Source organism: Sceloporus occidentalis, unplaced genomic scaffold (assembly GCF_023333645.1).
Source record: "Sceloporus occidentalis isolate IW3139 unplaced genomic scaffold, rSceOcc1.0.p SCAF_12, whole genome shotgun sequence".
Taxonomy (NCBI): Eukaryota; Metazoa; Chordata; class Lepidosauria; order Squamata; family Phrynosomatidae; genus Sceloporus; species Sceloporus occidentalis.
In genome coordinates this window covers 4,156,579-4,300,757 of record NW_028316992.1, presented here as the reverse complement: position 1 = coordinate 4,300,757, position 144,179 = coordinate 4,156,579, and the positions used below count along the sequence as shown (strand labels likewise).

Here is a 144,179-nt window from a genome sequence, read left to right as displayed (position 1 = left end):
AATCATCCCCTTCTCTGAGTAGACTGGCAAAAGTTGAATGCTTAGTCCGTCCTGGGAGCCCCAAAAAAGGAGCACTACCCCCTCTCTTTTCTCCACTTCAGTGCTGCTTATGACCTTCTTGAATGCCTGGGTGGGGAAATGGTGGCAGTGGCAGGTTTTCCACTCAAAGGAGTGCCAAGAGAAATCAGACTTTGAAGGATTTGCATATGACATTTTGAATCTGTCAACTTTTCTGGGTTACTTACAATCAGATTTGGAGCCTGTACAAATGGCCTTAAAAGGGTGGCTTGATCGCAGCCACCACATGCCATGGCCCCAATCTGGCATTTTTCTGGCCCAAAAAGAAGTCACAAAATGCCACTCCTTTGGGGGGTGAAAAAAAGGGCAGCTCCCCTAAATGGCGCTGGCTTTGCAGCACTCCTCCAGCATGAGGCATATAAACCACTGCATATAAACCAATGCTGCTCATGGCCTGGGTGGGTGGGCAGTGTGACATTGGCTTGGGGGCAGCATTGGGGTGTGGGTCATCCAAACTCCATGCCCCCAGGCCTCCACAAGCCAGCATATTGTGCTAGTCTGTTTTGCCCCACAATTATCACATGAATGTTAAAAAAAGACTATAATCACTGCTGAGGTATAGTTGCCATTTTCTTTGTTTTGCCTTCTCACCCCTTTTGACATGTATGCATTTTCTTAGCTCTGCCTGTGTCTGATTGCTTCACCGACACATTGCACAGCCATGATTTACCATAATTCCCTCCTCATCCCTCTAGCCTTGGTATGTCTACCTGAATTTCATAAGTTCTTTGACACCATTTTTTTTTTTTTGCTTCATCCTTTACATCCTGTGTTATATGCTTTACCCTCAACTTATCCACAACTCAGTTCAAAATACATAATTTTGGCCCTAAACTTGCCCTCGACATATACATGAAATAGACTTATAGTTGAGTATATGCAGTAAATAAATTAATTGCATAACCAACTGTATTTTATTCATTTATGAAGAATAAGATATTCACACATGCAGAAAGTAACTGACAATATTAAGTGAAACTGACTTAACTAATGAGTTATCCTTATAATACCATACTTGGCTGAAATCCTGTAGTAGTAAATAGAAGTCCATGAACAAACTACTATCTATCTTATCCCAAAGTCTTCAAGTTTTGTATCCAGCCATGTTGATCACTTTTCAGACACAGGCCAAAAGAAATTTTGTAAATTCATTTCAATAACACTTGAAACACTAATATGGATATTTGCTTCCTTGTTTTATGGAATGTAGGATGTGTTTTTGTCTCTTTGTGATCATGTTGTATAACGGCAACCAGCATTATGCTTACTCTCCATATTCATTCTGCTTATTTGGTTTTATTGGAGGCTAGTGTCTTGGGGCTGCATCTGATTATATCATAGATTTTGGTATGAAGCTAATTGACTGTATATTAGATTGTAATTTAATTTAATTCAATGAACATAGTGCAATCAACCAATAATAAAATAATCTAACAAATGCATTTCTTTTGGAAAGGAAAAGCAGCCAGTGTCACAAGAAGAAACAAACACCATGCAAGATTCAACAGTGCATCAATCCTTCTGCATAGATAATCCCCCGGATATATAGTCGTGACAGTTTGTTTGCTTTTGCACTTCCAAGGCAAAAGGGGAAGAGTATTTATGTACTCATAATTACAGTCCCTACCATCTAAGCGGAACACTTTTGGTTTACTGTCTGTCAGTGTTTCCATTATACACTCCCATTTTTCAGAGGTCAATAACATAGCCATTAAAAAAGCTGCATCAGCAGGAAATGTGATATACAGGGCTACCTCAGTCTCTTAATTTGTTTTCATCCAAACTCCAGCAAGGAGGAGAAACATTTCAGTGCTCGGTAATTCATGACAAAGTTTTGTCATCTGCTATCTTCAAATTGGCTTGCTTCCTGAAATTAAGATGTTTCAGGCTGTCTGTCAGTAGAGAAGCAGCTAGAGAGAGAGAAAAAGAGAGATGCACACACAGAGAGAGTGTTTAATTATTTAACACTGAAAACACAATAGCTTGTTGAGCGGGCAGTCATTAATTACATAGGTTACACATCCTGCAATCAAAAAATTTAAATTAAGCTTTCATTTAAAAGCTCCAATTAAATTCAAACACAGTAAAGGAACCATTACTTTTCCCCTTACACTCCACTGAATAGATTTTCCACTTGTTAACTTAATTGTCTCCACTGAAATAATAACTTTAAAAAACCCTCATAGCCAATAAATCACTGAACATCACAGCCATTTGTATCTTTTTCCCTCCGCTCACTGTTGACATGCTAACTCCAGAAACTTTAAGAAACAGGATTTCACATAACACAGGTAAGTAAAATATTCATGCAAAGTGGTTCAAATTTAAATGGGCTGCAAGCATACATTGAAAGCCATTCAGTGTAATAGTTGTTCCCCCATGATAGTGAATAGCATGGTGGAACAGCAAATGAGGCAAAGCCTGGAAAACTACTTTCAAAAGCAATCAGTTGCATGTACAGTTCTAAAGCCCAAGAGGAATTTATTTGCTATTGGTTACAAAGTAACTCATAATTTCCCCATTTTTCTTAAGCAGCTAAATAATTACTTTGTAGGGTGATGTCTGTGGGATACTGGTTTGAGCACTGGACTATGACTCTGGACGCAAGGGTTTGGATTCCCATTCAGCCATGGAAACCCACTAAGTAACCTTGGGTAAGTTGCATTCTCTCAGCCTTAAAGGAAGGCAATATCAAGCCCCTTTGGAAGAAATTGTGCCAAGCAAACCCTGTGACAGGTTCACCTTAGGGTTGCAATAAATCAGAAATGACTTGAAGGCACACAACAGCAACACAGGAGACAGGCCTTGGTGGTGTTACAATGATGTTGCAAGGAGCAGACTGGTGATGCCATTAAATGTGATACAGTAAGCAACAACTACATCTGCACACAGTAAGCCACTGAGATTTTTAAGAAAACGCCAATGTATTGAGGCAAATATGTACACACACATTTTTCAAGACCGCACTCTCAGCCTGAGATTCCTCCTTCTTGCCCTGAGAAACACAGAAGAGGTTTCAGACCCTAAGGCTCTGCCAGGCCCTGAGACCTGGAAAATCTGTCTCAGGTGAAGTCCCCTGCAAAACAACAAGATAAGAATATGAGTTATGAATTTCCACATGGAAACCATGCGCCCAATAACTACAGTCCAAAAACAAGAGGGTAATATTTGAATTTGCTTGTTTCTACAGTTTGGAAAATTAGAGATAGATAGATAGATAGATAGATAGATAGATAGATAGATAGATAGATAGATAGATAGATGATAGACAGACAGACAGGCTTTTGGACCACAGCTCCAAGAATCCGCCAAACAGCATGTCCAGTGGCCACCATCATCCTTCTACAAATCAAAAGGGCAAGATTGATTGATTGATTGATTGATTGATTGATTTACTTTGGATGCACTCTTTTTTTGGATTGTAGCACCAAGACCCTACCAAACAGCATCTCCAGTGGTCATTTTGGCTGAGGGATCCTGGGAGTGGTAGTAAAAAATAATAACTTGATTATTTTCTTCATAGTGCATATCCCTCACTCCTTGCTTTTATCTTCACAGCAGCCCTGTGAAGTAGGCTAGGCTGGTTGTGACTTGGCTCACTGAGCTTATGACTGAGTCATATATTTAACAACCTACGGTACAAAAAGAAGAGGAGGAGGAGGAGAAGGAGGAAATAAGCTGAAACGTTTTTCCCCAACAGAGGTGTTTTCAAGTACAGTCTGGGGACCTAAAGCAGCAGTTACATTCTGCCCTTGAGCACTTCTGGATCTTAATGAAAAGTTCTCCCCAGTTGACATCACTTCCATCCTCCCACAAATATTTACCAAGCCAATGTAATTCTTCAAACCAAAGGTTAATGGAAACAGCTTCTTTACCGTTCCCTCAATCCTGATTGATGATCATCCTGCCAGCCGCTGAAAACTCAAAGCAAGCAACGGAGGAGGTGGGAAAGGTTCTTGGCATTTTGGATGGATGAAGAAATAACATTATTGTGGACTTTTGGGAGGGGGAAAAAAGATAAGAAGAATGCAAGCCAGAAAGATAAATGGATTTCCAGAATATTCCTCACTGGGAGAGAGAGGGTACTGAGATTTGTTGTCCACAAAGAAGAAGCCCAACTTTCCAAAACAGTTGTAGTGTGAAGATGTTATACATACCCTTTTCAATAAAGTCCAACTTCTCTCCAACTTGTGGAGCAAGAAAATAGTGGGGGGGGGGGGATTATACAGTGCAGTAAAAAATAAATTTCCAGTCTAGTGAATACTATAATGTAAGGAACTAGAATAAGAATTAATGTTCTGTTCATCTACCAGGGAAGGAAATGATGTTTATTGCATCATTTTCTATCCATTATCTAGAGCTAATTGGAAAAGGATTGTACAAACATTGTGAATAAATGCCAGGAATACATTATCAAAAATTGCAAACTGTAATCATTTTTTTCCAGCCATTTCTATTTTTTGAACCCACGAACAGAAATATGATAGTGGAATGTGCATGGCCATAACCTAAATCCAATTTCCAGTCCCAACTAGTTTTAGACCCATTCAACTGATGGGATTTGATTCAGCTGAGCCATTCTAGTTGGGACTAGCAATTGGATGGATGCCCATAGAGCCAGGTGGCTATTACAGAAAAGATTGCGAGGAGAGAGATGTACCGACAGTCAATTTTTCTTACAACAATTAACCTGACATACCTGTGCTTGCATTTATGTTAGCATTTCCCCTTTAAATGTGGTAATATCAAAAGGGGCTGGAGAAAGCAACTTAGGATCTGGTCCTAATTTTGCATGTTATTGTTTTCCCACAACTAACAAGGATCAGGAGTGATTTAGCTGACTGAAACATCCTTATTCTCACCTTGACATGTTACTACAGTCTTGTCGAGATTGATGCCATGGTTCGTTTTTATGTCAGGATCACCGGTCTTCACTGTCTGTGATGCTACATCAATGGTATGGCAAACCACCTGCATGCCACCTTTTGCCTTGTGTGGTAAGCAAGGAACACAAGCTACCATCACCCTTTGTATCCTCCAATTCTGAAGTTAAGGGTCAAAGAGTTCTAGAGCTATAGGCCTTTTTCCCAACGTGGGGCAGATTTTGTGTGGATGTATGTGTTTCAGGCAGCCTGAATCCAGGCTACCTTATAGTGAATTTTATAAATTAAGTAGGGTTTCATTCCCTGTGCAGCCATGAAACACACTGGATGTCCTTGGGCAAGTCACACTGTCTCAGCCTCAGGGGAAGGCAACGGCAAACCCCCTCTGAAGAAACTTGACAAGAAAACCTATGATAGGTTTGCCTTAGGGTCACCATAAGTTGGAAATGACTAGAAGGCACACCACAGACACAAACACAGATACAGACACACAAATTCTGAGGTAAACATGCTTACAGTAGAGGGATCAGAGAACCAGAATAACTGAGGGCATGTCTACATGGGCCATTTAAACGACCACCACCCCACCTTTGGGTTGCCCTATCTTCACAATGCATGTGATCTATCCATTATCCGGAGCTAATTGGAAAAAGATCACCATGTGGCACCTCAGAAGGAGTGATTTGTGCTAGTGGCAGTGGCACTGGGTGGCACAGAGGGACAGGCATGTAGACAACCACTTGGCATTGCTTCAGAGTGCCCAGGTAATGGGGATTTGGAGGCAGTTTTGGGGCCAGAATACTTCGGGGGCAGCAGAGGAAACTGGAGGCTAGGTTCAGCACCTTGTACAGTTGCTGGAAAGGTAAGACTAGGGTTGCCATACATTCTCCTTTCCCCAAACATGTCCTCTTTTTCAGAACTAAAATTTCTGTTTGAGCAGATTTTTTAAATTTTTGAGCAGATTTTTAAAATGCCTGCCACTGCTTTGGGTGGGTAGGAGAGAGAAGGGAGACCGACCTGGAATGGGAAGATAAGCTAGACAAGCAAAGTGTCTCAGGAAGCTTCCAGCCACACAGAGCAGCTTGATGGAAGAAGCTGTTGGAAGAGGAGGGGAATGGGGAAATCATTGTTATTTAAATACAAGGAAAGTTATGAATATTACTCATTATCCCAGCTTATATAGGATGCTGAGACATCCTGAATTTTAGAAACTGGAGGGGGGGGGGGGGTACAAGTATTCTTTACATCCTTATTCCCAGGTAGATAATATAGGGCTGTGACCTATCATTTTTTTCCTGCCTAAACTATTTTTTTCATGATTCCTCATTACTAATTGATAAGCCACTTAAACAACCATCAAGGGGGGAAAGAGATCAGAATTTACAATATGAGACTGAACATTGTGACCTTTAACTCGTAATACACATTCTGGAGTCATTATATTTTAGTTAATAGCACTCTAATTTATAGATGGGTAATATTTTGTGGTACTGCAAGAGAATTAAGGGAGAAAGGTGTGAGAAAGTGGGCCCAGGACTGAATGGAGAAACCGTTCTGTTTGGAGGAAAATATGCAAACATTCCCTCATCCTCTGAACTAATAAATCTGACTATCCACTGCCTGAGATGACATCCAAAATCTGCCTCCCATTAATGCCTTCAAATAATGATTGACTACTTGCCCTGTCTGTCCCTAGTCAGCTTCTCAAACTGGTGGAGATCCTACATTGTCAGACATGTATCATGTCAGTGCTCTGTACTCATAGATACATTTCCCAGTTCAACCTTCCTGAACTCATCTTAGATGCCAGGCAGCTGCACCAACTGAAGAAGTTTGGAGGTGCCAGAGAAAAAGGTGCTGAATGATGACATGTCCACCCCTCTCCCACCGAGAAGGTACATTGTGAAAAGAAACACAGGGATGTCTGTGGTATATGAACACGATTGCTTTTCACACCATTCTTTGCTGGCAGGAGAGAGTTGGACACATCATCATTTAGCACCCTACTCTCTGGCATCTCAGGATACCTTTGGTTGGTGCGGCTGCCTGACTTCTAAAGAGGGTTGGAGGAGGGTTTTTTTAGTCATTGCATGAATGTTGGACTATGACTCTGGAGACTAGGGTTCAAATCCTTATTCAGCCATAGGAATCTACTAGATGAGCATGAGCAAACCACACTCTTTCAGCCTCTGAGGATGCCAAAAGCATACCCTCTCTTGCCAAGAGAACCTTATGATAGGTTCGCCTTTGGGTTGCGATAAATCGTAAATGACTTGAAGGTGCACAACAACAACAATAACGTCTGGCTTACAAAATTATAAATAGTGATCAGGATGCAGCCTGACTATTTTTTGCCCTTTCAAGAGAACCCCAAATCTGCTGCCTTCAAGCAGACACCTCACTCTTCCTAATGCTACAGTGGGCCACAATGGCAATCAACTGATTTTCTTGTTTGTCTGAATTTGCATTTGTTCCTTCATTTTTCCAGAGTTACAAGACTGTCATACCTAATAGAACCTTTAGGCTTAAACATTCTTCCCAGCGTTTTGCCTCTGTCTAGTTTCCTTATTATTCAGAGCAACATACTCTGTTGAGCAGGGACACTGTCAGGGAGAAGATGCAACCCTTTAGGGTCTTTTGGCTGGCCCCAGATCTCCTGGCAATTGCTGTTGTACTGGGGGAGACTCGGTTATTAGCATTGTATCTGCTATGCAGTGAAGGTACTTCTTGTTCTTCTTTTTTTAAAAAAACTCTTGAGCCAAGGCAAATGGTCAACAAAACTTTTGCTTGCAGCTATGCTCCATGCTGTGCTCTGTGGGGGCACCTGCTGTCTTCTGGAATGCCACTTCCTTTGTGAGGAGTATCTGCTGTTTGCAAATTTAGTTCTCATTGGGCACTTCCAGATTAGACCAATGTGCCAGGATGTTGCAGCATTTGTTGCTGTAGTTCTCAATTTTTTAAAAGAACTATCCAAATTACATGTTTTGCTGTCCCTGATTATTTCTGGCAATTCCCGGCACCAGCTGCAACATTTTGTTCCCACCCTCAAGTGTGTTTCTTTTTAATGCAGCACATATCAATACCGTATGCTCCCTTTTCTTCTACTTCTTCCCTTTTAATTTTTTAGAGTTATTGTGCTATAGCACATCAGTGCAACATTGCCTTTGCATATAACTCTATGATGCTATTATTATTATTATTATTATTATTGATGAAAAAATTGCCCTTCAGCCCATAGGACCACCACAGCAAACCATGTCCTGGTTGTTGTTGTTTTAAAAAACAATGATTAGAAGAACCCTAGAACAGCCTCCCATAGAATGAAACAAATGGATATAGAGGTGACAGTAACCACAAAATTCAGCAAAGCCTAAAGAGCTGTATCATGAGAACAACAGGTTTTTTTGACCAATTTGGGAGAACCCAGTGCATGTAGATGGAAGAGGAGGAGGAGGAGGAAGAAGAAGACCATCACATGTGGACACCTTGTTTCATGGTCAAAATCTCATTCTTATCATAATTGAATACATTATTATGTATTTGGGCAATCTTTGATTTCAACTCCCACCCCCACCCCACCCCCTTATTTTTATGGTCAATAACAAATCACTGAGACATAAAGATTTAATCTGTATTTTCTTGATTTCATCTTGCTTAGAGATTTCTAGATATTGGGAAACCTTTGCAGATCGGAGCATTTGTACCAGGCTAAACTGTATATGGACATAAGCACTTAGTGAAAAACTCTTCAGTAAAACAAAAACAATAAATGACACAGAGAGAGTAGATCTGTTCATGTACATAGGGTTTGTTTTCTCTGAATATGTAAAAGACAACATGTGGACCATGGGCCTGCCAATGGATCACAAGTGATTTTGGAAAGATGTGAGTTAGCTTACATCTTGATCTGTATAGCTATACTAGACCCTCGTGATAGGAATAACATGCCATTAGGCAACATATTCAGCAACTCTGTCGAAACACCCCAACAAAAATTGCAAGAGAAATAAAAAGAAGCCCCAATCTATATTTCTATCAAAGATCGTTCACCAGAATCCTAGATCATATTTTACTTAATGTAATTTTACATGCATCAGGTACTTTGCCAGCTCTGCTATGTAGTAACATAACAGCAGCCCTCTATTAGATTTCAAAGCTGATCGATTCTAATTCCTGCAGGCATAACTTTACTTCCAAAGATGTAACTCCCCAACAGGATTCCAGACATTGTTTCCAAACAAGACCCTGCAGCCAAAGCTTCACTTTTGAAGTAAGTTGTTCTTTTTTACATTTGTTCTTAAGTATCTTACATGAAACAAGTATGACAATCTTCACCACAATTCAATAACAAAAAATAAAACTTGTGTTGGAGCAGAAGATTCTCCTCATTCTCCCATAACCCAGTCATGGTTAATGAAGTGATAATTGATGAATGGAGGTAATCAAAGAGAAATTGACTTTGCAGTGGGATCTCAATTATGTGAGTGGATAATTAATTGAAGCTAATGGATAAATTAATCCAACAGATTTCCATGGGGGTGGGGAGGTCAGAGTCTATGGTAGATGAAGCATTCCATTTTAGAAGAGCGATTGAGAGTTCCTGCATGGCAGGGGGTTGGGCTGGATGGACCTTGTGGTCTCTTCCAACTCTGTGATTCAGTCAGTGTTAAATGTGGCTTCACGCTCTGACATGACTTCCTTGGTGGTCAAGGGGAATAAATGTGGCACGTAAAATAGCTAAATCATACTGCACTTATTATTATGATTATTAAGATTTATTTATACAGCTCAGTAAATTTACACAGCGCTGTACATACAATCAATTAAAATAGATAAAATGAACCTGCCTATGGCATACATACTACAAAAATAATTAAATATAATACACTTGCCACTGTTACAGAACAAATTTGATGAAATACAGTAGGAATGTCCCTCTCTCGATGTAAACCAAGCTTCGAAGGTATTGCCAAATAAACAGAATGCTAAATCTATAGAACCAAAGTAGCCAAGTTAAAATTGGTCCTGAGCATCCATTGCAACAGGAACAAAACAATTACCGTGAAATTGCATCTTATTTTTAACCTACGCTGAATAAATTATTGAATACTACGGCACTTGCACTGACTAAGGGAAACATCATAAAGGGCAAATATTTGCTCTAGAAGGCAAGGGGAATATTGGCCACTGCATTGCAGGTGAGGATGTGAGCACCGTAGAATACAACAATCCATAATGTCACAGCGAAAGAAATTCTGTTGTGTTTTTTTTAATGCTAGAATCAATCACCATTACCTGCAAAATGCAGCCGCTGAACCATTTAACCCACAGATGTAGCCTTATGTAGCAACTGCAATGTAGCTAAATCTCTGCAGTAATGTATATTTGATTACATAACTCATCTTCATTAGAAATGATGGGCAGAAAAGCAGTTAAAAGCAGTGTTTTCCAATGGAAAAGAAAAAGAAAAAAGAAATGGCAGTTTCATGATCATTTCTGTCTGGAGGCATTTAAAAAGACTAACAAGAGATCAGTATTCTTGGCCTCAGCAAGGGATCAATCCAATATAAGAGTCACAATCAATATCCACCAAGAAATCCAGTTATGACACAAGCAACTAAATCTTTATCATAAGAAAATTAGCATCTGAAAGTGACTGAGTGGAATATTAGCAAATTCTGGGACATATTAAAACAAGGCTGACTTTTAAAAATCTGATTTTAGATCTTAGATGTGAAATCATCATAGCATATAGTACACTGGTTCCAGACTTAGAGTAACTCACCCTAAAGGGGAATGAATATTACCTATGATCAATTTAACCTCCCATAATGGGATTTCCTCAGAGATATATGACTCAGTAATCAGCCTGTTGTTATCTTCCATAGATCAGTTACAGAGGAATGCACATTAAGTGCATGATACCTAAGTGAAGAAAATCACATGCTATGATTGACAAATAACTTTCATACCTTGGGGAACCAGCTTTGCAAAAATATAATAATCTAGTTTGGGTTGGTTTGATCTTATTCATACTTAGAACCATTGAAATCAACTTGTCATTACCAACTTAGGGGCTGAGCTAACCACTCTAAGGGGCAGCCTGTAGCCGCCACTTTTAGAGCTGGATCGAGGCTGCGGCAACCGCATGTCATGGCCCCAATCTGGCCTTTCTGCAGCACAAAAAGAAGCTGCAAAAAGCAGCTCCTTTTTGTACCCTGGAAAGGGCACCGTAGCCACCATGCCGTGGCTTTATGGTGCTCCTTTGGTGCTGTGTCATCTAAATACAGCACCAGAGGAACGCCGTGATGCTATGCACAACGTGGTGTGGCATGCAGCATCACACTGCCATGGGGGCGTAGGCATGTGTCATGTGGATGCCATGCCCCAACTGCATCCCCAGGCCGGCCTTAATGGCCGGTCTGCACAGGTCCTTAGTCATTACAGACGACTGGTTTCATTAGATTACTCTATAACTCTATAGAGATCCCCAAAGGGGTTGAAACAACAAGTGAAGGGAGTGTGCTACAAATCTCTCTAATGGTTTATCATATTGTGGGGACTTTGCGGAATATATCCCATACTTGTGATTATTTCCCCATTGATTATTATAGTGGCAAGAGACAGTATCCCAAATTCTCGAGCAGTTTCCAGAGTCCCAGCACCTTCAGCAGGGTCTACTGTTCTCTTTTGCCCTGGCACTCTTTTTACGCCCTCCAGCCAGGCACTCTGTACAAAGACAGGCAATTTGGCACACTTAACTTTCCAACGCCATGCTGGGGAACTGTGTTTACCTCCCATAGACCAATCACACACACACACACAAGATACATAAGTAAAGCACATGCTATGATAGACAAATGACTTTTGCATTTTGGAGAGCACTTTTGCAAAAATGGCAATCTAGTATAAGTTAGTAGTCTAAAGCCAGCCATTGTGCACTGCTTAGAATACCAATGTCTACTGCTTCCACCACACATGGTAACCTTGGCAGGGCCCTCCAATACAGGGAAGGGGTACACCAAAAGGCACTTTAACAAGGGCTCTACGAACAGGAACCCAACTCTAGTAGTAGTTCTAAGCACAAGAGGATTTTATGAATATAGTGGCCCACACCACAATCTTGTCAACGAAAGTAACTCTCATACCTAATTCATGGAAAGTAGACTTACAACCCTGGCAAAGGGTATTCGTTTAAAGCTGCTGCCTCAGACATAAAGTATTTCCTCCAACGTCTTTTCAATCTTTTCACCGTCTATAAATCTCCACCCAAAATGGGAAGGCACAGAAAGCTAGCTGTTCTTGGTATATTAAATTCCCCACTAGTCACTGACAAGTAGAATAAAGGTGCCATAAGCAAAGAGCTCATCCATACTTGATTTGTACCAATTTATATGGTACCATTCCATTTTGCTTCTTGTCACTTCCTCATCCAAACACTCTTCTTTTTTATATAAAAAAAAAAACCCAATAGGACAGCAAATGTTTGGTTCTTTTTTTATTTTGCTAGTGATGTTAGATGTAGATTGCCACACTGAAGAATTAATGCAGTTTGACGCCACTTTAACTGTCATGGCTCCATCCAATGGAATCTTTCTGTCTGTTGCATACCAATTCTAAGCAGTGCTTTAAACCAAGGCAAGACTTTCTGGGTGGAGGATAAATGTCTTTATGATATTTATGGAGCTATAAAATACACAAATTATTCATAATTTTTGTTTTATTGCAATTACGTTGCTCTTCAGCCATGTAACCTTTAATTTATAGTAAATGTCTTTTGAAAGAACATTTTGAAATGGGACATGAACAATGCTTCCACAGAAATGGAGGGGGGGGGGGTTGTCAAGTAGACAAAAGTAACCATTTTTGTTCACCACTTGTCCCCAGTAAACAAAAGTGGGTGCATAGGTTACAGTGGTGGCATTGCTGATATGTAGTGGGTCTGGAAATGTAGCTTGGAATTGATGGGGCCCAATAACAAGCCTGGCTATTGTTGCTATTGTTGTTGCTGCGTGCTTTCAACTCAAGACTGCTGCAGCCTCTCCTATCTTGTGTGCTCTTCCCCATTAAAAACCTTTCCCATCTTGACCATACTATGATGTTGCTTGGCCACATGTGTTCCATTTTTCATTTGTGAAGTGTTGGAGGATATGCTCATCATGCATTTTGGGACGTCTTGTTCTGCTTCTTCAGACTTCAGTGTACTTCCCTGTTGGCCACAGTCAGCATCAGGGATGAGCATCATTGAAAAACTGTAGTGACTCACATGCCTCCAGTCACTCACATGCCCCCCCATTAACTCTCAGAGCACCATGTTTTATATTCCAGTAGTCCTATAGAAAACTAAAGAGTTAATTCTCCAACAGAAGTTTGATATATGCCCTTTTTAGTGTCTTAAATGGGTTATATAAACCTTGCTTCATTTGGTTGCAGAGTGTACTACTACATGAGTGCTATACAGCTGTGTTTTTTCCCCAAGGTCATTCTATCATTTGGTTGTTATCCAGCAGACTTGTTAAATACCTGTTTTATTTAAGTTTAACTTTCATGTGGCATGTTTTCATATTTTTTAGCACAGACATAAAGTGCAAGACAAAATATAAACATATCTGTGAATGAATGCCTGAATTTCTTTATTACAGACATAGACGAACCCGGGTAAAAAGGTACAGTATAAAAGGTACAATATATATTTTAAAAGGTAAGTTAAAACATATTTAAAATCATCCCATCAGGTTGCATTTCATCTAGACAAGTTAGATATTAATATCTCACTTTAATAACAGTCTGCAGTGTTTTAAACACAGTTGCTCACAATCTGTCTACCTTATATTAAAGTGGGTATCAGACCACAATGAAGAAGTATACAAAACAAAACAAAAAACCAGCCCCCTTGATGTTTGTGCAATAAAGGTAAAATGAAACTAGCTCAGATATCTCTATGGAATGTGCACTGTAGTAGAACATGCTCTTTAGTTTCTATTGCCCAGAATCACAGGGGCACAATCTGTCCGCAAAAGGGATCTGCTTATATCGGAAGAGGGATGACACCCAGTTTGGCCTTCTTCCTGCAGTGGGGTAAGAGTGCCCCCTCCTGGTTCCACTGCCAAAGAAAAATAGAGGGCTGAGAGTACCCTTTTGGCCATCACTGCCCCCAAGTAGACACCTCACATACTTATTGGGTGACACCAGGGGTAGTGATGCCACTGCCTGGTTGTTCACTTGTCTCTTCCAAGCCGTGCCAAAACTGAGCTGTCTTGCTCTGGGTCTTGGTATGGACAGGGCCCAGAAGGAGAAGAAGCAATGGAAAATGTTACCTTTATTGGACTGCAACTGCCAGAAAGCCACAGTCATCCTGGCAGGGACATAGCCAGGATTTTAGGAAGGGGGGGTCGAGACTAAGTGCCACCATTATAATGGGGCTTGGGCACGGCAGCACAGCAGCACACACCATTCATTTTTCTAATGGAAGGGGGGGTCCGGACCCCAAGAACCCCCCCCCCTTGGCTACGTCCCTGATCCTGGCCACTGGATATTACAGTTCCAAGCTTGAAGCAAGAGAGAAAGTGTCAGCGATGGTAGAAGTGAGAAGGAGGTTGGCCCATTCATGATGACAAGGACTTAGGACTGGAGCGGGGCTTTGGTGTGGCTTCCAGCCTCTTAGGACACATGCATCATTTGAACAGCATACCTCTAAAGTGACCCAAAGCAGCTTTATTTTGGCCTGTCTGTTTGGGTCCTTAGTGAATGCCTCTTGTAAAGGGACTACAAACTCTAAAGCCAGCCCTTGAACTCACAGCTCTGGCATGTGACTCACCCCGCTATCCAACACAGTGACTGTGTAAGAAATAAGCCAACTTAACTGACTGTGTGAATTCCCTAGCAGTGAACCCCTGGGGGTCTGTTCTGTGCAACTCCTCTGCTCACACCATAACTCTCTTTCACTAAGTTATATTTACACCTGACCTGCTCTGGCCACAAAGTTTTGCTTAGCTGCTGCTGATTCAGTATATAAATTATGTAACTAAATCAATGGTTCCCATTATTTGGATTGTAAGCCATTGATTCTTCCCTCCCTCATCCCCCTTCCTCTGCCATCTTCTCTCAGATAATTTCAAGAGGAGGAATTCCTTAGAGAAGGCGGTGAGAAATGAAGCAGGGGAGAAAAATTGCTGCTCTCAGCTCTTGCATGCCAAAGTTAAATAACACATTGTCTTCATCCCCAAAGCCTCTGAAAGGGTGTCAGCAATCACTTTCTCGATCATGTCAGAAAGTTCCGATGACACAAGAGGAACTGGGAACAATTCACATGAATGTCACGTGAATTCCATGTTTATCAAGTACTGTCCATTCAATTATATTCCTAAAGTCCTGTGATCACTTGTCCTTCATTTGCTCCCAATTTTTGACCCAGATGTTGAACTTGTATCACTTTGAGTCCACCCACCCCCTTTTCTGATACATAGTTTGTGAGTCATCCTAGGGGTTTGAAAGTAGCAGGACAAAAAGCAAACAAATAAATAATGTAATGTTTTTCTATTCTTGAGGGGTTTTATATATATGGCTTGGAGGCAATTATTCTGAAGCATTTTTAGCTATTTTTTCAAAAATGTACTTTTGGTAGTGTGGTTCACCCATAGAAACTCACTGTGTGACCTTGCTCAGCCATGGAAACCCACTGTGTGACTTGGCAAGACACATTCTCTTGACCTCAGAGAAAGGCAAAGGCAAATTGCCCCTGAACAAACTTGCCAAGAAAACCATGTGATAGGGTCACCATAAATCAGAAATGACTTGAAGGCACACAGCAACAATATTTAGATACAATTTTTGAACCATTGTCAAGAATTCTATCTAATTTATATTGTGCTAAAACCATAAGAAATAACTAGGCATCGAATAGTATCACACAGTAAGTTGGACTACACTACTAAAAACCAGAATTAAAAACAGTGGTAAATATATGTATCACTCAGGGATCAGGGAAAATGTGAGGGGGGAGTTTTAAGTGAGCAATGAAGATGCAATAGTATGGCATCTGTGTAATATTCATCAGTACGGGGTCTCCTGGTACTGCCATTGTAAATGCTACAGCGCAAATCCCATTTACCATTCCAATTTGGCTAGCTTAATTGAATCAGTTGCTGAACTGTGAGCCAACATCTATAAAAATCCAATTGATTTGATGTATCTACTCAAGATGAGACTAAAAGTAGGGTTAACACCTTAACCCAAAGGTGGGAATCATGTAACCTTTCAGATGCTGGACTGCTACTCCCAGCAATCTCCACCATTGGCTCTTCAGAGTAGGCCTTCTGGAATATGCAGTCGAACAAAATCTGAAAGGTGGCTTGATTCTGTTTCAGTCCTTAGTGGGCATGAGACAAATAGCATGTAGTACTATCAATAAGGATTCCAAAACTGAACAAAATGATGAAATCAAGGATATATGCAATAAAGCTGTTTGTGAAGTAGGCTAGTCCCAATTTAGGGCTTGACAATCAAGCTTGAATATTGCCCAGGGCTTCAACAGGATCACCTGCCAAAGCAGCAGAAAATTCCCTAAGAGCCATCAAGAATCCATCCAGACCTATAAAACAAACAGCTTCATTTATATACCACTTTATACTGAACTGTGTCTAAGCGGTTTACAACTGTAAGCTAATTGCCCCCAACAATCTGGGTACTCATTTTAGTGACTTCGGAAGGATGCAAGCCTGAGGCAAGCTTGAGCCCTTTTGCTCGTATTGAACTCGCAACCTTATGGCTTTGAGTGAGTGGCTGCAATACAGGCATTTAACCACTGCACCACCAGGGCTCATACAAGCCTCCTGGGGTGGATCATCTTGAATCCCCCACCCTTGCGGAGTCTCTGAGTTCCAGCAAGTCTAAACCTGACCAAGAAGTGATCTGTCCATGACAATGGAATAACAGATAGGTAGTTCCTACATTCTCAGATCACCATCATCCCCTCCTGTGCACAAAACAAGGTCTAGAGTGTGCCCAGCAACATGAGTGGGGCCAGTTTGGGCCAACCTATGGTTGTTATGGTGGACATGATATCCTGAGCTAATCCTGGCAGAGTAATCTTGGCATAGATGTTGAAGTCCCTCAGCAGCATAAATCACAGAGACTCCAACACCAACACAAAGACCATCCTGGCTAGGTCAAGAAGGGAGACTGCTGAACAGCAGCATGGCTAGTACACCAACAGAATCTTTAGTCTGTCCCAACTACCCATCTTTAAAAACACACATTCAGGCCCTGCAAACTGAGAGATAGAGCACCTGGTTATTATTCCAATAGGCCAGTGCAACTCCAGCTCCTGGTAAGCAAAGAGATTACACATACATCCCCCAGTATTAACCAACCAGGTCCCTGTAATACATGTCAGGTTGGGATGTTCATCTAGGATCAAGTCCTGAATGCCAGACCTGGCATGTGTTGTTGCTCTTAAGTGCCTTCAAGATGACAGTGATGTATGACAACCCTTTCAAAGGATTTTCTTGGTAAGATTTATTTAGAGAAAGTTTTTTCACTGCCTTCTTTTTAGCCTGAGAGAATGGGACCTGCCCAAGGCCCTCCAGTGGGCTGCTATGGCTGATCATGCATTTGAACCCTGGTCTTTTGGAGCCCTAGTCCAACACTCAGACCACTATACCACACTAGCTCTTAGCCCTTATTGTCATCATCAAATAAATCTTCAGTCATCCCAAAGAGCATGCTGCCATTCAAGCCAATGGGGCTTGAATACTGAATATTCCATTTTCGTGGGGTGTGTGTGTGTGTGTCTGGAATGGATTCCCCATGAAAACAGAGGGGTGACTGTACATCTAGATAGACATCTAAAACTCTCATTATTCATAGTACCCTTCAGTGGAGAAACTACATGTATTTCCATCCATGCCTGAGGCTACTAAATTCTAATTATTACAAAAGAATAAAAATATTACCCAAGATGTCCAAAGGAGCCTTCTTTGTGAGGAATACAGGAGGTGGCTTTAACAACTGCAGAGGTCTAATACTAACATTGAAGGTTATATACATCTCAAATAATACAGGTGTTCCGGTTGCAGGCACTCCTGGTGATTGAGCGTCACTTTCACCATCCAAGAGAGATTGCTTTCTTCTTATATATATAAAAAAGCAGATTTATTCTACAATCACCGCACAAGCAGGAAGAGGCTAAACTGCAATCGATCTCTCCTAGTGGCAGGAAACTCAGCAACCTGAGAAAATGGCCACTTCATTTGTTAATGCTTTATTCTCCCTTTCCTTTCTTTTCCAAAAATGAATTAGAAAATAAATGGTTTTTCAGCCCTCTGCTGTAGAAATGATAAGGCTTTGAGATGGAAAGAGAATACAAAGCGTAAATGAGTGATACTGCAGAAGGAACTTTAATAGCCTGGAATCTGAAAGGAAATTTCTGTTAACACATAGCATGCATTCTAGGCACTCTCTGTTTAGTAATGATGCCACATTTGGTTTAAGTCATTCAGTAAATGGAGTTGACAGGCCAGTTCTACACAATGGCCATAGAGGAGAGGGACAATTACAGAAGGAAAATCCCTTGTCACAGAAATTACTGCAGCTCTTTACTGATCTGTTGGGTCAAAACCACTCAGGTGCTACTCCATTTGGGATCAAAAGCTACACAGAAGTAAGACTAAGGACATTATCACACAAGCCCCATTCTCACTGCAATTGTGCTTGTTTTTTAAAAAAAATGGAATTAAACCTGTTTTTGAGCAGCCATTATCGTACGTCTTCTCAGTAGCATAACTGGGGCTACTTCTTCCATTGTATCCTCTTACACACATACCGTTACCCCTGCCTCCGTGCAATATACCCTACCCAGCATGCCATTTATATATTTATTTATATTTTTACTTTCTAATGCAATTCCAGATTCTGCTAATGTGATTTAAGTTTAAAAGAAAAGGAATAGAATATCAATCTCTTTTCTACAACTAGTTTTCAACAGGATGGTAGAATGTATGAGAGGAAGCATGTAACATTTAGATGAATGTCTTATTCTTGTCTCATTGTGATGGAAGATGAGTTTTGTGGGCCTTTGGGTACAATATCATTTGTGGAAGAGGAAGAGTATGCAAACTGAGAATGATCTTAAACTGAATCCTGTTATACCAGATACTTGGAGAGAGATCTTGTAGCACCTTTGAGATTAACTGAAAGAAAAGAAGTTGACAGCATGACCTTTCATAGACTAAAGTCTACTACCTCAAATGCATTTGGTGGCGTGGAAGCCAGGGACAGACCTATATATGCCATTGGTGTGTGAGAACGTAATTCAAATTCAAAATCCTTTGTGTATGGAAATGAAGTGGCAAGGCTAGTTTTAACTATGGTCATTTGTGAACAGATACTTAGAGTACAGTTAGTATGGTGGTCCCCTTGCTGACCTTGGGGCCTTGGTAAATGCCCAACTCTGCCATAGTTTGAAGCCAGTCCTGGTACACAATGGTGGCCTGGCCTTACCCAACCAAAGAATCATTCTTGTTCAGTCATGATGGACTAAATGGATGAGAGTGACAAAAGCATCCAGCTTTGTGCAACATGTGGGGAAGCCAGGAAAGCTGCCTATGAGTGAAAGTGAGTTCTTTTACTTAAGCTAAGAGTGAGTAGTTTAAAAAAAATAATTTGCCATGTTTTAATTAAGTTGTTTTATGTTTACCGTACTTGTTTTATTTAATGTTTAATCACCTTAAGGAGAGAGGCAGGGATCACCCCTGGTCTGGAAAAGGCTGCATCCTCTAATTCATCAGGCATTTCAGTTAGAAATATAGTTAGCCCTCTGTGTCCATGGATTCTTTATCCATGGATTCAACCATCCACCACATGAAAGAGTGTGTGTGTGTGTGTCTGTGTGTGTATAAACTGCAAAAAGCAAACCTTGACTTTGCCATCTTATATGAGGGGCATCATTTTACTACACTGTAATATATAATAGGACTTGAGCATTCACATATTTTGGTGTCTACAGGGAGTCCTGGAACCAAACCCTAGAGGATTCCAAGATCCCACTATCTTCCTGCATGGTCCTTCATGACTATGGACAGAAATATTTTAGTTTATCCAGGTTGAGTGGTATATTGGTTGCACCCCTTGATGGACAAGAAAGATCTGACCACAGTGACATTTTCCTTAGTTCATGTTTAAACTACAACAGTATACTCAATAGAGGGTTGCCCCCGAAGAATGTTCAGAAACTACAGTTGGTACATATAATTATTAATGTATCTGATGAAGTTGATAGCAATCCATGAAAGCTCATGAAATAATAAATCAATTTTTCTTAAAACTGCTGCATGACTCTTTGTTGTTTTGATATACAGCCAGCTGTTTCAGCTTCCAATCTATTTGTAGGTCGGATTCCAGAAGATGGTTTGTATCTACAAAGTCTTCAATAGCTCAGGTACAGATTATCTTGCAGATGGGTTCTTCTCATATGAACCAGTCCATTATGATCTTTTGTGGTGGCCTTTTTCCTTATCTCATTGCCGAAAGAAGTTAAGTTGGGAATGCCAGGCAAGCTCTTTTCTCTGGCTGAATTGGACAACTTGTCTTGAAGGAGGTTAAATTATCCCCTTTGTTGTTTACTTTGCAGAAGACAGTATAGGCATTCCTGTTCTGCTCAACATCTGTTCCTTCCAAGGGATCACTCTTGATTTTACTGTTTTTAGTGCTTGGCCTGTTTAAAATTCTTTTCATATTTGTCTTGTACACCGCCTTGAGGGAGTTAGCTGAAAAACTGTCTATACATGATGATGATTTCTCATTTCTAGACCCAACTCCATAATGATGCAAATGAAATGGCTCTGTCCTCCACATTGCTCTACCTTTTTTTTGTTGTTGTTCTTCTATTCTTCACTTTCAGAAGTACTCTTTTGCTGTTTCTGTCAGAGGTGAAGGGATCCTGAAACTATCCTGTATTGATAGCCATAAATTCAGTGCTAAAATATTACATAGTTAGAACGCACAATGAGAACAGCTAGGCAATGTTTAGAATGCTTTTCAACTAATACATACTAACTTCCCGACTGTGCTTGTCATAGAGTCATAGAATCATAGAATCATACAGTTGGAAGAGACCACAAGGGCCATCCAGTCCAACCCTGTTCTGCCATGCAGGAAATTTCAGTCAAAGCATCCCCAACAGATGGCCATCCAGGCTCTGCTTAAAGACCTCCAAGGAAGGAGACTCCATTACACTCCTAGGAAGTGTGTTCCACTGTCGAACAGCCCTTACTGTCAGGAAGTTCCTCCTGATGTTGAGGAGGAATCTCTTTTCCTGGAGCTTGCATCCATTGTTCCGGGTCCTAGTCTCTGGAGCAGCAGAAAACAAGCTTGCTCCCTCCTCAATATAACATCCCTTCAAGTATTTAAACAGGGCTATCATATCACCTCTTAACCTTCTCTTCTCCAGGCTAAACATCCCCAGCTCCCTAAGTTGTTACTCATAGGACATGGTTTCCAGACCCTTCACCATTTTAGTCGCCCTCCTTTGGACATGCTCCAGTTTCTCAATGTCCTTCTTAAATTGTGGTGCCCAGAACTGGACACAATATTCCAGGTGGGGCCCGACCAAAGCAGAATATAATGGCACTATTACTTCCCTTTATCAGACACTATACTTTTATTGATGCAGCCTAAAATTGCATTGGCCTTTTTAGCTTCTGCATCACACTGTTGACTCATGTTCAACTTGTGGCCTACTTGGACTCCTAGATCCTTTTCACACGTAGATTCATTCAGCCAGGTGTCCCCCATCCTATATCTGTGCATTTCATTTCTCCATCCTAAGTGCGGTACCTTACATTTCTCCCTGTGATGTAACTGGACTCTGTATTAAATTTCTCTTCACATCAATAAAGATTTCCTCCCAGAACACGAAATAGCTAGACAATAAGAGCATCTTAACAAAGGAAACAATTAACTGGAGGGACACTACTGCCCCCCCCCCCAAAAAAAAAAAACACATGAGCTTTTCAAGCAAAACAAGGCAATGTTGAAATGCATCAAATAAGGGATTAGACTAGTTAACTTAGAAGATTCATTCCAAAAATATGATTGTGTGTTAGGCTGATCTGTACTGGCCAGGTATGAATGGCACACATTAGACCTGGGCTGAGAAACTAGATGTCCTCCAGATGTTGTAGAACTCCACTTTCCATAGCCAGTGGGGCCAATGGTGAGGCTGAGGCAAGATTGAAGTAGTACTTCACCAGTGCCTGGAGAGCCACAGACTGTTTGCCAAATATAGGTTTATTGCTGGACTTTGCCTCTGCTGCTCCTGATCCCAACAAGATCTACATACCATACCCCTTATGGATTTCTTGAGGCCCTTTGTTGTTATGTGCCTTGAAGTCAATGCTGACTTAAGGCAACACTTTCATGGGGTTTTCTTGGCAATATTTATTCAGAGGAGATTTGCCTTTGCCTTCCACTGAGGCTAAAACTGAGAAACTTGTCCAAGGCCATGCAGCTTGTTTTCCCAAGATCCTAGTCCAACATTCAAACCACTACACCATGGGCCCTGTTAAGATACTAATATTCTGTATTTTAGGAATTAGTAACTCTAACTGGTGTTAATCTTACAGAGAGCTTGAAATATGATCATGATTAAGGCTTCATCTGCACTGCTGAACTAATGTAGTTTGATACCACTTTAACTGCCATGGCTCAGTGCTATGGAAGCCTGGGATTTGCAGGTGGTTGTGGCACCGGAGCTCTCTGACAGAGAAGGCTAAATCTCTCACAGAACTACAAATCACATAAATTCATAGCACTTGGCAGTTAAAGCAGTTTCAAACTGCATTATTTCTGCAGTGCAGATGCAGCCTAAAAGGGAGCAATCAGTGCTCAAATGTTGGGAGAAAGGATTGGGGATCTTTGATAAGATCTGGAAGCCTGTCTTGCCCTGTCAGCCAAATTGTGAATTTTCTCATCACTTTTAAAAAAATCTGTTAGCTAAGAGAGGACCCACAACATGTAAAGAAGTCAGATCCCTTCAAGACTTTTTCCCATTCATGCACTGGGCACAATGTGTGTGTCTTTTAAAGCCCAAATGCTTTTGGTTTTAAAGTATGTTAAAAACTAGTGGAACTGTGCTTTGTCATACCAGACCTTTTTATCTGTATTGCGATTCTAGATGTTGACTCTTGCACTTTTAAATTCATTTGCGTGTTCACAGCAATATATATTTTTGATGTTGATGAAAAATAACTCCTCTCGCCAATGTAACATTAATGCCAAACAGACAAGGAAATGACAGGCTGAAAACTTTCAGCCACCCTTAAACCAGCAAAACCACTCTAACAAGCCTTTTCCATTTAAGATGTTAGTAGAAACATAAGCGGTGGTGAAAATACATTATTTGTATTGAAGGCAGAAACAAAGCTGTAAACACTTACTTTTGGCTTCTGGGTTTCAAGGGTCATTAACTTGCTTATATATTGTAACACCTACCATGACATTTGACTTAAACTTCTCCATTTGCAGCCACCCTTACAACTTCATGTTAAATCAAAAAGCCTGCAATGTATCAGTCACAAGGTTAAGGAGGGTAGAGACTATAAATCCTTTTTTCCCACCCTCATCGCCATCTACTTAGATCAGATAATATTTTATTTATATCAAAAGCTGACTTTGCCACTAAAGAAAGAGTTATGTATATCAATGACAAGGCAGAAGGAATGAAACATCAAAAAGTCTGGGATGATACACTTGCCACAATCTGAAAGCACAGCAGAGGTGCTAAGACTCTTGCAGTTGGTGACCTCTTTTGATAGCCATTAACTGTGAAAGGTTTCATGCAATTTACTCACTAGAGCTAATAATATAGATAAGGCAGTAAATAAAAATGCCTGAAACAAGGTGAAGTTAAATGGTCAAGTTGTAATGGCTGACTTAACAGAAATACAGGGGCTAACAATGAAAAAGCAGAGTGATGGATGCTTCTTTAAGGCTCCAAAGGTGTTTTCATAGTGGGGAAATGAACAATAATCACTAGTTCACATGGTGAATCCATTCTCCTTCAGAGAACCTTTGTAAACTAATTCAATGGGACTCTATAAAGTTTGATCGCTGCTAAGCAGGATGATGGGAATGAAGTTGTCAGCTAAAAGTTTGGAAATGGCTTGAGGATGAAAGAACTGACAAATACACAGCTGAGTATTCCTTGCTTCACAAAACTTTACAAAATTCATGGGATTGTCATAAGTTGACAGGCAACCTGAAGGCACATTCAGATGTTAGTAGTAGCACACCTTGGCATTGTACCCAGCCTGCAACATCTTTTCCATGTGCCACAGGTGAAAGAAGTAAGTGGGAGGCAAATCCATGCCCTATAAGTAAATGCTATAGTATATCACCTCTTAATGCAGGAGTAGGGGACTGTGGCCTTCCAAATATTTCTGGATTACAACTCCCACCATTGACTGTGCTGGCTGGAGCTGATGGATTCTGGTGTCTAGAAGGCCACAAGTTCCCACCCCCCACTAAAATTTATTCTGTAATATTAAGACAACAAACTTACATGATACGTGTACAAACTAAACAAAGAAGTCAAGAAACCTATGTGGGGTGTTGGTTTGGGTGTGATCTGGTATTTGAAAGATCCCCTTTTGGTCCCCTTTTGGCCATGATACTCACTTTGTGGCTTTGTGCTAGTCACTTTCTGTTTGACCGATCCAACTCACAAGGTTGTTGCGAGAAGGAAAAGAACCTTGTATGACACTTTCAGCTCCTCGGAGCCAAGGCAGGATATAAACAAAAGGAATTAAACCAGAAAGAAAAACCTGTCTGGCTGTGAGAAAAGGCTACAACCTTGGAGCAAGGTCTGCAACAAATAGTGGGCAAAGCTTAAGGCTCATAAAAGACCATTTGTTTTAGGAAAAACAATTGATGACAGAGGAAATGCTTCAAGCACTTAAAAAAAATACAAGAAGCAAAAATAAGGGGAGAAAGGAACAAAATCAGAACCATGAATGCTACCATTCAATGATTAGTGCACAATGACAAAGAGAATTACTACAACAATCAATGCAGAGAAATAGAAGCTGACAACAAAAAAGGAAGAACAAGAGACCTCTTCCACAAGATCCAGGCATTTAAAGAAAAAATTGAGCCAAGGGTGGGGATGATCTATGATCAGAAGGGGAACATAATACACAAAAGATTTCAGTAACTGCAGAACCATTGCACTAATTTCCCAAGCAAACAAAGTCATGCTTAAACTTCTTCAGAAAAGACTCCTACCAAGCTAAAACATAGAAAAAGGAGGAGTGAAGATCAGATTAAGGGGCATTAACAACCTAAAATATACAAACAACACAAGGCTACTAGCAGAAACCAGCGAAGACCTGGAGCAATTACTGAAGAAGATCAAGGTAGGCTTAATGTTGAAAATTAAGAAAATAACAATAATGACTACAGAAGAGCTACAAGAGTTCATTCTAGATAACGAGAAAATCAAACACTGATCGGAATGGAGACTGCAGGCAATAAATTAGAAGACTAGGTTTGTGAAGGGCAGCTATGAAAGAACTGGATAACATCCTAAAATGTAAATATGTAAATCTGAACACTAAAGTGAGGATTATCCAAGCCATCATATTTCCTATCACTATGTATGGGTATCAGAGATGGACAGTGAAGAAAGTCAACAGTAAGAAAATGAACTTATTTGAGATGTGTTGCTGAGGAAGAGTGCTGAGGATGCTGTGGAGAGCCCAAAAGACAACCAAATGTTTGGTTCAGTTGTGTACAGATTCATAGCCACAATGAGCTTCACACAGAGACATCCTGATTTGTAGTCTCTTAGTCCCTATGTGGTTAAAGAGTTTAATAGATTCTCCAACAAATTACATTTTCTGGCATCCAGTCCAGTATCAATCAATAAATAAACAAATCAGTAGAATTTGAATGGATGTTAACAACATGTTCATTTTCCCCTTTCTTTTCTCCTGTTAATAAAATATCCAAATTACCTCTGTAAACGAAGGAACTGGAAATTTTAAAAGACAGTATAAGATATCTCAAAGAAAGCAATAAGCAGTTACCAGTGAAATTACAAAGAACCTGGTACTTTGGCATTTCAAGTCACCTTCAAAGGTCAAAAATATATCTATATCTATCTGTAGTCAGGCAAGACTAATGTCATATATCTAGATATGTTTCAAAGCAGCGGTGTCAGTGTAGGGCACTGGCTCATTAGTTTTCCATTAAATACATACAATTCTCCACTGTTCTTTCAGAAACAGGGATTAGGACATTCAGCCACCCCTCACTGCAAATACTTGAGTAATCTCAAGTACTGTGGCAAACTGTTCGTGTATGTCTGCTTTTACATCATAATCACTGTTGTTACTATTAGTCATAAATTATGGGTGTACAGTACAATTTTGTCATTCATAGAAAGGAAAATGAAGAGGCTATCTTAAGTGGAGTGTCCTTTGAGCCTTCATTCACACCAATTCATTCCCACAAAGGAGGAAAGAGTTTATAAATGGAGTCTCAGCACTACTGATAATTAGATTTGTCCCCAGTTCCAGCATGCTAATCTAATGCCTATTTGGATGTCTTCTTTTCTTTTTCATTTCAGTGAGGTTCTACAGTCTCTGAAATCCATTTTTCATCCAAATGCTATTTGGAATTTTTTGGAATTCTTAAAACATATTACAGACAAATGGCTAGCATTTTAATTTGAATAAATATTGTGGCATCCTTTGTATATGCAATCAACTGTGTTTGCAATTATTCTAATTCTATCAAAAGTATCCACGTTAAGAACCCATTACTCCCATCCTCAGCCTATTGCTCTCCCAGTGGCATCACTTGGTGGTGCGAGGGGTGCATACGCATACCGCATCAAGTGACACCATCAGAGGGGGTGACACTGAGATGGCTGGGGCTGAGCAGGTGATTTTGCCTCCCCAACCCAATAATACTTTTCCTGCCGATGATGGTGTCTCTGCCCCTGCCTTGAAGGGGAGGGGAGGAGAAGCCACTGATCAAGTACCTGGACTGTGCTGCCTCTATATAAAGACCTGCCTGGGCTCTTCACTACAACCAAGTGTGCCCTTGCCCTGGCCAGCCACTCCTTTCCACCAGTGCCTTCTGACAGCAGTGACAGTGCACTGAGAATGGAGCACCCTCTTTTTGCTTCTGCCTCCTCCTTATCTTTACCAGACCCAGACCAATCCAACCTTGTCTAGCCCAGCCCAGCCCAGCATAGTTGACCTTAGGCCAGCCCTATCCAGCCAGCTACCACTCCTGCCCACTTTGACCCCAAGTGGCAGCAATGGCAGGAGGGCTCTAGCAGAAAGCTGTTCAAGTTGGGGTGAAAATCATGGCTAGCCACCCAGCCCACCTGGCACAAATCCCATACTGTCCTATCTTGGAGCCAACTGGAATCAAAGTACCAAGAAAAGTCCATCAGAAAGATGAGACAGTAGCAGCCCCAGTCATATATAAGAGTTTACCAGACAGGCGTATACAGTTTTCTAAATCCAGGCAGTTCAGATCAGTAGAGTACAGCAATAAATCCAAGGTATTAATTCAGGGGAGCATTGAGTAGCTTGGTCAGCTTATGATGCAGGGTCTAAGGTTCTTTGGAAACACAAGCCAGGAATCAAATGGCAAAAGTGTACTTGTGCCCCTCTGGTTTTCCTCCTTGGAATAGATTCCAGCCCCTCCATGCCACCCTTATGACTGTCCTCCTTCCTCATGTCACTCTCTTCTATATTCCCTGTTTTGGGGGCAAATCAGAGCTTCAGGGAGAGCTGCTGCCTCAGAATTCATGAGTTGAGGATTACAGCTGGGCTTGGGGTACCAATGGTCCTCAGCCCCTCAAATTTCCTTTATGCCTCCTTCACCCCTCAGTATTTTTGGCTTGGGTGACTGCAGGAGCGAGACCAAGAAATTTCCATCTCAGCAGCAGATGCTGCTGCCACTGCTGTTGGGTCTGGAGTTTGGGAGCATTTCCCTGCCACCCTTGGCATTTTCTTTTTTTCTTTTTCTGAGACATTTTCCTCTCTTGAGGGGATCCATGGGTGGTGACACCATGAGTTGCCACATTGGGTGATGCCAACCGTACTGATTCCACTGTGCTCTCTCTCTTTTATTCTATATCAGTGGTTCCCAACCTGTGGGTCAGAACCCCTTTGGGGGTCGAACGACCCTTTCACAGGGGTCGCTAAGACCATCAGAAAACACATATTTGCACATAGCAATGAAAATAATTGTATGGTTAGGGGTCGCCACAACATGACAAACTGTATTAAAGGGTCTCGGCATTAGAAAGGTTGGGAACCACTGTTCTATATCCTGGACTCTTTTTCTTTCATGATGGCCTTTCTTTCTCTGCTTTCTGATATTCAACATGTAATAGCTTTGAAACCCTGTCCTTCCCCACTCCACCCCAGTGCTGATTATTTCCTCACCTTTTTTCTTTCTTATAACTTTCTTCTATCCCAGGGCTCGTTCAGGTTTTCTGTTTCTTACCTCTTTGCCCTCACTCTTCCCAGGCACCAAGAGTTTCTCTCTTGGGGTTGCCATATTCTGGTTCCCCAAATCCAAGTATCCATGTTTGCATATTATACAAATCATTTGCTCATAACAGAAATAATGCAGCATGACATAATGCAGTGAAAAGGTTACCCAACACACAAACCCCCAACACAGTAGTTTCTTTTTCATAAAGACTCCTTTCAAAGCTGCTTTATATACAGGAAATGTATAGATGGAAAATATCATTTCTCTGAATGGCCTACAGTCCATATGAAAGAAGTTCCTATATTTTGATATGGTATAAATTAATGCAGGTTTATTTGAAGGTAGCTGCATGAGATGAACAGTTCCCAGGAACCATAATTCAAATAATAAGATGTGGAGTCCTGCTGAATGTGTATTCTTTTTCTATATCTGCATAAATGTTTTAGTGGGTACAATTGGAACTCTGTCATTATTTTTAAAAACACCATCCAAAATCTTTTGCCTGACTCAGATGTTTCAATATTTCACTGAGGCATTAAAGTACCATTGGCTGACACAAATGCTTTGGGAACAGGAGAAAGATTTTATTTTGTACATTTCCAAAGAGAGGCTTTATATAATGATAGGGATATTTTAAAATTTTCTATACACTTACATAGGCTGCATCCACACTGCAAAAATAATGGAGTTTGACATCATTTTCACTGCCATGGCTCAGTGCTATGGAATTTTGGGATTTGCAATTTTGTAAGATATTCAGCCTTCTCTGTCAAAGAACTCTGGTGCCACAGCAAATTACAAACCCCAGCATTTCATAGCATTTACCCATGGCAGTTAAAGTGGTATCAAACTGGATTAATTCTGCAGTGTGGATGCAGCCATAGGTGACAAGACAGCCAAGTGGGATAAGACAAATTGGGATTTGGGAGATACAGTGTAAATTTCCAGTCAGCCAAAAAGCTCACCGGATAAAGTTAGATCTGTCATTCTCTCTTAGTCTGACCCACCTGACAGGGTTATTGGCTTTATCTCTATAATAACCCTGTCAGGTGGGTCAGACTGAGAGAGAATGACAGATCTAACTTTATCCGGTGAGCTTTTTGGCTGAGTGGAAATTTACACTGTATCTCCCAAATCCCAATTTGTCTTACCCCACTTGGCTGTCTTGTCAACTATGGCTGCATCCACACTGCAAAATTAATCCAGTTTGACACCACGTTAACTGCCATGGCTAAATGCTATATACAGAAATATATATCAAAAATCTTCTGGTGGCATAGAAAAGTCAATGTATGCATAGCAAAGGAAAACAGGAATTGGAGGAGCTAGCCCAGTTCTGCACTGGGGCTTAATCTACACTTTAAAGCAGTTAACTAACATGCTGAATCCTTTATCCATCCATTCACATTCAATGCCTTGGATAGCTCCATTGAAGTTCATATTAAAAGCATAAGTGGGTTCACTGCCCCACTGGAACAGTGGGGTTCACTGCCACCAATCTCAAATCTTTTTCTTTCTTCAGAATTGGTCACTAATTTATCAGTGCCAGTGTTTTTCACAGAGATGTTCTTTCATGCAGAACTATGAGTCTGCTTCCGGTCCATAATTTTAAGGTATAATAAACAGGGGAAGGAAAACAAATGCTTTTTCATATATTATCTGCATCAAAGGTGCTTATGTTTAAAAGTGGGAGAGACAGCTTTATTTCTGACAGTGGTCATGACATCATGTAGCTATTCTCAACCCTCAATGGCTGTGTTGTCCTTTCCTACCTAATGCCCTGAAGATGTGTTGCAATATATCTCTGCTCATCACCAGCAAACATGGCAGGGAATGGTGAGAGCTTTAGTCCAACACATCTGGCAGGCACTAGATTGGCCAAGGCTCATCTATGGATTAGATGTATTTACATGACTTAGGTTATTTCCAAAATGTAAATATGTGATGCAATTCTATATGTAGGAATTAAAGAGGACTTACTTCCAGGAAGGTTAATGTAGGCAATGCATACATATTCCCATAATTCTTTAATGATGATGAACGATGATAATACAGTAAAAGAAAACTCAACTCTATACATTTCTGGCTCTGATTTTCATTTCCAATTCAGACATAACAGCTTCCTTTTAAAGTTTTCCCTGAGGCCAAGCAAAAACATCTCATGGAGTTTCCAGATTTATTATTCTTTCTTTTATTTTACTCTCTTGAAGGGATCTCTATCTTTTGATTATTCTGGGCTGCTTTCAACAATGCTATTAAATCTTCCTAAAATACAGGCCAGGTTTACCAGGTAGCTGGCAGAGTGGGAGAGAAGAAAATTTAAAACTGCAATTACAAATCTCCTTCCTGTGCCATCTATAAAGCCAAAGCTCCCTTCAATCTCCATCTTTTATTTTTATGGAGTAAGCATCTCTTTACAATAGCTGGTGGAGAGAAGGCTTTTAAAATGGCAGCCATCTTGGACTGTAAGCAGCTGTAATGTTTCCTAGAAGTTGGGGATTTGAAGACACTTCACTCCATCTTGGCTGCCCACTGCCACATTGGTGCAGAGTAATATGGTGAGGATTTAAGTCCTTGGTAGCACTCCTTATATGAGAAGATGAAGGTGACTAGCCCAACAATATGGGGAAAGCTTTTCCAATCCAATTAGTAGTCATTTGGTTGGAGGCAATGTTGTACATAAGTGCTATCTAACAGCCACTGGTCTGCCTAGCAAAGTTGTTGCATAAAGTGATGCTGGAACCATGCCCTTACTTACCAGAACAAGCAGATCTGCTAGTGTCCAAATGATTCCCAATGCCCCCAAAAGATTCCAGTCCTTATCATAGGTAGCAACATCCTTTCCCCAGAAATTTCAGGGCCAAAACCAGAGTCCAGGGAGAAGATCCTTGTGATGTCACAGGGCAGACAACGGCTTAAGGCCAAGACTATAACTGGAAACTGCTGTACAACCCAGGGCCGGATCCTGGATGAGCAGGCTGATGTTGCATGTGTATACCTGGTTAATTGAAGAGGGCAGGGTATCAAGTTGATTCAGCAGTATCCACCAGGCTTCTGGATACAGTAGCAGTCAAGATGGAATGGAGAAGGAGGTGGGGTTGCAGTGATCTATCATGAGCCCATCCCCTATTAAGGTATCCTGTCTGGCCATTTGCAAAGTTTTGAATGCATTTACCTAGTTGTAGGGCAATCAGACAGAATTGAGAGTCTGTCTCTCTGGCTCAGTTGGCAGATGTGATCCCGGAGATGGTGTTGATCTCCTCCAAGCTTATTGTGAGGCAGATGTCAACATTCATACTGAGGACTCCTCATTTGGACCAGTTCAGGATTTCATGGCTTCCATGGCAAACATGGGGCTGTCTTAGTTAGTATCTGGCCCTTCACGTGCAGCAGGCAACACTTGATCTATTTTCTGCTGGCCAGAATGAGGATTATCTGTGGGTATGGAAGTTTGAAAGAACTCCATTGTCATTGACTGAACACCACCTAATAGTATTTAGATTTGCTGGGACTTCTAACCTTAGAGGGATCTACTAAATTGGTCCACCCTCTGAGATTAATGGTTTCAGAAGGATTTGTGAATAGTCTGGGGTATCATCCAGCAATAAAACTGGCAATTCTGTCAATGCCCTGGTTGATCTGTGGAAGAAGGATATGACCAACACAATTAACACATTTGTTCCTAAGTGTCCTTTACATGGGTGCAGATCACAGCCTGCCTAACTTTCTAATGGGCTCAGAGCAATGAAGTATTTTAATAGATGGCTAGAGAGATGGCAGAGGAAGACCCAGGATGAATCCAATCAAGTATGGGTTAGGGCCTGTTTTAGAATTTACTGTACAGCAGGGAAGGCAATGAAGAAGCCATTCTTTGCTGCCAGTATATCCATAATCCTGCTTAGAATAGTAGTTTAATATAGTTAAGAGTATATTACAATTTAGACCTCAGACTGCTGAGGAAGAGTCCACAGAAATGTGCTGTGCTGAGTTATTAAATATTTAGCAAAGAAAATTGCTTGGATTTGTTTTGACATGGACTCCACATTGAAGGTAGAGTCTGGGGAGGTACCTGAGGTATTAATTGTCTGGTTTGGATGGATGAGTTTCATTTTGTTCAACCTGATGATGTGGCCATGTTTCTTGGGGAAGTGAGGCCAGCCACTTGTCTATTACACCCATGTCCATCCTGGCTCATTAAAGTTGCCGTAGGAAGTATGCCCACTTGGGAAGTGGAGACTAAATGCTTCTTTGAAAGAGAGCTGTATTCCAATCCCTATAAAAGAGGTTGTAAGACTACTTTTGAGGAGGCCTTTGCTGGATTCCTCCACCTTAAGATAATTATCAGCCAGTTACTAATCTCTTTTTTTAAAGGAAGGGCTTATATTGAGTGATGGCAGCACAAGTTCAGGCTTGCTTGGAAGTGGTGGAATATGTAGATCCATACCAGTCTGAGTCCAGGTCTGCTGATGGGACAGAAACAGACTTGGTCAGCTTGGCGGATGACCAATGCCAAGAATTGGACAGGGATAGCACTATGTCTTTTTGGGGTGAATGTTTCCTAAAAGATGGGGCTGGGGTGCTATTGTTTGGCCTCCCAGCCATTAACCTACAGGACTCAACAGGGCTCAGTATTGTTCCCTATGCTTTTTAACATCTACATAAAATCACTGGAGGAGTCATCTGGGTTTGGGGGTTGGTTGCCATCACTTTGGTGACAAATGCCATCTCTATTTTTCAACTGATGCCAAGGGGACCGTGGAAGTCCTGGACTGCTGTCTGGATGCAGTTAAAGATTCGATATGGGTAAACACAGTCTCAGTCCAAATAAGACAAAAGAACTGTTAGTCAATAGGAAAGCTAACCTGGATTTAGGATCAGAACCTGTTCTGGATGGGACTGCATTCCCTGAGGGATCAGCTTCACAGTTTGGGGGTGCTCTTGGACCAAGTGCTATTTCTGGAAGGCCAAGAGGCTGTTGTTATGGAGAGGAGTGCCTTTGCCAAGTTTTGGTGGTGTGCAGCTGTGCCATTTCCGAGGGAAGAAAGACCTAGGCAAGTGGTTCATGCCTTTACCATCTCCTGATTAGACTATTGTGATGCACTCTACATGGGACTGCCTTTGAGAAGTGTCTGGAAGCTACAACTAATGCAAAATGCAGTGGCCAGACTGTTATCTGATGTGTAGACTGTTATCAGGTGAGCATTTCACAGCCCATGTGTCACCAGACTTACAAGAAGTACACTGGCTTCCAGTTTTCTTCCTGAGCCAAAGGGCTGGATTTGACCTAAACAGCTTGGGGCTGGGATATCTGATGGGTCTCCTCTTATATGAACATCTCCGAAATCTAAGGTCATCAGTGGCAGTCCTACTTTGTGTCCTACAACCCCAGGAGGATAGGCTGGTGGGTACATGTGACAGGGCTTTCTCTGCAGCAGCATCTCAACTGTGGAACCTTCTCCCAAGGGAGGTCAAGCTGTGAGTTTCAGGTGGGCAGTGAAGATTGTGCTATTTTGGTAAGATTTTGGATGTTAAAATTAGGGGAAAGTCTCCTTTGGTTTCCTTTAAATACTATTTTTAGATCTGTTTCTTTTTTAAAAAGCTGTTTTAAAAATGGTTTTTAGGGGTACTTTTTAAAAAGAAGGCTTGAGTGTTTTTATTTTAATTTTTTAAATTATTTATTGAATATTTTTAAAGTGTTTTTACCTGTTGTGTATTGCTGCGAGGATCCTGTGGGCACCAGTACAGAAAAGAAAGAAAAGGAAAAGGAAAAGGAAAAGGAAAAGGAAAAAAAAAGAATCAGCCAACTGTAAAAATAAGCATGTGGCCAAACCATCCAAAAGGGTCCAAATTCCAGGTAAAACCCAATTTTTCAAGTAATATGACAACCCAGAAGCAGGACAAAGGTGGGGGGGGGGGGGAAGGTTTTGAAGCATTTTTGGCAGCATTGCCAATGCAGCCAAACATTTTTACTAAAGTTTGCATCCCATCTAAACTCACCTGCAGCACACATGATATGTGGGGAGTTTTTTCAGGCTCTGTCTTGCTGGTGAAAATGGCTATCTAGGTTTTAAAGCCACCTGACATACAATAATTCTTAAACCTCTAACAGTGCCTTTTAACCTGAGGTATGTCTTTACCCCTCAAGACCTGAGGAAACAGATAAATTCCCTGAATTTTTGTCAGTACCCTGACATCTGGCAACTGTACTGAATCTGCATTCCCCTCGGCTGCAATCCTGATCACCATTCATAACAATGTATATATGCATATGGCCAGTTCTATCATTAGACAAAGTGTGGTGGAAGCCTCATCCAACTAATTCTGGATTTGGTGAAAGGGCACTCATAGTTATTTAATGTATCACTAGTATACTTTTTATTACAATAAAAATATGGACCTCCTCAATTAAAAAAAAAACTTTTATGAAGTCATTTGGTCCCACGAGGAAGACAAATTCACTAGTACTATCCCCATCTCTCTGTTGTCACTTTGTTCCCTCATGTCATTTCTGATTTCTGAGTCCCTACGATAACCCTATCACAGGGTTTTCTTGGCAAGATTTGTCTGGGGAGGTTGCCCTTGCCTTCCTTTAAGGCTGAGAGTCTGTGACTTTCCCAAGGTCACTGAGTGGGTTTCCATGGCTGACCAGAATTTGAAGCCACACTCAAACCACTACACCATTTAGTTTCCATACTTTAAAGGAGCTAGCCAATGTTCTGCACCTATTTTAGGAATAAAGTTCAGGACTCTAGATAGTTCTTGAATGTTTAGACCCAAACCCAGAGTAGATTAATGGTCCCTGGCACAGAAGACACCAACCACCATTTCACAGTAAGAATACAAGAACAACAAGCATGTTGTTGCTCTTTCATGGCACCCAGAGAAGCTGCTGCCTAGATCAGATTCATCACTCTGCCTGATGGCAGGACACAAGAAACTGGTCATATTCATAAAGAACAGCCTTTCGTAGTCCTTTTTGTGAGAGACGCAAGTGATGAATTATCTTAGCCTCACCAGAGTGTTTTGTCACAGCAATAACATCTCACCAGATACAATGTAAACCATTGGGAATGGCTTCTTTATTTATTTATCGTATTATTTACACTTGATCTTCTGTCCTGTTAAGATTTCCCAGGTGAAGGACAATACAAAGGACAATAAAAAAAGGAATAGTAAAAATGAATTAGCAATAAAAGAGCAGCAGAAGAAATGAATAAAACAGCAGGAGCAATGGCATCAAGGAAACCATTCAATATCCATTCTCTTTTTTAAAAAATGCATTTTAAAGCAGTGTCATACTTTTAAAAAGAAACTTTAAAATAATCAGAAAAGCAACAAACAAGCTTAATTAGAAGACCTTTCCATAACCTCATTGCCAGCATGGAGAATACATTGTCTTCCATGTCCAGAGATGGCACATTTCAAAGGGGATATAGAGCATGGCATAGATCTGGATGGGCAACTATGGGAAGCTAGAAGGCTACGTTATCCCACAGAAGAACTGGGAGGATCACACCTCCTATCACATCCCAACACTAACAATTAAAATATATTTTGTCCCCAAATGGCCTCCAAAATGACCCAGAGATTGGAAATGCTTCAAGAAAGCGGACATTGGAGAGTTCAGTAACCAGCAGGCCATTGGATTAATCTCTCCCACAAGCAAAATGATGCTCAAAATTCTACCACAAAGACCTTTACCAGGGTCAGAAGAGGAAAAGGCATGAGGAACCATATTGCAAACATACTGCATATACTCATGTATAAGTCTAGAAATTTTAGTCAAAAAATGAACCCCCCAAAAACCTGACTTGACTTATCCATTGGTCAATGTAAGTACTGTATTTTAATTCTTATCATACAAGGAACCTTCCCCTGGTGAAAGGTCTGAGTGTAATTTTGGAAGTACGGATCCTGCTCTAGTCTCTCATCCATCCAGCCTTTAGTGTGAGCACAAACAGTAATGACTGCTGGAATTTTGTAAATGTTTTGGTTTTCACTTTCCTTTGCTTTGACATTTACATTCTTTGTTGCATGCCCCTAGGTTTTACCCTTGGCTAATCCACGGGTCATATAAAAAAATCCATAAAATTTGACTCAAAACCTGCCCTCGACTTATGCAGGAGGTCAACTTATAGTCAAGTATATATTGTATATTCAGTAATGGAGCTTAACAAAGAATTTCAGGAAAAAATCAGATTGTGCTTTATAGCTTATAGCAAAGCCTTTAATTGTGTAGATCATGAAAAACAATGGATTACTCTTAAAGAAATGTGTGTGCCACAGCATTTGACTGCCCTGATGTGCAACCTCTACTCAGGACAAGAGGTCCCTGTTAGAACAGAATACAGAGAAACTGAATGTTTTCCAATTGGCAATGGGGTCAGGCAGGGCTGCATCTTATCACCCTATCTGTTTAACTTGTATGCTAAATGTATCGTATGCAAAACCAGATTAGACTCAGAGGAAAGAGGTATAAAATTGGAGGATGAGACAGCAACAATTTAAGATATGCAGCTGACACCATACTGAGAGAAGAAGATAACAAAGGATTGGCATAACTACTAAAGAAAGTCAAGGAAGGAAGTGCAAAGGCAGATTTATAGTTGAACAATAAGAAAACAGAAATTATGTCCAGAGATGATTTATATAACTTTTAAAGAAGACAATGAATACATTAAGTTAGTCAAATATTTCCTATACCTTGGCACAGTCATTAAATTAAAATGGAGACTATGGTCAAGAAATCAGAAAAAGCCTTATAAAAATTACTTATAAAATATGCAATTTATAAAGAAGTAAACAATATATAAATTGGAAATCCCAAGAGGCAGTGAACCAATTTCCAGCCCTATCTCCATGGGACCTGAAGCCTCATCCGATCCGTTTTTCACTTAATAATATCTACTAATACTATTTATAAGCATAATCATAAGCACAATGCATAACCGTATTACATTCTATCTCACTCCCACAACTAATATCACTCTGTATTGCATCTGAAAAAGTAGATAGATATCCATGAAAGTTCACGTAAAAAGGAAAGGTGTGTGGTTAGATTCCATTTTTCCTCCCCTTCTCTTTCTCCCTTTTATGCTGCAACTGACTAACACAACTATTTCTTTGAAAATTTCAGTCTTGTGGCAACTGTTTGTAACAGGACTCTGTTACCATAGGACACCAATGGATTACTGGGGAACTAAAACTGGATTCAAAATAGGTCATTAACAAATATGTATTACACCCTTCAAAAAAAAAAGCATTAAAGGGTCCTCCTGTCAAGAAAAGTGACTAGGTGCATTATAACCATATAGGCATCTGTTCAGAAGTAAGCCCCATTAGGTTCAATGACATTTACTTCAAAGTAAGTAAGTATAGGATTGCAGCTTTAAAGTCTTTCATCAAGTCCAATTGTCTCATTTTAACAAATGGATTCATGAATAATGCAATCTACCTCAACTGCTATTACTTGCAATTAGATTTTTTCCCCAGGACTTTATTTTATGAATATTTAATACTGTATAACCTTGATGGAGCAACTGCAATCCAGAAAATCATAATGAATATTTAGAAAGTGATCTTGGCTACAAATTGTAAGTGAACATCCAGTAAATCCTTCCATGCACGATGCAGTATGTCTGCAGTATGTCTGGAAGGATGATGCAGCTTGTTTCCATTTTTTGCTTGCTTCGCAAATGTCTTTATGCCTCTGAGGCAAGACAGTCAAAAAGGCTGAGTCACACATTCGTGTCTGATGTAGAGAAGTCAACACATTGAAGCATCTCTCTGCTATTCTTATACTTTAAGCATTTTGTTCTGCATGGCCATATTTGTGATCAAAGCTCATTGTATATTCATTCTCTTTTGGCTTCCTTGTCCCACTCTTTCTCTCCCCCACCCCTGAATCTGTTCTTCGCAGAAAAGGGATTTCGAGAACAGTGTATGACTTACTATGGTGAGACTGAGTGACAGAGAGAAATTGGAGTGGGGAGTATCTTGCACAGTTTTTTAAAAAGTATATTTTTCTTGTACAAATTCTGATTCCAAACCTATGTTTCAATAGACCCCCAACTCCTCTAAAATGTGCAAGCCTTAAGTCTCATCATATTCGTTGAAGAAAAGACTAACAAAGCTTTGTGCAAAGAATAAGGAAAACCGACAGTGAGCTATGGCCTAAATGCACCAGATCCAATCTAATCTTGGAAGCTAAGCAGGGTCAACCCTGATTAGAACTTGGATGGAAGATCATCTGGAAGGAGCTGGCAAAGCCACTCAAATATTTCTTGCCTATGAAAACCCTATGGAACTCATGGTGTCACCATAAATCAAAAGGTGACTTGAAGGGACACAGACAGTGAGCCACAGTGATGCAGTCAGTTAACTTGACTTGAGGGTTTAACCTTCTATTTTATATGTTCTGTTCTCTCTGTTACCTAGACTAATCCTCCTCAAAGTGGTGGTATATGGACCAAACTTCTTTAAGATTAAAATTTACACATGTGTTGAGTTAAATATTGAATTTATTTAAATAAATATGTTCTAATTTGAAAGATGTAATTTTGTTATAAAATGTTAAAATATGAATATACGTGAATGCAAAAATGAAAATATGCACACTAAACAAACAAAATATTTTTATTCATATAATACATTTAGGGAGGGTCACTATATCTGCATATGGATGTATATGTAAAGGAGATCACAAGGGCAAAAGGTTTGAGAACCACTAGTGCATGTTTTCCTGAATGAAAATTAAGACAGAGATCTTAGCTACAGCAGCTCTTTCCAGATCAAATGAGGGGATTCTTCATTCTCACTTACTCAAAGATACAGGGTAAGGAGCATTTAATCTAGGCTACATGCTTCAAGCTGAAAGGTGGGTGTAGAGCAGAGAAGAAGGTGTCCCCTGGCATCACAATGACTGGAAGGGAAGGAAGAAGCTAACTGAGTAAATACACTGACTCCCTTGGAGAGCCTTACATGTTGCAACTACAAATCCATTGAGGCTTAGAAACTGGAGCAAACTGGGACTCTAATGGTGAGGTGGAGATAGGCACAGTTCCAGATATGCCTGGAACGGAGTCCCTCAAAACTAGAGAATCTGTACTCTCATCTCCTGCCTAGAAATGACCCATGAAAACTGGAGACTCAAGGCCAGGGCTTGTAATGTGGCAACCCTACACCCTGCATTAACTAATCTAGAAAACCACTGCCTCTGGTTCTATCTGCAGTTGCTTATGCAGCTTAAAATTCCGATTTCACATATAAACGGTCATTGAGTTTCCAACCATATAATTACAAAGTGTTAGGAGGCTTACACTAACTGATCTCCAGTGTGTGCCTTGTCTTCCACTCAGACCAAGGTGCCTGACCTTGCTAAGTGGAAAAGGGCTGGGTTGTGTTTTTCCTACAGAATTTGTATTTTAAGTTGAAGAGAGAGGAAAAAATGATAATCACATATACACTAGAGCACATTCAGATTAGAATGCTCATGGCATTCACTAACAATACATTAAAAATGCCTTTGGGTTTTGATGCATAGTAGTCATTAGCAAAAATGTTTGTATTTCTTCAAGCTGCTCATGATCATTGAATCATTAATGTATTAGCACATCAGTTTTGTGCAGGACATGGCTCCCTCCTAATAGATATGTCGGTTGTTCGTAGCCACATTAATCATTTCCCAGAGGTACAATGAGAAAGAGAAAAAGAAAACAGATGTTAAGAACAAACCAAGAGAGAACACCACAGGCCTGAGGACAGAAACAAAATCATTGTTACATCCAGTGGATATCATTTTTAATCCATGAAGATTTACATAGAAGAAGAAACACAGAACAAAATTAAACCAATACCTCTCTTTAAATTCGAATACCACTTCAGGTGCCACTGGAAACCAAGAACTGCAGTACAGAGATATAAACAAACAGGTCAATGTAGATGCTCATGTATGGCTATTGTGAGAAACCAACCAACAGTTTAATAGTATCAATAATAGTATAATAAGATACTATAATAGTGTATATAATAAACCATTATAATATAATTTTATATACACACAAACATACTAGTATTTTTCAGGCCTTATGTTTTCCTGTTTCATTAACATCACATCTCTATTCTGTTTTGTCAGGATTTGCCATTATTCCTTTTCTTCTTACCTCTTTGGTTCCCGTTTGTATCTTCCTATTCACTCTATTCTTACAAACATTGTAGCTACAATGTTACACTGTCCCCGCCAATCCCAATTTATTAGGAAGCAGCTACTGTGGTCAACAGGAGTCTGTTCCCCTGCTGCTACTATTAGGAGGGAGCCATTCCATTATGAATGTGTTAAATACATTGGTCAGACTACTTAGAATGCATAACCTAGGGGATTATCACACAGAGGCGCTTACCGTCACTAAAATGTTGGTAAAACATTCCTGAAGTGTTCCTGAAGACACAAAGGTGTAATAGCCGGTTGAGCTTCTAAATCGTCATTGAGGCACCCCGCTTCTCTCCCATTCTCAAAGCGTTTGCAGAGCAGCCATTTCTTGAAGTTCCCATTATTCACGAAATGGTTGCTCCGCGAACACTTTGAGGACAGAAGCAGGATGCCACAATAATGATTTAGAAGCATGACCGGCTATCACACCTTCACACTTCAGGAACGTTTTACCGATGGTAAGCCTCCATGTGATAAGAGTCATTGACTTTTGCACTTGTGACTATTTTATATTCACGATCCCAACATAGCCCCTGGTTTAGGGGCTACATAGGGACTATGAAAGTCCCCCAGTCTCCACCTACAAGGAAACCACTGCTGCAACTGATGGGGTCTCTTCCTCTCAATCAGGAAGCAGCTGGTTGACCATTCTTTTCCTTCTTCCCTACATAAGCAATCTCCAATGCAAGAGGCAACTGCAACAGGGACCCCACTTCTGCCTGTCACACCAGAGATCATTCACAGGATGGAGTGGGACCACTAGTTAACTGGTTCCCAATCCACAGGAGAACAGACTCCTGTCGATCATAGCAGCCGCTTCCTGGTAAATTGGGATTGGCAGGGACTGGGACAAAATTCACAGTATAACGTTGTAACTTCGTTGTTTATACATATGCAAATCTTCAGCAGCATTCTAGCTATCTTTTCCTTCGTCAGACATCTAAAGGCGAATCAAGAGGAAACTAGATCTGGGGGTGGGAGGTACACAACTGGGTTGCTATTGCTCAAAAGGCCTTGCTTCAAGTGGCTACCAAGCTTTCCTCTCCAAGAGGAGACCCTCAGATGACTAACACACAAATACTGAACAGGTTCATACAGAATCTATGTAACAGACATCATATACCATCATTTACAGGATCTGCCATCATTGGGCTATCCACAATAACCAAAATAAAAAGCAGAATACAGTAATTAATTATGTATTACATTGCCATTTCAAAGATAGGCTGACATTCTCTTAGGCATGAGAGCCAGTGTGGTGTAGTGGTTTGAGCGCTGGACTACAACTCTGAAGACTAGAGCTTGAATCCCTGCTCAGCCATTGATACTCACTAGTGACCTTGGGCAAGTCACACTCTCTCAGCCTCTGACTAAGCAAGACAAAGGAAAAAAGCCTTCTGGAGACAAAGCCAGATGCTACTGTGACCTATCTCACTCCCTGCCAGGCACAGATTGGCCATAAGGGGAAGCTTCAGGAAGGTTGTGACCTGCCTTGGGTCCCTTTCTGAGAGAAAGGCAGCATAAAATAAAAACAGATAAATAAATACAGCAGGCCTGGGGAATGGTAAATGGTTCAGAATAGTGGTAGAACTATACTATACTATACTCTTCGCTGAGCTATGTTGGATTGACACCATAAAATAACACCCAGAAACGAAAAGATAACATCTATCGGTAGAATGCCAATATTTACTCAAGCTGAATGCTACACTGCTCCCCCCCCCCCCCCGAAAAAAAACCTCTTTGGACAATAATGTGCTTCAGCCCCCTTTAAATTCAGTGGAGTCGTCATTCATCTGCATGCATTCATCATCTATATTGATTCCTTCTCATTGTCCTCAAATGTACCTATCCAGCTGCCTTGCAGTATTGTGTTTGAACACCTTTGGCATCTTACACATACTGCTAAAAAGCCGCTTTTGACATCTTTTTGTCTAGGTATTGAGACATCCCTCCACTCTTCTGCAGGAGGGAGGTCAGGAGGTCACACGCTGGCAAGATTAGATACTCCTTCCAAAGCCTGAGACTGCCAAAAATCAATGAGAAGGGGCTTACTCTGTGACAGAGCACAAGGAACACTTAAGGGAGGACACAGTTGAATGCAAATGACTCTGTGGCCTTGACTGAGCTCAGTAGTTTCTATAGCAAAAGGCTGAGGGAAAGGCAGTGAAAGAAACATTGGCTGGAATTCTCTGTTGAAGTCTATGTTATGTAACTTTATGCATCTAAGCTATGTAGCAAAGGCACTGAGAAACATCCCTAGGCCATGTCTGCATAGGCCAAATGCCATGTCCTCTTCTCTACCCAGGTGAGTAGTCTGGTAATCCAATCACCATTTGTGGTATGAACTATCTGGATAACATCCGGCCAGTTCCATACTGGAACTGATTTTTAATGACTCAACTCTTTGGAGGTATTCAGCTACACTAAAATGGGCAGCGGCCGAAGAGCACAGGGTTCCTATACTTTGAAAAGCTGAGAAGATGTGATGTTTCAGTGGGCATCCTTGGCATTACTAACTACATAGGATAAAAGTCTTTTTTTCCCCAACACAAATGTTGAAAGCTATTCACTATCAATTAATTTCTTTCAGTGTCAGAGATGAAAGACAATTTTTAAAAAAAAATTTATTGAGTTTTTTAAAACAAACATATTTAATACTTTAAAAAGATATAAGCAAATATACGTCCATCCATACATACAAATCATTTAGTTATCTAATGAACATAGTTGCTGATCCTACGATCCTACAAACCTATTCAACAACAACAAATTTTATTAGTCAGCTGTACGTATCAATAGAAGACAAAATACAAAATATAGAATACAAAATCTAAATGTTAGAATATCCAAATACATACAAGGATAAAAAAATTGATCACGCCTAAAAACTCGTATAAAATTAACTAAAAAGTTAAAACAAATAGAAGTAAAAGTTAAATAAAAGCAAATTATGTAAAACAAACTACAATCCTATTCATTCACCGCTCTTACGCACCTACCACTCTTTGATTTGACTGCACCGTTATTGATCCTACAATCTTATTCCATTTCTTATCCATTTGCCCCATCTCTATTCCACTTTTTTACCTTTCCTTTACTCTCTTTTTCTTTACTTACCCCCTTGTTTTCCCTCCTTCCTTCCTTCCTTCCTTCCTTCCTTCCTCCCCTCATTTTTAAGCTTCTCCTACCTATCCTACCTTATCCTCCTCTTTCACTCCTTATTCCTTCCTTACTCCTTCCTGTTATTGGGTTCTATATTTGAAATTTCGCTTTGTACCTCATCTTCTCCTTACCTTCTTCTTAATCATCCTTCCTCTTTTATTTTCCTCCTCTCCAGAGATGGAAGACAACTTTAAACAAATGACTTATTAAGTGCCAAATATTATCTAATGACAAATAAGTAGTGTCAAATACAGATTGTTTGGAGAGCACTTGACAGATGGATAGTCACTTAATATTCAACACCCAAATCTGCAGATGGTATTTTTAAAAAGATGTATAGGGGAATGATTTCACCTCTAATTGTCAGGAAGAAAACAGTAAAATAAAATAATTAAAATACTTTCATTTATTGCCTTTCTTCCAATGATCTGAAAGCAGCATACATAACTTTATACTCACAATAACCCAACAAGGTAGATCAAGTGGAGAGTGAATGAATGGACCAAAGTCACCCAATGAGCTCCACTTGGATCATCCATCGCTCTAACTGTTCCACCACACTTTGTGTAAGCATTTACAACATGAGTTTATTTTAACCACAGTTTTGTTGGCATTGGCCTCTCAAGAGGATGGCAAAAAGAGTATGGTATATAGTGTGTGATTAAAATATTAGTATTTAAATATTTTCTGCTTATTTTTTGGTGGCACTGTTACTAGGACAGTATCTAAGAAAACTATAGGACAAAAACAAATGGAATAATTTGGAATGACAGCCTTGAGTTTCCATTATGTGCTTTGGGGACACAAATCCCCTGCCTATATCTTGAGCTCAGTGGGGCAAGCAGACAGTTTGACAACAGTGATTAACTCCGCAGATGCTATTGTCATACCCATGACAGATCTGACAAGGAGAGGCTGAGATCCAAAGCTCCCATCTAGGTCTGAATCTCTTTTTAAAAGCACAGGGATAATTTAACACTCTCAGATACTTTGAGTCATTGTCACTCAGCAAGGTTCTTTAACATATTGCATCACATTGCTAATACAGTGGGCCCTTGTTATCTGCTGGGGTTTGATTCCAGAACCCCCTGTGAGTAACAAAATCCATGGATTTTCAAGTTCCAATAAATACAATGCATAGTAAAATGGTGTCCCTTATATAAAATGGCAAAATCAAGGTTTGCTAACTGGAATTTATGCTTCTTCTTTTTTAAAATACTTTCAAGCTGTGGATGCTTGAATCCATGCATAAAGAATCTGTGGATATGGACGGCTGACTGTACCTCCCAAATGATGCTGAATCCTTGGCACCCTTATGTGGGAGTAAAAGCCACTGAAACTGTAGGACTTTATCACATGAGCCTCGTTCCTGTCTCCATTGCTTTAGTAAAAGGAAATGGATACTAATCTGTTTGGAAGCTTTCCTTATTGCACATCCCTTCACTGTCACAACAGGGACTGTTTCTGCCATCAGTGGTTGCTTGCATTCGCTTTTGCACCACCACTCCCTTAACCTTACCTCTCTGCCCTACATTCTACTCAATATTCCTTTTGTGTGGTTTTTATTTTTATTTGTAACTCAATTCCAGAGTTATGGCAATGCAATTTTGTGAAACAAAGATGAAAGAGGGGGAAAAGAAAGTGAAAAAAGAAATGAAAACCAGTTTGTTTGGAAATAGCAAGGGGGAACAGGACAGGAGACTGATGCCATGTGACTGCCTAATCTCAGAACTGCCCTGGGAGGAACTTATCACACTTGAGGACTAATAACACAGCAGTATGATTGGGAACTTATTGACGGGTTTTCCTCATCGATGAAAAGGTGCGCTCCAACCATGCTTCTGAGACACAGCAGCAATGGGTTGGAGGTGACATTGTGCAATAAGTATCACCAAAGTGCTATTTTCCAACTTTAATTGCAGTTTCGAAGTCCCATGTGATAAAATCCATAATCTCAAATATGAGAAAGCACTCTCTCCTACTTCCTGATGAACACTGAAATGTCATCCTTGAATCTATTTTTAAAAGCTCATGTTTCCTTGGAATGAATAAAAGTTGAATTAATATTGGGTAGATAGAGAGCAGTGTCAAGAACTTGCTAATTAAAATCAATTAACCTCAATTAAGTTAGATATTTGCTAATTAAAAGAGGTGACTTTAACTTGGGTGAAGCTGGAATTTCAGCATTAATTTAATTCCAGAATTAAGTTATCAGTTACCTGTTTGATTTTTGTTTAGCTAGATGAGAGACTGAGTTAAAGAACAACACCTTTCCCATTTCCGAGCTAATTCTTTACACAAAACCTATCTAAGCAATAAATAATTTGTCATCATAGTCCTTCTGAGGTTTTGAAGAATTTCTTCTTGCTTTTTATTAGTCCCTCAGATTTGGAGAATTACAATGTTTAGATTGTAGTTCAAGCCACTGCAAATGCAAATAGTTATAGAAATCTTCATTTTGTTGTTGTTCATGGTTAGAATATGATATATTAGTTATTACCATGGATAAAAGGTTTTAGAACAGCTAGTAGTAAGGGAATCTTGGAAGTGGGCCTTTAAAGTGGTCTTCTTTGTATCCAGATAGCCCTCCTATTCTGTACATTGAACACCACAAGGCTCCTCATCTATACCAAGAAACAAAATATTGAAGCACTTTTGCTGAGGTCCACTTAAAAATGATTAATCTAAAGAAAGAGGGAGGGTAAGGAAAAAAGCGAAAGGGAAATAAGAGAAGGGATTTTGGTTGGAGTGTTTGAAAAATGGGATTTTCAGAAATTCGTACAACTATTTCTTTCTCTTCCTTGCTCAAAATGGAGACAGCAAAGAGTAAAATTACAAAAGGATCTTTTCAACTTCATTCCGTAATGGTTTTAGTCAGGATTTAAAATTAAAATAGTAATTTAAAATAAATGCAACCACTAACTCCTTCCCTCTAAATGAAATATCAGGATCATGGTCCAGACATTATCCTGCCATACTTAATTGCTGTTTTTTGCCATATGTGTTTTTAATATAGATGATGGGTTATATTATCCTATTGGTGATGTTGGGAAATAAAAGATTGTGCCTGGGATAATGAACATATGTGTGGGGAGGAGCTGGCAAGGGGGAGAGAAGGAAGTGTGAGACCTGGGAAGACCGTATGTTTTGATTTGCTGACAAATGAGATGAAGGTTTTTGTTACGGGTGAGTTGTGTGAACTTTAAGTACGCTGTGTTACCGAAAAAATTATTCAGTCCTGACAACAACTACATACTGTGGTCTACACTGCTAACTGAATAAAACCTTTCTGAATCTACTGAAGACTTGTGTTCCTGGAGTGGAGTTAGTCTGTACATTACATGAATTGATTTTTTAAAAGCTTATTAATGATTATCTAAATGCATTAACCCATTTTTCTATTAACTTTCTTATTTCTGGTAGGTTCCTAAATAAGGTTAATACCACCTGTGGTCAGTTCCAAATATTCACAAGTATACTATGTGCCATGCTTTCAGCCTCAAGAGAAGGCAGTGGCAAACCTCCTCTGAACAATATTGCCAAGAAAACCCCATGACAGAGTCACATAAGTTAGAAATGACTTGAAGGCACACAGCAACAACGAACAATAAATCTGTGTGTCTCCAAAGACTCACAAGAATACACAAGGATTGTTGATCTCTATCTTCTTCAATGGCTTTGGATCCAAACTTTTTGCCTTGTAGGACTGGGAATGAACAAAAGTTACTTCCCTCTTCTGCCAGCAGCATCCCATTCATATGTCAATAGTTTTCTGCTTATGGAAGAAATCCTTCCCTTAGTGGATGAAATTTAGAAATCCAGCCCAGTGTGTTTTCCTCTGTTTAATGGTTAAAAAATAAACAGCCCTCATGCTCTCAAAGTGCTCCATTCTAAAGGCATTCTATACTTTATGAAGAATTCAAGTATACACTTTCCTTTCTGTATTAAAATTGCCCAATGAAGCCTAAATTGGTTCAGCTTTTCAAAAATGGTTGTAGTCCAGTTAATAAGACTTGTTCTGCATGGCTTACTGTGCAATCCCATGCAAATCTACTTAGAACAAGCCTATGAGTGTATCCACACTACATAAGAAAAGCATCAAGGCATCTGGGCTGGACTGGGCTGCCTTGGTCCCCGGAGGGCAAGAGAGCGCAGGGGCTAGGACATTGGGGGCCAAGGATGTCAAACTTCCCAGCCAAGATCAGCACCAGGACCAGCAGCCCTGAAGACATTTCTAAGCGAAGTTGGAAGAAAGACTCAGAGAAAATAGCCAGCCAGAAAAAGCAACCACATCACCCCCAAACCCAGGCCTCCTAAGTTTCCATCTGGAACAAGGACTACATCTGTAGCCCACATCTTGTCCGGTTGAAGGAAGGAAGGAAGGAAGCCTGTGTCATCTCTGATTACCAGGGCCAGGAAGGAAAGTCTCAGCAAGATCTCTTCCTCTGGGCTCTTCTCCATGCCATCGCCTACTAACAGTTAATGTTCAACAGCTATGCTCCATCCAATGAGACAAAGCAGCTGATGGGAAAGTCTGTGAACACACAGGTGAGTATTCCTCCCCTAGCCCTTTTTGTTGGATCGATACCATGTAACAGCTGTGCATGATTTGTGAAGATGCCACATTTAGCAAAAAGGGAAGATGGCAAGAACATGGCAAGGTCAAGCAGACAACAACATCGCATTTACCAAAACACTGCAAGACATCGCTTGGTATGAGCTCAAGCCATTTGGTGGTGGTGGCTGTTCAGTTTTTAGGAGTTCTCTTCTTTCCTGTGTTAACAGGATTTTGAAAGATATTCAAGGAAACAAAACATTTCATAGTTGTGGATGCATTGAAGATAGAGCCCACAAACCTATGAAAACAAATGACTGGAAAATATTTGTGGGATCTATGAAAATTTCAGCAGAATGCATCATAATGGTTAAGAACAATAACCACCAGCCTAGCTTTGACTGGACTCCAGTAAAAACGCAGTCCCATGTTTCTTCAAAACTGTCTTCCTCCTTATTACCTTGGTGATCTCTCCCACCACAACTCCTTTCCTTTCAGTTCATTTCTTCCAAACCAGCTAACTAAGGAGTTTATCAAATGAAGGAGATTGGGAGTTTATCCCGTAAATATCCTGGAAAAATTGCAAAATTATGCAATTTCACACGACACCACACAAAACCCACCATTAAAGTGGTCACAAAGAAGCATTAATGCACATCATTTTACTTTTGGAATTTCAGCGACAATGCATTTTTGATATTACTTTATTTATGTAATTGCATGTGATAATCATTTGTGCAATTACTCGCCATTTCTGCTTCATTTGCAGGATGCTTTAAATGCGCTTTAATCTCTCTTTAATGTTGAAATCAGCCCCAGTGAGATAAACCTATCAGAGAGGGTTCCAATCAAGTGAAGCTTCATGAAACCCTTCATGGCTGGTAGAAATGAACGGCTGAAGCTATGCACCTATTAGAGCCACCAGTTTGGTTGGCTTCATTACAGGGAGGGAACCTTGCTTCCCAAAGGCTTTCCAGGTAGACTTAGTCCTCCAGGTGAGTATTCTCCACTTCACTTCTAGTCCCAGCCACCTTCCTTCAGTTTTTCTGCAAACCATCACCTCTGCATTGATGCTTCTTCACCTCCATCTTCCAGGCTTGGGTGACAACAGAAGGACTGAAACTCAAGCATGCAAGAAAACTGGGAATATCTGAGTGCAGCATCCCATCACTCACTATAAGGTGAAGCAAAAGCTTTGGTTCTAAAAATTCTGGAAGTCATTTGCAACCTCACCCTTTTCTTTTGCATAATAAATTGTTTTCTTTCCAGTATATCAAGTGAACCTTCATGAAACCCTCCTCATGGCTGGTAGATATGAATGGCTGCAGCTATGCACCTATTAGAACCACCAGCCTTAGGAATATCTATCAATGCAAAAATGTACAGCCAAATTTCACTCCCAGGAGCTTGAAGACATCATGCAAACGTTGAAAGGGCTTTTTATCTTAATTTTAACTCAATGGACAAATGAAAGGATTAATTTATATGTAGATTCTGCAAGGGCTTGTTGCTAATAAAGTACAATTTTAAGCATTTAGAGTGCCCTAGGAATATCTGTCAATGCAGAAAGATACAGCCATAATTCACTGCCAAGAGCTTGAGGACACCATGCAAACGTTGAAGGGTTTTTTCCCCTTTAATTTCAGCCCAATGAACAAATGAAATGATTAATTTAAATGTAGATTCTCTCAAAGGTATATTGCTAAATAGGTACAATTTTAAGCTTTTGTCGTGTCATAGGAATATCTATCAATGCAAAGAAGTTTGCAACCATATTTGACTCCCAGGAACATTTCAGGATGTTCATCCAAACTGTGGCCTAAACAGAGCATGGATGATGCTCCATGACTTCTATTGTGATGCGCTTATTGTTCTATGGCAGTTAACTCCACATCTTCATGACCCAGATCATACTTGATGGCAGACATTACAGTGGCTGAAGGAGTCTCTCTTGAAGTTTCTGTAATACTAGACTTAAAGCAAGATGAAGACCAGTTTTTCCATCTTGATCCTTATGTAAGATTACTCCATGGATTCCTTGCTTAATTTCTGCTCGATGAATTCCAATATCATTTCCAGTTACAAGAGCCACCATGTAATTCACTGCTGAAGGCTGTAGCAAGGAACCCAGGATGAGGCAGTGAACTGCTGATACGGGCCAAGAAAAGGCAGGTAATGGTTGGTTATTTCAAGTCTTCGTATTATTATTATTATTATTATTTACCGAAACACTACAAGACATCACTTGGTATGAGCTCAAGCCATTTGGTTGAAATGGCTGTTCAGTTTTTAGGCGTTCTCTTCTTTCCTGTGTTAACAGGACTTGAAAAGAGATTCGAGGAAACAAAATGTTTCATGAATAATAATAATAATAATAATAATAATAATAAGTTTATTTGTATCCCGCCTCTCCCAGTGGATCAAGGCGGCTTACATACATGAAATATATAATATTCATAAAATAACAAATAATATACAATTAAAACCCTTTTCTCCCTTATCCCAACCAATCCAAGAACTTAATATACAATTTAACATAATAATAAGATTAAAATTTTTAAAATCTATAAAACCATTTAAACAATTCATGACAGAGCTTCATGGGGTATAAAAAGGGCAATTTATAACATTAATTTTAAAACATAAGTGCTGGACAGTCAGTCAGGGAAGGCCCATTGGAAGAGATCCATCTTGACAGCCTTTTTGAAGCTGTCAAGATTCGTAAATTGATGGATCTACTCTGATAGGCCATTCCATAAGTTCGGAGCAGCCGATGAGAAGGTCCTCTGGCTGACCATAGCCAATCTTTTTTTAGTGGGCTGTAATTGATTCTTCCCAGAGGACTTAAGCGTGCGCCACGGATTATAGGGAAGAAGGCACTCCCTTAAGTAGGGTGGACCCAAGCCATATAGGGCTTTATTGGTAATTACCAACACTTTGTACTGAGTCTGGAAACTAATAGGCAGCCAGTCACAGATTTTAGATTTGAACTTATATGGTCAGTTGGCCAGTTCCCAACCTGGCTGCCATATATTGAATTAGTTGGAGTTTCCGGACCTGGCACGAGGGTAGTCCCAAGTAAAGCGTGTTGCAGAAGTCAAGGCGGGAGGTTATCAAAGCATGCACCACTGTTTTCAGGTCCTCTAACTCCAGGAGGGTCACAGCTGGCATATCAGCTGAAGCTGACAAGCGTTCTGGCCATCACGTCTACCTGAGCTAACAATTGGAGAGACGAATCCAGGAGTACTCCCAAGCTGCAAACACCGTCCTTTAGGGGAAGTTTGACCCCCTCTAGGACTGGTTGACATATCACCATCCGCAGAGTAGGGTTCCCTACGATGAGTACTTCCGTCTTATCTGGATTCAGCTTCTATCTGTTTTTCCTCATCCAGTCCATTACCGACCTAAGACATTCATTTAGAGGAGATATGCATGCCTTCCTTAGTTAATGCTGTTTTCCAAGGCATGGATAAATATATCTGGATGTCATCGGCGTACTGATAACACCCCGCCCCATGTCTCTGGATGATCTCCCCCAGCAACTTCATGTAAATATTAAATAACATTGGGGACAGTATGCCATTTTGAGGGACACCATATTTAAGTTCCCTTTTATACAAACAACTGTCCCCAATCACCACCATCTGGAATCTGCCCGAGAGGTAAGAACGAAAGCACTGAAGTACAGTGCCTTCGATTCCCTACTCTGCTAGGCGTTCCAGAAAGATACCATGGTCGATGGTACCAAATGCTGCGAAGAGATCCAGAAGTACCAACAGGGTCACACTTCCCCTGTTGATACTTAGGCGTAGATCATCCACTAAGATGACCATGGCAGTCTCAACTCCATATCCCGTCCTAAAGTCAGTTTGAAATGGATCTAGATAATCTGTTTCATCCAAGACTGCCTGGAGTTGAAGAGCAACAGCCCTCTCGATCACTTTACTCAGGAATGGTAGATGGGACGCTGGCCTGTAGTTATTCCTGTCCAAGGGGTCTGGGGAAGGCTTGTCCAGAGTTGTGGATATGTTGAAGATAGTGTCCACAAACCTATGGGAAAAAATGACTGGAAAATATTTGTGAGATCTATGAACATTTCACCCCCCAAAAAATGCATCAGAATAGTTAAGAACAATAACCATCCGCCTACCTTTGACTGGACTCCATACCAGTAAAAACGCATTTCCACGTTTCTTCAAAACTGTCTTCCTCCTTATTACCTTGGTGATCTCTCCCACCAACACTCCTTTCCTTTCAATTCATTTCTTCCAAACCAGCTAGAAATCCTGGTTTGCTTGGTGGTTGGCATAACTAAGGAGTTTACCAAACGAAGGAGTTTGGGAGTTTATCCTGTAAATATCCGGGGGAAATGGCAAAATTATGCGTAACAATTTCACACAGCATCACACAAAACCCACCATTAAAGTGGTCACAAAAGAAGCATTAATGCACAACATTTTACTTTCGGAATTTCAGCGACAATGCATTTTTGATATCACTTTATGCAATTGCATGTGATAATCAGTTGTGCAATTACTCACCATTTCTTCTTCATTTGCGGGATGCTTTAAATGCGCTTTAATCTCTCTTTAATTTTGAAATCAGGCCTAGTATAATAAACCTATAAGAGAGTACACCAATCAAGTGAAGCTTCATGAAATCTTCCTTATGGCTTGTAGATATGAACAGCTGCAGGTATATACCTAGTAGAGCCACCAGTTTGGCTGGCTTCATTACCAGGGAGAGAACCTTGCTTCCAGAAATGTGAGTATTCCTTAATCCCAAAGGCTGTCCAGGTAGACTTAGGGACTGCACAAACAGCCTGACAGGGGTGGCTCTATGCCACCCTTGAAAGTGCTGGGTTGGAAACGCAGCAACTGGATGCCACGCCCCCAACTTGGTGGAAATTAAAACCGCGAAATGCAGCTCCCATTTCCACCACTACAGGGACACCATAAGCACCATGGCACATTGCTATGATGATCCTCATGCACAGCACCGTTTTGATGTTGTGCATGAGGGACATTATCATGACGCACTGCATATAAATGGGCACATGCCAAAATTGTGCCCCAGCAGAGGAAGAAGGGCTAGGAGCATGTAAATGCTCTGCCCTCCCTGAGACCTATCGTGCACACAGGCCGGCATAAACTCCTGATCTGTATTCTCCCTTAGTCCTCCAGGTGAGTATTCACTTGTAGTCCTAGCCACCTTCCTTCAGTTTTTCTGCTGAGGAAGGGTGGAGAATTTTCATGCTTCTTCACCTCCATCTTGAAGACTTCGGTGAAAACAGATGGACTGAAGCTTAGCATCTAAGAAAGCTGAGAACATCTGAATGCAGCATAACGTCACTCACTGCAAGGTGAAGCAAATGTTTTTGTTCTAAAATTTCTGGAAGCAATTTGCAAACCCACCGTTCCCTTTTTGAGCACTATAAACATTGCATAATATATTGTTTTCATTGTGGTATATCAGGCTCCTGCCCATACAGAAGCAGCTCTGCAGTGCCTAACATCTTGTTTTGCAACAGCTGCAGAGCTCTTTGGACTGGAAGTCAGTCTGAAGAAAATGGAAGTTCTCTACCAGCCAGCACCACAGGAAGAACACTACCATCCCAACATCGCTGTAGGCACATCTGTTCTCAAGTCCATCCAGCAGTTCACCTACCTGGGAAGCATCATCTCCTCAGACGCCAAGATTGATAAAGAGATCGATCACAGATTAGCAAAGGCATATAGTGCATTCGGAAGGCTTCACAAAAGAGTCTGGAGTAACAAACACTTGAGGCGAAGCACAAAAATCAATGTGTATAGAGCCATTGTACTGTCTATTCTCCTCTATTGCCAACACCTACGACTCCTTGAATGCTTTCATCAGCGCTGTTTACGCACAATTCTAAATATACACTGGACTGACTATGTGACAAATGTTGCTGTCCTTGATCAAGCAGGGATCACCAGCATTGAGGCCATGCTATCGAGGACGCAGCTGCGTTGGACAGGACACATTTCCAGGATGGAGAACCATCGCCTCCCAAAAATAGTATTCTATGGTGAACTTGCCACAGGTCAGCGTAAGAGGGGGCCCCAAAATAGAGATACAAGGACTCCCTGAAACAACATCTCAGACTCGGCCAAATTGATCACCAACAGTGGTCTGCTCTGGCCTCGCATCAGGAGGCATGGAGACGCACTATCCACGATGCTGCAGCCTTTTTCGAAAGCTCACGGCGAACGAGTCTCGAAGAGAAACAACAACACAGAAAGAACTGCAACCCGGAAACATCACCCAAGGAGACTTTCTGTTGTGCTTTCTGCAACCAGACCTGTTTATCCCGGATTGGCCTTTTTAGTCATCAACGCGCTTGTACAAAGCGCGGGATGAGTCTTTCCTGAATCTTCGTTCGCGGAGCAAAGCCAGAGAGAGAGAGATGTCAGGCTCCTATGCATGACTGAAGAGAGGTCATCAAGAAAAACTATGAATTTGTGTAAACATCTCGACTGAAGTCAACATCAATTAAAACCATCACAAGGTAAGTGATGTCCAGAAATGAATCCTGGGGGTGCAGAACAGTTAAGACTGATTGAAAAGAATGACTTCTTTCCCTCCATCTTGCAGACTTGGGTGACAACAGAAAGACTGAAGTATACAAAAAGGACTTAGAATACAATAAAGTTGGAAATGTCTGCACAGCATCCCATCACTCACTGCAAGGTGAAGCAAAGTTTTGGTTCTAAAAATTCTGGAAGCCATTTGCAACCTCACCCTTTTCTTTTCAGGCAATATAAACATTGCATAATAAATTGTTTTCTTTCCAGCATATCAGGCTCCTGCAAGTGAATTAGGAGAGGTCATTGTGAAAGCCCATGAATTCATGGAAACATCTCAACAGACGTTAACTTCAAAGAAACTATCAGAAGATAAGAGACATAGAAGGATGAAACCTGTGAATGCAGAACGTTTAAGAATGATGGAGAACATCTCAACAGAATTTAACTTCAAGGAAACTGTCACAAGGTAAGTGATGTCCAGAAATGAACCTTGTTGATGCAGAAAAATTTGTGAGCCTTAAGGTAAGAAGGAATAAGTTTGTTCTGGGCAAGAGCTGGCAGGTTGGTGGTCTGTGGTCCTTGCTGACATGCCCAGGGTAGCACTGACCGCCACTTTTGGGGTCGGGAAGGAATTTTCTTCCAGGGCAAATTGGCCCGAGATCCTGGAGGTTTTTCGCCTTCCTCTGTGCACCCAGCAGCGTCCACCAGGATGTTTGAAAAATTAATGTATTTGGTTACTGTTGTTATTAACTGCCTTCAAGTCGACAATGACTCAGGGTAACCCCGTGGATGAAACACTCTCCAAGCCCCTCCATCCTCAACCACTCTGCACAGTTCTTGAGGCTCTGAGCTGTAGCCTCCTTAACTTAGTCTATCCATCTGGTATGTGGTCCCTCTCTTTTTCTCCTATCCTCTACCATTCCAAGCATTATTGTCTTCATAATGTGACCAAAATACAACAACCTTAGTTTGCCCATCCTGGCTTCTAGGGAGGTTTCCAACTTGATATGTTCTCCTATCCATGTCTTTCTGACCATCCATAGTATCCTCAGCACTCCTCTCCAGAACAACATCTCAAATGAATTGATTTTCTTTCTATCAGCTCTCTTCACTGTCCATGTCCCACATTCATACAGGGTGATGGGAAATACAATGGTATGGAAGATCCTTACTTTAGTGTTCAGTATTATAGCCTTGCATTTGATGATCTTGTCTAGTTCTTTCATAGCTGCATTTCCCAGTCCTAGTCTTCTTCTGATTCCTTGAATGCAGTCTCCGTTCTGATGGTTGATGGATCCAGGCTATGAGAAGTCATTGCCTTTTTCAATGTCATCATTTTCTAGACTGAGTTTATAGAAGACCGCAGTGATCCTTACTGTTGTAAAAACCTGCCAAGTTGAACTCAGCAGAGAACAACAAGCATCTGAAAGAAAATTAAGAAAAGATATACATAGGAAATTTTTGAAATATGAAGCCCACTTTCGAAAGAAGAAATGCTACAAGGTCTTCAGAGATCCAAATAAGAAAACTTTTACCATTTGGAAACGTGGTATAGCAAGACGTCAAATATTATTCATTGCAAAATGATACTCCAGTAAGAATTTGCTGATCCATTTTTTAAAAATCCTGCTTCCTAAGATATCATTAGATACAGCAGCAGCACTGTTTACTAAATTTAAAATAAAATTCAGAAGAAACATGACGCTGTCCAGACAGGATGGCTTTTCCTTGATGATGAGGATGGACCCTGGAAGATGCCAGCATGTCTTCTACATGGAGAGATGGAAGGAGGGAGCTTCACCCTTTGCTTGCAGAAGGAAGGCTCTTGTCGACATGCCCAGGGTAGCACTGGTCGCCACTTTTGGGGCCGGGAAGGAATTTTCCTCCAGGGCAGATTGGCCTGAGACCCTGGAGGTTTTTCGCCTTCCTCTGGGCATCCGGCAGGGGCCACCTGTTAGGTTTTTCAGGAGATTCATAGGAATCAAATTAAACTTATCATTTTAAAACTTGCCAAACCAAACTTGGCAAATAGACATAACAACCATAATGCAAAATTAATAAAAATCAGAACATTGGAAATAGTTCTGCTTCTTTCTTTTTTGTTTCTTCATTTTTGCGTTTACAAATATAGTTGGTTGTGCTTCTCTTGGAGTATTAAAAGTTCAGAGAGAACAACATTTGCCCTCCATTTAGGTGAAATTTTATGACATTTCAGCAACCATGGGGCTCTCCTTCTGATAATTTTTTTTTTAATTTGGGGGCAGTCATTCCTAGATACAAACCTGTAAATTAGCATAGTTGGGGTGTTTAATCCCTTCAATTAGTTACAACACTATGCCCTTTCACAGGGGATGGATGGCTCCATCCAATGGACTATTATTCTTGCCTGCTGAGGATTGCTCCAGTGGATGAATCCAGTGGGGAGGAAATTTCAATATCTTCATGGCCCCAGGTTAACCATATTTAGGCAGAGGGCTGGGCAAATGGATGTCCTTGTTGTGGGGAGGAAAGGCATTCTGGATCCCTGGAGCTGGAAACTGAAAAGCCCATGATGTGACTCTCCAGGCAGCAGCTCTTCCAATTTCCCTGCTTCCTTAGCAGAATAGGTATTCCAGCCACGACAGTGGAAGAAGATGGTTTCATATGAGTTTATCACATGCGATGAATCCTGTGCAGAAACTAAATTTAAACTGGAAACAAGATGCATTTGCAGGTTGTTTTTCAGATGCTGTTCAGGGTTAACCTGAATAGAAAGTTGAAAAAATCCTCATTTGCGGGATGTTTTTCAGACGATGTTTGCGTAAAAGTGAAATGATGTGAAAATAACCTGAAGGCATGGTCATTAAAACCAGCTTCTTTTTACTTTTGCTAAATTCCAAAAGTACAAAGGAGCTTTCCGTTTGGCTTATTTTCATGTTATTTCTCTTTCATGCCAGAGCATCTGACAAACAACATCTGGAATTTAAAATCCTGTTTCTACATGGGATTTTACCAATTTGCCCTCCGTGTGATAAACTCCACAGTTGTTTATTTTAAAATATCCTTAATGTGCCCTTGGGTGGTTGTGGCACCTTGACCATCTTCTCAGAACCTCCTGGGGAGCCCAGTCATGGATGTTGCCTCACCTTGGTGCCTACTGCTTTGCCAGGGATCCCACTGAACCACCCAGAAGGAATTTTGGTAATGGACGAAGGAAACTAATATGATACACCTCTAGAACATCGGTTCTCAACCTGTGGGTCACAACCCCTTTGGAGGTCGAATTACCTTTTCACAGGGGTTGCCTAAGACCATCGGAAAACACATATAACTGAGACACCACAATTTTATGGCTGGGGGTCACCACAACATGAGGAACTGTATTAAAGGGTCACAGCATTAGGAAGGTTGAGAACCACTGCTATGCAGTCTGAGCATTCAGGAAATTGCAGTTCAAAACAACAAAAAAGTATTTTTTTCCAACCTCTGATTGCAGCCTAAAATGTTTGGAATACCAAAGGTTTTTCAACTCTAATGGGGAAGTTATTCCTGTTTACTTTAATACATTTTACTCTCAGATAATTATATACAGTAGGTCTCATTGAACTCAGTGGAGCTTATAAGACATTATAGGACTACATTTTTAAAATAGGAAATGTCAATTTCTATCCCAGTGGGAAGTCATGGCAATGCAATAACAGACCTGAGAAGATGTTGCTGTACTTTTTAGTGGCCTTTATTCATAAACTGTGTGTCACATTTGCAAATGAAAACAGATGACATTGGTGAATAGGCTCCTTCCTTTGATACTGTGCACATTAATATTCATTCTAAACTAAACCAGATTAAAACTGCATTAATTGAAACTCCTGACTGTGGACAGAAGTAGATAATTGTATATTTTTATTTTTCAAACAAAGAGATGTATTGCTCATTGCTTGTTAAATCAACTCATTAATGTAATCAGAAAAAGTAGTCAAAGGAACTTGATGACAAAAGAGCCTACAATGCATTTCTATTTCATTTCCAAATCTAGAACGCATTTGGGCCAGGAGAGAATCTGCTGTATTTTAAAAAGCAATTATTCAGCAAAAGCCATAAAGAGGCACAATGACCACAGCCTTTTTAAATCCATTAATGAGACTACTGCCTACATTCACTTCTAGCCAAGTCAGTAATCCTGTCTTTTGAGAAAGGATGCCTACTTCAATCTATTATTGAAGTCAATGGCAATCAATAATTTATCCTTTATGGAAACATATATGCTGATTTACATGTAACAGAGCAATCATAAAATATTTTAGTCCTTGAACTACATCAACAAGTGGATCCCTCACCTAACCACCAAAACCAAGAAGCATAATGCCCAAAGACACCCAAGGGCAGAAACATTAAATCCCACAAGCACTGGCCAGGCTGGCCGGGGCTGCTGGGAACTGGAATCCAACATCTGGAAGGCTGCAGATTCCCTGAAGTAAGTAATTATTTAGATGTGATCAAAGGGTATCCATGAGGTAGGATACTTAATTCAGAGTAGCACCACTATAAAAGGTGCCTTTTTAATGATTTATGTACATAAATATTCACTTCCAGTTAGAATACCCGACAAAAATAATCCCAGGGTTCCTGCCCCAAACAGATGCAATTGTATGACCATTCATTTCCTTAGTGTTAAAATAATGAATACACCCTGACTGCTGCTTCTTTTGTGCTCTTCAGATTGTGAGCACATTCCAGGATCATCATGCCAAGTGTTTTTAAATTGAACATACAGTGAAAGAACTGTGTATGTTAGTCAGATGCGTGATCAAAGTATTTATAGAATGATGAGCCGTTATGAAATTCTGCATTTTTAATAAGCAAACTACTTTTGGTCAAGCAGTGATCTTGAGAGTTTGGGGGTTAGTGGGGGTGGAAGGAAGCTGTGGTCACTGCTTTATTGCTGCCATTAGCAGCAGGAAAGGAAGGCTATCAGTGACAGTACCACAGTCATGGTTATTACTTGACAGAAGCTAGAAAAAAGGTGTCTATACCCCATGGGTTACTTATCTCTGTTTAAACTCTATGTATTCAGGTGCATCAATGTCTGTTAATGACCAAAACTGGAATCCTATACCACCCTCTACTTAAAATAACTTTACATATATTTAGCTATGTAGCAGAGGTGCTAGGAAACCCTGTCAGTGAACTGCAAAGATATGCAACTGGACAATAGCAAGAACATCCCAATGCACAGCAAGCTCTTCTGATACCCATTGGTACGCCCTAGTAAATGTCCCGATGCACATTAAGAGCAGTGAGCATCAAGACTGGTCCTTTTGTGCAGTAGTCCTGTTGTGCTTCAGTTCCAATACACATAAATCACTTTGCTGGCTCCTCTAGGTAGCTCTGTAACAGCAGTCCTTTGATGAATATGGGCATTACAGAACTGCCAAGTTCTAATTCCTGCATACGTGTAAGTCCTCTCATGAAGGTGTAAATCCCATACAGGATTCTGGCCCATGTTTGGAAATAGTATTTGAGTTTGCTTTAAACAGCCTCTGATTTCAAGGAATGATTTCTTGTCAGAATAGTTTTACTGAAATCAACAGAAGTTAAATTAGCAATAAACTGCATGAGGGTTTTTTTCCTTGCAGTGCTACCTCCAGTTTACTTCCAATGCAACTGAGGCGGGTTACAGACCGCCATGAAAGTACGTGCGGAGCGCATACTAGGGTTAGGAAGGGGCGGTGCTTCTGCACCCCCCCAACCTTAGTACGCGCTCTGCATGTACAAAATGGCAACTGCCGTTCCACACGGCCGCTGCCATGATGGCGTCATGAATGCGCCACCTCCAAATGAGGCGGCGTGGAGGTGACGCCATTGCTCCGCGTGAGGGCGCTTAATGCGCCCTTTGCGCGGAGCAGGAAGGAGCTCCGTTTCGGAGCTCCTTCCTGGTTTGCGTCGCTGGGCGCAGCCTTCAGACAGCTGCGCCCAGTGACGCAAGGGAGAAAGGGGCCAAGTGGCCCCTTTCTCCTCCTCCCCGCTGCCGCGGGGTGTCCTTGGGGCTTGAAGCCCCAAGGACACCCCTTTCCAGGCTGCGGGGAAGGGGCCTTTTGCCGCTTCTCCGCAGCCCGGAAAGCGGCGGATCGGGGCCTCAGCGGCTGCTGTTCTGACCACTGAGGCCCCGATCCGGCAGGGAAAGGTGCGCCTACAGTCTGCCCCAAAGGGGCGGTCTATAATGCGCCTGAGTTTCTTTCTCAGTTTTCAGTTCAAATGGGCAGAGGTGAAGTCTTCTATTGAAGATGTACACTGATCAAAGTGATGGTGTTATTGGGAAAAGGGAAAGGGAAAGGGAAAGGAGGCGTAAACATGGTTAGTGAACATAGCTGGACTACCATAACATAAAAAGCAGCACTATCTCAATCACATATAGTATTGCTAACTGAATAATCAAATACATCAATTCCCTGATCTACCAGTCAAAACACTGTGCCCAATATCCTGTGTCACACTAGTAGACTGTAAAGTTCTGCCAGGCATAGTTATGCCCCAGTCAATCTTGCCTATCAGTTTCCTGCTGGGTGCCCTTCCCTGTGAAGTCCAATGGTATGGAGAGGTCTGGACAATAGAGATGAGAGACAGCCAGTAAACTAGTCATCTCCCTTCCTGAAATCGACTGCAGGAAGATGATGTCCTCCTCCTGGACATCTCGGGGGCTACTAGGAGTCACCTGGCTGCCCCATATTCATTGCTCCATCCTCTCCTGACTGCTAAATGGCTGGACTGGGGCTGGAAGAGTCAGAAAAAATGTAAGTAGCTCGGGGAGATTTCTTGTGGGTGGAGGGACTGAATTCCTCCATCTGCCATGGCTGGCAAGGTTACATACCCATAACTGAAAGATATGCCTTTGTATGGATCTAACAGGATGGCAGCCTTTGTACAGGGGGCTTGGGTGTTGCGGGGGGGGGGGGAGGAATAATTGTGTAACATTGGCGGGATACAAACGGGCAGGGGAAGACGTCTTGGAGGTGTATTCTGCTGAATACGGAGCCTCCAGACCGCCCGCCCCGGGGGCGTGGCTCAGGAGATGGGGCTTCCACATGGGGGGCAGTGAAGACGCCTCACCTGGGGCCATTTCTGACCCGCAGTTTCCAAACCGCCACCTCGGAGGACGCTGCAAAGAGAGAGGCAGCTTCCTCACCGGCGGCCAAAAACGGGGCTTTTTTTTTCCTTTGCCGGCTGGCAGCTGCGCAGCTGCAGCGCTAAGCAGCGGCGGCAGAAAGCCTATGTGCACATTTAAAGTGCCCAAGCCCCTTTAAAACTTTTTCCCCCGCTCTGCCCAAGAACAATGGTGGTCTCCTGCCAGCTGGTGATCAGCTGGTGTTGGCATCCTTGTCCTCTTGCACTTTGCCAGTGTCACCAGCATCATGGATGCCTCCTCTCCTTTGGTCCCCGCGCTCTTGCTGAATCTGCAATGCACAGCCACAGCTGTCGCCGCTGCCACCGCTGTCCCCCTGCCATCCCCCATCACCTCCCTTGTACATATGTAAATATTTACAGTTTTAGCGGTTTTTATTGTTAGGTGAAAATGGCACAGGAATGTGTGTAGGGGTTCACTTTAAAGTCCAAACTTTCCAAGCAGCGCATGCGTACATGTTGCTCTAGGGTTAGGGTTAGGGTTAGGGTTACGAGTCTTAAAATGCGCTGCAGCTGTGCTGCAGCTTCCACACCTGCATGGCAGCTGACGCTGCAATTAAAGCCTGACTGCAAACTGCGCATGTTCCAGGACCCCGACTCATTATGCGACGCAGCAGACACGGAGCTTTTAAATGGGCAACTTAAATTAGCGGCGTAGCAATTCTGGCGTACCGGTGCAGCAGCTTACAGACGGAGCTGCGCAGCTGCGCATCAAACGGAAAAGAAGCGGAGAAAAGCAGCACCTTTTTAATGCCGCTTCTTCCCGCTTGGGGCGTGCGGGGGGCGTGTTCATGGCGGCATTCAGGTAAGGCCCGTCTGAAGGCTCTACCTTCATGACGTCATGTCGCTTTTAACGTTAATCTTTTGCAGTGGTTGTCACACTATTCTGCACTTCCATCCTAGCAAAACCCTTCCATTTCAACATTTGATTTGTGATTTCATCTACAACTTGCTCCTGATTTAGGTGTCTCGTATCTCTGGTGGCGAGAGTCACAGCAAGTTGTAAATTACAGGCTTAGCACGGGGAGCCACCATATCATAAGCCATGTCAGTTTATGATTGTTGCTCTGCAGAAGTAGATTGGAATATATCTTCTTAGGCCACCCTCATAATGGGGGTAAAGGTGGGGAAAAGATAGAAAAGGAGATAAACTGTTACCTTAAAGGTGGGGGAGGCATTGGGGGGTCCCCACCAGTGATGCCAGAATCTCTTTGAATTTGTATGGAAATTATAGCTCAAAAGGAGGCTCAAGAGAGGAGGGTATCTTTGGAGAGCTTTTCACCTGTATATACCAGTACTAACTGCAGAGAGCACTCCAGTTTCAGTGAACAGAAAGGTTTTACTTAGAAAGGTGCAAGGATGCATGTGAACATACAAAAACCAATGTAACCTTAAGAACTATATAAATCTATCAAAAGAAAGGTGTGGAAGGTTGTATAGGGAGGAATCAGGAGTTGAAGAGGGCAATCATTACCAGTCTTGGAGAGAAGGCCACGGAAAACAGATAGTCTCAAGACAGCATCTGAGGGTGACACAGTGAGAGTGGAATGGGGTCCTGGTCTGTGAACAGAACACCTGTGAACAAAGTGGCTAGGGCTGGGGCAGATATTTATATCACATTTCAAGCCCGTGAGAAGTGTTTGGTGTGATATTTGGTATAACAAAGGTCTTCATGACTTTCCCAAGGAATTGACAAAAGGGATTCAGATCAACTGTTGATGTTAGTTCCAGAAAGACAAAACACTGATTAGATTGGGGACAATTCCTGGATGGGTTTTTGTGAGTTTTTTGAGCTATGTGGCCATGTAGTAGAAGAGTTTATTCCTGACCTTTCACCAGCATCTGTGGCTGGCATCTTCAGAGAAATCCCTAGATGGTCAGGCAGAGAGGGTGAATAGGAACATGTCAGGAGTTGAGGTGAATAGTATGGTCTGTGAATGCTTTGTGATGGGCCTCCCTTCATCTCCACTGCGAGAGGAAATGCAAACATACGATAGTTCCTTGTATGTTTCCTTGTATCTAGGGACCCCATCACATAGGTTTAAAAGAGCTGCTTACCTTTCTCCAATTCAATGCTAATTTGGGGGGCAGCTGGTTCCTATCACACAGAAATCGCCACCTAGGTCTGTCCCAGATGCAGCCTGGGTCGTCTAAGTCACTTTCGCAGCCCCTTTTTGAAAACCAAAGCTTCCGACTTCTAAAAATGGCCACCGAAGCGGCTTAGACGACTCAGGCTGCATCTGGGACAGACCTGGGTGGCGGTTTCTGTGTGAAAGTAAACAGCTGCCTTCCAAATTAGGGAAAGGTAAGCCACTCTTTTAAACCCATGCGATAGGGTCCTAGGTCTCACCCATGTCCTCAGGTCAGCATGGTTATATAACTTTGTAATTTCCACAGTTATAATGAGACTGAAACATACCCAAAGCTAGATATTAATTAAGAAGCCCTATATTCGGTGGGAGGGGTTTAAGCTATGCTAACAACACCCATTATCAATATGCACTTCAAGTGTATGTTGGAGACGGGGTCAGAGATGCAAGGAGTTGGGTCTGGGTTTAACACTGAGAGTCATCGTATCACAGTGTCAGTACCCCAATGAAATAGATCAGAGTAGATGGTTCCTGAGAGCCAATGTGATGTAGGGGTTTGAGTGTTAGACTACAGCTCTTAAGACCAGAGTCTGAATTGTCCCTGCTTGGCCATGGAAACCCACGGGATGACCTTGAGTGAGTCACACACTCTCAGCCTCAGAGGAAGGCAAAGGCAAAGGCAACCCCCCCTCTGAACAAACCTTGCCAAGAAAACCCCATGCCTTAGGATCACCATTAGTTGGAAATGATTTGAAAGCACACAACAACAAGATGGCTCAGTGGCAGAAAGATATGGAAATCTGGGAATTGTAGTTTTATGAGATATTTAGCCTTCTCTGTCAGACAGCTCTGCTGCCACAACAAGCTACAATTCCCAGAATTCCATAGCATGAAGCTGTGGCAGTTAAAGTGGTATCAACCACTTTATTTCTGCAGTGTGGTTGCAGCCCTAGTTACACATTCATTACTAAATCAGTGATCAAAGATCTTGGTCCCTGTTGTTTTTTATTGCATCAGTCTAAAATGCTTCCACTCTGGGAGTTAACTGTTTGTTTGTTTGTTTGTTTGTTTATATTATCAGTTAGAAGAACTGAACCGCCAGCCTTTCTGCGTCTTCCTTTGCTTTCAGTTTAATCATATGACTGTTTCCAGAACTTAAGTGCAGCTTCAAGCTTTCTAAGATTTTCATTCTTCACTTTTTTAACCTCAGCTTTCCAGAGTAGAGTTTTGTAGTGATCTGCCTTCAAGATATTAACGGACATGATATTAAGTCCAAGATATGTTCCTGATTTCATCTGAGGGAATCTAGATATCAAATTCCCAGAAGAGTCGGCATTCCCTTATCGTGAAGGCTTCTGTCTGACACCTGTTTATTCTACTTGCAGAGAAATAAATTTTGTTCCTGGTGAAGAAGCTTAAAGCTTTTGAATTCTGAGGTGTTCTGTTCTGTGAAATATAGCCAGTGGCATAAATACAGATGGGGAGAGAAGATTATAAATCTCCACAAGGAACATAATGTATTCCTTTTTATGAGAGGGAAATGGAAGAGAAGAAAATAGCATATTTTGTGTTTCTGCAAACAAAAGAAGCATAAATGAAAATGTAAATTACTCTTTTTTTTTTCATCTACTTCCATCTGTTTTGAGCTATGATCATTACACAGAGATGGCTTGAAAAACTGGACTTTAAATTTTCCGGCAAAAAAACCCAATGCCTTGTAGCATTGTTCCTAATGTAAACAGTTCGTTTTGAGGTTTGTTTGTGTGTTTTTTAAAAGTCAGCTAGGATTTATTACAGTTGTTTATTGTTTTGAGGTTGTTTTTTTTAAGTCATTGAAGATTTATTGACTGCAAAACACTTTCTTGTAGATAAGGCATGACAGTCATGATCCACATATCTTTAAAAATGAAGTTAAACAGCTCTCTGATGTGGTATGTTGTTGTGTGTCTATAGGATCTGTCCAATGTAAGGTAATCCTAAGGAAAACCTATCAAAGGGGTTTTCCTGGCAAGATTTATTCAGAGACCGTTTGTCATTGCCTTCCTCTGAGGCTGAGAGAGCGTGGTTTGCCCAAGGGAACTTCCATGACCAAACAGTGATTTGAACCCTGGTCTCCCAGAGTCTTAGCCCAGCAGTCAAACCACTGCACCATATTGACTCTCCTTATAGAGGTATATTACCTAGAGATTATCCACATTTTGCCCTCTGAGTGTTTTGGACTTCAGCTCCAAATATCTTTAATCATTGATGATGTTGGATGGGGTTGTTGTCATTGCTTTGTGCCATCAAGTTGTTTCCGACTTATGGTGACCCAAAGGCGAACCTATCACAGGGTATTGTTAGTACATTTCTTCATAGGGAACTTGCCATTGCCATCTAAGGCTGACTGGAGTTGAAATCCCAAGCAAACTGGAGGACCAAACATTGAGAGCTGCAAGGCCTGACCATCGTTGCATATGACAGCGATATCCATCAACAAGCTGCATGCATGAATATGGACCATCTCAGACCTCATTTCTTTGTTCGTGCCTTCAAGTCATCTGTCGATTTATGGTGACCCCATGAATCTCATAGGGTTTTCTCAGGCAAGGAATAATCAGAGGGAGCTTTGCCAGCTCCTTCCTCTGAAAAGTAGCCTACAGTACCTGTTATTCCCATCCAAGAATTAACCAGGGCTGACCCTATTTATCTTTCCAAATCAGATAGCCACAGACAAAGCTCTCACCTTATCTTCCAATTGTTTTTTTCCCTTGAAGTGTAGTTAGTTCACACTTGTTTGGGGCTTATTTACACATAGCTGTTCATTGCTGATGACCACATCAACCAGTGATGACACACATGTGTGAATGTGCTATTCTAGGGATAAACCCCCACAGATGTAGCTTGCATTTCACATCATCTCAAGCACAATGCTTTTAGATGCAGTCTGGGCACTCATTAAACTACTCGCCATCAAGTGCCAAGATATTGTGATCTGCATCCAAGTGTGAGTCAACCATGAAGACTCTTAATATATGAATCTGACAATCTGTACTGAAGAACATTTTGTTGAAAGTGATATATCTGGAGGGAGGGGGGGGGGGGAAGCCAGGAAATAAAGAGTAGGCCTATGACTGGAAAGATATTTGAGACCAACCCATTACTTCTCAGAGCTTGAAACTAAACGGCAATAAGTAACTAGTTATTTGCAAATAATTCATCTTTCATGAATTATTTACGTCATGAGTCAGAGTGGTATAGTGGTTTGTGTGTTTCGCTAGACACTGGGAGACCAGGGTTTGAATTCTTGATCAGCCATGGAAACTCACTGGGTGATCTTGGGTAAGTCACACTCTCTCAGCCTCAGAGGAAGGCAATGGCAAACTCCCTCTGCACAAACCTTGGCATGAAAATAAAAATGCAACAGGAGGCAAACAGGGCAGTTGAAGTGGAATAGCAGCACTATAAGAGTGTAGTGATTTTGTTTATTGGTGTTTGTCTTGGATTGTCATTTTACGTTTGAGGGTGGGTGGGTCTTTGGGTTATAGGGCTTTATGATATTAATTATTATTTTGTATTTTAATGTATTTTAATACTGTTTTAATGTTGTAAGCTGCCTCGATCCAACTGGAGAGGCAGGATATAAATATATTATTATTATCATTATTATTATTATTATTATTATTATTAAAACTCCAGGATGGATTTACCTTAAGGTTGCCATAAGTCAGAAATGATTCCAAGGCACACAACAGCAACAACCATCACTGTAACTTAATAAGAGATAGAAGCACTACTTTTGTTGTGTAAAAGTAACATTTTAGTTACTTTTAGTAGTATACGGGGGTGGCTTTATTAAATATTGAAGGAATATTATCACATGCTTCATTTGCAGGAGTAAGCTGTGCCTTGTTTTTTCTGTGGTGTGGATGGTGAGGGGACAATGAGGTTAAAGGGAAGAGTGAGATATTTGCACCACAGACAAGTGGCTTATATGTAAATGCTAACCATTTTAGACCTCTCTGAGAAAAGAAAAAGAAAATCCAGGCAGAATTTAAAGTGCTGGTTATTACCTATAAAGCCCTATACCAGGGGTTCCCAATCTGGGATGGTTTGTGTCCTCCTTGAATGACAATTCACAAATAATCACTCAATTTTTTCTGCATAAAACATAACCTAACTGATCAATTTAGATTTGCATTTTATGTACTGATTTAAAAGCTTTTTTAAAAAAATTCAAAAACCTAGCTGTGCTAGTCTGGAAAATCAGTATGCAAAGGACTTTGCATACCTTTGAAACTAACTGATAGACGTTTACATCTATCTTTCAGTTATTTTTTTAAAAAAATGTTCAGTTTGTTGATCCGCAGTATTGTACGTGGTTTGATTTGTGGTTCAAAAATTAGAAGTTAGACTTCTTTATCGTCAATTGTGAGATTACTTTTTAAGGGAGTACAAACATGAATCAAACATTTCTTAGTAGTGCGGGGCATAGAAAAGGTTGGGAACCACTGCCCTATATTGTATGGAGCCAGACTATCTGAAAAACAGTATGTATTGATGAGAAAATGTCAGAAAGTGGTCATACAACCAAAGTAAGTTAGAGCCATGGCTTGCCATAGAAAATGTTGCAAGTTATTAGGCATCCCTTCCTCTCAAAAAGGCAAGTTAAACATGCATCCTGATTCCTGACTCATGTTCTCAGATATCTTGGTGCCTCCTGCTGCTATCAGCTAGAATATCACACTTGCAAGGAACAAGTCTGATATGCATTAGTTAATTTATATTACTGCCATAGCCTTTTCATAGACTAATTCTTCTTGGGCTGCAGCCACACTGTAGATATAATGCAGTTTGACATCACTTTAATTGCCATGGCTCCATCTTATGGAATCCTGGGTTTTGTAGTTTGTTGTGGCACCAGACCTCTCTGCAAAAGAAATGCTGAATAGCTCACAAAACTAAAAATCCCAGAATTCCATAGCATTGAGCCATGGCAGTTCAAGCAGTATCAAGCTGCACTGATTCTGAGGTGCAGCTGCAGCCTCAATGCATACTTTTGCAAGAATGTGATATAAATTTGCTGTAATTTCCTGTTTGCATGCCAGACTTTGCCCAACACTGGGTCTTTCTAAATAAGCCCTTACTTCAGTTCACCAAATCTCCATTCACTGAACCCTAAAGGGAGAATTTCCCTTGGAATATGTATTTATAAAACTGACAATAATGGCAGCAAAGCAAACATAAAAACAGGTCCTTCATATTGTTAACCCAACAAATTTTTTGTGCTGCTGGTTCTATTCTGCTTTCCCACTGCTGCCCCTGGGTTGCACATTAATTTTGGAATGAATGAAAAATTGAATAAAATTGGGCCCTTTAGTTGGAATAGTCATATGTTTCTAAATGAATGCATTAAGTAATAAATGGGCAACGGTCAGTTCTTTTTCATTATTCTATTTCTCCCCATTTGTTAGTTACCAGTAACTTTTCTCCTGCTAGCAGTGGCAGCAACAGAATCTATTTCAGTAGTTGCAGCTGCTCCTGCCGACATTTTATTTTTCCAGAATCCCCTAGAAATTGCACTTTTCTGGAGTATTTGAGGCAAAATGGCTGCAACTACTGGTGGCCCCTTAAATGCACTAGAACATTATCATACTATATGGAAAAAATAAAACATTTTCTGCTGCTTCTGCTGGTACAAGTAGCCAAAACAAGCCACTTAAAATGTGTTGAAAGGAGTGCATCAAAGCAAAGGGACTCCATACAGATTTATGGTGAAAGTCATTTCTCCCCCAAGTGAAGCATGAAATGGATGTGATTTTTTAAAAAAAATAAAAACACTATATGCTTAATTCTGAGAACCAGTGTAGTGTAATGGTTGGAGTATTGGACTAGGACTCTGGAGGCCAGGGTTTGATTCCCTGCTTGGCCATGAAACCCACTGGGTGACCTTGGGCAAGTCACAAGCTCTCAGCCTCATGGGAAAGCAATAGCAAACCTCAGAACAAGTCTTGCCAAGAAAACCCCATGATAAGTTGCCATAAGCTGGGAATGAATTGAAGACACACAACAACAGCAACAATTACTAATACTGCACCCCTAATCCTGCCCTCAGTACAAGGCTCATCCATTTTATAGGGGACTTTCTTTCCCCACTTCAGCTTCTTCTGCTCCATGGAAAACTAAGCTTGGAAAGTTTAGTTGTTTCTCCGCCTATGAAAGGATTCTGTCAGTTGTAGTTTGTCTCTGGGTACTTTTCTTGTGTCACAGAACTGTGACATTCCTATGTGTCAGAACTGTGATGTAGTAGCGAACTGCCAGTCCTTAAAACAAAGATGAGCAACTGGATGGGGGCCAGGCACCAATTTTCCTCCCAGCCACTCCTGTGGGCCTCACGCCCGCATAGCAAGGCCAATACCTTTATTATTCTCTGTGGTCTCTCTCAAAATATGAACAGAAAGTGACTTCGCATCTCATCATTTCCTGTGGCTCATTTTGAGAGTGACCACAGAGGAAAGGGGAGATATTGGGAGGTAAGTACAGGGTTTGGGGGTGCTTGTGTGCTCGACTTTCCATGTGATTTTCACACATTTTCATGCATTTACGGTGCAGGGGGAGGGCTTTCTGATTGATTTGGAGGCAAAAGGATGCCAAAATTGGAGGAGATAGAGGACTTTGGGGGACGATTGGCTACAAAAGGGGAGGCCAGCAGACTGTGTCAAAGAGACACAGCTGCCTTGAATCCCATTTTGGGAGAAAGGCTGGATATAAATCCCATAAATAAATACAAATAAATAAATAATTAAATAAATAGAGCTTTGCTCTACCCAGACACATGAAACAATTCATTTCCACAGGCAGCACATAAGATTCAATACATGATGGTGGTGAGAACATCTGGCTGTCATCTCCAGGCATTGCTGGCTCCAATGTCAAATAGAGAGAGAAGTGTTTTTCATCCCATCCCATAGCTGTCACTGATTAAACCTCTTTGCTTTTAACTGAGACCCTTCCATTTTTATGCGGAGCCTGTAAAATGCATCCATGACAAGGGTTTCTTCCCCATAGGGCTTTTATTTTCTAATTAAGCACTTAGGAGGAAAACAAGAACTAAGCTGATTACATCCGCTGCTGTCACTGCTTTATCCTTTCAAGCCGCATCATCAAAATGACTACAAAGTTAATGGGTTAAGTGAAGAAAAAATATATATTTTAGACAGTCGGGAACGGCAACAAAAGGAGGAAAAGGCACATATTGCAAAATGAGTCAGATACTGTAATTATTTATCATCTGCTAGCATCATGAAAATTCAGAAATGGAAAGGAATTTTCAATTAACTGGTCATGCACCAATTGCTTATGGCCATGTTTCATAATCAACCCAATACAAGTTTTGTTTGCCTGCTGTTTATGATCCATGTGACTTTAAGACTAATATGAAACTCAAATAAAAGGCCAGAGAAAAAGAAGAAAGAATAGGAGATACAAGTTCCTCCTGGGCAACAGAATGGAAGAAATCCAATGGCACACAAGTAGTCTTCTGTTCCTTCAGTGGAAACTTCTCTCACTCCTCTGCTGCTCCCAGTACCTCACCCCCATCTGCTCCGAAAGGCCTCCAAACTACATTTTGAAGATGGAATTGCCTCTTCTTTGTTCCACACATGGAAGCCATTCTATCAATCAGAGGAACTTTTGGCTTTAACCAAGGAATTCAAGTCTCCTGAATGATACCAATTGGATAATGTGGATGTGGCAAAAATGTATGCCTTGGGAATTTGGGTATTTTGCAGTTAAGCTTATGTAGATGGGGAAAAAAGTGTTGTACAAATTACCCTTTTCTCAGACAATCCTGTGGAATCTCTCCCAGCCTTCTTCTAATAGTGTTCCATGCACAGAAAATGCTGTTTTCTGAGCAAAAATGCCACATGGTCATTTTGTACAGATTAAGTCTCAAATTGCAAATAGTTTTCAAAAACTGTGCTTTTTGAAGAAGTTGTTGTTGTTTTGCAGTGGGAAGTACATTGTTAATGTTACTTGTTGCTTCCTTTGACATTAGAATTAGCAAAGATCCCTACTCACCAGCATGTTCGGATGACAGAACAAGAATCTAATGTATGCTGCCTACTCTGTTCTCCTTAGGTTGGGGGATGTACCACAAGGTTGACTGAGAAAAAAAAAGATTTATACATTTTTTCACCATTTGTGCAACTACATAAAACCAATATTCCCTGAGTCATATATGTTATTTTTTATTTATTTTTTTGGCCACATCCAATTACTAAACAAGCATAATTCAGGAGGCTTTCACTCCTGTATTGCACCTGAAAGTTGTGCAGAAAATGATTTTTTCCAAAACAGAAAATGTTGCAGTTAAGGATTTAATTAGTTGGGAATATATTCTGCACAAAATTAGGATGTGGTGTTTTTAATTAAAAACAGCATTTTTGTGCAACATTTCAGCACAGAAACATTGCTCAGTCTTCTGCATCAACCACTTGTTACTTGTTGTGTGCCTTCAAAGTTGTTTCAGACCCTAAGGCGAACCAATATTTCACCAGAGGTTTGCCATTATCTTCCAATGAACCTGAGAATGTGACTTACCCAAGGTTATCCCTCCATGGCATCTGTCTCCATCTGGCCTGGGAGGGAGTGAAAAGACAGGCCCAATGCCCTTCCTCCAGTCCATCTGCCTTGGTCCAGGCCTCAGAGGGAGAGAAGAAATGCTGGACATGATCCCCTTCCCCACCACCATTCCCTTCTCCTTTTGTGTTGTGTCTTTTTAGATTATAAACCTGAGGATAGGGAACTGTCTAATTAATAATAATAATAATAATAATAATAATAATAATAATAATTGTAAGCCACTCTGAGAACCTTTAGGGCTGAAGAGCAGGGTATAGATACAATAATAATAATAATAATAATAATAATCCATTGGGTTTGCATGGCTGAGTAGAGATTCGAACCCTGGTCTCCAGGCTCCAGATTCAGCACCCACACCATTACAACACACTGGATCTTAGGGGTTGTGCAGACCACCCCTGAAGGGACGGTCTGCAGCTGCCTTCATCTTCCCCAGATCAGGGCCCCAGCAAGCACATGCTGCGGCCCTGATCTGGCCTTTCCAGAGTGCAAAAAGGAGCCGCAAAACGTGGCTTTTTGCACCCTGGAAAGGGTGTGATAGGAGCAGTTCTAAAGCACTCCTTTGGCACTGCATCGTATAAACCCAGTGCCAGAGGAGCACTGTGCAGCCACATGCTGTGTGGAGTCACATGCAGTATCACACCACCATGGGGGCAGAGTCCAGGCATGCATCATATGGATGCCATGCCCCTACTCTGCCCCCAGGCTGGCCTTAATGGCTGGTCTGCAGAGCCCCTTAGTTAAGTATATTCAGTTATCCTCGCCTGTTGTAAATACTCCCCACAAAACCTGATGGATCACCTGTGGTCTGATCACTAGCAGAATGACCGTCTTTCCCCCCATGCAGCTGATAAAATATATTGGGGGTGGGAATAGTGACAATAGCGTCACAAATGTGACTAAGTAGTAATCATAACTACAGAACAGTTACATAGATTTACTTATCTATAAATTTTGTTTGTGTAATGGAAATGCCTCTAAGTGTCCAAACTGATGTTTAAATGGATTACTATTTCTGTAGCAACCGAAAATGATGACCTCGGGTAATTTACATAACTTTAAAGTGAATGATGAAGACATTAAAACAGTTAAAGATGTTTTCTACCATGCCTTTGTTATTAGTCATAATGGAGAATGTAGTCAAGAAATCAGAAGAAAGATAGGATTTGGAAGGGCAACTGTGAAGGAGCTAGACAAGATCTTCAAGTGTAAAGATGTGTACAGTAATTGAATACCACAGTTAGGATGGGCCATGCCATTGTATTTCTGATTTCTTTGCATGGTTGTAAAAAAATGGACAGTGAAGAAAGCTGATAGGAAGAGAATCAACTCATTTGAAATGTGGTCCTGGAGGAGCATTCTATGGATATCATGGGCCAAATGCATTACACCAAATCAAGCATGAACTCTCGCAAGAAGCCAAGATGACTAAACTGAGACTGCTGTACTTTGGACATATCATGAGAAGACATGACTCACCAGAAAAGGCAATGCTGCTTGGTTAGGTAGAAGTCAGTAGGAAAAAAGGAAGACTACACATGGATGGATTCAATCAAGCATGCCATGGCCCTGAGTTTGCAAGACTTGGATATCTCTCATTCATAGGGTCACCATAAAATTGAAGTTGATTGATGGAAGGTAACAACAGGATTTTCTGTGTTTGATTTATTAATTATTATTTTAGAGCAAAATTCCTTGGTCTGGTATAACTTCAAGAATAACAGAATAGCCACAACTGGGGGAAATGTGTTCTTGCAGTAGCTTCATAAGTAGCCAATATTTGGTCACATACACATTATTAAAGTCTTAAACATATATAACCAGATGAAAGTGATTTCAATGGTACTTACTAGCAGGTGGACTTTCCTGCGATGGCAGCCCCAGCCCAGTTGTATGTTACATTCAACACTCAATGCACAATCCAGGTAAGCTATAATATATTTAAATCTGTATTTTTTAAACGACTGGGCAAATTTGATTAGGCCACCTTTCTGAAACTCTGGTCACAAAGTGTCAAATAAATGGTGCCATTTTGTAGTAATAGATGCTTGCCATGTTCAGCTCCTAGTAATCACACTCATCCAGGAATTGCACTAAGATTCCCAGGAGATGTTCATAAATTGCTTTTTATCACATTCAAGCAGTCATTAAAAGAGCTTGAGAGCAAAGGAAGGTTGAGATCAATGGAATTGTACTGTGGAGCCATTGTCATTAAATGTGCCAAATGCCTATAGCATGGCTCATTTGTTCCTTTAAAAAAAGTAGATGAATGAGTCAAAAAATTATTACCCAAAATGACCCAGAGAATTTAGCTTCCTACAGCCAAATAAAATTTAAGGGCCAAGCATGAATAATCTTAATGTATCTTGGCTTGCTATCAGTGTTTCTCAACGTTTGGCCCTCCAGACCTTTTGGACAACTTCCAGAGGCTTCAGCTAGCAAGACCAATGGTTAGGGCTCCTGGGAGCTGAAGTTCAAAACATCTTCTGCTTTCTCTTTATACAGTATTTTTTGTACAGTACTTACATTTTCTGGCCTTCTCAGAGAAAAGGCAGAAACCAGATTAATGGGCAAGTAAGAAAGGATAGGGACAGTTATGGAGTATTAGAGTGACAATTGCAGAATTCTTGAAAGACATACATCACCTACATTCATCACAGCTAGATTGAGAATACAACTGGTTTAGCACCTTTGGTCAAGGTCAGTGTTTATTAAACTGCCAACTCTGAAAATATGGATGCATTTTCTTATGTTCCAACTCTCAGAAGTCAGGGTAGATCCTTCAGAATCTGACAAGAGCTGAACACATCATTACATAGTCTAGTGATCTTCAGCAAACGGTCTTCATCAATTTGCTGCAGGGTAATCTAGTACTGCAATGGATGAAGTTCCTGTCATGTCCATTTGTTGCCACAGAAATTACTTTTGTGCCACCTTCACAGCCACTGCTTGCTTGCAGGAGGAGGAGGAGACAAAGATTGACATGTACAACTTCCACCTCATAACTTCCCTCAGTAACCATGTCAAGAGGAGAGGCACATTTGACATGACCAAGAATTTCAGGGCTGACAAATTATGAGTCAAAAATAACTAGCCAAGAGTGCATCAGGAGACATAAGCTTTGTCTGCATGGGCCACCCCCCTCCCCAATTTTCCTGTCATCATCTTCGGATGACACACAGCCCAAACACTATTCTGGTGTGGGCAGTCTGGTTGACATCTAGCACTTCCCACATCAGAACCAGGGCATAAGAGTTAATACGGAGTAAAGTTATCTGTTGCCCCAGGTCTTCCAGGAAGAGCCAGAACCCTACGTTTCCATGCTGCAGCTGCTGTCTGCACAGGTGTCCCAATGGGCTGCCTGGTGCTGTCACCATGTGACCACCACTGGGCACTTTGTTGTGACCTCAGACGTGAGCAACCTGCAGTGGTGGCAAACATGCCAGGTTGCCCAGTGGGATGCCCATGTAGGCAGTCACTATGACGTGGAAACAGAGGCCAAGGTAATGGGGTCAAGTCAAGGCAGCTCCGAGGCCAGGTTATTCTGGGCTTCCCCTGGAGTATCCTGACCAGTGCATACAAGGTCTCATCTACAGAGACATTGCTATAAAATAATGCTACACTCCAAAATTCTATCTTTGAAACCTCATAGTTTCCTCCTCCAACACAGACAATTCTGGAGTTCTGAGAGTGGGGCAGTGTGTCGTGGGGCTTGCAGAGGCAAGCAGCTTAAGAGACTCTAGCGGGGTCTGCTGAGGCACTGTGGCATCTGTCTGTCTCAGTGTGTTTTACCACTGGGAGAGGGCTGGATATGTCCTTATCTACCATCTTTCTATGGAGCATCTCAGATATAGCTATGGGAGGACAGCTTTGAAGTTTCAAATGTAGGACTTGAGGGCACTTTGGGTCATTGTCATTGTGCAACAAGACAATGATTTAGCTGCAAAGTTTTAAGTCAGGCTTTTGACTAGGTAATTACTAAACAGGAAATTAGCCAGCTGTCAGCAAAATTGCAGAATCATATAGTAGGAAGAGACCACAAGGGCCATCCAGCCCAACCTCCTGCTGTGTAGGAACACAGTATCAAAGCACCCTCAACAGATGGCCATCCAGCCTGTCTTTACAAACCTCCAAAGGAGAAACCACCACACTCCAAAGCAGTTGTTCCCTGTTGAACAGCTCTTACTGTCAGAAAGTTCTTCCTAATGTTGAGATGGAATCTCTTCTCCTGTAGTTTATATCCATTGCTCCAGGTCCTGTTCTTTGCAGAAGGCAAACTTGCTCCATCTTCAGTATTACATCTTTTCAAATATTTAAACAGGGCTATCATATCACCTCTTAACCTTCTCTTTCCCAGGCTAAACATACCCAGATCCCTAAGTCACTCTTCATAGGGCAGCATTTCCAGACCATTCGGCATATTGGTCACCCTCCTCTGGACTCGCTCCAGCTTGTTAAAATCCTTTTTGAACTGTGGTGCCCAGAATACTAGATGCAGGAATCCAGGTGACGCAACAAGCAAATCTCTAGTGAAGTGCTGATGGCCTGTGGCAAGTTCCCAGGAACCACTACAAATATGATAATAATATGGCATACATATGTTCAGTGTCATGACAGATGGGAGGAGGGGAGTACTGGTCCACCACGTTAGATATTTGAGAAATACTGTGCCATGTTTGCTTCAAATGTACACATCCAACTTAAAATGGACAAATCTCCCCATTTTGTTTTCTCCCCATCCCCCCCTTTAAAAAAAAAATCTCACATTGCTTCCACCAGACCTATGAAGAAATTTGAAAAAATTGTAAAGCTTTTTTCCAAGAATGAATAAAATGATATTCTCAGCCATTTAAATCCTTGAAATAAATAACTAAATAAATCTAGATGGTTTAAACTCATCAAGCACAATGGTTCCCAGTATAGAGAAGGCCATATAGTCCTGTCCTGCCATGCTAAACTTTGAAAACATTATCAGGATACTTCTATTATTTTTTTAAAAAGACATGATCAGAAAAATCAGCACTGCAAACATGTATCATTTTAATTTATAAAGTTAATAATGAATGAGATAATTAAATTAACTGATTCATTTTTGGAGCCGGATCTAGTAGGAAATTTCAAAAGTTAACTGCAGGTAACTTCCTCCCCTCCCCATATTCACCTCTCATTTCTTTCAGTATTGGTGTTCTATTAAATATTTGAAAATTTCCAAAACGTCTTTGATTTCATGTGCATGACGAAAAGTGTTAAAGACAAATAGCAATAGCAGCTTTATTTATATACCGCTTCATACTGCACTAAGCAGTCTCTAAGTGGTTTACAATTGTAAGTGAATTGCCCCCTACAACCTGGGTATTCATTTTAGCAACCTTGAAAGGATACTAGGCTGAGTCGACCCTGAGCCCCTAACTGGGACTAAACCACAAACCTTGTGGTTTGTGAGTAAGTGGTTGTAGTACCGGCATTTGACTATTGCGCCACCAGGACTTTTGCTTTAACTTTCAAATCACTTTTTCATCATACATCTATGCTAACATAACACCATATTGACATCAGCCTATTTCCTATAATTCATACTTCTTTTGAAAGGGGAAGAAAATGGTTAATCAGTCCTCTTTAGGGGCTCTTTCACATTTTACAATTATAATGCTGTTCTATATAATCCTGGGACTGGCAGTTCAAGGAGAAATATTTAGCTTTCTCTGCCAGATAACTCCTGTAGTGCCTAGCCAAGCTACAAATCCCAGGATTCCACTGGATGTAGTCATGGCAATTAAAGTGGAATCATGGCATAATGTGAGAAGGCCCTAGGAATTAGCCATCTATAATGTCTTCTCCATTTATTAGGAAGGGGACACATGCATTTTCATATGAAGCGCATTATCTATTAAATACCTGTGTAAAGTCACCCTCTGAGACTAGCACACGTTATTAGCTGGGGAGAGATTGGTCTGGGTATGCATTATATACATTACTGGTTATAAAAATCTGTCAAGAATACACACTCACAACAGTACATGGGTAATGTCAAAATTTTATTGGTGTTGAGGTAGCCTGCCTTATTGTGAAGTAGTTAGCCGAGATTAGTTGCACAGTTGGCCTACTGAAGTTTTCTTTTTTTAAAAAAATTAAAGTTCTTTAACAATAACAAGCAAAGGAGCAGCAAGCGATATTAACTTTAGGTCACAATACACTGTTATCGTCATCATTATCATCATCATTCAGCAGCGGAAGTAAATGATGGCAACTGTGAGAGGAAGCATTCGGCAGAGTTAGGCAGCACCAAAGGGACTGATGCTTTGTTAATTAATGGGAGAGGGAGGACACAAGAAAATTAGGTCATATGGATAGGTGGTTCTTATATAAACTCTCTTGCTAGCCAAAAAAGTATAAAATGAGGCTATCAATGGCATGTATGGCTTCTTTTGGGTGGAATGGGGGATTGGTGTGAAGCTGTAGCAGCAAATGCACAATAAGCCATAGCAAAATCTGTCATTACTGCCTGATGTTTTTTGCCACTTACTGCTTCTGATTATCTCCCCTAGTGCTGTGTGAGAGAGAGAGCTCCTTTAACCATTTCTGACTTAGTTGGGTTGCTGAAGCATCTCTTCACTGTGTGTGGATTCATTTGGCTGTGCTTAGTGCCAGAGTGGAACCAGCAGACTACAGGTCCAGTCACAGGTGGGTCTTCGAAGAGACTAAAGATGCACGTTCTACATGAGGGAGACAAACATACATCTTTTTAAATATATATATATATATATATGGCTAAGGCTTGGTTGCTTCAAAAATCAATTCAGACTTCTTTTGTACATGGTTCCACAATGTATTTCGAAATGATGGAGTGACATTACTTAGCACCAACATTTTCTGTCTGTTGAGCATCCCTGAAGAAGCAGCATATTTCTTTTTTTTAAACCTCACTTTCATTTTCCAAATGGGTTTGCTTTTGAGGTTACAAGTGTACAAACAGTGCTAGAGGTCTCAAAACCATTATACATTGGGTGAACATACTTAACAAACAGGCAAAGTTGCATTCTTCTGTTTCCCATTCCACCCTATCCTCTCTCCTCTCCCTGTACCTTAGCATGACAAACGCCAAACACAGCCATGGAAAAATCAGCCATGAAATATCAATGTTGCATTTCTTATGGTTCCAGAAAATCTTGATGTCTTTTTCTTTTAGCATTTAATTGCTTTACATTTCTTCATGGCAGGAACATTTATGCACATGACCATCATCATAATATTATTGTGATAAAATCAATACAATCAAGGCCACACAGAGGTTTCACAGCACCCTGCTGTCATCTACTTGTACACAGATGGGCAAAAGGAGCAGCCACAGGGAAAATGAATGGTTTGATTGGGTCACCCATATCCTCAACAACCCCTTGCTCATTCCAAGGGCCTGTCACTAGTTTGGGGGGTGACAAAGCTATTCTTGGTTGTATAGCCATTGCTTCTGCAGCTGCACCTGGATGGCTCCTGAACAACCCAGAACAGCTGAAAACTGAGAGTGGATTCATTGCATCAACAGCAGAAAATCAACTGGTCACCCCTGGTACTCAGAGCAGCCTTCTCCAACTTGCTCACCCCAGATATTTAGGACAACAGTTTTGATAATCCCTAGCCAATGTGATCCATTGGTTGGGGAAGACTGCTCCAAATCTAAGTACTTGAACCAAGTGGATGATGGATGGAGATATGAGAGGCAGACACGGACCTCTCATTCTAATGGCTCCTAATGTGCATTTGTCTGCACACCCATCTGTTTGCATATATAGGAGACAGGAACAGAATTTTACTGTTTTACATACTACCTGAAGCCATGAGAACCTGTTGTGTTTATTCAATAAATTAAAAAAAAAACATTCAGTTTAATGTATATATTAAGGGCATGGTCAGTAAAACTCCAATATGCCCCATCCCAGATGAAGCTGTTGAGAGCCACGCCCTTTATAGACTCATCGTTTAGACAATATGGATATGGTATGATACTCAGTGCTTGGTTACTTCCAGCCTTACCTGGGCTTGGATGGCTATCAGTGATAATCTAAGGACTAGATTAGGCTTCTCACGAGAAAAGACATAAAGAAATTTCTGTGAGAGGTTATCATGCAACTGGGAGCTAACATTACATATTACAAATCCACAGCTAGCAGCCAAATATGATTTCTTAGCAATTTGGAGCTTAAGTAAACCTAGAAAAGGATGAGAAACTGCATTTTGAAGCAGTGGATGTGGACAAGAAGGAGTGAAAACAATTTTTAAAAATATTTGGCCTTTATGGGTATTGAATCTGGAACTTTTGATCTTAATAGTATTATACTTTAAACCGGAGTTTCTCAAACCTTCTAACTTTAGGACCTGAAAATCCCTGAGGCCCACTATTATAAAAAAAACTGCAGTGCAGGGAGCAAATCACAAAATAGTGGGAAATGGAGTGTATTATCAGATAAAAATGTTATACTGCTATTTAATTTCTCTTTGGAAATTACTAAATTCTTTCCCACTGTGACTTCCTTGTAGCCAGGATTTCCTAGATTCCATGTTGCCCAAGTTAAGTACACACATTGAGAGACATCACGAAAATATGGAGTTCCAGAAGTTGGTGTATTCAAATTCTACTAATGTATGTTCTTGTGTGAAAACAATGCACCTCTGCACTTTACTAAATATACCATATATACTCAACTATAACTTGACCTCATGTGTAATTCAAGGGCAGGTTTTGGGGCCAAAATTATGGCTTTAGATATGACTCGTGGATTAATCGAGAGTAAAATTTAGGGGTATGTAACAAAGGATGCAAAGGATGAAGTAAAGGAAACAGTGCCAGAAAACGTACAAAATTCCAGCAGGCATAATTGTTTGTGCTCATACTAAAGGTTTCATGGATGGGAGAATATAAAAGGGGTGTTAGTGCTTCCAGACCAGATGACACTCTTGCCTTTCACCAGAGGCTAGTTCCTTTTTTATAAGAATTAAAGTACAGTACAGTATTTACACTGACCCGCGGATAAGTCGACTCAGGTTTTTGGAGTCAATTTTGTGACTAAAATTTCTAGACTTATACATGAGTATATACAGTATATTTAGAGGTTATTCTGCAATAACCAGATCAAAATATTTAGGGCTAATAAAAAATATGTACACAGACCAGTGTAACAGCATAAAGAAGTAGGTTCATATCTACCTTTCAGATTTAAAACATTTATCCAATCCTAAAGCAGAACAAACTAGACCTTCTTCCTTGCATTATTTCCTGTCTCTCTAAAAATGAGCTTCACTCATTCTCATTCTACCCCTTCATCACACAAATAAATTCACTAGATAGGCAATATGTACTCAGTGCATGCAGAATAGACTTAGGAGCTCCAAAGTCTAAAATGATCTAGGAAACACAATTTAAAAAGAAGCTACACCAGGCTTGTAAGCCATATTCAGAGGAAGGCAATGGCAAACCTCATCTGAATAAATCTTCCCAAGAAGCCCATATGATTGGGTCACCACAAGTCAGAGTTGACTTGAAGGCACATAATAAGAAACAAATACTGTGTCTTATACAATTACAGTTGGCCCTTCTTATACAGGGATTTTTAATACACGGATTCAAGCATACACGGTTTGAAAATGTTCAAAAAAAGTATAAATTTCAAATATCAAACCTTGATTTCCCACTTTTATAAGGGACACCGATTTGCTATGTCATTATATTTAATGAGACTTGAGCATACACGGATTTTGTTATACACAGGGGATCTTGGAACCAAACCCCAGCGTATAACAAGGGTTCACTGTACTAGCACATACCACACATTTTTCTTACCTAACCTGAGAGATGCTGTACAAACAGATAATTCAAATGGCAAATTTAACTGTAGGAAATACCATGGGGAGCAAACAGACAGTGCTATTCAAACTGTTCAAAGTACTGTAACACTGAACAGGCAATTATTATTTTTTTGCCTTTTTATTTCAGCATTGGCACATCTCATCCCCCAATAATGAACAGGTAATGTTTTTAGCTTTTTGAAATTGTTTAATTGTTTTTTAAACTTGGTATTTTTATTGTTTTTTACTGTTTTTAACTTGGATTATTTTAAATTTTCTTAGCTGCCATGAATCCCTGTACCGGGAGGAAGGTGGGATTTAAATAAATAAAATACATTTCCAAGTTTTAAAAAATCCATTGAGCTCTTTCCTGAGAATAAGGCATAGTCCCTACCCCTCTTCCCCCCCCCCCCCCCATATATACACACATTTCCATTTTGAAGCGAACACATCCTTGGCTTATTATACAGGATTAATATGAGAAGGCATGATTCATTGGAAAAGATAATAAGGCTATGAAAAGTGGAGGGATATAGAAAGAGAGGAAGACCACATGCTAGATGGATGGACTCTATTAATGATATCATGGGCATGGATTTGCAGGACCTGAGCAGAGTCTTGGAGATGTCTCATCCACAGGGTCACCATGAGTTGAGATCAACTCAAAAGCAGTTAAGAACAATAATTAAAATGGTATTGTCGTCTGCACTGGGTACAATCCAATCCAAAGTAAGCACACTTTTAGTTATGTTTCAGAGGGACAGTTCACTGCATGGTTTAAATTTCTCCCAATAAAATAAATTGGGCTTAATCCCTACATACAATTCCGGAATCAATGGATATAAATATTATCCCATGAGCTATTGTGGCATAGAGGTTTGAGCACTGCATGATTGTTGTTGTTGTTATATTTTCTTATATCCTGCCTTTCTCCCAATATAGGGATTGTGACTATGCTCCTGGAGACCAGGGTTCAAATCCCTGCTCAACCATGGATACCCACTGGGTGATGTTAGGCAAGTTACACTCTCTCAGCCTTAGTGGAAGGCAAACGCAAGTCTCCTGTGAATAAATCTTGCCAAGAAAACCTCATGATACTTTCTGTAAGAAAAAGCAACTATATACTCATGTATAAGTCTAGAAATTTTAGTCAAAAAACTGACCCCATAAAACGGATTCAACTTATCCATGGGCCAATGTACAAACTGTACTTTAACTCTTACTAAAAAAAAGAAAGAAAAAGGAATCATCCCCTGGTGAAAGGCAAAAGTGCAATCTGTCATGGAAGCACTGATCCCCTCTAGTCTCTCATCCATCTAGCCTTTAGCATGAACATAAAACAGTTATGCCTGCAAGAATTTTGTAAGTTCTTAGGCATTGTTTTACTTTGCTTCATCTTTTACATCCTTTGTTACATGCCTCTAGGTTTTACCCTCAAATTACCCACAAGTCATATTAAAATTTTGTCCCCAAAACATGTCCTCGACTTATACGTGAGATCAACTTATAGTCAAGTATACACAGCATTTTTTAAAAAATAAATAAATGTGTTTTCCTTTACTGGTTTGACTCTTTATCAGATTATGTTTCAATTTCTATAAGACGCCTCATGCCCCAATGCTAGGAAAAAATGGGATATGAAATAATAATCATTAGCAGCATCAGCATCGTCAATATTTTTAGATTGTAAGCCGGAGGGCAGGGAACCGTCTAATTGAAAACATTGTATGTACAGTGCTGTGTAAATTTACAGCACTATATAAATAAAGTGCTGTTTATATTTATATAAATAAAGCTTAATAATAATAATAATAATAATAATAATAATATCTTGCTAATGTCCTATACTTTTACAAATCTGTCTGCATTCCTCCTCCACTCATGAGAGAACTATTCTCCAGCAGTGCTAGGAGTGACACTATACAAAATCTGAGCGTGTCAGATAAAATGATTAATCTTTAAGCAACTTTACCCTTGAAAGAAAAATAACCTGTAAAGGCTCATACAAATTAGCACTAGTTCCCTGGTTTTCAAAGGATCTATTAATGTCTTTGTAACATCTAGGAAAATTTCATGTCCCCTAACCAATACACATCACACTAATCAAAGGTGCAAAGAAGTGGGTGCAGGCGATGCAGACTGCACTGGGTGACACCAACCTTAGCGACGCCACTGGTGTGAATGTTCTTTTAAGTTGCCTGTTGATGTATGGTGACCCCGTGTGTTTCACAGGGATTTCTTAGGTAAGGGAAGTAGTTTTGCTAGTTCCTGCCTCTGAAATGTAGCTTACAGCACCTGGTATTCATTTGTAGTATCCCACCCAAATACTAACCAGAGGTTACCCTGCTTAGCTTCCAAGATCAGACAGGATCTGGTCTCTTTAGGGTATATTTAGGTCCTCGTATAAGCACAGAATAATCAGCACACGTTATTTGAAAACAACAACTAAGTATCAGTAGGTGGAGGGAAACAGAGATAAACCCTCAAAGGGTTAGACTAGAGCAAAGAACCATAATAACAATGTAATTTTGCAAGGACACAGCCATTATGGGGCTATGTGTATTATCATCTTCATAGTTTAACAAGAATTTTATCCAATACAATCTATTTTTCCACAAGCCGAACCAGATAAGATAAACTTCACAAAATCAGCAATTGCATGAATGGTTCTTAAGAAGCAATAGTAGGTCCAGGATGTCTGATCGGGATCAGGAAGCATGGGGAGCCTCTAATCTTTTGCCATTATTCCATTACTCTTGCTGGGTAAGAGCTTCAACTTTTGCCAGTCCTTGCTCTTGTGCTGCAAGAAAAGCTTCCATTGATGCAAATTGGAGCTATTCTTCCAGTGTCACTAGCAGGAGCAACCCATCATCAATACCATGTAATTGTTGTTGTTGTGCCTTCAAGTCATTTCCAACTGATGGCAACCCTAGATGAACCTATCATAAGGTTTTCTTGGCATGTTTCTTCAGAGTGGTTCTGCCATTGCCATTCTCTGGGGGTGAGAGTGTGTCGCTTGCCCAAAATCACCTAGTGCCAAACAGGGATTTGCATTGCCAAACAGGGATTTGAACCCTGATCTCCAGTGTCATAGTCCAACACTCAAACCATGGTATTACACTGGCTCTCCATCAATATCACACCCTTTACTATTTCAGAGATAGAAACCAGGACACATGTGGGCAAGCAACATCAGAGGGTGGTCAAGATTGCAAAGTTATTATTGAGAAAGATCAAAAAACCTAGGAGATGCTACAGCAATTTTCTTTTTCATTAGACTACTGGGAAAAGCAAGATTCTGGGCGATCTCTCCTCTCCCCTGTTAGATAAACTAAATGCAAGCTATTTTTACACTTTGAACTCAGTTTGTAGCAACTGACTGGATATTAAATACTAGAAATGGTTAGCAATAGAATATTTCAATAAGAGTAAAAACAAATACTTTGGGGAAATATTGAAAAAAAATTAAAAACTAAGTTATTTAAAATTATTGGAGAGTTGTATAATAGGGAAACAGAGGAAGAAGAATTAATTGTATTGATAGGAAATCAGTATTGGATTCATGTGGAAGGGATAATGAAATCATTAGATGAAATAAAATCAAATATTTTAGATCTGAACAAATTGTTAGAAGAAATACAAAAAAATTAGAAAAGGATTGATAGGGAAAATTTATAAGAAAAAATTTATAACAAATTTAGAATGATAGGGGGATTGGCAATGGATTGAGAAAAGATTTATTGATAGAAAATGGTTTCAATAAATTGTGAGAAATAAAAATAATAATAATGTAAACGAATAAGCTTATAATACAAAAAAGGAACTTTTCAAACTTTGTGTTTTCCAGGCCGGGGCCCACCTCTAAAACTGACTCAGTCTTATGTCCAACTTTGCTTTTTGTACATAAAAACAACAGCAACAGCCACATTTGATACCCCTAAACTTTTTTCTAATATTCATTTTTCAAATGGATTGATGGCTCCTATTAATCTTCACACTTCATGCAAACTGTTTAACCTCCAAGTACCAAGGAAAGTACTGCAAAAGAGGCTTTCTTAATCACATCTGTTGATAACCACTTAATCATAACAAAATTTGTCCATTATATAGTATATATCCTAATGTAATGATGTTTCCAGATTCTCCTTATCTCAAAGGTTTCAAGGTCTTCTGCCAGGTATAGTCCTCTTGGAAGGTAAAGAGAAGGACTGACCAGTTTGGGCCGCAGCTCACAGCTTTAATTAAATTATTCAAAATCATTGTGATTTAGTCATGCTTGCAGTTGTTGTTGTTGTTGTTGTTGTTGTTGTGTGCCTTCACATCATTTCTGACTTGCAGCAAGCCTAAGGCAAGCCTATCATGTTTTTTTCTTGGCAAGATTTGGTCAGAGGGGGGCTGGCCTGGCCCTTTGCCTTCCTCTGAGGCTCAGAGCATGACCTGCCAGTGGGTTTCCATGCTTGAGTGGGGATTTGAGCCTTGGTCTCCAGAGGCATAGTCCAGGGCTCAAACTACTACACCACACTCGTAGACCACAGAAACTGGTGAAGAATCACTTACTCATTACTAACTGAACTCCCATTGGTATTTATATTCCACTGTGATACAGTGGTTAGCATGCTGAACTAGGACCTGTGTGCCAATCCCTATGAGACCCACTGTGCAGTCAATATTTCCCAAACTAGAATCATAGAATCGTAGAGTTGGAAGAGACCGCAAGGGCCATCCAGTCCAACCCCCTGCCATGCAGGAAATCACAATCAAAGCATCCCTGACAGATGGCCATCCAGCCTCTGCTTAAACACCTCCAAAGAAGGAGACTCCACCACTCCCTGAGGGAGTTTGTTCCACTGTCGAACAGCCCTTACTGTCAGGAAGTTCTTCCAAATGTTGCGATGGAATCTCTTTTCTTGGACATTAGGAGGAACTTCTAACTAATAATAAAATCATTGAAGTCAGAAGGGACCTCAAGAGCCATACAGTCCAACCTCCTGCCATGCAGGAACACACATTCAAAGCACTCCCAACAGACAGTCATCCAGCCTCTGTTTAAAAACCTCCAAAGTCCAGCCCTGCTACTCAGGGTACAGGTCAGTGCACACTAAACTACCTGTGAGGAAGCCCCTCAGAATACAACAGGAACCCCCTACTCCTGAGTATACATGCACAGGATGAGGAATTAAAACCAGCCAAAATATCAGTTGCTTTGAGGGCAAAATAGGAAGAAAGACTATGCATGTTGGTTCAGCTCTTGAGAGGAAAGCTGGGATATCAATGGAACAAATATCATTCATTTTCTATAGCTGCTTTCTATAGCAATATGCATGGTCCTTTTCAAATACAACCTGATGTGTGTCTACTTGGAAGTAAGAGTCACTGTGCCCTAGGTTGCAATCCTACACAATTTCCATCCACAGATGGCAAATCAACTCTTCGTTTTACACCTACTTCTTACTCTGTCTTGTATCGGAGTTGTGCAGGGACACTCTCACACTGCAGAATGATAGGCAACATCCCAGAATTTGCTAGCATTGAGCCAGGGCAGTTAAAGCAGTTTCAAACTGGATTATTTCTGCAGTGTGTTTTGGACCTGTTTACATTTTCAAACACTCTTCACCATCACCACCACTGCAGAAAGAGAGACTCTAGATACCCAATATTGTTTTCCGAACAGAAACTGTGTGTGTGCATTCATGGGATCACTGAAAGTTGACAGGTTACTTGAAGGCATGCATGCATACACACACAAAAGCCTTCGTGTTGCCTCTCAACTTAGGATTCCATGCATTTCACAGGATTTTATTGGGCAAGGAATCCTCAGTTGTGGTTTTGCCAGTTCCTTCCTCTGATATATAGCCTACAGCACCTGTTATTCATTGGCAGTCTCCCATCCAAGTACTAACCAGGCCTGACCTTGCTTTGCTTCCAAGATCAAGTGGGATTTGGTGCCTTTAGGGTATTTAGGCTGAGCAAAATTTACACTCCACTTAAGTTCCATTTCATCAGATACATTTACTCCCAACCAATTTGTTTTCATCCATTTTTACTCTATTTCCCTAACAATCTTTGGCTGTAATTGTGCACGAACATATACTGATGAAATCCCCACTGAAGGACAAAGAAGACTGAAAGTCAGTATTGGAAATGGACATGTCTCATGGCCAAACCCATAAGTTTAATGATTTGTGGGAAACTGTTGCATAATTTTTGAAGGGGAGAATTTAACAGAAAATCAAACTGGTATCTGAGCCAAGCTCGTTCTACCTCCTATAGAGGCAGCTGCCCGATCATTTAAAAATGAAGCTGCCAAAAAAAAAGGCAATTACTAGACATAAAATGAGATTCACTGGCAATTATTGTAAATGAATCTTATCTTCTAAAGAAACCAAGTGCATGCTTGTGCATATAAATGGAAGCTTTACAAATGCAAGTGTCTGTTTTAGTCTCAGATTCCTCCTTCTGATTGTGTACGCCCTCTTTGAAAACACATAATGAAATTGAGATGGAGCAGTTATGGGTTGCCATTTTAAAAATATATATTGCAGTGAGTCTGCACATTAGAATGAAAACTTAGTATAGCTTCAGCCTAAAAAAGGAGATAAATCATTTTGAAATCTTCTGTAATCATGTCCTCTGTGAGTATGTCTCCTCACTTCTTTGTTACCATTTGTGCGTGAGCTATCATGAAGTAGGCTAAGATAACAGAGTATCTGGGAGACCTAGGATTTTTCACTATGAAAGCCTCACCTAAATACTCCAGAAATTAAGCCCTGTTTTTCTCTGGTTTGAAAGTCACCAGTAGCAGCCAGTGGAAGTTTTCCTTCCAGTACAAGCAGCAGACATAGGAAAGGTGAAATCCAGGTTGGAACAGCAGCAAAAGCACTAAAGCCCACCCTGCACCTCAATAATCAAATTCTGCTCCTCCTGGCCATCTCTCTGTCTAAATACTACATGCAATTGCTAATTGCATAAATAGTACCACTTCTATATTTGACCACTTTTCTCTTTAAAAATTAAGCACAAATTGACTGCTCTTGGTTGTGTGGGCTTCAAAGAACCTCAGCAAATCTGAGATCTATTCTTGATAGTTTTGACACTTAGGATAATTGTGAAAGTTGGAATGACATTCATGTTCAGACATCCTGGTGGAATGGTGAAGAGACACAGATAAATTCATACTCTTCGGTGGTACCATCTCAAAATACCATAAATTCATTTTAGGAAGTAGGCTCAAATCTACAAAAGCTCATGCTACCAACTTCTTACTTTTCAGTTTAGTCTCAAAGGTGCTGCAAGATCCCTTTACATACTGATTTTCCAGACTAACACAACTATATGTGTTTGAATTCAAAACACCATAGTTTGGAATATTTAAATAAAACATTTAGAGGACCTCAAGATCTATTTTGATTGAATTTATAATTAGAGAGCATTTTAGCACATTTTAGTTACTGGATAACATTAAATGGAGAGGCTGTATCTCCCTAGATGAGCCTATTGAAGCTTTAAAAACTTAGGGAGAAGTCCTTCACTCTGTCCGACTAACTTCCAGACACACTTGGTGGAAGCAATAGAGAGTCCTTCTCTGTGGCTGCTTCCAGACTTTGGAGCTCCTTCCCTAGGGAAGTTCAGATGATGCCCTTCTTGCTGTCCTTTCAATGGTGAGTGGAAACTTTTCTATTCCGACAGGCTTTTAGAGATTGACTGCAATGGTCTTCTAATGACATGGTTTGTTGTTTTTTTAATAGCTTGTCTTTTAATAAATTTTAAATAGTTTTAACTCTACAGATGGTTTCATTGATGCCTGGTATTCATTTTTTAATAACACACACTGATGTTTTTGCATGTTTTTAATCTGAACTGTTTTAAATTATTTATGAAAACCGATTGGGTGACCTTAGGCAAGTCACACTCTCACAGCCTCAGAGGAAGGCAAGGGCAAACCTAGTCTGAACAAATTCTGACAAGAAAACCCCATGATAGGTTTTCCTTAAGTCAGAAATGAATTGAAGGCACAATACAGCAAAGGTGTCTTTAGTTTGAAGAAGAGGAAGTTTGTTGTTGTGTGCCTTCAAGTCATTTCCTACTTATGGAAACCCTAAAGTGAACATATCATATGGGTTTTTTGGCAAGATTTGTTAAGAAAAGGTTTGCCATTGCCTTCTCCTGAGGCTGAGAGCGTGTGACTTAGCCAAAGTCATCAATAGGTTTCATGCCTGAGATGGAAATTGAATCCTGATCTTCTGAGACACAGTGCAACACTCAAACCACTATGCCACATTGGCTCTCCTTAGTAGTAATAGTAGTTGTTAAATTATTGAACACAATCTATTTGTTCCTTTAAATTGGCTCTTTTTGTACTTTTCAGTTGTGGTCCCAAACCTGCCAGTTGGCTTAGGAGGGTGGGATGTGTAGCCCACACATTTGGGAACTGCCAAGTTGGAGAAGGCTATCCTAAAGTGTGACTAGGCATTGATTACATTTCATCATTGATTTGTATCTTTTTTTTTCTTTCCACTACCACACCAGCAGTATATTTGATCTTCTCTCACTCATCAAACACTGGAGTGTGTGTGTGTGGTGGGGGGGGGGAGTACAATTACTACTGGAGTAGACCCATTAAAATAAATAAATGCTAAGTTAATACAGAAACCTACTCGGCATCCTTGAGTAAGCCAAAGCTTCTAAGCCTTAGAGGAAGGCAAAGGCAAACTTCCTCTGAACCAGTCTTGCCAAGAAAATCCGGTGATAGGTTTTCTTTAGGAGTTTCATAAGTTGGAAATTACTTGAAGGCACATAACCATCACAACAAGCCAATATTAATGTAAGCTGCGCTAATTTCGTAGGTCTACCATAGGTGGGATGAATAGATAGATATTGTGCGATGTTTTTATTCCCCTTAGAGGAGACCGATCCAATACAATATGAACTGCTGGACTACATTAAAAAGGCACCTTTTTATGGGGAAGTAATAAAACGTATTCCAAAGAAAGTATCGCTCCCACAAGGTCTGGGCTTCTCCTAAACTTTGCACGTAGAGAACACCCACATATTTTCTCATCCTTGAAAGAGAAAGTATGTCTCAACAGACTGAGAAAATTGTCAACCACTGTGAGATGTTTTACATTTCAGGACTTTCCTTGCAAAAAATGTTTTCTGCACCAAAATGTTTTTGTGCCCCAAATCCCCACCCTAGGTTGTTGCAGAGGCTAATTGTTCACAACAAAATTTCAAAAGAGGGTGTCACTAAAGATTATCAACTCTCTTATACTGTCCCAGTGAGAGAAAAGTTTTCAATTTACTTGTTCTTGCATGCAAATAAACAAAACGAAACAACTGCATCTCTTTCCTATGTAAGGAAGCAGCCAACAGTAGTTGATCCTATGTCCAACTGAGACATTTTTCTTAATTCTTCTTCCAATAGCCCAGACCAAAGAAGCTCAGAGTAAGCAGAGCAACTTAAACTACCTCTGCCCTCCTTTTCCCAGCAAGCAAAGACTTTATTTAAATTTGATGGATGCATGCAATATTTTTATCTTTAATATTTTTAGAGATTTTACACTTTTTAAAATTAAGGTTATTTTAACTGATATTTGTTTAAATGTGTTTTCAGTTTTTATTATCATGGGTTTGTGGGGTTGGTTCTCTCTCTCTCTTTAGCTTATTTGTAAGTCACCTCAGGTCTAATGTTCAAAGGTGGGTTAGAAATATATTAAATAAATAGAAAAAAATATAACTCTCCAACCAGCACTTAAAGTTGTGGCTTAGCAATGTTTTTGGTCTGACATTACATTAGATATCAATTGCAGTGACTTCTTGCACTAATTGGCTGAAAGTTAGTTAATTGTGCAAATAAATTAATAATGAAATGTGTCTGTTCAAAGCTTGCAAAATGCATGACCATTAGATGGTGAATAACAATATCTATTTAAACCTAAAGGAGCACTATTTTCACTCACATGAAGAGTGTTTTCATGTTTGCACTCCAACAGGAAAAAGAAAACAGTGGCAGAAAACTTATGTTTGTTCAGAGGAAAAAACAAAAAAAATAGGCTTTTTTAAAAAAAGAACTTACTGAACAACCCACACACTCATTCCTTTGAAGATCTACTACTTGCAAGCATTAGAATAACATGACTTAGAAGTTTGAAAGCTCTATCAAATAGCACCAAGCATCTCCTTAGCAGCAGCCAAATGCTGTCTTGTGTTTCCAAAAATGATGAAAGGGGGAAAATGCTAATGGCTATTTTGGCATGATCTGAAATTAGGGTAGACTCCAAAATGAATCCCACAGAGCTGAAGATCTGCAGAAGATGCCATTGTACTACTAGAAGCTTCAGCATCAGCAGAAAACCCAGAACATCCTGAACAACAAAGCTCACAATCCACTTTGCAAAGCAGAATCACAGGTGTGCATGCACGCTCATACATATTCCTCCATCCCCAAAGTGTGTACTACTATGGACATTAATGGAGATGATCTCTGTGATGAAATTTCAACAAGTTTCGAGAACCTGAAGGGAAATCTGGTTCTGGGGATTATCTTTACATTGGTAGGCATGAGGAAAGCACTCTCCACTGCACCTGACTGAGGGCAGCAGTCTAGGTGAAGGTGTGCAACGTGGGGTGTCCTCCAACTGAGTCAGTCCCCTGCACTGCCAGCATCTGCCATTAGAGGCAACTGCCTCACAAGTCTGGAGATTTTCAGATGGCTGGGAGGAAGCTGGGAGTAAAAGGCATATACCCAGAATAATCATGCGGTGGTGCTGAAGATTTTCAGACAAGGATCTATCTAGTGAAGATCCAGGAATGCTCCAGCAAAAAACCATTCATGCAACTTCCCCGTAAATAGTTTGTGGCTGGAGCATTCCCGGATCTTCACCAGCTATGTCCTGGATGAATGCAATGGGTCTGAAAATATTCCACACACTTGCACGATTATGCCAGGAGTATGCATTTTACTCCCAGCTTTTTTTCCCTGGCTGAAAATCTCCTACCAACTATAGGGCTGGTCTTAGATCAGGAATGTAAATCAGAATGGGAAGCCAAAAAAGTCTTGTCTTTACCAATCTGTTCCCCAATGTGTGGACAGTGGTGTTGAGGGCAGCTGGGTCACAGTGATGTTGGCAGGGCCAATAGTTCAGCCATGCTCTCCCTCTCATATGTGGTAGTCAATGCCACAGATTGACTGATCTGAGGAGCCAAAAAAAGAATGAACCAACGAATGAATGAAGAGTTGCTTGGTTTATTATTATATTATTATTATTGCATGAAGTGATTTTCTACAGACATCTATCCTACCCCACCCGAAACTGCTGTTTACTAAATCTGAGCGTGGGCAAGTCACACTTTCAGCCTCAGAGGAAGGCAAAGGCAAACTGAACAAATCATGCCAAGAATACCCTATAGTTTTTTGTGGTTTTTCGGGCTATGTGGCCATGTTCTAGAAGAGTTTCTTGCTGACATTTCGCCTTAGATCCAGGCCATAAGTCAGAAATGACTTTAAAGCACCTAGCAACAAATCTGAGAATATATAATGTTAAAAATGATTACCATGCCTCAAATAATGTTTACAAGATGATGTTTTCCAGGCCGTGGAGATAATAGCCCTCTAAAGCTCTTCTCACAGGACAGTTTTTCTCTTCAGAAATTAAACAAGTTCCAAACTTGTGGGGACTAAGATGGGCCACTTCTCATGGTGCCTTCTACAAAGTCAGCCACTTAGAGAAGGCTGTGGGCATAGCTTCATGAGTGTACACACAGGTGCCATGCCCACTTTAACATCTGTGGAACCACATCAGTAAATGGCATTGAGACCCATCAATACCTCTGCTATGTCAGGTGAAAGAAAGCTAACCAATAATATACTGAAGGCTCTGTGATCTTGCCCAAAATGCATGAACAGTGTTGTCAAGATCTCTGTACAGCACAGCTGGGCAACAACATAAAGGCCAAGGGCCAAATTTCCTCTTCAGTCCTTTTCAAAATGGCACCAGAAAATAAGATTGCATCACTTTCTGTTGCTATTTTGAGAGAGAATGCAGAAGAAAATGGAGATATATGGGAGCAGTACAGATTTCTGGGGTGCTTATGGTATGAAATTGAGTGTTTTTCTATGCTTTCATATTTTGAGGTTTTCTGCATAGTTTAAAAATTGCTTGAAAATCACATCTTTTAAAAAAAAATGGGGCATGGTGACCTTGGAGGACCAATGGAGGGCTTGGGCCCCACAAAACTGGGTTTTGGAATTACAGATTGTGCAAGGTAGGCCTGATCTAAGAGGACACAAGTATCACTTTTAAAAAACAAAAACTCTTAAGGCAATGAAATTCCCTTTCCATGTATTGATCATTACTAGCTTCCAGAGAGTGAGCCAGGATGGTGTAGTGGTTTGAGTGTTAGACTAGGACTCTGAAGATCAGGATTTGAATCTTTGCTCAGCCATTGAAACCCAGTAGGTGACCCTGGGCAAGCCACTCTCTCTCAACCTCAGGTGAAGGCAAAGGCAAACTCCCTCTGAATAAATCTTGCCAAAAAATCCCCGTGATAAAGTCACCTTTAGTTTGTCATAAATAAGAAATTACTTGAAGACACACAATGACAACATCAACTTCTAGAGCAGTTTGTTTTGGCAGCAAACTCTACACTTCTAACTGTAATCTGTATTTCCATTCAATTCTGCATTTACAGAATCACTCAATATTTGTTTTAAAATATGCAGACCCCACTTCCCACAAAATATATATCCAGGATGGTTAAGAAAAATAACTTTTTTTCCAAAAGGGAGGGGGAGAGAAAAGCCTTCACAAGTAAATATTTAATGGAGTAAACCAGGGGTGGGAAACATGAGGCCTTCCAGATGTTGTTGGACTGCAACGTCTAGCATTCCTCATCATTTTCTATGCTGGCCGAGACACTGGAACCAGATATATTTGCAGGTCCCCACGATTCCTACTTCTGAATTAATTTATCAGGCAAAATGTTAGGATTAAAGTAGTCCCCAGGGACTGCTGCTCAGAAACTGTTCTTCCTTTGCAGCTAGCATTAACTGTAAAATTTCTTTAGTGTTCCAGCAACCACTTTACTAAAGAAAATATAAGACATCAACACCTCTGACCAGAAGCATCCCACATTCTCCCCACGGAATCCAGAGAGAGCAGAGCAGCATTCCAAACCTAGAGCTTGCATCACGATTGCCTCACAAAAGAGCTTAGCATGCGCCACACATTCCTGTAATGCAGCAATCCCATATGCATTTCAGGGCACAGTACATTAGTAGGGATTAAGCCTGGTGTCAATGTTTCTTAAGGAAATGCAATAATGTTATGACAGCTACCCAATCAGCATATATTGTTCTATAACTGGCAATATAACATTACATGTATTAGCATTTCGTGGGGATGAGGGAAGGAAAATACTAAGAAAAATATCAGAACTGAATGGTACCAGCTACTGACCTTGCCCTTGCTGCTGATCTCTTTGAAAAGTTAGCTTATTTAGAAATGGGACACTCACTTGCCCCTGCCAAAAAGAATAATTAGTTGCAAATGGTGTTGCATTTAGTAGGACTTTATCACACCAGTCTGCTGTCCCACCACAATCATGCTAGTTTAAAAATGGAAGTATACCAGTTAGACATCATTTCTTATCACATTTCCCCCCACAATAGTGCTTTGGAGATCCATGGTCGTGTGATCAGTTTTCCACACTGGCAGACACTGCCTTCCAGGAAAAAGCATGGGGATGAGCAATTGCAGCCGCCAACTAAGTCCTGAAGCTGGCTACTGTGTAAATTTGCACACAGCAGCCAGCTTTCGAAATCTGTTGACGATCACAAACACTGCAAGAGAGAGAGGAGCAGAATCACACCTGCTCACACCACATGGCTGCCTGAGAAACTGAACTGGAAGGCTCCTATTGTAAAAAGGCAGTAATGGAAAAAGCAACAAAATTGAGGGACTATTGATTGGTGTTGCCAGTCAGTGAAAAAGTGCACTACAATAACTAATGAATGCAAGGCAGCAGCAGGACAGACATGACATTGTGTGACAAGCACTGGCCAAAGACACTTTTCTCTTGTAAAAATTCCACTATTTAGCCTCATGTGATAAACTCCATATATTTAGACAATGAAAGTTTATGCTATCAGCTTCTTTCTCTGTTAGTCTCAAAGGTGCTACAAGATACAGTAATCTGTGTATAGTTCAAAATGTTGAAGAAGGTCTAAACAGCTGCTGGATTCTATGGATATGATTATCATAATCTATTGTGAATGGCTTTGAGGACCAAAAGGTGAGATATAAATATAAAGAAGCAACCATGTTCAATGCAATGTAAGAAATGCTGGTAAAAATGATATTTTGGGACTACATCTCTCAGAATCCCTCAGCCAATGTGAGGGTGCATGAAGACTAGAGGATTCCAGGAACTGTAGTTCAAAATAGGCTGAGATTCTACATCACAGTGTAGGTTTCATAACTTGATGGATCCATAACAAAATTGCAGAAATACTACAAAACCCTTTTACTGAATTGTGAAGATGCAGTTCCAGGCAAGAGCAATCCGACATGCATTAGGTGCTTCTGATGTTCATCAGATGCTCTTGATGAGCATGAAGCATTGCTGATGTGCATCAATAATTTCTGGTGTAAATTGGACACTCCTGGTGCACTCCAGCATTTCCTAGCCATTGTGTGGATGTGCATCAGGAGTGCCTCCATGTGCATTGGTGCTCATTGTACATTAGGGCTGTGGCCCATTAGTCACTCTGCTGGCTACCTTTGTGCAATAGCTGCCCATGTGTTGTAACTATGTAACAACAACTATATAATCATAGTAGCCCATACGTGCATATGAACGCTGTACAGGGTGACCAGATTACCTCCTTTTCCAGGATATGTACCACATTTCAACCTTCTGTCCAGAAGGAATTTCAAAATGTCCTACATTGTGATCACGAGTAAGAAGCCCATTGGGTAACAACATGTTTGCTGTTTCCCTTCAAGAAATACATTTACTTAACAGTCTGTACTTGCCACAAATAGGGCACAGTATGGATCCTTCTCCCTAGGAGGAGCAGCAAACAAGACTTGCCCCCAGAGCTCAGATGCATTTGTTTCTTGGAGGGGAAAAGGACAGCAAACAATGTTGAAAGGGTTTTTTCCTCTTAATTTCAGCACAATGGGCAAATGAAAGGAATAAATGAAATGTAGATTCAGTCAAGGGTTTGTTGCTAGCAAAGTACAAAGTACAAAATACTGTACAGTTTAAAGAATTAGTCTTGCATAGAGTTCTATAAGTATATTGCAAGCCAACCAGGCATTTTAACAAAGATAAGTTTAATCAGAAAAATACAGCTGACACATAAAAAATACGGTATATGTGATATAGCTGTAAATAAATCACATGAAATGAATGTATATTTACAGTAGTATTTTTAGCTTTTATTTTGTAATACTCTACATTTTTCTTCAATGTCCTACATTTTGTGGTGCCTTGTCCTCCTTTGCGGTTATGACATCTGGTCACCCTGACACTGTGAAACTACTTGGTCCTATTTCCTAAACATGCAAGTCCATTTACAATAGTACAAGTACCATGCTGAATTCCTTTTTACTTTTCACAGCTCTTATCATAGCTAAATTTTTATCTGGCATATTCCCAAGGATGTAATAAGTCTGGGGAGCCACTGTCAACCAGTCATAAACCTTACAACTATTTACCAACAACGACAATGTAAGCCTTGCACTGTGTAAAACCATTGGTCCATGTCACTCAGTATGGTCAACAGACTGACAGTGGTTGTCAAGGTTTCAGAGAGGTCTTTCCCAGACCTTCATAGAGAAACAAGGGATAGCACGCAAGTTCTTTTGCAGGCAATGCATGCGCCCAACCATGCGCTGTAGCCCTTCCTTTGGGCACTGCAGAGGAAGCTATACTGCAATGATCTCTTTCAGTCTCACTCCCACCTGTCCTATCTGAGAAAGGCAATGTAAGAGGCCATAAATAACACTTCACTGTCATTTCAGGACAGGACTTGGAAACTTACTTTCAAAAAGAATGAATATAATGACATGCCAAAACCATCCATAAATGAGCAGTGGTAGGATGATGCTCTGAGTCCCACAGTAAAAGCAGAACGATGCTTTAAAAATGCAATATAGGCACCTTTGCTTATTTTTCATAATTTATTAATGTCGAGAACTCGGCTGTTCTTGCTCAACAACTTTTTTTTAATTTGAAGGACAGAGTACAGGCAGCTCCAGTTAAGATGTGATTTGCCACCTCATTTATCAGTGGCAAGTCCTTTTAACTTTACCCCAAGGAATAAAGCCTGGCCTTCTTGAATTCTGGTTCGAAGACAAATTTGATTCTCTTCCTACTTTTAACATTACCAAGATTACCATGCTTTAAAGGAAATCCAGCAGAGCAGAAATAATTTCAGTTAAAGCATCAGTTCCTGCCAAAATTTACCCATCCCGGGTATTTTTCCTAATGTATTATGATCCCAAATGAGGTCTGCTGACTATGTGATTTAGCATGAGCTCCAATCATAAATAACTTTTACTGGCACATATGAACTCCCCTAGCAGTTGCTTATCATTGGTTAAAAATGATGAAAAACCTCTTTCTTGGATGCCATCCAGCTTTATATCACCCCTGAGTCTTTCAGACCCATCCTCTCTTATTCCAGTCTTTTAAACCTAAAGGAATTACACCTTCAGTGGCAGCCCTAATTCATAACTCTGGGAGAGAAGAATCCCAACATATTAAGTCTTTATCTGATCTCAATCTCTAACTGATATATTCATCACCAGAAAACAACAACAACAACAACATTTTAACTTTAAGCAAATTCATTTCAGTTATGCTTGGACAATTAAAATCCAGTGTGATGGATCACTGAGAATAGAATAATAGGAGTGGATTCAAATCAGAAATGTAAAACTTCCAGTAACTATTTTTCCTCAAGTTTTTCCTTTATTTTTCCAGGCCTTTATATCTCTAGTTGAAATATGTGCTTAGTCCCTGAACTCAGGGACTAAGGTGTCTTTCTCATTGTCCAGTTACAGCACTTTGATACCACTTTAGAGAGCCAACATAGTGTAGTGGTTTGAGCATTGGACTTTAACTGTGGAGATCAGGGTTCAATTCTCACTTGGCCATAGGAACCCACTTTGTGACCTTGGGTGAGTCACATATTCTCAGCCCCAGTAAACTCCATGATAGCTTCACCTTAGAGTTGCCATATGTCAGAAATGAGCTGAAAGCACGCAACTACAATAAACCACTTAATCTACCATGGTTACATTCTATGGAATCCTAGAATTTGTATTTTTGTGTGGGATTTAGAATTGACTGCCAGAGAAATCTAGCTCATAAAACTACAAATCCCAGGCCTCTATAGGATGAAGCCATGGCAATTAATGTGGAATCGGAGTGCTATAACTGTGTAGTGGGAAAGATCCTTAGCATATCCTACCTCAAAGGGATACTATAAAGGGGAAATAGATGGACAGGGATCAGGTTGTGCCATTCTGAGCTATTTATTTTAGGTCAGCAATGACTATACTGCTATAAAGGATACACAAGTTGCTTCATGACTAGTGCCAACCAGTCTATGTCTCCTCAGATGTAAGGGCCACTGCATTCAACAGGAAATCCTCTCATGTAAGTGGCTCTAGGATTGCAGGCTCAGACCTTTTTCCAAGATGGTACCCATGGCCATCATGGCTGTGTGTGATCAGTGCTATACACATTGACCTGGAGTGCAAGTTCCACTAAAGTGGCAAAACTTTCCTGTAGTTGACTTACATAGGATGACTTTTCATTGGTTAATTAAAAAAAAGCAGGCTTACTTCTTGTTAGGCCTGGGAGTATTTTGAAGGCTCTGTCCAGACACTTTCCTATCCTGACTATCCTTCTGAAGACAGAAGAGGCATTGCTTATATACTTAAGCCTGTAAAAAGATGCTACAAGATCCCTTCGCACATGGAAAGCTCAATGTGAGTTACCACACACTGCCCAGCTCCTGTACTTCTAGAATCTTTTGTTATTGTAATAAAACCTCTGAAAGAAAAATATTGGGAAAGATTTGGTATTCTCAAGATTGCATCTTGCACTAAGAAGAGACTGGTGTTGGCTATCAAAACTCCAGCTACCCAGGAAGTAACATGCTCTGTTTAAATAACTAGCACTTTGCAACTTCCATACATCTCTTCCTGGAAACCAGCCTTGTCAGTTCTTTGCAGAAAACTGATGCAAGCTTCACTCCCTGTGGTTTTAGCCAAGTGAATGCCTGTGTGGAAATATGATGTCTCAACAAAAGCGCCCAACCCACCCATTCACATATTGTTATAGCCTTGACACCCAGAACACAAAATGTCACAGAACCATAGTGTAGGCAAGTGACTCCAGTCCAATTCCCTGCCAAGGTAGGAAGTAATCTTCATCTGTCTAATTTTTATTCTTTGTTCTTCACTTGATTTTGCCATGTGGAGTTCCCCCCCAAGAACAATATCGGCTTTCAGCCATAGGAGTTTATCACACGGGATTTTTCCTGTGCAGAAATGGAATTTAAAACAGGGAAATCTTGCAAAAGCGAGATCATTTTCACATGCCACCACGTATTAACGCGTACACAAAGTGAAAAAAGCCTGCAAAAGTGGGATCATTTTCACACGATGTCGTGTGTATTGAACGTTAACGCAAAAAGAAACCATACAGAAAGTGGACAAAATCGGCTGCTTTTTACTTTTGAGATTTTCCCAAAAGTAAAAAAATGGCTGATACTGTCCATTTTCTGTGCGGTTTATTTTCGCGTTAATGTTCAATGCCACTCATGAGTGTGAAAACAACCCCACTTTTGCAGGATTTTTCCTGGATTTAAATCCCATCTTTGCATGGGATTTTGGCACTTAGCCTCCTGTGTGATAAACTGTATAGTCTTCTTTGCTTATGAAACATGACCCGTAAAGGAGTGCTCTGTGAAATACTACTGTTAACAACCTCTTTACCAAAAAGGCTGCTGAACTCTGAATGAGTGAACATAGCTGCAGAGGGTAGCAAGAAGAAATGTAGGAGATGGGAGAGAAGCAAGGAGAGGAGAAGGAGAAGGACAGTAGCAGAGAAGGTGAGGAGAAGGAGGAAAAAGAAGAGAAGAAGAGGGAGAGGGGGAGAGGGGGAAGAAGAGAAGGAAGAGGAGGAAAGGGAGAGCGGGAGAGAAAGAAGAAGAGCAGCAGCAGCAACGATAGTGGGGGACGAGGAGGAAGATGATGATACTGAAAATGAAGAAGAGGAGGAATCGTGGGGAGGGAGAGGAAGAAGAGGAGATAGAGGAGCAGTGATGGCAGTGAGGGGAGGGGAAGAAGTGAAAGAGAAGGAAGACGAAGAAATTGAAGATGAGGAGGAGAGGGGGAGAATTATTCTTGTTCGTTCAATGATGTTCCTTAAAAATCTCTATCTTGCACTTCTGTCTACCAGATCTGTATAGATATCAAGAGTAGGCAACTTCAGCAAGAAGAGGAGGAGGATCCACTATGGGCTATACTCCTCCAAAAAGGGCATTTTTATTTATTCATTTTTTTGCCTTTTTTATCAAAATTGGGAGAAACTGGAAGATTTCTTCTGGTTCTGACCCAGAAAGAGAGAAGAGAGTCTTCTTTAAAGGAGAGTCACTCTCTTAGGAGCTTTTTGGAACCAAGTGATTTTTCTTGGGGGGGGGGGGAATCTGTAGATTTAGGGCCACAAATTGGTAGGGTACCATCCCTCATATACACACAAACACACTGCAGTGGTATACAAATACCACCACATGCCATACCCTGGAAGAAACAGTGTTTTAAAAAGCATGTGTGTGTGCATGTTTGTGTGTGTATACATACACACACACACACACACACACACACACACACACAGTTAAAATAACTAGCCAGAAGAGTTTGCTCTATTGGCACTAATATCCTCTTTTCCACATTAATAGAAACGTGCAGGATTCTTGGAGAAGAACAAATAGAGGAGCAGGCTGAAAGGGAATTGGTAAGTACGGAAAATGCCCTTTTACTACAGAGTGAAAGGAACAACTGTTTCCGAAGATGTAGGGCATTTAAATAGCTTTTGGAGTCTACTATAATAGAGGGTAAAATCAGGGGATTAAAAAGGCATTTCCCTGACAAAGTAGCGCAATCGCGGCAAAGAATTTCACACACCTTGCAATCTGAGAGGGCTTATTCCGGGAAGAACCAGGAATGCTCCAGCAGCAAAACATTCACTGAGAAATCCTGGTTTCTTCCCAGGATAAGTCCTCTTAGATAGAGATATCTGAAAATCTTTGCCACAATTGTATGACTTTCCCAGGAAAATGCCTTTATAATCCCTTGATTTTCCCTATATGATAGTCTCCTACCTCACTCTAGCTGGCCAGAATGGCTGCCACTTCCCTGCGCGTTTGGGGAGTGAAAAGTCCTGGTGTTTGTGTGTGTGTACAAATGCATGCACATGCCTGTGTGCACTTTCAAGTTGCCTCTTGACCTATGGCAGCTCTATACTTTTCATAGGGTTTTCTTAGGCAAGGAATCCTCAGAGGTGGTTTGGCCAGTTCCTTCCTTTGAAATAGAGCCTACAACACCAGGTATTCATTTGTGATCCCCCATTCAAGTACTAACCAGAGCTGACCCAACTTAACTTCAAAGATCAAAAGAGGATCTTGTGCCTTTAAGGCAGTGGTTCCCAAATGTTGGTCCTCCAGTTGTTTTTAGACTTCATCTCCAAGAGGCCCCAGCCAGCTGGCCAGCAGACAGGAATTCTGGGAGCTGAAGTGAAAGACATCTGGAAGACCAAAGTTTGGGAATTGCTGCTTTAGGGTATACAGGCCAGCTAAAAAGTCACGACAGCTTAAACAAATTCAGAATACTGTACTGCAATATCATTACTGTAAACTCTGAAGTGTCTGCTCATTGGAAGTCAAAGTGATGGTTTCAAATGAAACATGAGCAAGAATACATAAGCAACCCACTTCAGGGCCTGGCCAAAACATTTTCTTGCTACAGGCAAAAGTCAAGGTGATGCGTCCCTTGCATCCAATTTAGAGGATCTGTCAGTTCAATCTAAATTTAGCACTCACAAGGGGCTATGGCTGCCCATAAACAGCTTTGGGCACTGAAGCCCTAGTTCACCATGAAATCCAACATTTATCACCACTCCTCAAAATTAAAATGGGAAAACACAACAAATATATGCAAGCACCACACTGGAAGAGTGAGTGAGTCAGATATATCCTTTATATAGTGCTACCCAAGCTATGGCTAGTCAACCTGTGCCAGTCAATAAGCATCAACTGCCAGGGCAAGTTTCCAGGAAAGAAAGAAACAGTTGTAGCCAATGAGTACCAATATGGTACTGGTCCCTGTCACATTAGGAAAGGGAAAATGAGTTCCTCACATCAGATAGCCTGAGAAGCACGATTTTAGACTACTGATTAAAACTGGGAAACCGCCATTAAAATCCCAGAAAAAACACAAGCAGGAGGGATAACTCATATGGCACAGAGAGATTTACAGAACTATTAACATACTCATCTTTCTTTCAGCTCTCTTTCCTTTGTACATCTTTTCCTTTATGTTATTGACACAAGCTGCTTTAAGATACCTTGTTGACTAAAAAGCAGGGGAAATAAAGTATTAATAGATTGGTGGGGTCCTAATAGAGGGCCACAGTGTGAGAGGGGCACAAGACAAGTGATAGGCCTTGCCCTCCAACATCTTGCAATCACTAGACACTTCCTCAGCACCCTGCCTGGCATCCACTCAAGCTAACAACGTGATGACGCAGCAGCAGCAGCAATACCAACCTGTGCCATATGATCAAAGCCATACCCTTTTGCAAACATGATGCCTGCTAGACAGTCGGGATCAGGCTGGATGCCTCTCCAGGGGAAGACAACTAGGTGAGGCCAGGTCAGGATCACTGTCACCACAATGCTGGTTCAGGAGGAATGGCTAGGAAGCTCAGACCAGTGCTACTGGTAACTACTGCCTGAGGTAGCTACCACACACTCTAATAATACAGTGAGTCCTGACCATCATTCTGCATTATGAAACCAGTACAAATGTGAATAACATCAACATACCTCTGAGTTTTTACTGTGGGAAGGCAAATGATATGAAGGAACGGAGGGAGCTATTAGAGCTAGCAGAGGAAATCCAGTTCTTAAGGCTCCTTAAGTCTTAAGTGACTTGAATATCAGTGAGGAGCTATAAAGCAGAATCTACACATCAGCATTCGGAAATCTAGATTGTCAATTATAGGAAAAGACTTTAGTACTGAAGTAATCAATATGATGTGTGTCTGTGAATCTTACATGAATAAAGAGAAAAATAACACCTCTCTGATCCATCTCTCCAAAGCTAAGTGTTTCAGAACTTGATATTATGCCTCACAGCAAATTGACCACTTTGGGCAATCAAACATTTTGCTATGAATTGCAGATGTAATGGTTAATAATTGGCTCATTCATATTTAGGCAACAGATCTCATCCAAGTGCTTTAGCATGGATTGATATCACTTGTGTGTACCACTGAGGCAAGTAGGTCTGTTCTGAACACTTTAAAAAATGAATCCATCAAGCCCAATTAAAATGGAGACTTTGGAGAGCGATATTGTTCCATTTCTAGGTTACAAGTCCAGTGATGATATTAAAATGAGAACTGGCTAACAAAATACAAACAATAACAATGGCTGATCGATGCAGGGACACCTGAGCATTATCTATGCACAAACATACACGAGCCAGCCTAGAAGGTAACTATGAAAAGAAGTTAAAATAATGCCAAAGATGTAGCCTGTCAAAGCTTTAAGAGCATTCCATCTGATAATCCAAAAATTTCTGTTGCTGCTATCATAATCTGGAGCATTAGAAACTCAACATGAAAAAGCTGTGCAGGCTTTGCTATATATACAACTGTGCCATGTTCACAGCCCTTTCTGATCAGGCTTGCTGGAATGATCCCTTGCACTCCACCACTGCAGATTGGAACCTGTCCATTGTCAATTGTAAGTAGGCAACACCAGATTTAGCTGTGGCCCTATACAACCAAACTAACTGAATTACAGAGTCATCAAGTGGGTGATGAGGGCAGGGCAGAATAAGGGATTTGTTTCTAAAATAAAGGATCATTCCCATATGAAAATTGCATAGATGCAGTAAAAAAGTTCCAGTGCTGGTTGCCTGGCTTTAACCATTCAGTCAGGCTAGGAGGGAAATTATTTTGTATTCATTCTTCATCATGTCTTTTCTCCAAGGAACACAGGACAGGTACATGTTTGCTCCTACTCCCACCCATCTTCATAACAGACTTGCAAGGTAGGTTAGATACTGACAAGTTGGCTGCCCCAAGGTCATCAGGTAAACTTTTCAGTTCAGTGAGCATTTCAGTCTGGGCCTGCTTGCCGAAATCCATTGCTCTAGCCACTATTTCAACCTGTCAATACACCAGTTAGGGTCCCATTTTGAGTCCATTTCCTGGATAGCTAAAAACAAAGCATCCTAGGAGGCAAATTTCCACACCCATTTTGTAATTCACCCCTTCAGGGAAACAGAGTGGGAAAGATTAGCATTCTGCAAATCACACTTTACATGACTATTTTGCTTTATGCACACACACACACACAAACTGTCAACAGTTACTCAGCTGGCATAACCATGGTTGACAGTAACGAAGGCACTGCTACTCCAGTCATCACTGGCAAAGATCATTAGTACTGTATCTTCCTTTAAAGTCCTTACTACAAAGCATCTAGACAACTTGGGGAAACACAGTCCCATTTAACTTGTGCAGGAGAATGTTTTTCCTTGGTTTTGGATCCAAGGCTTGTAACTATGAACATACTGTATTTATCTGTGAATCAGAAAGTACTCTCCCCAAAACACCTGTACTTCTGAGGCTTTTTGTGCTGCATCTCTGCTGTTAGGTTCTGCTGCTCTGAAAGCTTTTGCATACCGAATGTTCAATTTCATATGGTAATTTAGCATCCTGCAGGTGATTACAAGAATTCTTATCCAATTTTTTTTGTTGGCTGAAATTGAATGCCATCGGAATTCTTCTTTGCAATGTCATGGACAAACAAGATAGCACTACAACACCATTTATAGCAAGCGGTGATAAATCCCTTTAACAGCACTTGCAGAGAACAGGCCTAATGCGTCATTTGCCTTGCCATATATCCTGTCAATATCACCAAAACAAAGGAAGTACACTAAGTACAGAAACCTGAGTCTAAATGCACGAGAAATCCTTGATGTCTCACCAAAGATTGCAAAGACAGCTTAACATAGCCCATGGCACTTGTGGAAGGGGGGTAACTGTGCTTTTTCCAAACCAGAAATTAAAATTAAATTGAAGATTTGAAAGAAATGCTAATTAAAATACATGCAAGGATGGATCTGATCAAAATGTCACAGGATTGTAGGGATGTAATTCCTGCTAATTTCATTCTTGAGGGGAACAACAAATAATTTTGGCAATTTTCTTCCCACTTCAAGATTTTTTTTTCAAAAACTAGGCACTGAGAAACTCTTCAAAAATTATTATGTGGAAAACTGACATGTGGTGTGTTTTTTTGCAGAAAAAAAATGCAATTTTTGCTTAGGTTTTTTGGCATAGAAAATAATAGACAAAATCATATATGTCCTTTCACACTACATGACCTTGTGTGCACTTAACTAAGTAACAGAGGCACTAGAAAACTCTGTTACTGAATTGTGAAAATGTGTAACTGATATCCATCAGGTGTGTCCAATGCCCATCAGTCCCTTTGCCAGCACTGCAACTGAGGCTCCATACAGACAGGCCAAAATAAAACTGCTTCAGGTCACTTTGGAGGTATGCTGTTTAAATGATGCATGCGTCCTAAGAGCCAGGAAGCTGCGCCAAAGCCACGCTCCTGTCCTAAGGACTGAAGCGTGGCTTTGGTGCAGCTTCTGGACACTTAAGATGTGTGTGTCATTTAAACAGCATACCTCCAAAGTGACCCAAAGCAGCTTTATTTTGACAGTCTGTATGGGGCCATAGTTACAAAGCAGCAGCCCTCCACTGAATATGGATATTGCACATCTTCACAATTCGATTTTACACACGTCCACTTACAAGCATGAACTGCCCCAACAGGACTTCAGCCAACATTCTTAATATTTCTGCACATAAATACAGCAATATTTCCTTTGCACAAAATTCTATATTGGGGGGGGGGGCTTATTCTCTGTGCAAAATTCACACTGTTTGCACACAAAACATCAGAAACAGCATTTTCTGCACAAAAATAATATTTCTGTCCAACAATGATGTTTTCTGTGCAAACAACCCATGTGTAAATTTGTGGCAGAACACATGCCAAACTGTGAAAGATTCTCTTCAGTCCCGAGAGATGTCCTCATCAGGGTTTTCCCAATGCTCAAGAAACATAGAATCATAGAGCTGGAAGAGACCACAAAGGGCCATCCAGTCCACCCCCGTTTTTGGAACATTTTAAAAAAATATTCAAGTATTCCTTCCATCCCTATCATAGACACAGAAGATTACAGTGGCTCTACAGAGGATACTGGTTGGCTGAAGTCACCTTGAACCACTGTACTCTTGTGGGGTGTCCTTTGGGACCTTTCACACTTCATGATTATAGTACTATGATTCCACTTTAATTGCCATGGTTCTATCCTTTGGAACCTGGAGTCTGCAGTTTAGGAAAGGGCATTTACAGTCCTTAGCCAGAGAGCAACTCTGGTGTCTCTGACCAAACTGCAAATCCCAGGATTGCATAGCAGGCAGACATAGCAGTTAAAGTGGAATCATAGCAGCATAATTGTGCAATGTGAATGTGCCCTTACATTTTGATCATGAGACACTGCGATCTGGGTTTGTTCGGTTTGGTCAACGAATTTTGTGTCAATGTCTAGGGTCTACGGCGTTTTTGTTTCTTCCAACTTTTCTCTATTAAAAAGCATCAACTGACACAATGAGTTAGAATGAATAAATATTGCTAATCAATTGCCCAACTGAGTGCCTTGTTTCTGCCTTGTTTACCAGACTGGTCTGTGGTGCAGGTCAGCATCAGAAAGCAACAAAAAAGGGAGCACAACCAGGGCCTGGAAAGACATCTTTTGAGAGGGCAACAACTCCCATAAAATCCCCTCCAGACAGAATGGAGGATTCTGGGAGATGCAGTCCAAAATGTAACCTTATTGACCTCTGAGCTGTGGCTGCCCAACGGAGCATTAATTCTTACATCTCCTTGACAGTATGTAGAGAGATCTTGTAGCACCTTTGAGACTAACTAAAGAAGAAGTTGGCAGCATGAGCTTTTGTAGGCTTAAGTCTACTTCTTCAGATGTATTTGGCATAAGTCTATGAAAGCTCATGCTGCCAACTTCTATCTTTAGTTAGTCTCAAAGGTGCTACAAGATCTCTCTACATACTGATTCTACAGACTAACACGGCTATACCTTTGAATTCTATCTCCTTGACAGAAAGGCATGTAAATTCAATACACATATGATCAGCAGAAATCTCCAATAGAAACAGGCAACCTTGTGTGTGCCAGAGAATTTAAACAACTCCTCCCAGCCAGCTTAGTGAAATATGATAGAATATGGGACCTGTAGTCTAAAAGCAATAGAAGGCACCAAATTGAGTGCCCTTCATCTGCACTTTGCACTGTCTTTTGCTGCATTCATTTAAAGCTTGAAGTTTCCATCACACCAAATAAAGCCCAGAGGAACTGTAGCTGAGAAGTGAAAATGCATGCAAAGCTATCTCTAGCTTCAGAATGTACTGAATATTAACATCAGATGCTACTAGCTCCCTAATTTGGTTTAGGAATATTTGATGTCTTAGTGAAAACCAGTTCATTCTTATGTGCTTTTGTTGTTGTCATTAATACTTACACATAGGAATTTCACCTTTTTGTGACACACTTCCTATCTGCTAATAATTCAACATTTCTTGAAAAACAATCAGTTCAAGCCACACATTCTTTAGAAGGTTATCAGTTCTGGCTGCAGGAACAAACACACAATATCCTTTTCCTAAGTCGTGTAAAGACTAAACCACCACGCACAGCCTATCTATCCTTAAGCCCCAACTAAACAGTAAAGAATGTGCGACATCTTGAGAGCAAAGAATGCCCTAATATGGCAGAGAATTAAATACCCTGAGAATTAAGTGCTCTTTATCAAAGCTGTGCTAATATTAGAAGGAAACAGTAAAGAAAGAGATTCAACTCATTTTCCTGTACCATTCTGGAAAGATGTTGCGTTATAAACATCATCAAGATCTTGGATACTGGAGGCGTCTGTTGAATCTTGATCGTTGGCTACAATTCCTACAGAAGAAAGGCTAGAAATAAAAGAGTGCATCCTTTTTGCATAAATATCCCTTATATTAAAATAAGGGAGCTCATTTGTTTTCTCCTTAGGGTCATTGTTGCACTGGTCCACTTCAATATCCTTCTGCTTCTGGTAGTATTTTGAAAACTTGTTGAAAATGATGGTGATGGGAAGAGACACCACTAGGATTCCACAGATAATGCAGGTTGTGCCAATAATCTTTCCTGCAAGAGTGACTGGGAAGGTGTCCCCATAGCCAACAGTTGTCATGCTGATTGTGGCCCACCACCAGCAGATTGGGATGTTCTGCAGCTCTGATGTATCATCATCTTTTTCCACTGAGTAGACCAAAACAGAAAAAATAGAAATCCCGACAGCCAGGAACAAAAGCAGAAGTCCCACTTCATGGTAGCTGTGCCTTAAAGTTGCACCCAAAGAGCGGAGTCCAACAGAGTGCCTAGCAAGCTTCAATATACGGAATATCCTCATTAAGCGCAGGATCTGAACCACTTTCCCCATGTTTTCAATATCTTCGCTCTCTTCCTCCTTTGTGTCCACAGCCAAAGTGGCATAGAACGGAACGATGGAGACAAAGTCAATAATGTTCAAAGGGTTCTTCCAGAACTTTTTTTGACTTGGAGCAGCAGCCAACCTGATCATCAGCTCAGAGGTGAACCAGATGATGCATATGATCTCCACAACTTCCAGAACAGGGTCTTCAATCTCTCTTTCATTGGCATCCAGCTTTTGGAATTCTGGCATGCTGTGGATACACATGGTCACAATGGAAGCAAGCACCACACTTAAGGAAGAAACAGCAATCAGTTTGGCCGACAAACAAGATGCAGGGTTCTCCATGGTGACCCATATTTTCTTACGCAAGTCCCCAAACCACTGTTTATCAAACTTCTCAAGTTCCTTCTCAAAAATTGATGACTCTTCATCAGAAGAGTCCAGGCTTCCAGCATTGCTTTTATGGTCCCAGTCTTTATCTGGGCACTCTTCTTTCTTTTCTTGATACCTGTTACTGCAGCAAGAATCAATGAAAAGTTCATTGATCCCCCAGTATTCTATTTCCTGACAGAAGGAGAAGACACAAAGCTCTTCCATAACATGGAGCTTACCCGTGTAATAGAAATTCAGCACATATCTGAACATTGAAGGATTCCTGTCAAAGTAATACTCCTTGTCCGCAACACTGTAATCATCACACAGTTCCAATATGGCCTCTTCTGAATGGCATTTGAGCAACTTCCCAAGTCTTGTATGGGGGAATCTGAGTAAGGTACTTTGGCCAATTGACTGTTTGAAGCCACCTACATTCAAATTGACAAGCTCCTCGTCTTGTCCTGGTCTGTGGAAGAATTCACCAAACACCATTTTGAACAGTGCAAGATCTGTGGCCTGCTTGCAAGGCACATTAATATTCCACTGCACCTGAAGAACAATACAAGATATACTTAAGTAATTCAATCCACTCTTGTGCTCACTGTAATTACTTTTGATCTCTACTTACTGTGAAAAGGTTTATTTAAAAACAACAACGATGAAATAAAAATGTCACATGCAGCTCTAAACATTTTCAGTGAGACAAAATTAAATTACTTACAGGATTTATTAAATCAGACTTAGCAAGCTTGAATAAAAACAGAGTCTGGTTTACACTCCCTCACTTCATCACCCCATCCGTCCCAGAGTGAGGAAAAGATGCTTAATTCATTAAGCTTGTCCTGTAGTTGAATCATATTTAAATTAATGTCCATTCTTCAGAGAATTAAAGCATTCCTCAGGTAGGCTGCTCATAATGATTCTCCTTAGAAAAGAAGATTATTTAAGACCAAAATTATTACACATTTATCTACTTATTTTCCATAAATAGTATGGCTCTGTTCAAATAATTACCATGATGTCAAAGCCCAAATCCAATTGCTAGTCCCAAATGTAGACACACTGAATCAGTTGAACTTATGTAAATCCAGTTTGACTTACCAAAAGCATATTGATAATGGAGGTCTGCTCTTGTTGGGGCTTGTATTTGATTTAGTCTCAAGTATATTTCCTTTGGTGAAAGGGTGTGTGGGTGTGCTATATCTCAGCCACACAGCTCTCATGGAATGTAACATGAGAGCTGCAGACCCAGTATTTGGGACCTCTCTCTGGTGTTGCAGATCCTGCCTTTTGACTTGTCTATGTTTTTCCTTTCTGAGTGCAATTTTAGTTTTAAACTACAACCCTGAAATAAGGAATCCTCTCCAAACCTATGCCAAATTTTCCAAATGTTTTGCAACAAAATCCTTGTGTTCTGCAATGTCCCCCAAACTAAGACATGTCCACTTGGTGTTCCTAGTAAACATCCCCAAACCCACCATTGCCTAATTTACTCCAAACCTTGTGCCAAAGTTTTGCAACTATTTCTCTCCCACAAAGAAGACCTTGTTTTGCAAAACCCCAGAACTCAGTAATGTGTATCTCAAACCAGGTTTCCTAGTAAATTCCAAAATTCCAAGATTGACCAGTTCACCCCAGTCCATGCCAAAATAATAAACTAAAATGAATAGTTGAGACATGGACATGTGCCATCATCACACTATTGTATCACTGCAGACATATATATGGGGAAATGTATCTAGCCTATGTTCTCCCTGTTCTTATAGCTCTACCTAAGAAGGTAGAATCCTGCCTAAATACTCTAAAGGCACCAGATTCTATCTGATTTTGGAAGCTAAGCAGAGTCAGCTCTGGTTAGTACTTGGATGGGAGACAACCAACGAATACCAGGTGTTGTAGGGTATATTTTGAAGGAAGGAACTGGCAAACCACCTCTGAGTATTGCTTGCCTAAGAAAACCCTGTGAAGTTAATGGGGGTCACCATAAATCACCAGGCGACTTGAGACCACATACACTTACACACAAGCAGGTAGATCACAGTATTTGCAAACAAGTTTTTATCCATGCACCATGTGTTTCTTTGTGTCAGGAACACAAAATCAGTTTCTGATTAAGTTTCTAATTTTCCCCCCTGTACATTCACTTGTGCAAAGATTAATGGAACCATCAGCAGAATTTCACAGGTCCCAGAATACTATGGCAATAAATGCATATTTAAAAACAAAATACTAGGTTTTTGTGGGTTTTTCGGGCTATGTGGCCATGTTCTAGAATACTAGGTTTGCTCAACTTAGTGAACAAATTTACCAGAGATGTCAGTTGATACATAGGAGGATTTAATGTCTGCAAAAGCTGGGTTTTAGTACATTCTTAATAAGAGTAACATCTTATTATTTGCACTATGTTATCAGACTTCCATATGCCAAAGTCTTACTTTACACCTGGAAAAACAAACCTGACACAGTATATCACTATTCAGGAGAGTGACTGATACTGGGTGTCTTTCCAGATGAGGGCTTTATTTTACAATTGCACACGTTTTTAAAAAAATCTCAAAATTTTATGAAAAGTCCAGGCAATATTATCTTTGACATATTATCTTTGATAATATTATCTTTGAGTTTCTGACTAAACACCACATACATGCACACGCAAACAAATTTCTTAAAGAGGGGAAGATAGAATAGCAGCACAATTCTCCAAAGCAGCCTATTCCACTGTTGAACAGCTCTTAGCATCAGCAAGTTTTTCTTAAAGTTTAAGTAGAGTCTCTTTTTCCTGTAGCTTGAATCCAATAGTATGCAATATTGAATTCAATAGTAAAAGCAAATTATTAACATCCTTTTCTTCATTTTCCTTTCGTTTCCAACTAGCAACAATAGGTAATTAAATTCATAATATTTCACTACTCACCAGAAGCGATACAGAGTCTCTTCTTAAGGCAGATGCCAGTTCCGGAAGCATTTCTTGTTGTAGCTGATTATGTCTACAAGCATATTGGGGGGGAAATTGAAATGACTTTTCTAGATAAGGACAGCTGCCAGCGGTACTCAAGTTCAGCAGAATGACAGGGCACCTGCAGGCAAAAGAAGCAATGGCTATTTTATCATTGGTACTCTTTTAGGAAAGACTGGCCAAGAGCACACAGCTTTTACGGAAGTTTTATAACTAGCATCTTTTTGCCTTCCTGCTTCATTGGGTATAGATCTGAGAGATCTCCACATGTCATTGGCAGGACTAATCCTCTGTTGATGGAAAGAGAGACTTGAACTGAGTTCTCTATAATCAAACAGGTGATCGGCTCAGTCAAAACTGAGAGTAACAACCATCCCTTAAAAGGATAGATATATGATTCCAATCTCACAGTACTAGAATTCATAACAACCAATATAGTCACTGAGAAAAATGGTTACACAGCACATGTCTGATGCTGAATCCAGGGTAGAAACTAAAGAAAGCACCCTTAATGCATGGAGGTCCAGGGTATGATATGTACTTTTAGCCTATTCTATGAGTAGCAAACAATTTGCATTCCTAATATTAGTATATGCTAGAATTTTCCCTTGATCAATCCCATTATTTTTGTCTTTGGCATATTTTCATGAATTTCCTTTCTATACAGAGCAAGGATAAGAGAAATCTGGTTTTGCTGATAGATCACTAGGTATTTGCAGCAAGTAGATCAGCAAGAGAATTCTAACTTCTAACTGTACAACAACTGCAGCCACAAAATGGCACCACACAGTCACAATTACAGCTGTGAAATGAACAAAGAGTATTGTGGGAGGATTTTTGTGAGAGGGAGTGAGAGCTCCACTGACTTCTGGTACTCAAAGTCCTGGGCTTAGGATACTTTCTGTGCATGTTTTTTGCACCAAACTTTGATGGATGGAACTCAGAGGTCCAGTAGCAAACAAAGTATGTCCTAGAAACATACCTTCCAACATTTCACAGGTAGAAACTGGGAGACATGTGACCAAGCAACATCAGAATGTGGTCAAAATGGCAAAGGATATTAATGGAGAAAAACATACAAGTTAGGAGATGCTGCAGCAGTTTGTTTTTGCTTGAGTCTACAGGGAAGGGCAAGTTTCTGTCTCCTCCTCTCCTCCCACTGAGTTAATTGAGTGCAAACTACTATGCAGCAATTGAAGTATGCCAAGGACAGAGGCAGAAAGCAGAAGTAAGAGAGAGAAACTGGGACATTTTAAAGTATCTAAAAAACTGGGATGACAGAGTACAGTACTAAACCAGGATGGTCCTTGCCAAATTGAGGCATTTAGAGGGTATACAAAAACTTGAAGTCTCTTCACTCTACCTCTCCCAGATTTACAAGTCAAGCCCAGACTAGCTCCCAGTCCCATATGAGTCTACCAGGCTTTGAAATTTTAGGGAGAGGCCTGCCCTCAGAGGCACATCTTGTAGGGATTTGAAAGGCTTTCTTAGTTGGTGCTCCCAGGTTGCAGAATTTTGTTCCAAGAAAAACTAGATTGATTCCCCCTCCCTGTTGTCCTTTGCTGGCAGGAAAAAAACCTTTTTATTTAGTCAGTCTTTCGGTAATTTCTTGCTGAGAAAGGGGCTTTTAATGGGTGAGGTGCTACACCTTTTGTTCTTTTAAAGTTGGTCCTTCCCTGAACAGCTTTGTGTTCTCTGGATAAACGTGCTGTTTCTTTGGACTTGCAGTTCATATCTCTAACTCCTTTCTAAGCTAAACCACATCAATAACAAAGACTTTCTGAAGATTATGTGTCTTCAGTGTTTGTAGCTCCTGTTGCCTTTTTCAGATGTTCATTCTCAAATGAAAAGAGCCTATAGGACAATTCAACAAATCTTCCACTGCTACTTATTTGAACAATCATGTAGGATTCAGCAAAATATGGAACTTCCCACCAGTACCCAGAAAAATTAGTTTTCTGATTTAGAAAACAAACCTGGGCCTGGCCAGAACCTGAAACAAAAACTGCTTGGGTTACCATAGCCAGTGGCATCACTAGGGGGTGCGGGAGGTATGACCACACCAGGTGACACCCTAACATGGGGTGACACCACTGCTCCTCAAACCTTTGCTTTTAGGCAGAAAAGGGCTGTGGCATTTGCCTGTGTTCTTTTAAAATACTGAACAGATGGTGTGAGTGGGGTGAGACTTAGGCCCTACACAGAAGGGACGAAAAGGCCGGCCTGTGGGTGGAGTTAGGGCGCAGGATCCTGATGCTGGATGCCCTGACTCTGCCCCAGGTCATCATGATGCCATGTGCCATTCCAAATGGCGTGCGGCATGATGGCGTGCCTCCAGCGCTGCATCCACGTGATGCGGCGCTGAAGGGGTGCCATACAGTTGCGCTGCTGCAGCTATGACACCCTTTAGAGAGCACAAAAAGGAGCCGCTTCTTGCGGCTTCTCTTTGCACCCTACAGAGGCAGATTGAGGCCGTGGCATGAGGTTGCCGCAGCCCTGATCTGGCTAGGAAAGGGATGGCCTCCTGTCACTCCTTAGGGGCAATCTGTAGAGCCCCTTAGTGGAAGAGGAAAGGAGAAGATGCCCAAGATTTAAAATTAATTTTTTAAAAAATTAAAAATTGTAAAAATTAAATTTAAAAAAACCCAAAAGATTTTTTAAAACATCACATTTTACCAAATTTTCACTTCAACCACATGACACTATGTATATGTAAATGCATTTAGACTGTGCATATTTAGGCTGTGCATATGATATTGTAATTTAAAGATATAATTTTAATTTTGCTAGTTGTTTATGTCACAACTATTGCCATTACATTCAGTAATATACAAGAATTATAATTAATTAGTGTAGAGAAATAATTCCTACGTGTGCATTGTTTGCGCACCCATGCAAACATGCGAAGCATTTGCCTATCGAATTAAACGGAAGGATTTCCTATTTGCCAGACAGAAAGATAATCTGTCTCTTCTCTGGTAAATTACAAAGTTAACTATTACCAGGATCAAATTCAAAAGTCAAGGCACAGATGATTAACCAGGTAAAAGCACAAAAGTGTTGCCCTAAACCAGAAAGAACGGACTAGCAAAACAAAAAAGTCTAGGGAAAAGTGTCAATAGAAAAATGCATCCGAAGTGTTCAAAAAGTAGTAGTATATTAGCAATAATTCTCTGACATTCAGGCAAACCGTATGTATTCAAGGCTGTGCGTTTTGTCAGAAGATGGAAGCAACAAATAATATACAGTGTCCGTTTGCATACAGAATATAAAGTACAACTAGACTTTTTTGTTTTGCTACAGATGATTAACTAACCATGCTATGATTAACCAAGCATCCTGTATTTCTCCCTACCTGTTTGTCTCTGTCTTTAAAAAGAAGTGGACTTGCCTAGTTCGTTGTCAATCGTATTGGCCACATTGTCCATTGAATTAACCACAATGTCAATTGTATTGGCTACAGGCATCAACTGAATTGACCACAGTGTCAATTGAGTTGGCCAGGATCAATTAAATTGTCTGTACCAGATGGCCACTGTCTTTGTCTGATTTCTCTACAAATAAGTAACATTAGTACAAAAAAACATTACTGAGGATTCTGTATGGTGTGGTATGAGAGAAGATCAGTGTGGATGGGTGGGGTGACACAATGATTTATTATGCCAGGTGACACTGAACCTAGTGACTCCACTTAGCTATATATCCAGTTCTGAATTTCTTTGGGAAGGACAGATGTAAAGCCCCAAACTGAGAAGAGTTTAAAAGAGTCAACCTCCTATTTCTTATTAACTAAGACAGAACTGAAAGGGGTGAGTTTTGGGCTGTGAAATAGATTCATTTCATCTAGAAAATCTGCATATACAAATTTATAGAAGTCATAGAGTCATGACTTCTTTAACAACATGACTTTAACATCATGAGCTGTTAAAGTCAATTTTATTACAGGAAATATTCAGGGCTCAGCAGTCTTCTGGAACACTAGGCTATGATTCACTGTTGAGACTGCATTAATACCAACCATTATTGATTGTGGAAATTTGGCTTACCTAGTCTGAATCATCCATTCAATTAGTTAATGGATACAAGTTTAGGCAACATGGAAAAGTTCCTTTCTTCTAGAAGTATTATATATCAATATGCAGTGCACCCTACTGAGAAAGTCTTAAAGTCTTAAATCAGATCGGCTTTGTCTGAAGGGTATCATTCTCATTGCTGATCAATGGCAACTTCCCAGAACAAATCTTCAAGAAACATGAATCATAATTACAAGGTTTACATGACCAGACAAGAAAATGTGAAATCTTCTCCCCTGTTTGAGATTATATATCTGTGGTTGTAAATATGCCATTCATCAAAGTTATGTACAAACAGGTCATTAGTAGCTGTTGCAGAATCTTGAGAATGTCTTGACTTACCACATGTACTTGATTATGTCAACCTCATATTTAAGTTGAGAGCAGGTTTGGGGGCCAAAATTATGGATTTTGATATAACCTATGTATAAGTTGAGGGTAAAAGTTAGGGGCATGTAACAGAGTATGTAAAGGATGAACGAAAGTTAAATGATGCCAAGCTATTTTCCCAGCCAGACCTTCAAAAAGGCCAGGAGCAAAAAAGGCCAGGGGAGAGAGTTGGTGTTTCTTTTAGGTTCTCCCAAGATGGACTAAGCTCTCACTTTTTCCTATTCTACTCAGAGATGGGGATGGTTCCTTTTTTGATAAGAGTTATGGTACGTTGATCTATGGATAAGTCAACCCAGGTTTTTTTGGATCATTTTTTGACTAAAATTTCTAGACTTATAAGTGAGTATATGCAGCAAGGTTTTTTTAAACACACACACATAACATTCTACTCATAGAACTTATTACAAAAGCCTTCTAGCTTTATTCTAGCCACTGTCTTAATCATACTTAGTGGAAACCCACTGAAATTAATGAGCTTAAGTTAGGAAAGACATTTCCTTGAAAAATGTCTCCGCTTGCCTCTTCAATATCTGTGCACCTCATTCACCCGAGGGAGAAAACTATCCTAGCTACAACAGACAAATAACTTTCATATTTCTAATTACTGTAGGTTCTATCTTTGTATTTTCCCAATGGTCAGACACCACAAATTACACAAGGTTACTTTTTTCCTCTTGCATATGTTTTCAAAAAAATAAACACCTAATCCAAATTTAATAATGAACTTTACAATTCTATAGCATGGCAGAAGGGTTTCATCATGTATGTCCTTATTTCTAACAGTTATCTTAAAAAAGCAAATTACCACCACAATTTCCTCCCATTACAGATGGGGAGGCTGAAACATAGTGGCTTAGGTGAATATCCCAATGTTAGCTAGTGATTAATGGTTCTACCAGGATTTCCACACTTAAATCTTAACACCTTGTCTTGGTCAGTACAGTTAATGTAGCTATGATTACTTGCATTAAAGCTGTTGTTGTTGCTGCTGCTGCTCTTAAGTGCCTTCAGTCTGACTTTTAACTTATGGCAACTCTCTCATAGGGTTTTCTTGGCAAGATTTGTTCAAAGGATGTTTGTCATTGCCTTCTTCTGAGCCTGAGGGAGTGCAACTTGCCAAATGTCATCCAGTGTGTTTCTATCATTGAGCAAAAGATTGACCTCCCACAGTTCTAGTCCAACACTCAAATTACTAAACCACGCTGGGTCTATGTGTTCAATTTATACCTTCTTTCTAAAATTCATGACCGATATGAATTTATCACATGAGAAAGAGATCGAATTTGCTAGGAAAAGACCATGTTCCATGCAAATTTCTCAGTTGAATGTGAGTGTTAAACAGTTGAATCTGGATGGTTTCGACCTCCTAATGTTCAATATTTGGATGTTGGCAGATGAGAGGAGGGAGTAGAGAGGTGGTTGTCTATTGCACAAATGCTTAGAAATGAACACAGTGTATGTAATAAGAGGCCGGCTCCCTTCAGGCCACCTTGTTCAACATGAAAGTTTGAATGCCTTCATTAAATTAATCATGATATAATATAATACTAAATTCACACTGTGGCAACTATATCTTCTTATTTTCCCACTTTAAATAAGGAAACACTTGCATGGAGTAGGCAAGATTATATGCACTGCCTTGCCATAGATGGACTTTGGAAAACTTGCATCAGGCTGCCCCCACAATGGGATAGGAAAGATCATGCTGTGGTGACTCTGACATACCAAAATACAATGTGAAGAGCCTCTGATAATAATAATAAAAAAGATTTGTTTGTGTTCCAGATATCCTCTTATAACTGAAGGGTAATGGATTGGTAAGCAGTAAAATAGACAGAGGAAAAAATGTAACAGGGCATAGCCTGTATAAGACTATTCATTACATTAGTATAGGGATCATTAGCTTTACATTTTTTTTAACCTCTAAAAGTGCAAGGTTGATCCCATAAAATCTAAAATGTATGAATTTGGAAGATGCATGCCTGCAGATTTAAGGCAAATATATAAAATAAAAGACACACATAAATTGGATCTTGTCTTCAATTGCTAGAATTGTCATTTTTTAAATGTATAAGGGACAATCATATAAAACAGTCCCAATATAAAATATTTCTATCTCATTATAAACAACATTATTTTGTTTGAGCCATGCATGCATTAAAGGGAAAGGGAACCAAAATTCATTGGCACAGGAAAAAAAGTTTATAATCATGAGATCATATGCTTAATTAGAAGGATAACATCACATTCTTAAATAGAAGGATATGAGAGAATACTTTAAGAAAGCTGGCTATCTCATTACTTCAGAGAGAATGGTTTCCTAATAGAGATATCATACGACTTATTCCAAAATTTGTTTTAGGGTGTGGAGCATAGAAATTTTTATTTCTTTTTCAGTTTATTACATCCCTTGCTAAGTCTACTTAATTTCCCATCATCTGTGTTCAAAAGATGAGGGCTTGCAACATGACTGAACAAAAGGTTTCCAAGACTTTCCATCTAGCGGCAACTGACAAAAGGGATGGAAGAATAAAATACATTCCCATCCATTGCCTGCTGCATGAAGAGGGGTCAGAAAAGCTGTTACTCTGGAAAGCAGAGTTCAAATCCACTGGGTGACTGTGGACACGTCCCATGCTCTTAGCCTCAGCAGAAGGCAAAAGCAAACCCACTCTGAACAAATCTTGCCAAAAAAAAAAACCCATGATAGGTTCACCTTAGGGTCGCCATAAGTTGGAAACAGACTTGGAGGTATGTATGGCACACAGCACATTGCCATTTGCTCCAAAGGTGACTCTTGCATAGGAAGTCTATATGGGCTACTGCGTGGTATTCTGTTGTTAAGGGTTATTAGCAGGGAAATAATGTACAACTAAGCCATCAACATTCAAAAGACTTGACTGTGTGGCATGCAGAGATATATACAGATATAGATATTTCCATTATGGAAACTTCAATGCTTTTTTTCCTGAAAAATCCAGATTCTGGAATAAAAATAGCACATGCTACATCTGCAAAGAAAGCAATGAACATTTTAAAAGAAAACTAAATTTCTCTGAGTTTGAGAGGAGACATGCAGGCCAGAGCTCTGCCTGTTTATGTTAATACAAGGATGGGCAACATGTGAGTCTATTGGAGGCCTGTATTCTGCCCCTGGCACTCTCCAGGGGCCACAGAGACTGCCAAAAAAGATGAAACAAAATCTGGAAATTGAGAAACTCAACTCCGGGTTTTGAAAAACAGGTAATTTTTTTATGTTAAACAGAGCAGGATGGCCCTGCAATCTATTTACAAAGGTGAATCATCTGTCTTGGAGCCTTGCAGGAGAAACAATTCACAACACTTTTATGCATGGGGGGGGGGGGGGGCAGGCAGACAAAGGATGGACCCATGAAAACACAACACTCTCTACCATTACGGTCAGTATAGTACCCACAATGTTTCTATTCTATTCATTCTATTCTATTTCTATTCTATTTCTATTCCTGAGCCAGAGAAATAAATGATACAAAGGGTCACCAAAAGGCTTCACTTGAGTCAAGGGATTGATATTTATTAAGCACAAGTTACCAAAGACATAGAACATTCCCTCTGGTTGTTGAGGGATCAGAAGTTGTCTAGATGTTACTAGACCCCCAGCAGTCCCAGCCAGTGGAGACAGATGATGGGAGTGGGAATTCATTAACATCAGGAAAGCCATAGATTCCCCAGCTCTGCTTTAAGGGAGTTACCCTAAACACACAATTCATCACACCCAGTATTGTAATTCCTATTACTTTGCACCCAGAATCCCCATTGGCCAACTATAAGCATTTTGGTGCCCCTTTGGCTGACATGAATTTTAGAATCAAATAGTATTCATGCTCAAGGAATGGGCACTACCTGCTTTTCTTTGATTGATTCATAATGTAACAATGTGGGAAGATGTGACAACCAAACAAACCATTTCAATTAAATGTCCACAATTTTCTGGCCCCAAAGGAATCCTTTGATAGTGTATCCAGCCATAGAAGTTTTTTAAAGGGGGAATCAATTTCTGACCTGTGACTGCTGTTCGAATAGCATGTAGCTTTTTGGCATCCTTCTTTGCTTTATTAGTGAGGTGAGACATTCCATACAAAAGTACAGAGTAGTCTGTGCTTTCAGCAAAACTTTTCCTGGACAAGGGATTGCTTTTTGAGAAGACGTTGTTGTTGTTGTTGTTGTTGTTGTTGTTGTGTGCCTTCAAGTCATTTCCAACTTATGGCGACCCTAAGGTGAACCTATCATGGGGGTTTCTTGGCAAGATCTGTTCAGAGGAGGCTTGCCCAAGGTTACCCAGTGGGTTTCCATGGCTCAGCTGGGATTCAAATCCTGGTTTCCAGAGTTCTAGTCCAATGCTCAAACCATTAGACTAGGCTGGCCCTCTAAGGAGAAGAGTACTTAGGCTCAAATAAGGATAAGAATACTTATGTTCAAATAAGAGTACATCACTGCACCACACGGTTACATTTATTTAATTATTAACTATGGCCCGGAACAGACGGGCTTCTGAGGTGCCCTCATCACGTGCGCTTGGTGGGCGGAGCGCCCACATGCCTGGCAACCCTTGTATGTGACGAGGGCGCCGCACCTGCGGTACACCCACCAGACTGGGCACGTAATGATGATGTCACAGCTGTGCCGCTTCCAGACGGGGCAACGCAGCTGCGATGTCATCATGACGTCTCTCGTGCTTTGCAGCGTTGCAGCGACGCCACTAAAAGGAGCCGCTTCTGGGCACTCCTTTTTTGATCCACAGCAGCACCGCGCAATTTGGTTGCTGTGGCACTCCTGCAGAGCAAAGAGAGGCACCTCCCCGGCACCTCTTTCTGGCGGTCTGTACCCCGCCTATATTAACACATATTTAACTATCTTGGTTTCATCTTTTGGGATGCTGGGATGTGTACTTTGGGGATGTATTTGGAATTTTCTGGTATTTAATTAATTAACTGAATTTATATCCTACCTTTCTCTCAACATGGGACAAGCACAATATAATTTTTAAAAACTCCTAGCACAAAAGTTAAAACACAGTTAAATTACATTTCTATTTTAAAAAATACAAGTTGAGAACAACAGTAAAAGACATTTTAAACATAATAAAATAAAAACATTAATACTCTCCCCATTAAAAGCTTTACCTGCCTCAACACACTAAAAACCAAAATCTTCCATAAATCAAAAAGGTCTTTACCTTCCAGCAGAAGGACAGCAGAGAGTGGGCCAACCGGACCTATCAAGGCAGGAAGATCCATAATTTGGAGACAGCCACCCAGAAGGCTCTCTCTCATGTCCTTTCCAGACGTATCTGGGATGGTGGTGGGACAAAGAGACAGCCTTCCCTTGAAGATCTTAGAGAAGGGGCAGGCTCATATAAGGAGATACACTTTTTCAAACAGTCGGGATCCAAGCTGTGTAGGACTTTAAAGATCTTAACCAGCGCTTTGAATAGAGAGCTATAGTGCTGTAGCAGACGCGTTTCCTAGGGAAAGAAGTATGAATGTCTGCACTCACTTATACAGTAGAAGTCTGATACCACTTTAACCACCAGGGCTCTATCATTCTGCAGACTCCTGTGATGTGTAATTTGGTGAGGAAAGTGAAATTCCTTGCTAGAGACAGTTAGAATTGTAGTTCAAGGAAGAGAGCTACTGAAGCTCCCAGTCAGAGAATTCTAAGTACCTCATTACACTACATGATTGCATAGAATGGAGTCCTGAACATTAAATTAGAATCAAGCCTCTATAGCTGTGTAATGTAGAAACACTTCTGTCCACTTTACACAGCCCTTCTCCATTGCCCTGGAACAATTTGTGTAGCAAAGCATAGTCTTAAACCTTGCCTCAGCAGATAAACACAATAAACATGAATCAGAAAAGCTGATAGGTATTTTAAGTGAGCTATTAATGGTGGCTGTGGATAATCATGTGTCTATTAGCCTACTAAAGGACCTTTGGCAACACCTCCAGCTCTACTAGCTTTGGAGCATTTTTCGGTATTTTTTTTATTCTAACTAGCAGTGCACAGCAACATTATGGGCAATAGTAACCGGGGGATTTAGGGAGCTATTGTCCAAAAGATTGCTCAGGTGCTCTCCACATTACAGATGGATTGATTCAGTAAAGGAAACCATGACCCTGAGTTTTCAAGACTTGAGCAGGTCTGCTGATGACAGGGTAGAGATCAGCTGAAGCTGATTTCGTGGCAAATAACATCAAGTCCAAAGAGAAATATTTCCAGTTTTTCCCAAATTCTGTGCACTTGTCTGTGCAAAGGTCCATTTAGGACATGCTTCCAGGCATGAGCGGGTAACCCAGTGCACAGTTTTAGCGTGGCTAAAACCACAGGGCTCAGAAAGTATATATAGATATCAAAGGTGGTGCTTAACTCAACTCAATATTAGACTTTTCCTTTGGTGCAAGGAATGGGCACAGTCTACCTGACAGCTATTTTATTTCAGGGTTGGGCAAGACAACCTTGAGTTATTATCATTAAGGCTGCAGACTAAAAATATATTTATTTAGGACCAAACACACTGAACTCAGTGGAACTCACTTCTGAGCAAGGATGCTAGAGACTGTCTGTACAACTTCTGTCCAATGCCATTACCTCTCCCCTGCAAATCAAGTATGTAGTCAAAGAACTACAGCCTGCTTACACTTCTGTGACCATCCCATCAAGAAAAGATTTCACCCTATAATTAGCTCCAGAAGAATCAATAAACCCAGCTTCAGTTTATCTACAATCCTCCCATGCGGTTTCTACAGATGAAACTGAAAGCTGGAGCTGTTGCTTGCTTATTATTCTGCTGTGCTAGAAGAACCAATTATTTGAGCTGCCATTTTCATAGTCCAAGCCTAACTTATAATCCTATTTAGTTTCACTCAAGATGCAATAAAGCTAACAAAGAACTACAAGCCAGAGAAATATAGTGTGTTTTACCCTGAAGCACACGCTTTCCATTTACATCAAATGCGGCTGTGAGTGCCATTAAGGCAAATGTTACCGCAGCATTAAGGAGTCAGAAGAACTTGGATTTGCGCCTTTCAAATCTCTGTGGGTCCTCTGCCACTAGAAGAGAGAAAGACAGAGAAAGAGAAATTGACTAAAGGCTCATCCAGACTGGTTATTTCTACTAATATGCGCACACCTCATTTCTTGTTGTTTCTTTTCACTTCCTTATCCAAACACCCTTCTGGTTTTTTAAAAACACCTATTGCAAGGGGCTGACGGGGATGTGACCTGCTCCACCTTCTCCTCCTGCTGCTTTGCTCACTTGCCACCTGTCCCCTGCCAGAAATGGAAAGGGCATCTGGGCAGCAGTAGGAGCAGCACTCGCCCCTCCACCACCACCAGAGAGCCAGAGAGGCAGCAAACCCACAAGGGGAATGCTCACATACAGTCAGACCTCCATATCCATGGATTTTTTTTTAATCCATGGATTCAAGCATCCACGGTTTGAAAATATTCCAAAAAGATATAATTTTTACAAAGGAAACCTTGATTTCGTCATTTTATATAAGGGACACCATTTTACTATGCCATTGGATTTAATGGAACTTGAGCATCCACAATTTTTTTTAATCTACATGAGGTCCTGGAAACAAACCCCAGTGGAAACCAAGGGCCCACTGTACACCCCACAGGCATTAACATCCCAGAGAAGGGGTGACCCGATCAGAGCCATCTCTTACTGGATTTCAACTATTCTCTGGATTGTTAACTAGTGCAATCCGTATCTCCCATACCCACTTAGTGATGCTGCTGGATTCAAACCCTAGTCTCCTGGAGTCCGAGTGCAGCCCTCACAACACTATACAATGCTGGCTCTTGATACATGCATGCATATGTACATATACGCAGAGAGGAAGGCTAGAATACTGTTGGTGAATTCAAAGCCTGTGTACATACTTTTTAATTTTAGGTAAGACAGGTAGACAGACAGACAGAATTATCAAAATATAAATATATAAACTTTAAATGAGAGAGGGAGAGAGGGAAGGAAGGAAGGAAGGAAGGAAGGAAGGAAGGAAGGAAGGAAGGAGAGAGACTTTTAATTAATCAGCAATGCCATTCTGCATCCCCTTTCCCACTGCACAATAGCTATACCCTTTGTGTTGCTGTTGTATATTTAGCATCTACAAGACTAGGTAAAGGGAGTTGGGAACTGCGTTGCCACCCCATTCCAGGCTTTCCCCCTTTGCACACAAGTGGGATTTCCCCTTTCAGGACCAAGGAATGGAGTGGCACTGAGAATTCCTCTGCTTGGGTCCTAGCTGGTGCAAGGTGGGCCAAAGTTTCAGAGTTTTCAACAGCAGTACTCCACTCACCTGTTCACTTGCTCAGCACTTGGAAAATGGGATGGAGGGTTATCAGCTCTTGGAGAGAAGAGAAGGAGATCAACAGCCCTCTTTTCTCCTAAAGCTTTTCTTCTTTGGCAGCATCGCAATGCATAAAGCTTGTGTGCGTGTCTCTGTGGGTGTGCCAGCAGCGACAGTAATGTGTCCTCTAGCCACTAACTGCTCAACTGCACCATTGATGAAACAGTCTCATGCATCTGGCTAATCTGCCCCATCTGAAAAGAATGCATTGGTCCTACAGCAGCAACACGATGGGCATGCAGTACTGGTGCTCCACATACTGCACCACAGCTCAGTTGCATAACAATCACTGTGTGTGTACTCCTCTCTCCAGAAGCTAAATCAAAGAAAACAGGTGAAGAGGTGAGTGGAACATTGCTGTTGAAGGCTCTGAAAGAGATCTGGTAATCTAGTTTCAGGACAGGGGCAATTTCAGTGTTGGGATTGCTGCATTCTGCCGCAGATGCAACTACGACACTATATCATTTTGTTTCCCTTGTGCTACACTAAATGGCACAGGACATCTAAAATGTTTCATGTAAATTGGTTTTTGTTTGTTTGTTTCACAGTGAAAATAAAACTTGGCATAATATCAAGAGACTGGTAATACACTTCACAAACAGTAGGATCCTGTAACCCATTAAGAGGAATATTTTAATACTGAGATGGAATCATTCTGGAGCTAGCCACACAAGGGGCCCTTTCATACTATACATTTGTAGCACTATGATTCTACTTTAACTGCCATGATTTCATCCTATGGCATCCTGGGATTTGTAGTTTACGGAAGGTACTTCTTTTTTTAAAGTTTTATTAAGTTTTTTTAAAAAAAATACAAACACACATTCTTAAACACTAACACACAAGCACTCTAAAAGATTACATAACAAATATTCGTTTGATTGTGTTCTTACTCGGAGAAGTTCTTCAGTCAGTTCAAAGCTATCTCACATCTCTTTCCAATCCTCTTCTACATCAGCTACCCACTCCTATGCCCTCCAAAAGGTTGAGTCAAACTTCTACTCTTTCCTTAAACTTTCTTTGTCCCTCATCCCTATATCTACCATTCCAATTTCCTTATCTTCTCCTTCATATTGTCTGTCTATCTACATTCTTCTCATTCTTCACTTATCACTCATCTTCCAGTCATACCTACTCCTACCTCCTTCACTTTCTTGACCTTCTTCTCTTTCCATTCCCTTCTCCGGTCTTATTCATCTTAACACGGAGGGTACTTCTAAGTAGAATTCTAAAACAGAGAGCTCCTGTAGTGTCCCACCAAACTATTAACCTCAGGATTTCATTGTATGCTAGCGGAATCATAGTGATATAACTGTATAATGTGAAAAAGCAGGAGACCATATGGCCCTCCACATATTACTCTCATCACAATTCACCACTGCCAGGCAGGCTGTACTCAACAACATCTGGAGGGTCACATGTTTGCCAGCCTGCTATACAGAACAAACAAAAACTACTCAGCAGCTGGATGGATCTAAAAGGCTGAAATCCTACATGTGTGTGTAGCTCCACATGTGAAGTTCCATGTCCTTCCAATGCCTGTCAGCTGTCAAATCCTGTGAGAGGTCCCTTCTGCTCTTTCTTACCAGTGAGGAGGAGATAATGAAGGAGGTGATTCAGTCCATAGAGAAGCAGCTAGTCTCAGCTCAGTTGGGGTGGGGGAGAAATGAGGGTGCACTCTCAAACAGAGTGCACTTACTTGCCTTTTCCTTCCCTTAAGAGCTCATGGTCTGAATCGCCTTCCCTTCTTTCCACTTCCCACTTGGTAAGGGAATTTAGCAGCCCCTTCCAAGCCTTGGTAACTGGTAGTTGAACATTTGTTGATGGAGTGCAAGGGCAAGAGACTCTGTGACCCATCCAAAAATGCACTTATGTGCCCATAAGCTATATTTATGCTGGCGCAAATCACTAACAGCAAATTGCCAGTTTTACCTAGCAGTGACTGGTGGTTTCCCTATCATAAAAGCTGTGAATCTGCTGTGGGTTTAATGGTGTTGTCCAAGATGCCAACATCCTTCTCCAAAACAGGAAAGTGCCTTTAAAGTTCAGACTTAGGACTTTATCACAATCGGCTTTTAAAAAACCAAAAAAAGTTTGATAACAACACCTATAGCAATACCTATCACACACAATGCCATCTTGTCATCACTACCTTGTCCTCCAAGTGTGGTTAGTTCCACTGACAAGGAAAACCTGTCAATAACCTCCCAATCGTGCTGATATAGAGCTATCCTTCAGGGGCCATAAGTCGCTCCTGCAACAGTTCCAGGACTGGGCAGCCACACAGTGTCAGTATCTCCTCTCTCCCCACTCTTCCTCCCTTTTGCTATTCCAGAACAGCCTTTCTTATTTTGTTTTTACATTTTTTCCCATTAAACTCTATTTGCATAACTCCAGAATTGTGGGGGTTTGTTTTTGTTTTTTAAAAAGTCATGAAAGGCACAATTTGTAGAGCATAGGTAAGGGAGGTGGGGTTAAAGAAAAGAGTGAAAGAGGATGAGGGGAAACAATAGCCGGGTGATGCTGATGAAGGGACATGTGATAGGGAGTGCTCTTAAACTGGTATATATGCACTTCTCTTCATTAACACAATCATGGCAAGAACGGAAATGGTATGATAAACTCCTAAGACCCTGAGTGAATTCACAGACACAGGGGGAGATGAGAGTCACGAGCTGCCATGGTTTTTACCTTCTGTTATTATCCTGTTCTGACTATAAGGCACCACAAACCCAATCAAGGATGCCAACTGCCTACTACTTAAGCAATTTCAGTTTTGCATTTAATTCTCACAGCAATAGAACAGTATTTGTCACAGGCTCAGTTCCAACAGTAGCTGGAGAAAAATATTCTCACAACTGCAGTCTGGAACAGATGTTTAACATCACTGAACAGAATGACTCTAGGATTCACACAGGGAAAGAATACCCTTCCTCCAACACTCAAACTTCACATGCCAATGCGTTTCCAGAACTACCAGCAAGGGAATGAGCCCTTTTGTGGTCAGAGAGCAATGAGAAATCTCTGTCCTTTGGTTAACATCGCCTCCTGGCCTGGGCTACCAAGTGTGCTGAGTGCAGATTGAGGTGCAATGCTACTTCCAATGCTTCTATAAGGCCGTGTCTCATAGTGGGATGTAAACGGAAGCAACCTTAGTTGACTGCAGAAACAGAGACAATCTTTTGTGGACGCAGTGGCTTTTGTGGATGTACAAAAGCTTCCATGAGCTTTGCTTATTCCAGGGAGGGAAACGGGCCATAAGTGTTAAGCCTTCCAACCCAACATCAATCTCACTTTTGAAGTGCTATTAGATTTCCTGAGCCATCACATCACCAGTCAGGCCTGCTAAGCCCTTTGCTCCCTCACTGCAGAGGCGGTTTCGAAGCAAAGGGTTTGGTCATCCCTTCCTGCATTGAACCTGAATTGCAGCCAGAACTTTCATATTATTGCACTTCATAAGCAACATTGTTTTGGCCACATTGTGACTTTTTGCTGCCCTGGAAGATTTAGTTAAATAATAAGGATTACCTTGTGGGCCCAATGCCAGTTATTCATTTGCCTCTTTCCAAATGTGCTTTTTAAATCTTGTGCTAGGGATTTTTTTAAAAAATAATAATATTTTTATTAAAACAATCATAGTAACATAATAGTACATGCATAAAGATAAAAAAAACAATTTCCTCTATATCTAAAAAGCATACATGGCAAAATCCAAAGAGAATAACTACCAAAAGCAAAAGCAAAATAAAAATAAAAATTGGCGTGTCTTTGCATTTACTGTGGGAATGTTCCCTGATATAGGATCAGTCTGCCTTCTTCACAGGGTCACAACAGGACAAATTCTGACCTCTCATATATACTTTGGTCTCCAGAGAATTACTTTAATTTTAACCAGACATTTCTCATCTTCTTACAACTTTCCTTCTGTTTAGTCTCCATTTTACAGTCCAGTAGCATTCTTGTTTCTTTATTACTATAGATGACTGATTCTTCTTAAAGTGTTCATGGTAATTTTCACTTGCCTGGCAAGATCTATTTAGAGCCAGAGGCTTTAGGGCAGGGTCTACTCTTTAGTGGTCCCAATTTAGCATTCTGTATTTGCTCCATTCTAAAATATTAAAATGCTTCTGCTAAGGCTTGTTCAGTGGCTGTAAAAGATTTTTTTTAAACAATCTGCTGGTATTTTTGCTTCTGCCCTTTTTGCCTTTGGTCAACCACAGGAAAGTGGTCCCAAGAATTTCCCAGAAACTGAGTTTGACCCTTGGGCTGAAAAATGTCTTCTACACTATTCATTCCCACAGCAAAGTCTTCATATTTATTTATTTATTTATTTAGACCTTTAGCAGCAGGAATGCAACATTAGAAATGAATTCATTCAATCAATCAAGGAAGCCGTGACGGTCCTGAGTTTGCAAGACCTGAGAAGGTTTTGTCAACCAGGGCTCTTGGAATTCTCAAATAAAGTAAAAACCTACACAAGCCTGCATTTCATTTTCAAATAGCAACTCCCAAAACAAGCATCATAGGCTGCTGCCAGACTGCAAAACTAATGCAGTTTGACAACACTTTAACTGCCATGGCTCAATACTATGGAATTCTGGAATTTGTAGTTTCTTGTGACACCAGACACCTCAGAAAGAGAATAAATATCTCACAAAACTACAAATTCCAGAATTCCACAGCACTGAGCCATGGAATTTAAAGCAGTGTCAAATATAAATTCTGCAGTGTAGATGTAGCCACGTATAGCTATAGGATGCAATTAAACCCGTTACTTTCTTAGATTTTACTACCGGGTTCTTAAAGCTATTTTTTACATTTTAAGTATGCTCCCCAAAATATAATTTGTCCTTATGCATGAGTGAAAGACAAAACACAAGGGGCTAAGGTTGTTCACGGGTCACTATGCTAGACATTCATGGAGTGGAAAATATGCATTTGCAACCATGTCAGGTACAAAGAGGTCCTAAGGAATATCTTCTCCTGGAGGCAACTTTGCTTATGATCCAAAGACAGAACAGCAGTGGCTCACCTTGCATGCCTTGTGGGGCCATTTAATAATTAATTAACAAATTAATTATTGTATTTGAGTATAAAGGCTACTGAATTTCAGTGGTAAAACAAGTTACACGGAGTGCATGTGCATTATCTATCCATCTTCCAAACTGTCACTTACTTAAACCGGTACAGGTCATTTACATAATATGAAAAGCCCTGCCCCAATATTTTGCCATTTAAATGTTGGTGTTTTTTGTACCCAAATTCAAGCTATGAAGTGGGGATTGGTTTTGATTTGGAATATTGCATACACTGACCTAGACAGAAGCCCCACTGAACACAATACTCTGAAATAAATAAAGCAGGGGTGGACAAACTAACCCTACTGGGAAGGGCAATATTATATCCCTTCCTCTCCGCTCCCTCTGCTATTTGAGTATTAACTACGTTTGCACTTTAAACTCAGTTTGCATCAGTGAAAATAAGCTGAAGACAAAGCAGAAAAAGTGGGACGAGGAGAGAATAACTGGGACATTTTAAAAGCAGCTGGAAATGACAGAGGAGTAACCAGGACTATCCTTGATAAATTGGGACAGTCGGAGGATATGCTTGGCTTGAGCCAACATGGTCTGTAAGTTTGAGTGTTGAGCCATGACTCTGTGAGACCAAGGTTCAAATCCCTTCTTAGCCCTGGAAATCCACTGGGTGACTTTGGGTAAGTCACTTTCTCACCCTAAAAGAAAGACAATGGCAAACCTTGGGATTAATCTGGCCAAGAAAACCTTATGATAGGGTTGCCATAAATCAGATTTAACATGAAAGTACATAACAACAAAAAATAAGTCAGTTTAAAATAAAAGCAAGAAAAATGTGTTTCTTTGAATCCACTGCACATCCATATTCAAATATCTTAGGTTCAACTGGAGGACACAGAATCTGTCACCTTCACTTTCTCCCACATTCAAATTACTGCTTCATCGTGAAGTCAAAGTCAACTTGGAGGCAGCTAACATCAAGAGCTATTTTCTATCAAATGGATGAAGAAATTTGGAGAACGTGGTCAGTAAATTCTTACCATCTGCATTAGCTAAATACTCTAAGTACAGGATATTCCTAGCATGGACAAGATCACCTGCCCTTATGTTTAAAGATAAGGAACCAGGGAAAAGATAAGAAATGAGGGGTAAAAAAAATAAGTGACAAACCTAATACAGCACCACAAACACATTTACTGTATTAATGCACAGGAATTTAAAGACAAAGCCTCTGCTTAGCTACACAAATCAGTTTCATTTATTCCAACATGCAATTTTTAAAAATCTTTCATTCTTCCTATGGAGTTTATTAAGAAATTTGCAAATACTGGAAGTTAAAAAAAAGAACCCAACAAAATTCTCAGTTGCAACTTCTCAAAGTGTACAAAAGCCATCACACTCATTTTGTTGCTCTCCAGAGTTGAATCATATTTTGGTCCTAGGTTCAGAGTCTATCAGGTTAAATGATGACAATTTTTAATGTTGATTTAAAAAAAAAAGTCTTACCTCTTTCCAGTGGCTTCAAGGCAATGTACATGGTTCTTCCCTTTGCTACTTTATATTCACAACAACTCGGCAAGATAAGTCAGAGCCCGATGTCACCCGACAGGTATTGTGCTTCTGTATAAATTAGAATCTAGATTTCCTATATCCTCTCAGCTCATAACTGCTACACCACACAGTGCGGCTTCTAGCTGGCTGCACACAGCTTTGCAGATCAGAAGGAAAAGCTGATCGGTCCACTAGTGTAGCCTGAAGGGAAATCCAGCAAAGTACTCTCCCAGACCCACCTAAATATTCTGAAGGCACCAGATCCTATCTTATCTTGGAAGCTAATCAGGGTCAGGTCTGACTAGTTATTTGCATGAAGGACTACCAAGAAATATCAGGTGCTTCTGTTTCAGAAGACAGCAACAGCAGACCACCCTTCTTGTTATTGTTGTTGTGTACCTTCAGGTAGTTTCTGGCTTACAGTGACCCTAAGGCAACCCTACTATGGGGTTTTCTTGGCAAGATTTGTTCATGGGGCTTGCCTTTGCCATCTTCTGAGTCTGAGAGAATGTGACTTGGCCAAGGTCACCCAGTGGGCTTACATGGCTGAGCTGGAATTCAAACCCTGGTCTCTAGAGTCATAGTCCAGTGCTCAAAGACTGGCTCTCTACCAGTGTGTTCCCTGCCTAAGAAAAAAAACTATGAAATTTATGGGGTTGCCATATGATGACAGGCAACCTAAAGGCCTATGTTCACACTCATCCAGTAAGGAACTTAGCATGGCTGGCAGCAAAATGGGCATCTACTGAGTAAGTATTCATAGAATTGGGCTGCACAGGACTGGGCTACATGTCCACTACAAACAACTCAAAGACACATCAGAATACATAAACGATAACCATCGGCATAGGCAAACCCTTCCGCTTGATCCAAACTCTGACTTCTGAGTTTGGTATTTGATGCATTTCTCAACAAAACAAGGAAGAGATGACAATCATATATATATATATATATAAAAATTTAGGACCAAATTATTATGTTAACGGGGTGCTTCCTCTAGCCTCCTTAGCACAAAGCATGGGTTGTTGTTTTTTTACCCCAAAGAAAAAACTCATGTAGTGTGGTAATGGGAAATCTAGGGGCCCATTCACATTACACAGTTACAGTGCAATGATTTCACTTTAACTGACTATAGATGTGTAGTCTAAAAAGGCGCTAGGTCAGGAATGCAGCACAGAGAGAAGGAGTAAGCCCTTTCCATTTAGGATGCATTCTCAGCAAATAACAACTCCTCTCTCTCCATAAAGAGACTAGCTATTGCAAAAATTTTCTAGATATCTCCAGCAGCAGCACCACACACATAAATACACACTGCTTCTGCTGTTTGTCAAGAAGAAAATAGGCACGGTGCTAAGTACGCAGTGGAAATAACATAGAACAATTGTAAGATGCAGTTGATTTCTTAGAAATCCTGTAAATTTATTTGTAGAACTTCCTTACATGTAGATCTGGGACAGAGCTTGGAAATATTCCTTCTTTAGACTACAAAGCCCAGAATCATACAAAGCCCAGGATAGTCAGTGGCCATTCTAGCTGGGAGATCCTGAGAGACTTCGGTCCAAATAAAGTAAAGAGTCAATGGCACTTACATAAGTGTTACATGACTAAGGTCCTAGACACACTGCAGAAATAATACACTTTGAGACCGCTTTAGCTGCTCTGGCTCAGTGCTAGGGAATCCTGGGGATTGTAGTTGATTGTGACACCAGAGCTCTTTCTGACAGAAAAGGCTAAATAATCTCACAAAACTACAGGTCCCAGGGTCCCCTAGCACTGAGCCAGGGCAGTTAAAGTGGTCTCAAACTGGATCATTTCTGCAGTGTGTTTTGGCACTCTGTTCCCATTGATTCAATGAGTTTATGCTAGTTGGGACTAAGATTTGCGTTTAGGCTTCCTCATAATTTGGCCAAATTCTGGTGCAGAACTGCTGAGTAAGATCCTTTTGAAAGAAATGCACATAGAGCATCTAACAGAAAAACTGAACAGTTAAATTCTCTTCCGTCTACAAAACAGACAAAAAATAGCAAACATGCCTGCAGTCTTTTTCTTTAACATCCCACTTAGTTCCTCCCAGACTAAGAAGAATGCTTTTTGTTTTTTGCCAAAGCCTCTTCTTGTAATTAATTACTTCCCAACACTTTTGCTGACAAACTGGACCACGTAGTCAGCAAAGCAAGGTGGCCAACGTGCCTTCATGCCAATCCCATTGCAAGAAAGAGGGCCAAAGGCTGCAGAAACAGGATTTCGCACTAATGGGTTACAGCAACTCTTCCAATGCTAGGAAAAATAACAAAAGACAAAAATCCACCATACTGAATTTCTGAATTTTTTCTATTCTCCACCAATGAAGTTGCTGCAAGGGGGGGGGGGGGGGATCTGCCTGAGCCTGCATTTTTGTACTTTGCAACAACATTTATTTCTATATTTCGGGATTTATGAGACAGCTCCCCTCATCTCTACTATATACAGCAAAATGTGAAAAAAACACAGTACAATGAAATGATAAGAAAAACTATCAAATTAGATGTCGAAATACAATTGTTAGTCCCAGCTAAAATCAACGGAACGTACACAGGTGCTGCCTTAACAATGTTTGGTTCATGGATCTATTTTAGTTGGGGCTAACAACTGGATTTCGGCAGGAATTAACAATTATACCCAGGGTGCATCTACACTGCAGAAGTAATGCAGTCTGGCATCACTTTAACTGCCATGACTCCATCTTACAGAATATTGGGATTTGTAATTTTGTGAAGTGCCATCTCTCTTTGGCAGAGACGGTTAAAGACCTTGTAAAACTACAAATCTCAGGAGTCCATAGTGTGGTGCCACGGCCTCTTAAAGTGGTGTCAAACTGCATCATTTCTACAGTGCAGATGAACCCCAGGCAGTATCATTACAACTGCTGTCAGTTTCTCTATCTTTGCTTAACCTAATAGTCTAAGCTGCATCTAGAGATAGTTATCTTCCAACAGACCTACTTGAACCCAAGGGGGCAAGCTAGTTGTTGCTAAAGTTGCAGGGGATTCAGTGAGTTTACCTGAAGTATGACCAAGGCTCATTCCAGCGCCAACATGGGCCTGATTCCCACTACCTTTTAGACCAGCTCGCAATGATGATGATGATGATGATGATGATGATGATGATGATGGTTATGAAATAATCTGCAGCCAAGGGAAGGTCTACAACTTTGGTTAAAAACACACATGGAATAACGAAGGGAAGGTGTTAATGAAAACAAACACGAAGTTCATCAGTTTGAAAGGAACCAATCTGCATCCGGTGCAGCAGTTACAGCCCTGTCCAACATACTGTACTAAAGAATATACGCAGGCCATAGTATACTCACGCTTGGAAGGAAATCGACCTGGGTTCCTTCCTTAAAAATATTGTTTGGAAAGGTAGGGCAAAACTCTGTAGCATGAAAGGGATCTGAAGGAGTTTCTATTGATTTCTCCCCTTGCAGATCTCAAGCCTTGGTCTCTAAAGAGCAGCAGGAACCACCAGCAGCTTTGGAAACTGCTTAGGCCAAAGCTCAAGAGCTTCCAGTCTAAAGTGGTTTCATGCCATATACTTTTTGGGTTTTTTGGCCTTGAGTCCCACTGAAAAAAAAAGGCAGGACAGAAATTAAATAACTAGAAAGAGGGAAAGGAAGAGAAAAGAAAAGAAAAGGAGTTTCCTATAGTGACCAGAATTCTGAAGCAGTAAACTAAAGACTTTTTTCCAGGAGATTCCCCTATCACTCTTCCATCCTAGAAATATTTTATCAGCCTCCTTTCTCCCTTACTTTTCAAAGTACTGTATGGTTGTTTTTTTTACTCTTCTCCAGTCCTCTGATATAACAGGATCTCTGGTTCAAACCACACTGCAGAAATTATCCTCTTTGAGATTATTTTAAGTGCCCTGGCTCAGTGCTAAGCAATCCTGGGAATTGTAGCTTATTGTGGCACCAATCTGGCAGAGAAGGATAAATGTTTCACCAAACCACAGTTTCCAGAATTCCCCAGCACTGACCCAGGGCAGTTAAAGAGGTCTCAAACAGGATTATTTCTGGAGTGGAGTTTATCACACAGGAGGAATTTCTCTTAATTTTGAATGAAAAGAAAGTGGGGCCAGAACACATTCACGTGAATTCGCTAGTTCATCAAATTTGCGTGAATTCAAATTGCATTCGAACTGACTTCCCATTGCCCAAAATAGCTTGCCATTGCCCAAAATTGTGGTAGTCTATCACACAATAACATTAAACCCCATGATTGCATTCGGCTTGCCCTTGGATGATACTTCCAATTTCCCTTGTCTGACAACGTCCAGTGTGTTTTGGACCTCTGTGTACAGATCCCAGCTGGCATCCTAGGAGCAAGTCACTCAGCAAGCCTTTTTGCTAGTCCTATACTTACAGATGCCATGGACATGGCCTCTGAGCATGTGCAGGGTGCCTCCCTTCTCTCAAAGGTCCACCAGAGCTGGCACCAAAGCAATCCAAGAACTGCAGGTCTGAGTTTCCCATAGATTAATGCAGAGTTTCCTCAGGGAGGCTCTGCCCCAGGCATCTCCCAGACCCTTCCACTTTTATTGTTATCTGGAGACCAGGGTTCGAATCCTGAGCAGCCACCAGACCCACTGGGAGACTTTGGGCCAAGTCACACTCTCTCAGCCTCAGAGGATGGCCATATGCCAACCCCCCCTTGAAGGAAACTGGCCAAGAAAACCCCATAATAGGGTTCCCTTTAATGTCACCATAGGTTGGAAAGGACTTGAAGATGCACAACCGCCACCAACAAATACATCTACCTATCTATATAGTATATATCTATCGATGTCTATAGATGTCGATAGACTCTGTCTCTATATCTGTAGGTAGATATAGATATAGACAGATAGGTAGAAAGATAGATGTATACAGATATATCTGTAGATAGGATAGAGATAGATAGATAGATAGATAGATAGATAGATAGATAGATAGATAGATAGATAGGTATAGATATAGATAGGATATATATATATATAGAGAGAGAGAGAGATCTATATAGATATACAGGATAGATAGATAGATAGATAGAGGTAAATAGATAGACAGATAGAGAGATAGAGGTAGATCTATATTGATAATTCTACAGATAGATAGATAGATAGATAGAGGTAGATCTATATTGATAATTCTATAGATAGATAGATAGATAGATAGATAGATAGATAGATAGATAGATAGATAGATTTCTATAGATAGGATAGAGATAGATAGATATTTCGATAGATAGATAGAGATATTTCGATAGATAGATAGATAGAGAGAGAGAGATATATAGGTCTATATAGATATATCAACAGATAGGATTGATTGATTGATTGATATATAGATCTATTTAGATATAGATTAGATATCTGCCTGGATATCTCTATATAGATGTGTGGAGAGAGAGGGGGGAGAGGGAGAGGGAGAGGGATGAGCTAGGCCTGGCTCTGTGTGGGTGGGGAAGGAGGGCCCTCCTGGGCCTGGCCTCTCAGGGGCTGAGGGGGGAGAGGTCCCTGGGACTAGCCCGGGGAGGCTGGGGAAAGCTGGCTGCCCAGGGGAGTCCTCCTTTTCCCAGGACCCGTCCTCCATTCCAACCTTCTGCCAGGAGGAATGCCACAAGGGCCCTTCCTTTGGAGCAGGACCAAGCAGCCTGCCTTCACATTGATATGCAAGGTGACCCAAAAGGGGGGGGGGAGTGTCCTCCTTTTCCCAGGACCCGTCCTCCATTCCAGCCTCCTGCCCACCTTTCCCACACGGGGGTCCTCCATTTGGCCCTGCCTGGTCCTCCTTGGCGGGGGAGGGCACCCCATGAAGAGGAACTACAGCTCCCTCCCCTTCTCCTCCCTTTCCTTACCTCTCAGGTCCTCCCTTTAGAGCAGCAGGGTCTTGAGCTTGCATTGCCTCGTGTCCTCCTCTTTTGGTCTTGCATGCCCTCCATTTGGCGGTGCTTGGTCCTCCTTGGCTGGGGATGATGGGCACTGCAATCCCCTTCCACCTCTGGAGGGCCACAGGGTCCTCCTAGTGTCCCCCTGGATGCCATTCCTCTCCTTTAAAAGAGTGGGATCTCTATTGCTGGGTGCCTTCATGCTGCCCTTTCTTTTCAGCTTTTCTCTGAAACAAATCAGGGCAGCTTGCAAACTATATATGAGACACTCCCTTGCCTCCAGGTAAGTCAGCTTGCAATTTATGATGATGACTTTAAGACAACCCTATCCTGGCAAGTTTCTTCAGAGTTTGGCCATTGCTCTCCTCGGAGGCTGAGAGAGTGTGACTTGCCCAGTGGATGATGAGCTAGGATTCGAACCCTGCTCTCCAAAGTCTGCCTTTACTGAGCTGCATCCCCTCCCCACCCAAAAAGAAAGAGACTCCAAGTAGCCAAGGAAATAGAAGAAGTTTTGGGGAAACATGCACCTGGGCACCAAGGGGAGGACAAAATAATAATCATCATCATCATCTATCATCATCATCATCATTGCTTGTTGGAAGAAATAATAATAATAATAATAATCTATCATCATTTTCTATTATTATCATCTATCAGCAGCAGCAGCAGCATTGCTTGTTGGAAAATAATAATAATAATAATCTATCATCATCTATCTTCTATCATCATCATCAGCATCATCCATCTATCCATCATCTATCATCATCACCTGTCATCACCTGTAATCATCAATCATCATCATCTATCTTCATCATCATCGTTGTTTGTTGGAAGAAACTCACCTTAGCTCCAGTCTGAGGGAGAGTGAGGTGCCATCCTCAGGCGGCAGATATTGTGGGGACGGTGCTGGAGGGCCAAGCTGTGTTGCTTGCCTTGTGTCCTCAGGTGAGGCAGAGGAGGCACTGCCTGGTCCACAATGCTGGAGGAAGGCTTTTAAACCTCCATTCCTCTTCTTTCTGTCCTTTGCCTCAGGCAGCAAAATGCCTTGGACACCCTCCTCCCTCCCTCCCTACTCATGCCCACAAAGATGCACAGGCACAGCACACACCCTGTGCAATTTCTTTGCCTGCAGAAAGTCCTGGGTTCAGTCTAGGACATCCCTGCAGGGATGTTTCAGAGGGAGAAAGCCTGGAGAGCCACCCCTAGGCAGTGTGTGTGTGTGTGTGTGTGTGTGTGTGTGTGTGTTTTGTTTTTCTGATGTTCTGAGCTGCTCTGATCTTTCAGGACTCTCCCTTGCCATGAGGCGCAGTGAGACAGCTACCCCTGCAGATCATGGTTCCTGCAAAAAGAGCAGCCCAGGATTGTTTTCTCACCACTTTGCTCAGTCTGGAGAAGCGCTTCTAAAAGCCTGGCAGTGTGGACTCTGTGCGTATTTGTCTGTGTGTGTTTTTCTGAACTGCTCTGATCTCCAGAACTATCCTTTACCATGAGGCAGAGCGAGGAACTACCTCTGCAGATCCTGGTTATTGTCAAAGTATTGTTTTCTTATCACTGTGTTTTTACCATCAGGGACATGGAAGAGGTCCTTGTGCAATGTTTGTGCCCATGTACCCCCCACACAAGCGCACATGCCAGATGGACCAAGGGTAAAAGGACTACGGAAGGCATGTTTCAGAAGAGATTGAGAAAGGGAAGCACACTCTGTTCACCTTGCACAACTCAGCATCCATGAGACGGAGGATATGTCCAACTCTGCTGGCTGCTTTTAACACTGCTGGAGCTGCTGTCTGTTTGGCAGAGCAAGGTGAGAGCAGCATCCCACTAGGGATGCCAAGGGGGCTGCAGTGGCTTCTTTGGCAGCAGATCGTGTAGATCATGTTTTGGTCTGTGTTGCATTGTGTTGTTTTAAAAGGGGTGTGTGTATCCAGAATGGTACTCCCACCACCTTCACTTTTTCGGTTGCCAAACAGGCAGCAGTTCCAACAATGATAAAAGTAGCCAGTGAACTCTGAGCATGGATAACAGAAGTTCCTCTGAATAGTATTATCTGACTTAACCTTACGTTCAGATAGGTTCTCACCTACTGCTCCATTCAGAATTTCCCAAATGGTTCTGCTCTGCCCTGCAAAATTATTATTATTATTATTATTATTATTATTATTATTATTATTATTATTACTATTATTTACTTGTCCCAAGACTGGGACCTAGAGCAGCTCATAACATTAAATTAATATTAATATTAAAATAGATTACCTGTCAAAAGTATCCTCTGTTTTGTGGATGCTGAGCCATGTGAAATAAACAAAGCGTACTTTTATAGTTTTCTGTGGGTTTTTCGGGCTATGTGGCCGTGTTCCAGAAGAGTTCATTCCTTCTAAACTCTTCTAGAACATGGCCACATAGGCCAAAAAACCCACAAAAAACTATGGATGCCGCCATGAAAACTTTCAACTTCACAGAGTGTATTTTTCTTTCCCAGTACTACATCTAACATTTCCTTTCATGTATCTTTATAAACAGGCTTCCTTTTCCACCATGAGGCTGTTCTCTCCTGAAGAAAGGTAGATCCCTCCTTTTCTTTATTGTAAGCTGATAAATGTCCAAGTTTACAGACACTAAACTGAGGCTTGAGGTATCATAGCAGGAAGGAGGGGGCAGTTAACTCAGGTCCAAAACACACTGCAGAAATAATCCGGTTTGAGACCACTTTCATAGAATCATAGAGTTGGAAGAGACCACAAGGGCCATCCAGTCCAACCCCATTCTGCCATGCAGGAACTCTCAATCAAAGCATCCCTGACAGATGGCCATCCAGCCTCTGTTTAAAGACCTCTAAGGAAGGAGACTCCATTACACTCTGAGGGAGTGTGTTCCATTGTGGAAGAGCCCTTACTGTCAGGAAGTTCTTCCTAATGTTGAGGTGGAATCTCTTTTCCTGGAGCTTGCATCCATTGCTCCGGGTCCTAGTCTCTGAAGCAGCAGAAAACAAGCTAGCTCCCCCCTCAATATGACATCCCTTCAAATATTTAAACAGGGCTATCATATCACCTCTTAACCTTCTCTTCTCCAGGCTAAACATCCCCAGCTCCCTAAGTCGTTCCTCATTGGACATAGTTTCCAGACCCTTCACCATTTTGGTTGCCCTCCTTTGGACACGCTCTAGTTTCTCAACATCCTTTCTAAATTGTGGTGCCCAGAACTGGACACAATATTCGAGGTGGAGCCTGACTAAAGCAGAACAGACTGGAACTATTACTTCCCGTGATCTAGACACTATTCTTCTATTGACACAGCCTAAAATTGCTTTGGCCTTGTTAGCTGCCACATCCCACTGTTCACTCATGTTCAACTTATGGTCTACTTGGACTCCCAGATCCCTTTCACACGTAGTCCCGTTCAGCCAGGTGTCACCCATCCTATATCTGTTAATTTCATTTTTCCACCCTAAGTGCAGTACCTTACATTTCTCCGTGTTGAAATTCATTTTGTTAGCTTTGGCCCAGCTTTCTAATATATTAAGGTCATTAATTTAACTGCCCTAGTTCAATGCTAGGGAATTCTGAGAACTGTAGTTTTGTGAGACATTTAGCCTTCTCAGTCAGAGAGCTCTGGTGCTACAATAAACTATAATTCCCCGGATTCCCTAGCAGTGAGCCCAGGCAGTCTCAAACTAGATTGTTTCTGAAATGCGTTTTGGACCTCAGTACATAAACCTCATGCTTATCAAAATCTGTATCAAAACCTGGTATGTATCAAAACCTGGATTCATTGTTTCCAAAGTGCTGCTGAAGAGAATGAGACAGAAAAAAACATTTGATCACATTCCCACTCTGCTCTTATAAATAATGGAAATAAGTCACTCCCCTCTTTTTTATTATCCTAATGTGGAAATGTGGATAAAATGTTCTGATCTTCAGGGTCATCCCCATCACGAGGCACAGTGAAGCAGCCAACTCAGGCTGCAGATTATAGGTATTATGAAAGGGGGCTGCTATCAGTGACAAGGAAGAAGTACCTGTAAAATGTTAACAAAATAACTTGGCTTTGGTTGCTGGGATGGCTTAGGGAGGTGCCACCACTTTGTCTTGGTTGGAAAAATGTCTCGGGTCGGTCCTGTGAATCACAGTGTCCCAAGATACCAACTTCTTCACTACTGGGTTTTATTTGGCTGTGCTTCGACAGCATTGGAAAATGACTAATGTGTCTTTGTAATCTTTACTCTTTTGGCATATGTATGAACAGGAGCACAGTGAAGGCAAATATCATCTGAAGGTGCTTTTAGGTGAAGCTTTTGTTACCTAACCATTTTCACAAAATTGTTTCATAGAATTTTTGGGGAGACAGAAGATGCTGGCTTCTACTTCAAACTCTCTTCTAGCTGAGTTTCATGTATTGCTCCTTCATCTTTTTCTTTTTCACACAGGTGCACTCACAAACACACTCATGCATGCACACGTGATGTGGTAAAGAAGAGCTAGTTGAGCAATATCTTCCTGGGTGCATCAACAATGCAGAAATAATGCAGTCTGACACCATTTTAAATACTGTAGCTCCATCTTATGGAATCCTGGGATTTGTAGTTATACAGGGTTTTTAGCCTTCTCGACAAAAATGCTGGTGCCATATATAACTACAAATCCCCATATTCTGTAGGATGAAGCCATGGGAATTAAAGTGGTGTCAAACTGCATTATTTTGACAGTGTAGATGCACTCCCTGTTGGCAGCACTAGCTGATTTCTGTCTGGAATCTCATTTATAAGTGGACACCGCAAAGTGCCTGCCATTTCCAGGCAGGTGCTATGGTGTCCAGCACCACTTTAATTTTCTTCCAGTTTTGCTAGAATAAGAGCTATACTACATGTGATATATTCATTCCTAGCTTTTGTGTGGCTGAGCTAGTATCAATGGAAGAGTCCTCTCGTGGATAGCAGAAGTTGTACAGG

The 144,179-nt window shown here is 40.7% G+C and overlaps 1 protein-coding gene and 1 long non-coding RNA gene across 7 annotated transcripts; one reads left to right on the top strand and one right to left on the bottom strand.

Annotated features, from left to right (window-relative positions):
* Nucleotides 1-78,859: 78,859 nt before the first annotated feature.
* On the bottom strand, nucleotides 78,860-136,900 carry KCNS3 (potassium voltage-gated channel modifier subfamily S member 3). Of its 6 annotated transcripts, none has more exons than XM_089477834.1 (6): nucleotides 136,678-136,900; nucleotides 130,273-130,334; nucleotides 125,306-125,434; nucleotides 113,838-114,000; nucleotides 109,945-111,472; nucleotides 78,860-79,540 (listed from the first exon to the last, which is right to left on the bottom strand). In XM_089477834.1, exons 4-6 carry the CDS (start codon nucleotides 113,886-113,888, stop codon nucleotides 79,503-79,505), a joined length of 1,617 nt encoding a protein of 538 aa, XP_089333960.1. In that variant the 5' UTR covers nucleotides 113,889-114,000; nucleotides 125,306-125,434; nucleotides 130,273-130,334; nucleotides 136,678-136,900; the 3' UTR covers nucleotides 78,860-79,502. The 6 variants fall into 6 exon arrangements, 5 of the variants coding, with proteins under 5 accessions (XP_089333960.1, XP_089333958.1, XP_089333959.1 ...); XM_089477832.1 differs by lacking the exon at nucleotides 136,678-136,900 and adding an exon at nucleotides 136,369-136,454; XM_089477833.1 differs by lacking the exon at nucleotides 136,678-136,900 and adding an exon at nucleotides 133,284-133,417.
* Nucleotides 136,901-140,524: 3,624 nt separating this feature from the next.
* On the top strand, nucleotides 140,525-141,793 carry LOC149305213 (uncharacterized). The gene is made up of 3 exons (XR_016271766.1): nucleotides 140,525-140,656; nucleotides 140,801-141,035; nucleotides 141,755-141,793. It is a non-coding gene; the product is annotated as an uncharacterized LOC149305213 (long non-coding RNA).
* Nucleotides 141,794-144,179: the final 2,386 nt, after the last annotated feature.

Coding starts and splice junctions, on each gene's coding strand:
- KCNS3 (XM_089477834.1), bottom strand. CDS start 113,888: ATGCTTCCGGAACTGGCATCTGCCTTAAGAAGAGACTCTGTATCGCTT. Junction 111,473..113,837: donor GAGACTCTGTATCGCTTCTG/GTGAGTAGTGAA, acceptor ATTGTTCTTCAG/GTGCAGTGGAATATTAATGT. Junction 79,541..109,944: donor CGCAACATCTTTCCAGAATG/GTACAGGAAAAT, acceptor TCCCTCATGTAG/AACGTGCATCTTTAGTCTCT.